The sequence below is a fragment of the Centropristis striata genome, chromosome 4, assembly GCF_030273125.1.
Source record: "Centropristis striata isolate RG_2023a ecotype Rhode Island chromosome 4, C.striata_1.0, whole genome shotgun sequence".
Lineage (NCBI taxonomy): Eukaryota > Metazoa > Chordata > Actinopteri > Perciformes > Serranidae > Centropristis > Centropristis striata.
In genome coordinates, this window is record NC_081520.1 from 24963667 (window position 1) to 25106484 (window position 142818).

The 142818-nt window shown below is 38.8% G+C and overlaps 10 protein-coding genes and 1 long non-coding RNA gene across 22 annotated transcripts in view; 3 read left to right on the plus strand and 8 right to left on the minus strand.

Annotated features, from left to right (window-relative positions):
* Positions 1-1742: 1742 nt before the first annotated feature.
* si:ch211-132b12.7 (uncharacterized protein LOC564531 homolog) lies at positions 1743-8216 on the minus strand. 5 transcript variants are annotated; one of them, XM_059332215.1, is made up of 4 exons: positions 7927-8216; positions 4867-5049; positions 3995-4203; positions 1743-3799 (listed from the first exon to the last, which is right to left on the minus strand). In XM_059332215.1, exons 2-4 carry the CDS (start codon positions 5039-5041, stop codon positions 2879-2881), a joined length of 1305 nt encoding a protein of 434 aa, XP_059188198.1. In that variant the 5' UTR covers positions 5042-5049; positions 7927-8216; the 3' UTR covers positions 1743-2878. The 5 variants fall into 5 exon arrangements, with proteins under 5 accessions (XP_059188198.1, XP_059188201.1, XP_059188200.1 ...); XM_059332218.1 differs by lacking the exon at positions 7927-8216 and adding an exon at positions 7548-7830 and having other exon boundaries at positions 1743-3796; positions 4004-4203; XM_059332217.1 differs by lacking the exon at positions 7927-8216 and adding an exon at positions 7548-7830 and having other exon boundaries at positions 4004-4203.
* A 1938-nt stretch (positions 8217-10154) lies between these two features.
* On the minus strand, positions 10155-15451 carry ccnp (cyclin P). Of its 2 annotated transcripts, none has more exons than XM_059330514.1 (9): positions 15295-15451; positions 14625-14750; positions 14297-14372; positions 13814-13983; positions 13515-13613; positions 11881-12036; positions 11108-11266; positions 10830-11008; positions 10155-10711 (listed from the first exon to the last, which is right to left on the minus strand). In XM_059330514.1, the coding sequence occupies exons 1-9, from the start codon at positions 15346-15348 to the stop codon at positions 10534-10536; spliced, it is 1197 nt and encodes a 398-aa protein (XP_059186497.1). In that variant the 5' UTR covers positions 15349-15451; the 3' UTR covers positions 10155-10533. The 2 variants fall into 2 exon arrangements, with proteins under 2 accessions (XP_059186497.1, XP_059186496.1); XM_059330513.1 differs by having other exon boundaries at positions 13814-13986.
* A 1286-nt stretch (positions 15452-16737) lies between these two features.
* On the minus strand, positions 16738-29903 carry akt2 (v-akt murine thymoma viral oncogene homolog 2). Of its 3 annotated transcripts, XM_059330695.1 has the most exons (15): positions 29510-29903; positions 27393-27567; positions 27002-27133; positions 26795-26906; positions 25339-25492; positions 23867-23998; positions 23686-23751; positions 23510-23578; positions 23024-23146; positions 22742-22870; positions 22010-22224; positions 20994-21081; positions 20614-20716; positions 19910-20010; positions 16738-17045 (listed from the first exon to the last, which is right to left on the minus strand). In XM_059330695.1, the coding sequence occupies exons 2-14, from the start codon at positions 27436-27438 to the stop codon at positions 19931-19933; spliced, it is 1449 nt and encodes a 482-aa protein (XP_059186678.1). In that variant the 5' UTR covers positions 27439-27567; positions 29510-29903; the 3' UTR covers positions 16738-17045; positions 19910-19930. The 3 variants fall into 3 exon arrangements, with proteins under 3 accessions (XP_059186678.1, XP_059186676.1, XP_059186677.1); XM_059330693.1 differs by lacking the exon at positions 16738-17045 and having other exon boundaries at positions 17971-20010; positions 29510-29902; XM_059330694.1 differs by lacking the exons at positions 16738-17045; positions 29510-29903 and adding an exon at positions 29275-29403 and having other exon boundaries at positions 17971-20010.
* A 532-nt stretch (positions 29904-30435) lies between these two features.
* On the minus strand, positions 30436-39692 carry dhx40 (DEAH (Asp-Glu-Ala-His) box polypeptide 40). Of its 2 annotated transcripts, none has more exons than XM_059330692.1 (18): positions 39451-39692; positions 39147-39372; positions 37217-37362; positions 36480-36599; positions 36135-36371; positions 35917-35983; positions 35694-35825; positions 34774-34873; positions 33926-34012; positions 33600-33782; positions 33419-33499; positions 33178-33335; positions 31956-32061; positions 31713-31821; positions 31330-31424; positions 31162-31231; positions 30853-31081; positions 30436-30646 (listed from the first exon to the last, which is right to left on the minus strand). In XM_059330692.1, exons 3-18 carry the CDS (start codon positions 37277-37279, stop codon positions 30525-30527), a joined length of 1959 nt encoding a protein of 652 aa, XP_059186675.1. In that variant the 5' UTR covers positions 37280-37362; positions 39147-39372; positions 39451-39692; the 3' UTR covers positions 30436-30524. The 2 variants fall into 2 exon arrangements, with proteins under 2 accessions (XP_059186675.1, XP_059186673.1); XM_059330690.1 differs by having other exon boundaries at positions 38110-39372.
* A 73-nt stretch (positions 39693-39765) lies between these two features.
* On the minus strand, positions 39766-42280 carry LOC131969607 (uncharacterized). The gene is made up of 7 exons (XM_059330696.1): positions 41888-42280; positions 41675-41796; positions 41486-41588; positions 41206-41411; positions 40686-40774; positions 40484-40606; positions 39766-39891 (listed from the first exon to the last, which is right to left on the minus strand). The coding sequence occupies exons 1-7, from the start codon at positions 42093-42095 to the stop codon at positions 39795-39797; spliced, it is 948 nt and encodes a 315-aa protein (XP_059186679.1). The 5' UTR covers positions 42096-42280; the 3' UTR covers positions 39766-39794.
* A 1586-nt stretch (positions 42281-43866) lies between these two features.
* On the minus strand, positions 43867-45668 carry LOC131970489 (uncharacterized). Its single transcript, XR_009394184.1, has 5 exons — positions 44895-45668; positions 44758-44805; positions 44616-44681; positions 44489-44518; positions 43867-44402 (listed from the first exon to the last, which is right to left on the minus strand). It is a non-coding gene; the product is annotated as an uncharacterized LOC131970489 (long non-coding RNA).
* A 1765-nt stretch (positions 45669-47433) lies between these two features.
* On the minus strand, positions 47434-50470 carry LOC131970679 (uncharacterized). The gene is made up of 6 exons (XM_059332108.1): positions 50401-50470; positions 48842-49195; positions 48583-48684; positions 48419-48484; positions 47655-47711; positions 47434-47498 (listed from the first exon to the last, which is right to left on the minus strand). Exons 1-6 carry the CDS (start codon positions 50468-50470, stop codon positions 47434-47436), a joined length of 714 nt encoding a protein of 237 aa, XP_059188091.1.
* A 5732-nt stretch (positions 50471-56202) lies between these two features.
* LOC131970023 (P2X purinoceptor 5-like) lies at positions 56203-67082 on the plus strand. Its single transcript, XM_059331271.1, has 12 exons — positions 56203-56339; positions 57021-57171; positions 57643-57714; positions 60430-60505; positions 60793-60889; positions 61729-61809; positions 61922-62063; positions 63139-63275; positions 63929-64022; positions 64957-65022; positions 65120-65202; positions 65873-67082. Exons 1-12 carry the CDS (start codon positions 56203-56205, stop codon positions 65949-65951), a joined length of 1215 nt encoding a protein of 404 aa, XP_059187254.1. The 3' UTR covers positions 65952-67082.
* A 23761-nt stretch (positions 67083-90843) lies between these two features.
* samsn1a (SAM domain, SH3 domain and nuclear localisation signals 1a) lies at positions 90844-100455 on the plus strand. The gene is made up of 8 exons (XM_059331134.1): positions 90844-90967; positions 92308-92388; positions 92490-92618; positions 93263-93380; positions 93542-93693; positions 94324-94536; positions 94941-95088; positions 99643-100455. Exons 1-8 carry the CDS (start codon positions 90914-90916, stop codon positions 99786-99788), a joined length of 1041 nt encoding a protein of 346 aa, XP_059187117.1. The 5' UTR covers positions 90844-90913; the 3' UTR covers positions 99789-100455.
* A 484-nt stretch (positions 100456-100939) lies between these two features.
* Positions 100940-107194, plus strand: hspa13 (heat shock protein 70 family, member 13). Its single transcript, XM_059331133.1, has 5 exons — positions 100940-101461; positions 101562-101902; positions 103035-103248; positions 103772-103939; positions 104251-107194. The coding sequence occupies exons 1-5, from the start codon at positions 101437-101439 to the stop codon at positions 104823-104825; spliced, it is 1323 nt and encodes a 440-aa protein (XP_059187116.1). The 5' UTR covers positions 100940-101436; the 3' UTR covers positions 104826-107194.
* Positions 107195-108222: 1028 nt separating this feature from the next.
* Positions 108223-142818, minus strand: part of gdpd5b (glycerophosphodiester phosphodiesterase domain containing 5b) — a 54528-nt gene continuing 19932 nt past the window's right edge. The window contains exons 2-17 of one of the 4 annotated variants that reach the window (XR_009394149.1): positions 142605-142778; positions 128698-128801; positions 126141-126234; positions 125883-125942; positions 125327-125425; positions 123194-123287; positions 121422-121567; positions 119850-119932; positions 116899-117049; positions 115516-115737; positions 114589-114746; positions 114361-114508; positions 113296-113378; positions 110244-110356; positions 109760-110009; positions 108223-109586 (exon numbers count right to left, since the gene is read on the minus strand). Coding sequence is in view for 3 of the 4 variants with exons in the window: in XM_059331012.1 (XP_059186995.1) it covers positions 109501-109586; positions 110244-110356; positions 112120-112134; positions 113296-113378; positions 114361-114508; positions 114589-114746; positions 115516-115737; positions 116899-117049; positions 119850-119932; positions 121422-121567; positions 123194-123287; positions 125327-125425; positions 125883-125942; positions 126141-126234; positions 128698-128801; positions 142605-142721 (1773 nt within the window). In the remaining variant the exon portion in view is untranslated. The other 3 variants (XM_059331012.1, XM_059331013.1, XM_059331015.1) reach the window with 3 other exon arrangements.

A 142818-nucleotide genomic window follows, 5' to 3' on the forward strand; every position in this document is an offset into this window, starting at 1 on the left:
TAGTACATCAAAGTATAATGTTAATGTCAAGACCACATCTCATTAGTTTCCACCAATATGAAGGGTCCAGCTGCCAAAGCAAAAATGCGAGAGTATGTGATATTGATTATTGCTTGGATGAAGTTGCACCACTGCAATAAACACATACACAACCACATTAAAACATTGCATTAGAGGGCATTTTTTTTTACATATTTGCTCTAAACTATTGGTAACGGTCTCTGACTTGCGTAGCATTTCTATCATCTGTGCCAGCCTGACCTTGACTACTCACTGACCCCAAAGAAGTTAAATAAATATTTGTCTTAGTGTATTTACATGTCAACAACTAAGATGAGGCAGGTTACTGATTGTGATATGACTAACTCTGTTTCTCTTAAGGCTACAATTAAAAGGTCAGACAAAACTTGACTTGTCTTATTTATTGTAGTTGTATACTGGATTTCACTACTGGTGTTATTAGGGCCTCGGGGCAATCACACCGAGCACTGGTCCCATACAGCAATAGCTGTAAGGACCAGTGCTGGGGGCTCTTCCTCTTCCGGATGCAATTTCGTCCCGCTACTAGTCCTACAACTTAAAGAGTTGCAGGACAAATTATATATCAAAACGTGCGGTTTGATCGGGATCGGTGTGCTATTACTTTTCTCTACAGAATACGAAAAACGTAAGTCGCGAAAAACTTCCCAAAATTTTGCATTGAAATGAATGGGATGGCCGACAAAAAATGAGCAAAAACAATAATTGGAGATTTTTAACCGTCGACTTCTCCGGCATAATTTCACCTAGAGACTCCATTTAAACAGTAGACACAAGTCTTGTGTATTGGTGTATTAATCTACGTTTCGATAGATCATATAGTTTTTTATCAATCCCTGTTCAATGACCATGATCATTTTTGGAGAAATTCTGAGATTATAATGGGTGTGTATTGCACGGAATGTTCGTGTCACAGTGTGTGACATCGCCCAGAGTGTAGAGGGAGAGAAAAAATTGTACACACACACACACTTTGATGTTAAAGGGCATAGTTTGAAATCTCTGAAGAATCTCATCATAGTGTACACACACCGGCAGTAGCCCCCGTGGCCCTTTCAAAATTTCCCCAGAGGAAAATTTCTAGTTATTGTAGCTGTGTCTTTTCAGAGAGAAAAATCTGTATAATTCAATTAATCCACCACCTTGTCTGAAATTAATCAGTTATCTGTGCAAAATGCAGTTGATATATCAAAAGATCCTAGAAAGAAAAATGTAATCAGTGTTCCTCATGTCTTCAACAGCCAGGGTGACAACATACTTACTATAATTTCTTGAAATAACAAAATCACTTTACTTCAAAAAGATAAAAAGCCCAGAATGTTTTCTGTTTTGAAGGTGCTCAATGAAAAAAACTGTGAAGAAATGAGCATAATATAGACATGCACTTCTCACATTTACGTCACAACCTTGGTGACTCTTTTCAGTTTCCATGGTAGCAGGTGGATAAATACAAGGTCAGGTGAAGTCACTTCATTAACATGTTTATAATATGATCTGATTTGAAAGATTCATATGAAAAACTATCGGTCTAGTATTCATATATTGCTTTATTTAAATACATTAAAATGATGAAAAACACTGTAAAAACCACTTTTAATTTCTGAAATGTGTGAATTGCTGGCAGCGATGTCTGTCATATGCACAAACACACAAAAATAGATCACAAATCAGGAACATAACACAAGATCATCACCACAGTGGCATCATACTATTATACTTAACTCACCCTCTCGAACTGTGCTCCATTTCAGACTAAAACAGATGAACACATAACATAGAAGATCATTTCATCCATGTGAAAACGGACAACAATGCAGCTAAACGAGAGGAGACTGTATTATTGATCATCTTGGAGTTGCTGTGTTGAATTTAGTCTGTGGTTGAATCTTACATTACTCTGAGCTGTGCGCTGTAAAATGATGAACATGATTATCTGTTCATGCACTGGTAATGTAAAAAAAAAGTGAAAAAGAGTTTTTAAGGCGCTGTTGATGAGCATTTGGAAAGCAGTACTTGTAGCAGTCCAGTGTAATGCAGTTTGTTGTGCTTCCACTGCTGTGAGTTTTCTTTAAGTGCCAGGGGGATATAAGAAAGCAACATGCATTTACCAGAAGATAGATATTTTCTCTGACTTAAGTTGGTTTCGTGTGACAGCAAAACAACCAAACTAGCTCATAATATATACTGTAGTGCTATATGTGAGTAAGTCAGTTTCCTGTGCCTCCCAGAAAAAACATTTTATTTTCACATTATACTTTAAGTGGCTCACAAGCAGAGACCCTCTACTTGTCTGTGGGGTTCTATAAAGTCTGCAGTGGTAATAGAAGATGGAGCCTTAGGACTGAATTGGACTTTAGTTGATTCATTAGGGACCAGCTTTCAGATCTCAAACACTTAATTCTGGTGAAGCATGTGAGCCAAGTGGAAACAAACTTGTACTGTAACATGTACAATGAGTACTAACCTCAAGCCATTGTTGGACTCACATTTATCTGATGTTTAGATGTTTTGCGCAATCCCTATAAAACTAGGGAGTGTCGCACATGTCACGCCAACCCTGGAGCCAGGCGAGTGGGCAGTAGACCAGGTTCGGACTTGCTTTTAGCGAGCTTCACGAAATAAAAAGCTGCAAGACGGACACAAAGCTAGACTTAAGGGTGTCAACTTGTTAGTAATTAATCACAGGTAATATATATTCAGAACATGAATATATTTCTGTGCTGCTGTATGCTTAACTGCACAAAAGGAGAATACAAGGTATTGTTGCTTTAAAACCACACATAATATCCAAAAATAGCCCTGAGTGCTCGCTCTCCCTGTAAAGGCACTGCAGATTGTGCTAACCGGTAGAACTGTCAGGAGACATAAAGGTGACTTTCTCTGAGGATTCAACTCTGGCCTCAAGGTCCCTGCTTTGTTCTGAGGTTGGATCCGGTATAGTAGTGACAAGGCGAGATGGCGGCACCTCTGAGCTCTCAGCAGCTTGTGGCCAATCGGCGCCACTTGTGGAAATACTCACTGGTTGATTAGCTGAACCTGGAGGACATGGGATTTGTACATTTCGCAGGACTTTAAGGTTGGGGTAGTTGCCAGACTCGGCCATGGCTCTGTAAAGATGATCCCAGGCTGTGATGCCGCCCAGGCTGCAGCTGGGGTTGCTGGCAGCCTGGCACAGTAGCTCTGTGTGCTGGCGGAGCTGGGCAATGTTCTGCTCCGTAGCATTGCTTTGGCGCAGCAGCTCCTTTGCGCGCAGCGTAATGTCCAACAGACCTGATTGTTTGAGGATTTCTACAGTGTTGAGGAAACGGCGTTGGCGAGCACTGTTGGTGCCGTTTCTGTCAAGTTCTCTGGTTGGAAAGATGGAGGAGGCGGTGTAAAGAGTGGACCCAGATGCAGAGCCTTGACTCGAAGAGACATTAGTCAGACTGGAGGAGGACTGACTATCTCCGGGTGAAGAGGGACATGGCAGCCCAGAGGCTACAACTGCTATTTTGGGTTGTTTATAAAGCTGCTTCTCAGGTAAATGCTTGGTCACATGTATGTTGTCATTCTTGCGTTCTGTGCACACTCTCTTACTCAGATTCTGTGACTCATCATTCGATAAAGATTTATCAGGCGGCTTCTTGCTGGGGTGTGGCGCAATGCGGGGGTAGGAGTTGAGAATGGGCAGGTAAGTGCCATTATTCTTCTTCTCTGTGGCGTTGGACTTGCGAGACGAGGACTTGTGGAGCTGGAGGGTGACCGGCAACAAGCTAGGCTGCTGGAAAAGGATAATATGGGCTGCATCAGAATGACCAGGAACAAGACGGAATTAAATTGTAAGACAGAGTTACACTTACAAAAATAAGTGAGAGTATTTGAGAATACTCTTTGTATGTGAGAGTACACTATCTCATCTCATACCTAAACACTCCGGAATCATTATCAGCAGAGGAAAGGTGTCTAATGCTCTTACCTGTCTTACCTGCTTAATCACCAAGTTATTGATAATGTAGATAGGTGGAAGTGCGTGGCCTGCTGGCATCAGGTTAGGATTCCCAGGATTCCCTTGGTCCGGGTCTTTGGTTTGACCCGGCTGTGCAGTTTCTGCACGTTCACTGCCTCTGGTCTGGCTTTTGTTGCTCTGCTGGTCCTCCACATCTGTCTGCTGCCAGTCTGAGACGTCTGCAGAGAAGTTCAAACAAAAAACACATGCTATCTGACTGACCAGGGTAAACCATGATTAAAGAGATACCTTAGCTTTTGAGATGTAGATCACCTTGCTATGTATTACCGTATCCCACATATGCAAACATTTCCTTTATGTTCACAAAAGGGAAGAGAAGAGGGACTGTCATGCTTTCATACTTCATATTTCCACTGCTTATGCCAACTATAGAACCAGAGCAACCACAGAGGTTTTATGACAGTACAGGTACAGTATTTCACTTGCTGCATTATCTGTCTACGAGTCATGGACTCAGCAAAGAATTTGACATCAAGCATTAAGTTTGGTTCATAGCTGGTTAATTTATTTAAAGGCATGTTAACTTTCTTCAACCAATTTATTTCCTGCAAATTGAAGAATAAAAATGGCTTTAACTCCTGCACACTTTGAGGTGAATGTAAACGGGATCAAATTAAACCATAAAGTCAGCCCATTAACCTTTGCCATGATTTCATTACCCATCCAAGAAAATGCCCTGCCCTTCTGTACTTTCTGTAACAATTATCCCTGCCTGAGCTGTCTTGTGACTTTGAAACATAGGAGTGTTTGGGAAAACAGCAGTAGAGAATAAAACTTGGCAAATTGTCTTGCTGTGGTTACATTTTGCAACATTTACTCACCTGAATAACCAGAGTCCTTTTCTGAACTGCAGCGGGAGCCCCTTCCACTAGAGTTGTCTGCATCTTTAGTATCACGCATTGCCAACAGTGTCATACTGTTGCTCTTATTTTTAGCATTCTTGCTGGGTGTAGCACTAAGACTGTGCTCACTCAAAAAAGGCTGTTCCTTCGGCATACTGGAGCCTAATGAGAGAATACATGATAATTAGTGTCTGAATGCCAGAAATGGACAGCATTTAATAAAATGTTTTACTCCCATGAGAGAGGGCTCTGACCTTCCCAGGTTGCACCACTGCATGCTGGCATAGCATTCAATCTCTTAAAGCCATGTGTGCATAATTTTCTTTTCTCTTTAAATTCTTTTAGATGCAAAGCAATCAAAAAAATTCTAATTATTGCCATTGGTTTATAAGCATTTAGAAAGTGCCATATTGATTTTTTTTTATTTCATACAGTTGTTTTTTGAAACAATGAATGCACATTTTGTGCATGATCATTTAAAATAATTAAAAGTGAATGAAGATGGTATACACTGACATATTTTATCAGCAGAACAGTTTCTGTAATAATTTGCTGATACTGCTTCTTGAAATGCATTGTGCTGCTCCTCTTCTCTTTGATATTTGGCAGTGTGTTTCCTAACCTGTTTGTGCAGTCGATTGCACAACAGCCATATACCATTTTAATCATGTTTCCATTGTTTTTTTTCCCCACTTTAAAACCGCAATGGCACATGCCAACAGTTGGTCATTTGCCTTTGGGGGGTGTAACGAAGGCAAAATATGCACAGTGACATCACGTGCATGCCCACTAACCACAACTCACACAGAATCTGTGCAAAAGTATTCAGTTTCACATTTTAGTATTAAAGACTGACAGATTTTTAAAAGTGACACATAACTCGAGACTCTTCGTGTGTGTATATACATTTTGTTTACATTAATAAGAAATACAAATAAGTCCATTTGTATAAACAACTTTCTGAATTTTTTCATGCATGTGTGTATGCATGCGCCCACATGTATTGACATGGAGTCAGTGGAATGTGGGGGTCATATGTTGTTTTGAGTCCACAGAGATAAAGAGCCTGTTAAACCAAAACAACATGCTGTCATTCAAGCTTACGGACATGGAGCACAGAGTCAAATCATGTTTTTATAGGATTGATGCAGCTTGTTTAGGCTGGGGTTGCAACAGTAATGTATTTATAGCAGCCAAGATGACCACGTGCCCTTACATTTGTGTTTGCTGATGGCCTTTGGGGAATGTCTGTAAATATGATGTAAATAAATGTCTGTAAATATGATGTCAATAAATATCTGCAGAGGGTCAACATTAATAAGGTTTCAACTGATACATTAACCCTTGTGTTGTTTTAGGGGTCCAAAATGACCCACCACTATGTTTAACAGCAACTTGAAATTCAATTACTTTTCCTAGGATGACCACAACATGAGAAAAAGTAAAACATTGTCTTTGTTATATGTCCCCATGAAAGCTGTTCACCAAATATTGACTTAGGGGTTGTTTTTGACCCGGCAGCTATGAAATCCTTTTCATACTAAAACCCAATCAAGCTGCTTTATTTAAAGGTGTTTAGTGAAGGCGGGTCATTTTGGACCCTTAGAACAAGTGGTGTATATACAAAAGTTAAGACAACACAAGGGTTAATTAGTATGGGTTATGTTAGATTATGTTTTCAAGAACAGGATTTCATACTTTTTCTGACAACATGTGGTTTAAGCTATCTGATATTCTATTAGACTCGAAATATGTCTGAAGAGTTTAAGGGTATAAAAGGAAAGGGTGATGCATAAAGGTACAACACTCCTCTGCTAATACTTACAGTAACAGAAAGTTTACATTCAATTTGTCAATAGTCGGTGCATTTTAACTGTATTTTCTGTGTTCCTGTGCCCTCAAGAAAATGCAGAATATAATTACTGTAATTACAATTACCGAGGGCCAAAGTACAAATCCAAATACAGAGTAACAGGTGGGTGGCTGAATCAGCATGGAAATGAGCTCTTATAGTTGACCCTGAATGACACAAGATACTGTGCTATGCATCTATTAGGAGTAATTTAGTAATATGTCTCCATAAGGGCAAATAACCAACATGGCAGACCTGCATTTGACATTCACATTTCAGGTCTGATACAAAATCTGCACTGCATAAATTGCATAGTGCATTCGGGCTTGAGGTTGATATTTGTGACTTTTCCGACCAGGCAGCCGCACAACTTTACTCCTTCTTTGATATTTACCATTTGATATAAGATTTTCTCAATCAAAAAGTATGTAAAACTTTTTATTTCGGTCGTTTGTGTACGCTCAGCCCATTGCTTCTGACATTTTATCAGGCAGTGGTTACGTGAAGGCAGCACATCACGTTCTCAGCTGAAACAGCAACACCCCTCCTCCTCCCGCATATTATGTAACACTCAACTTCGAGTCCGGTGTTAAAATACACTTCCTCTGACATTGGCTGCAAACACATAAAACCCCACAAAATAATCAAACAAGCTAGTCGAAATTCAAACATTATGGGTAGCATGCAAGACGAAAAACTATGCGAAAGACCAATCCAAGTGAAAACTTGAATTATAAGTGTAGAGATTTGTCAATATCGCGTGTCTTTCAGAGTCAATATCTTCCCTATATGAAGTGGGAAAACTTACCTTCAATTGTAAAATAGCATATTTCCAATTCAATAGCGGTCGTTTTTTCACGCACGCGTACTTTTAAGAGCACCGAGGAACGGTAACGTTAACCTGCAGGTTAATGTTTACATAATCATCTGTCACTTACGGTAAAAAAGATATCTATTGTCCTCTCTTTGTCAAATATGCTGTGAGATAAGGCTATGGTGAAAATGGGTTTCTGTTAGGCAACGTGTGTCAAGTTGGTCACAATCAGGAACACCACTGACACCTGGCTTCAAAATAAAACGCACACCTGCCAACAAGGGGAGAATTTAGGAAATAATACCGCCTAGCCTGATCATATTCGGCGTAATTTATAATCGTTTCTATTTTAAAACCTTCAGTTAACACCTACCTGAGTGTTTATCCAACAGTGGCAATTTCCTCGCTTTTATTTTGAAGTCCTGTGGGCTAATTCTAGCTAGCTTGACGCCGCCGTTTGACGTGACCACGACATGTTACAAAAGGAGTAAAAAAAAAAGAAGAAAAGAAAACACACTGAATATTTATGTTACGCCATTTGACCCAGCATGCAGGCACTAAGCAGATTTTAAAAAAATAAAAAAGTGCCCTATCGATGACAAAAAAAACATGCAGGTGAAAGTTGTCAGCTTTGGCGTTGCCTCAAGTGAACCCCGGGCCGCACACAGACGCCTGTTGGACGTCCTACCAGACACAATAAAACAGGGATCACTGATCATTGGTGCAGGAGACAACTACGACAGCCAATCAGAAATGAGTATACGTTTAGCAGCTATGATAGCACAACCTATAAGCAAAACAGACTCCTGCAAGTCACATTTCGTCACCCTGTTAAAATAATCGACTAACTCATTTTTTCAAGTTTTGCAGGAAACACAAAAAACTTCACCAAAAGTGTAACATATGACATTTATTGATCATTTCACTCAAAAAGGATGTTACAAAGGTTGGCTATTGGCATAGTAATAACACTGTGTAAATTATGTAACTTAAGAGAAATAAATGACTTAGGCAATTTTTGAACATGAGTTTGTGACTATTGACTTATTTTGAAGGTGTCTACATAAGAGTCACACAAGCCTGTCAGAAATATGACATGACAAGTATCATGAGCATTAATGTTACTTCAAAGGGTCATTAATGTTCATGACACGTCCCATGTCATGTTTATGACACGCTCATGTCACTCTTATGTAGACACCTTCAAAATAAAGTGTTACCATATCTTGCTTAAGTCACATTTTATTTTGACTTAGGCATAATAAATCCGCTTGTCGCACACTTGACATAGGCCATTATCTTACAGGGGTAAAATCTGATCAACTGAGGATGTAGGCGATTTTACCATAGATGGCCGGCGTCATGAGATGATTTTTAATATTATTATTTTTATTATTGATTATTTTAATAGTGTGACGATATGGGAATCAAAATAAACAATGTGCACAGAAAGAAGTCTCAACAAAATAAAGGTAGTTTAATTTGCCTGTGTCAAACCTATGTCTTCTTGCTGGAATTAACCCACTTACACATAACGGCACATGGTTGAGAGTTCAATTTATGGAATAAAAATCAGATTCTTAGCAAAGTTTTTACCAAATGCAGGTTGTGCAAAATGTGTATTTGTTTCTTCACATTATTGAAAGAAACAGTTTATATATGCTGTTCTAGCTGTCCAACAGTCTGTTAAAATAATTGATTATTTTCTATATTGGTAAATGATTTTATGCTTGATTTCTGCTTCTCTGTTTGACTCCCTGGTGTCTGTCCCTGTGTCTGTCTCTGTTGTCTGACTCTGTGTGTGACTATCAGGTCAGCCTTGGTAAATATCTCTATGCATTTATATTAAATCAGGCAATATGATTTTGATACAATGATTGTTTGTGTGTTAATGTTTAGAATCTTTGATTACATATATTTCATTGTCTGTTTCATATTTTTTAGACTTCATGTGAGACAGTGAAAATCCTTTGGCTCTGTAAGACATAACAAGGCAGGAGGTTTTTGTTGAATGTTCTGGAGAAGAAGCCAGGTCAGGATGGCCTTGTCCAGGGCAGCAAGCAACCAGGTGGCATGACGTGCCGTTGTATGAATTAAAACTGGCGAATCAGCGGATCAAGAGGGCGGAACTTCCTGGAAGAAATCGACCAGCATGTTTTGTAAACAAATGTTAGTATTTTAATGGGTTCAGGGAGAGAGTCGTGGTTCAGACTTCACGAACTGAAACCCATCTGTTTGTATTCAGGGACATGAGTTTTTGAACCAGGAGAATCTCTGTAAAATGCAAATTTTTTGACGTATTGTAATAAAACTATGTTAAACTGAGAACTCGGATGTCTCCAGCTCTTCATTTCCCCATCAACGATCTGCGCAGAAAAATGGTGAGGTTTTTTCTGTTGGTGACAGATTATTCAATTTTCAAGGTTTCCTCATGCAATTTTTCTAACAAGTCTCTACAGTGACTCCTTCAAGCCAGTCAGCTGTGTCAGCATGTGAACAGGTCCAGCACTGCAGCCATGCAGTCAGAAGGGGGCTCTGCTGCCATGTAGAATTGTAGAGGTTGCATACAGTTGTGCAAAAATAAAAACATAACTCAAAACATTGCAGCAGACACTTTATTTTTACATTAAAACTTTCAAAAACAATTTGACAGCCTACATTCTCTTTACAATGACAAGACAAGGACATATCAATACAATTCAAATATTTTCATAAATCAGCTGCAAGATAAGATCATAAAACAGGTGTGCTACTGGGTTGGCTAAATCACCTGCATGTAAGGTGCATGCAATCTTCTGTTTTTCAATGTTCAACATCAATTCTTTCACATTTCTTCCTTGCTTATTTCCATGGTAAACTCATCGGGATCCACAGCAAAGAATACACAGCCTTGGTCAGAGGCTTGGACAGGAATCAAGTCCTCAAGTGATACGGATCATCTCTACCTTGAAGCTTCAGAACATAATTACGTCTCTGGGAGTCAAGAATGTGAAGTGCATACACCCAGCAGACCAACGGCATTCTGTAGACCCGGATGCCTGCTGACATTCATGGTCTCTGGAGAGGAGAACTTAATAAAAGTAGCGCAGGTCTCTCTGCTGTGGGCCTTGGCTGCGGCATTTGCTAGAATGTGCATGATCCTCAGCAAGGCAGTCTCACTGAAAAACACAATGCATACAGATTTAAAAACTGAGGAACGTAAAGTGTCGCAGCTGTGAAGTTAAACGGCCCTCAAGGCACTATGGATGACAGGAGTGCATCTTCGACAAGACACACCTGCCGACATTGACACTGGAGGCCAAACACCATGCAGCCTCCCCTTCTGGTGTTGGGGGTTCCTGCAGAATTTGGCGGGACAAGCAGAGGGACGCTCCTGCCAGCTGCACAGGCAGAAACACCACACACTGGCCCTCCAGGAGTGACAGCTCCAGCAGATAGCGAGCCATCCACACCACCTGGTGGCAGAGAAGACGCTTCAGTTATACATTACAAATCTAAAACAATCGCACTGATTGAATGAGCAACTGGACCAAGAACACACAAAGCAGATCTACCTTGGCACTGCAGCGGGCAATTGAGGCAAGGAGAAGCAGGAAATGCAGAGGGGGACAGTTGGACAAATCAAACTTGAGCCCTACGAGGATTTTGCGCTCCATTCGCAGCAGCTGTTGCTTAGTGTAGGTGTGGTCCATCAAGTAGCAGAGTCCAGACACCTAGAAGAATAAAGCACAAAATAAGGAAGTTTCCCCTTAGAAAAAAAAATGTTCGTTACTCATTACTACACTCATTCAAGGGGAAAAAAAAATAGTACGATTCATATCCCATATATCAATTGACTGTCTCTGAAATCACTAAAACTTGTTTGTAGCTTTAATGTCCAGTCTATTCAAGTTGCTAAGAATATGGCAACATTTGCCTATTCAGCCAAAAGCAAAGCCAAAAAAACAAATCTTTTGGGTGAACAAATTGAGCCCCTTCCTGAAAATTGTAATTAATTTCTCAACTTTAGTCGAGCTTTCTCGTCTCGTGTCTCTTGACCTTTCTCTCCCTTTCAAATGAACTGCCTTTCACTGTCTGCTAGGCATTGTCAGTCAGTGATTCAGTTAGGGTACTGAAGAGAAGGCCTGAATTGCCCGTCCTACTGCATCAGTCAGTGATTGGTACACTGAACTTACTAGTATAGTGAACAGGAGACCTGAGAGAGTGGCAGTAACTCAAGCTCTAAACCAGTCGGTGAACTAATCTTTTGTGCAAATCTTTTTAATGAACCAATACAGTATACTGAACAAGAACTGCTTTGTCCACCACTAGGGCTGAGCCAGCTTACCTCAGGGAGGAGACACTCTTCCTTCTTCGCAGCCAGGAAAAGGCAAACCATGCCAAGAAGCTGCAGGTTGATTGTGGTCACCTTGATCTGACGCAGGGAACGGTTGAGGAGGTGTATGGCCAGATAGAGGGTATCTTCTGTAAAATGCATTATCTCCTGGTAGGACATTTAGGATTGAAAACCATAAAACTGATTTATTATCTTTGTAAAGAGCCAGGCTAGCCATTTCCCATTACCAGTATGCTAAGCTAACCAGCCATACATTTATATTTAGTGTATAGATATGAGACTCATCAATCTTCAATCCAAACCTAAGCTTAACCTAAGCTTTTTTGACACCCAAGACAAGAGTTTTGCTACAGTTTTGCCAGTAGACAGGTTTTAAGTGTTTAAGTGTGGGCTCCCTGGCCTTCACCTGGAAATTCTCATTTAAAGAAAACCACAAAGGCATAAATGGAAAATACACAAAACAACCAAAAGGCAGAATAACTACAAAGACAAAATTTGAAAGACACAAAAAAAACTACAAAGCGACACAAAACCAAGCCAGTGTTTCTTTCTCCTATGTAAAAGTGGAGGTGCCTTTTGCAAGTCTGTGCCCAGAGGCCTATTGTCTTGTAATCTGCCCATGTTCTTGAAGGGATAGTTTGTATGTGTGTGAGGTACTTACTTCCTTGTAGTAGATGATGGTCTGCGCATTTCCAGTTTGGAGATCATGACCTGCACTCCAAGCAGTAAACAGGCTGCAGACAGGGACTGTCACAAAACATACTTTAACCACCTGAACAAAAGGTCCACCCTAAAAGATGTTTTGCCTGTTTATGTGCACGCTATATTAACATGTCCACTGATTTTTGGTTCTATGCACAGGTTTCATTTGGCACTACTTTTTGTCAACTGTAGGACTCCCATCTTCCTACGCATAAGCGCACTTAGTCTTTGTGTGATGCAACAGATCAGCTGTTTGGTCAGAATCCAGCTGCTAGATTTTGTAAGAGAGAACAAATACAAGAAATTAGAAATGAGTGATTATATCGACAATGAAATCTTTATGAACCGAAATATACACAGAAAAACTTTTGCAGATGGAGACTGAAAGAGACAGGGTAAACTACTGTGGAAACTAGTCATCAAGATGAACCCCAAGAAAGTGCCCAAGCTACCTGGTAGTGCCAGTGTGTAAACCGTTAACCCATGCCCACAGATCCAGAAAGCTATTGCTGACTTGGTTCTGTTTGATTCAGCTCAAAACAGCTGATCTGATCTGTAGGAACATGGAAGTTCTAGAGTTGACAAAAAGTAGTGCCAAATGAAACAGCTGTGGATAGCAACAGAAATCAGTGGACATATTGTTAATATAGCATACACAAAAACATTTTTAGGGTGGACCTTTGTTTAGGTGGTTAAAACATGTTTGGTGACAGGCCCCATCTGCAGTCCGTTTCCTGCCCTGAGCGCACAACTGGTTCTCCAAACTAGGTTTGAGCAGACCATCATCTACTACACAGAATACACTGTCTGTTGGTAAGTACCTCATACAACCTCACTTCAAAAAACAAGCATGACCTTAAATGAACTGAACATTTAGACCAGTTTTGAGGGAGAAGAAACTCTCCATATACAGTGATACTTACGTGTACTTGAATGAGCCAGTCTACCAGGACACAACGGGTGGCATCAGTGAAATGTCGGGGAAGGTCGGTGTTGGGAAAAGAATTTCGTGACTGAGTTCTCTGCAGGGTGAAAACAGAAAACAGGAGGCGCACACTAAATATTTAAAGAGATACAGTGTGAGTGATCTGTGTTTTTGTGCCAATCTTCTAGGTTGTCCCTCTTGTATACAATCAGTCATGAGGTGCACAGAACTGTCCCTTCCTTAGAAAAAAGAAACATAAAAACATGAAATGTTTAGTGATCTCTGTTCATGTCTCACCATCATATCCAAGAACATTTCCCAGGCGTACGTCCGGTCCCGTATGAGGTTCAGTTTCTCCAGTGCTGTCTCTACTTCGTGGCGCAGCAAGCTGGGCACCAGTGCCTGTAGGCTGTGAAGACCCTGCAGCCCATGAGGGTAAAGAAGCACAGGCTCCTCCACACACCCATCTGCTACACAGGATGGAAAAGGAGGACAAGGACGAATAACACAACATGCAGCCAAATCGTTTTTCACTCGCTCTTACAACATGATAAAGTAACCATCTGCCACCATCTAAGCACTGAATCCCACATTTCATTCAGGAAATTTACTGCAAGGATTTCACCACACTTTAAACAACCCATCATTTAACATTTACTATCATCCAGATAGCTTTATATAAAAGTCTAGAAACTGCAATTACCCTCATTTAAAAAAATAATTCATTTGAGACCCAGGAGTGAAAATAAGTTTGAAAACATCTGTTGCCGATTACACTACCAGCTGAGTGTGTTCCACTGTCCTCATGAAACCCCATGATTATGGCTTTGCTTGTTTGCGCGGACAACCTTGTTTCCTGCAAAAAAAGATATCGCCTTACACACATGGACCTAGAAGCAGGATTGTGATGATCATGACAGAAAAAAATGCAATATCCTATATTCAGAGACTACACATAGTAAATTCTATTACAACAAAGGGCAGGCTCTTTACATCCTGACGGTCCTCTCATAACTTAGTCTTTATTTTAAACTCAAAGCTCCTAAAGAAGAGCACAGATGAGAGACTGTCGTGTGCATTTGAAGGATAAGCAGGAAAGAAGGCGTACCCATCTGCGTACTGGCTCCATTTTGACAGGGGCCATCCTGGACTCGTCTACTTCTACAGGCTGCCAGCGATCAATAGGCCCACAGGCATTAGACCAAGTTCTTAATGGGGCTCGCCTCTCATCCGCCTGCAGGAACAACAGAAAGTTTTACTGATGTGGTACTGGCATTTTTATTACAACTGAGGCATAAAAAGTGTCTTTGATAGTGGCTGTAGATGGCTGCAGTTTCTCTGTGTGATCAGTTATCAGTGGACAGAAATGCCACAAAATGAATGTGTTCAAATTGGGGTTTACTTGCTCTCATAAACACTCTCAACGGCCTACCTAATCAGTGACTTCTTCACACCTGGGGTCATGCAGATAAATGCAATCACGTGGAGCATGAGTTTGACAAAAAAAAAAAAGTATATTTCAGATTATTTGTCTAGTGGGAAAAGTCACCATGGGAAATGAATGACAAGGATGAATGAAATCTTGATTTAATTACTGACTTGTCATATATTAAGTTCCCCAACTGATGCACTGGGTTATTGAGGGGGGAAAGTTAAACATGCTGTTGCACATTTCAGTTTAAGCATTTGAAAGCTGGAGAAGCACTTCATTTCCAAACTTTCTGTCGTCCTAAGAACATTAAGATTGGTTCTGTTTAGCCCACTAAGCAGCTGCGTACCTTCTTGTGTAAGTCCAGCAGGGGCTTGGAGTCGCAGAAACCAGTCTTGGCCATGGTTACAGCCGGAGACAGAGTTTCTTGCCGGGCCGCTGCAGCTACTTATCCACGGGTGTCGGCGGAGGCCTGGAGCAGAGAGAGCAGCCATGCTGCCGGGAGAGCCGCTAATAAATACAGGTGTGCCGCACTGATTGGGGTGGGGGCACCGGTGTCAAGGTGGACGGGGTACGATCAGGACTTCCGGTCGAAGTTTAAAAACTAAACCGCGTTTTGCTAAACATAACCAACAAAAAGACACCAGACTTCTCTAAAGCGAAAATAATAATTAATATTTTTTTCTGATATGCAATCCAATTAAACACTAAGGGAGACCCTAGTTTGGGTCTTGGGTTGACATTCCTTTTATTCTGAGGATAGGCCGATAACTATATTTTTTAAAGAAAGATATAAACCATCACAACACTGTATGAGGTTTGATGTCCCAATAGTTATCAATGGGGTTTTTTTTTTTTTAAAGGGGGAATGATTTTAGCTTTTTTTTTTTTTACTTAAAAAAAAGTTTTTAACCATATAATCACCAACTCCTTAAGAATACTCATTGTCATCTTTGTAGTTTTCTATTTGTTTAAACCATGATTTTTTAAAACTGAAATCCTCCAATGTGAAATGTTGAATAAAATCTAGCTTTTATTAATGCCACACCTCTTGACAAAGGTTTTATGCTAGCTACCACATCTTTATCTAGCAACTTCAAAGTAGACTTAAATTAAAGTTCTTCTTCTTTTTATGTTTAATTATAGTGTATAATTGCCTGCCGACCTTTAATAGAAAAACATTTTAAAAAATACTACTGCATAAACTTTTCTCCAAGTGCAACCTCACTAGCCTATTATTTTTCTCCCACACATTTTCTACATGAACTGCTGAAATAAGCCTTTCTCCCTAAATAACTGCATATGTCTTTCCGACAAGTTGAGAGGAGAAATACCAAGTGTAGTTATTTTAATGTATGTTTATGGCCTAAAATTGGCCCGATTTAAAGATGTTGACTCTTAAAAAAGACACACACAGCTTTATTCAGTAAAAATGTTTACTGGCACATTATAGTTGCAAATGTTATAAGCTACCATAGTGTAGCAGGTATCACCCGTTACATTGTAAAGTCTTGCAAAGGGGGGCTGAAACTGTCTACCAGGACAATGCCTTCCCCTTAAAGATTGCTTTTTTCATTGCCCTCTGAGCCTCAACTAACAGCAACAAGCAAAAGAAAACTTGTTACACCAGCATCAGGTGTGACATTCCTGACTGTTGATCACATTCAAATATAGAGAAGCAAGGTAACCATAGTAAAGCTGCAAATCAAAGACTACAAAGCTGCAGGCCTCCCCTTCTACGAATGCTGCATTCACCATCAAGCTTTTTTTTTTTTTTGGTATTTACACAATAGTGAGGAGGCACTTGTTGTGCCTGTGTATGCCTACAGGAGAGGTCAGGGGTATTTACTTGCATGTTCAGCTGTGAAGCATTGCTTAAAGCGTGGCCAGCAGCGAGGTTCAGAGTATGGCTTCACAACCAATATTAAAAAAGTTCAGCAGCACCCCCTTATGGCCATGATAGCAATGAAGGCAAATCCACAGTGGAGTCCATCAGTGCAGTGGTTCCGATATCCGATCCTGCCGTTTCCTAAGCAGGACACTAGGCTAGAGTATGATGGCTGTGCCTGAGCCAGTGAGAAGAGGTGCTGGAGTTGTGAACTGTAAATCAAAGCCATTTGATCACATTATCATCTTCAGGATCTGGGGCCACCTGCTGCCCAATGATGAGGCAAAACCTGCTTCTTTTCTGTGTCCTCATCACCACTTTCATTCAAACAACTCACCGTCACTCACACAAACTTAATGAAAACAAATGAATAGGTGACATGAGGGGTATACCACAGAACGCTAATAGAGGTTTTTGAAAAAACTTTAAACACTGCTTTAGAATAAATGTATTAAACTGCCAATTAAAGTATTAAAAACCCTGCAGTACAAATCCAAAGATTTGGCTTCATCAACCATTGTCTGAAAAATGTTCTGTTAAAATGTATTGTGCAAGATAGGGCTGAACAATTAATCAGAATTTTACTGAGTCACAACAGGGACATGTGCAATATCTATCTATCTGTAAAAGGCATAATGTCAAAAATACCAGTCTGAATTAAGTATTGTCGTGCACAGGTATGTCATAGGCTACAAATTCCATTCATATATATATATATATGTTTATTTCTTTCACTCCATAATTGTTTTAATATATTTTTCAATGAAAAATGAGTGACGCAAATATTATCATTCCCTTTAATATTGTATATCACATCACAATTGTAATATCAGTCAAAATAATCATAATCAGATAATTGATTGTTCAGCCCTACTGTAAAATAGACAATTTTAACTGATTAGCAGAACTGATTATCTCTAGTTTCAGAAAGAATAATCAAATTGATGTTAATTTCAACAACAGTATTTTCCTGCAATTTATAAAGTGTTTTCAATTCAGCCTAAGAAAAGGAATGATATTGCAAACTAGAAATACATTGCTAATATAAAATCTTATTACCGATAGTTACCATCTTCACTAAATAAGCATTCCTCCCATGGAAAACCCCTTGAAATGAAGAACGTAATCAAAATGAAAGCCGTTTTAAAATTTTTAATATATAATTTTGTATATAATGTATACTTAAAACAAGACAATGTGTCTTCCAAAATTTGAGAAATAGATGGACAAAAAAGGGAGAAAAAAAATCAACAAACAAAAACAAAAACAATGACAAACAAAAAAAGATCTTGATGTTCCTTTAGTGAGGCTCAAGGAGCAACCAACATCTCTTCCAGCAATATGGAATATAAAATGCCTGTGTATATGAGCACTTGTGTGTGTTATCATGTGCCGTCATGACTCAAAGAATGCATTTTCCTTTCAACTTAATACATCGGCGGATGTTTTGATTAGCTCCTCGTGTGCAGGTTGAAGGTTGGTCGACCAGCTCGGTTGGATTGTAAACCTGCGGACTGTTGCTCCAGACATATTTATGGAGATTTAAGTGCTTCGACACAACATTAAAGAAAACAAACAAAAAAGATTTGAAACATCAGATGTGGAATCATTTGAAGTTAATCGTCAAACGGTCGTTGAGTCAGTCAATTTTTTTGGCCTCATTATGAAAACGTAACGATTGAACTCTCATTCTTTAAATACGGAACAAAAATAATTTTAAAACTTACACAGATACTAAAAATATAAAATAAACAAAAGATTGGTGCATAACTCTCCAGCTAGGGAGTGAGAATTACTGGATCATGGACAGCGAATGGCTGAGTGCGTCTACATTGGTCTCTCTAGACAGGTTGGGGAACATCTGTGGAGAAGCGTCTAGTCTCTATTCTCCTCTTTAACACACGGCAGACTGGCCTGAATGAAAACTTACTTTACACCTCCAATCAGCAGCTAGTTGGTCGGTAAGTCAGTGTGGACACAGCAACAGGGACTCCAAGAACCTGACTGCTGCATCACTTTGAGTTAAATTAATGCAGCTTTTAAAGCGAAGGTTAGCTATGCAAGAGATCCCAGTTTTCTATTCCTGACTGAGTGGATTCAGCGCCAAGCTGGTCACAGCATTCATTAATTACATGCTTGTTCCCTTTAAAAAAGGCCATTGAGTGTGTTGTGTAGTGTCCTCTCGTCGATATTCCAGCAACAGTTTAAAAACATGCATGAAAATAGACACAAATGGATGGTCGAGTCAAAATGGTTGTTCATACATCCTCCTGCACTCATTTGCGCACACACACACATTCACTCATCCGTTCACTCATACACACGTGCAGTGCAAACACAGAAATGGCTTCCCTCGTCCCCTCCCCCTCGTCCCCATTTCCCCCTACTGTAGGAACAGTCCCACACTTGATTTGTAACAGCAAGTTCCAGAAAGAGCACTTGTTAAAAAAAAAAAAGAAAAAGAAAAAAATCACAAAAAAATGCAGAAATATGGCTTTACATTTAAAACCGTAACAATCAATGAAATAAAATTTTGTTTTTTCCCCCAAATCTTTTCCATTTTCCCAATTTTAATTAAGTTTTTTTTAAATTCTATCAAGTACGATTGTGTGTATAGATGCAGTCTATGCATGGGTTGGTATGTGTGCGTGTGTAGCATGGGTACAGCTGGTAAAGAGGTGGTACTTGCTGGCATAACCTGGTTTTCAAAGTGTCAAGGCTTTGATGTGGTACCCCAGTGTAGTGCAGCAGAGGTCCTGCAGGGAAGCCTAAAGCCGACCCTGAGAGGACGCACAGAGACAAAGCTGCCAGTCTATCCACACAAACCTGCTGAGGTCAGTCATTCACGGCCCGTGTGTTCATCTCATACTCCATGATCCCTGTCTTGTCTGAATAGCCAGGATATGTGTGTGTGTGTGTGTGTGTGTGTACGTGCGTGTCTGTGTGTGTATGTGCGTGTTTGTGTGTGTACGTGCGTTAAAGACCAAATGAAAATGTGTTTTGTGCCAGTTTTTGTTTGTGTCGTTCCCCAGCAGTGCAAGTGTGTATGTGGGATTGTGATCGTGTGTTAGCCTGCCTGCTTCAAGAGTCTGAGTGATCATTCCCGTATGCTGGCAGAGTAGGAGAACTGAGGGAAGTGCGTGCGCTGATCTGAATCCTCTGCATCTAAACTGTCATCTGGAGTATACAGAGAGGGAGGGAGAGAAAAAATACATCCACCAGTTCAAAACAGACAAAGAAATGTATAATTCCAAACTTTAAGCAACTACAAGTACTTTTTAACTGCATATAAAAATAATTTAGTCTTTTTTCACTCATTTAAAAAAAAAACTTTCACTAGCCAGATCTTTATAGGCGCATTTCCATTAGGTACTTTTCCCTCCAGTGAGCCGCTATGGGTGTGGCTTGGGAGAGAGGGTCCACCCAACTTCACCGGTTAGCGGCTCAGAAAGTGCCTGCTTGGGGTAGGTACTTTCTGAGCCGCAATTTCATTTGCAGACTGGTGCAAACTAGACGCTGAGGGAGACGCAGCTAGGAGAGACCGCTGTGGGAGGACTGGGCCGCTTGTGAGTGCTTTGGGACACCACCTGCTACTCGTTAGATTTGTCGCGTGTCGCTTTTTTGAAAAAGAATCGCTGGAGGAGTCAGAATAGTCGCTAAATATAACGACACAAGACACAACACTATTGCTTTTGTCCACAGGGGGCACCAAAATCGACACAGAATGAAAGTTTCTTTTAGTTGCTTTAAAGCACATATGGCCGATGTCGATATACTTACACTTATCAGGGGGAGTTATTGTTATGGTTTGTGCTGTGAACTCATCATCGAAGTAGCGCGTATCCGTCTCTGATGTCACCTGGGGTTTGAAGGGTGGAATAAGCTGAGAAGAAGAGGGATATCAGGGTCATTTTACATTCTGATTATCTTATTTTAACCCCTATAACGCTCCATCTTTGCCCACTTCCGGACAATGACACCATGGTACCAATGGGCTCATTAGCTCTCCCAGTTTCATGTTATACCAGTATCTTCTCTATAACTTGAGAATTGAGCCTGCTACAAGCGCTGAAAGGAAAAGGAAAAGTTGGCCGACAGTTTCGACAGCCTAAACACCAAAGGGTTAGATGCCACGTCATTTGTCCCCTGCAGTACCGCACCTTTTTTTCAAGAACATCCTGCCAGTTGATGGAGGTGAAGAACTTGTGGCTCATCACTTCTTTGGCATCGTCTGGTCCGCCTCCAAGCCTGTAACCAAAACAACACTATCATCACCACCACCACCACCCACTCACCAGCTACCTTTTCTTTGTACAGATAATTGTGCAAACACTGTCATTAGAAATGTACGACAAGCACTTGTTCCCTTCTGACTTGTATTAACCAATTTCAAGACAAATGTTTCCCTCTTTTTTACTACTTACAGGTGCTTGTGTTGGCCAGACAGGCAGTGCTCTATGCGCTAATATTAGCAGCTCTTCGACTGTTCCCAGAACACTGGGGCTCGACCAAAACAACAATCAATTATGTCCTTGTTTATGGCCATTACCCTGTACCAAAACTAATCAAGCAGGAAGAAAGGCTTAATAATGGTGTTATTTATTTTATAGCTGAATATGTGGTGCCCCAGAGCACAGTGGAAGATTCAGAAAACTAATCAAGTGCTGGTGCAAAATTCCAGGAACAAAATGTTTTCCTTGAGCTGTACTGCAGCACCAGCAGTGTCACCGTACATTTATAGCGCTTATTCTGTTGTTTAAAGGGGCAATAGACAAATTTTTTATTATTATCACAACATTATGAAGTAGATGCTGACTGCACAATGTAATGGCTATAAAATAAAATGACAGAATCGCTTAGATTTGTTACCTATAAGGCTTACTTTCCCTGTGAGATTCTGTCTTCCACCATGTCTGATCTCACAGGAAAATAAAGGCTTGATTTAGAGCAAATAGGAAGAGGGTAGATCTTGTGCCTTTTTACTTTTCAGTAATCCGTTGTGATGTGTCACCAAACACATTTTCATTTTTGTAAAATATCTCTAAAATATCTGTGGGTTATTATTAGTTACATTAACTAGTTCTCATGATTCCACTCATCAGCACAAATTGTTCTTCACGTTTACTAAGTAGCGCTTGATTATCAATGTATGGTCCAAAAAACACATTCCACAAACCTTTGTTTGGGATCCTTTTTGAGCAGGCCAGCCAGCAGGGCCTTGGCCTCAGGAGCCAGGTTCTTGGGGAAACGGATCTCCTCCATGAGGATAAGCTCAAAGAGACGCTCATGGTCCTGGTTGTAGAAGGGCAACCGACCACACATCATCTCATACATGACCACGCCCAGTCCCCACCAGTCCACCGCTCGTCCGTAGTCATTGTCTTCTAGCACCTGACAGGGTAATGAATGAAAAGAGTTGAGGGGTAAATAAACAAACAGAATATCAGAGCAGGAGAATCTTTTTTGTTCCTTTGTTTACATTGTAGCCCATGCTTTCCAAATCTCAAAACAACAGTAGCCATCAAATCTTTATCAAGTCTTTCTGGTAAACTCAAAATAATGCAAAAATATGTTAATTTTACATACTTTAATTATTCATCAAATTATAGAACCAGTCACAAGAATTGTGTGGTGCAAGAGTCACCGTAGCCTAAAGATTACATAAAGAGCCCAAAAGAATAATAATTTTAAAAAAACTTTAGCTTTTATCAGGTGTACTGTCCTTTTACCTAGTGCCCCACGATGAAATCAATAAATCAAAATCTAAAATGTTCAAACATTTAACTAGCAATTTATCAAAACTAGCTTTCATCATGTTCTTATTGAGCCTGATGGCATCAGTGCTGATTTACATAATCCGGGTAGCAAAACAAATTGATGTCAGAGTGCACAGCCGTCGTGTAGTTACCTCTGGTGCCAGGTACTCCGGGGTCCCACAGAAGGTTTTCATGGTGGCACCGTCTGTGATCCCCTCTTTACACAGCCCAAAGTCTGTTATCTTTATGTGGCCGTCCTTGTCCAACATGAGGTTCTCCAGCTGTGCGGTGAGAGATTCAAATTAGAGTTAAACTAGTCCACAGCTATGGCTGTATCTCAGGTCTAGAGTGTATGACAATCTTAGGTTATAGAAAATAGCCCTAAGGCTTATTTACAAAAATGAATAGTGCACCGTCAGAAAAAGACGCCTTACCTTTAAGTCCCTGTAAACTACATTGCGTGAGTGTAGGTACTCCAGTGCTGACACTATTTCTGCACCATAGAATCGTGCTCTGTCTTCTGTGAAAACTCGGTCCCGCGATAAGTGAAAGAAGAGCTGAAAAGGGGTGAAAAAATAAATAAAAATAAAAAGGAATAAGGAACAAAACGACTCCTCATGTTCGGTAATTTCATTTAAAAAAAAAATTATTTTCAGTCCAGTGCATGCAGTAACCAAAGCAATCCCTACAATGCATCTTTCACCATGATGCATCAAATCCTAAATTCATAAACCTTATGGTGCTTTCACATTTGTAATTCTGTTCATTTGGTTTGGACCAAGGGCAAAAATAATACATTCTTGCTTTCCTTTTTTTTACACCCTTACTACAATTAGCCATCTTCCAAAAGGTCATACACAAGTATAATATTGACACGTTGGACACCATTGTAGACCAAATGACAAAGAGGAAAAACTTACTTCTCCTCCATTTGCATACTCCATCACAAAGCATAGCCGATCATGCGTTTGAAATGCATATTTTAGTGTCTGTAGAGGAAGAAAACAAAGATTAAATGTGCATTTTACTGATTCAATGGTCCCTTTATTTTTTTACAGTAAAAACTAAGACGACAATACAGGCGCAGGTTACTCACCGTTAAAAAGGGATGCCGCGTATTTTGGAGAACTCTGCTTTCTGTAACTGTGTGTGCCACTTCATCCTAGAGGAATACACACATATACACATATTCAGTGCATGCAATGACAGCAATGCCACATGCTCATAGCTAGCAACTTTCCAAAACAATTTAATGCACGATTTTACTCAGCACTAACTTTAGCAATGATGACTTCTTTGCGGAGGATTTTCATGGCGTAGTACATCCCTGTCGCCTTTTCCTTAACCAGGATCACTTTACCAAATGTCCCTTTTCCCAGCAGCTTCAGATAGTCGAAATCACTCATAGTCTGTTGGAATAAATGTCAAACATAAGCCGTGACATTGGTGCACCTGTGAATTCTGATGGGACTCTGAAATGTGTTATGCCTATATAATAGCGCTGTAACAGTTTGGGGATTCATACCCAACTGTCACGGTTCAGTGCATGCAGCTGCCTGCAGAATACACGGGATGTAGATTATTGCATGTGATGTGGAACCAAAGTTCACAAGCTCAGGTTACAATTGGAAACTGTTAGACGTCCACTGCTAGCAGCATTTGCTGAAGTTAGCACAACAGAGGTGGAACAGCGGCCTGCAGGTTCCCGGTCAGCAATGACAACAGTAGAGAGGGAGTTGCGTATCATTCAAGTATAATGCTGTCTATCGGCCCGGCTCCATCTTTGTAGGGCATGTGTTTAAGGCCTGTTGTCACCTGTTGCCTTTTGGGAAAGTGTTTGTTTAGTGATGTACAGTGTATTACAGAAGTGTTTGAAATTTTCGTAATTTGTATAGTGTAAATACAATGATTTGTATAACGTTTACCAAAGTTACCAAGGGGCAAAATGTTACCTCAGTCCCCAGCAGGAGAATTGTGTCAGTCTTTAACACTACTGTCAGTTCAAAATTAATGAAAATAATTTCCTCATGCATTTTGGGGTATTTCTTGTTGCACGGAACCAGGCTATGAAACGAACAGTGACTTTTGTGTACTGTTACACCCCTATTATGTAATAAAAAGGCCTGTCTAAAATGTACACAATAGAGATGAGCATTCTTATGAGTCAATGGCTCCCAAATATACTGTCCCCACTGCTGATGTTGCACTGTAATGTATAACACACAGACACACATTTCTCTCGAACACCGGAGACATGACGTCATGCTGAAAAAGTAAATAATTCTCCTCAAGTTAAAGAATTTGGCTCTTACATTACATGCCTGTGACAGGTATGTAGATAAGGGAGACACACTGGGAAATCCCAAAAATAAGCATAGGTCCATAAGATTACATGATAAGGAATCAATATAAAACTACTTGAAAGAATCTCAAACTTGACTTCATCAGTAAACATTAACGGTTATACGCACTACATCTCTACTCACTGTTTTTTTCACTAGATGACAAAGTCAGCAATCAATAGAAAAAACTAAGTCTGTAAAACCAGAACCGTTCAAAATCACTGAAGTAAATCAGCAGCAGACAAAATATATCTGCAAACGTTGCACTCCACTCATTTAAAGGTTGCTTCACCAAAAAAGCTTTGAGAAAGAGGCTTAAAGTTTAAACAACTTGCTCAATAAAGATGGGCTTAGCTGGACAAACACAGCAAACACTGCTGCCAGCCACTGCTTGTGCAAATACTGACCACTTTTGTGCGGGATTTGGACACAGCAATCTCCATCTCCTCTGTGCCGCTGCTGTCACTTGGCGAGCCAAATTTAATCTCCATGGGCTCCTCATCCTGCTGCTGACTCTTCAGGCTATTTGCCACAGCCTGGATCGATCGCATCCATTCCTCCCTACACAAGAAGAAAAACACACATTACCTTTATCAAATCTAGCCAAAGCCGTGTGTACATTACTCTGAATTTATTCTATAAACGTTTGAATTGGCAGAGGTTTTGCCTTAAGGTAGAAAGTGTGGTTGACAGTGACAAAAATATACATCTTCAAGAAAAAAAACAGTAGTCTAACGAGCTAAATTTAGAAGGTAGAGGATAATCTGGTGGGCTGCTAGGATTTGGTTCTTGGCAGAAACAATGTAAACAAAACTAAGTGATTGCTTTGGTTAGGGGTGAATAATCAGGTCTAATCTGGCACTGAATTCTATCTCAAGCATGATGGTCGTTCCTACTCTCTCAAACTTAAATGGATTTTATTGCCTGTGGTGAACAATGGTCCATTTAAAGCTGGGATACGCAGCGTTTTTGTAATTCAAGTGGTTTGAAAGAAAACTAATCGTCTGCACCTTCTCTTAGCTCTGCTTTCAGGCTTCAGAAAATCTTTCTTGTGACCTGAGACTTTGGCCAGTAACAGGTCAGTTCAGAGAGGGTGTTCCTATTGGCTGTTCTAAAAATGCAGATGTACATGCACTTCTCTTTATATTGTGAAAGCCCGATTTAATAGTGGAAATCCTGCAGAACAAGTTGCCATTCCAGCATTGGCAAGAACTGCCTACACTGCAAAGCAAAAGACTTCGCCACATGGAGTCTAGAGGAGAGTCTGACAATGTGTCAATTTAAGAAAAGTGTTTATGTAGCTAGCCAGGGTCTCAGCCAGTTTGTCATCTCACATGTTTTCAAAGAAAACAGGATGGCAATTCTCACCGAACTGCTGGTATGTCACGGCATCGGGATCGCAATCGCAACCATGATTGAAATAAATAACCAGTATGAATAACAGTATAAACAGCTGCAGGAGGAGGGTTATATTTTCAAATTCTGGCTGTTATTCCTTGTGTCCTTACTGTATATGACTGACTCATGTAAAACATTTTTTTATTCTTCTCTAAAGACACTGTTAATACTTGTGTCATATACATTCTAATCTACTACATCTTTTACATTTCTAAAGTTGATCTGACTTGAAGATTTAACTTTTTGTTTTGCTGTATTGAAATACCACACTGTAATTAATAATGGGGAGTGTAAGTGGGCTGACACTGAGCAGATTTTCCAGTCTGCCTGTCACCAGATTTGTTGTTTAGTTTGAGGAGGATGGAGGAGGATACTGGCTGCCCACTACAGGCGGCAAACTCACTGGGACCTTTTCTACCAAAGAGACATAAAAACGACTTAACAAAACATATTAATGTGTTTTACCTCTCCTCGTTGCTGTCTACATGGAATGTGCGCTCAATAACGGAGGTCCATTGCAGGCAACGAATAACAAATGTGTTGGGCCTTGGGCGCTCGGTCTTCATCAGCTGGCATTCTGTAAGGCAGAGACACATCAGCGAAGGCACCAATAGCAAAACATTAAAAAACACTTCTCAGGCTGATATTTGACAACCAGAAGGGCAAACCGACCTGCGACAGAGAAGTTGTTGAGTGGTGGGAGGCTGTGGTCACTGGACATCTCAGGCTTCTCTTTGTAGCCAATGAAGGAGCCATCACTCTTTAAGATGAAGTAGCGAGGCCGCCATGTCTTAATGTATTCACCTGGAAAACACACAGTTGAAGATTTTTGATGTTTGACTACTTGCTTGTCTTTCAGCTTTAATATGGCTACTCCGTGTCAAGATATTAATCCATTGTCCACAGTGAGCTGTGTGATCTTCTCCATTATGAGGAAACTATAAACATGACAGGCATCATACATGCCTATGGGGCAGTATTAATAATACAAATATAGATTTTAACAAGAATTATCACTTTAATGTACTCAGATGATGGAGAGTGAAACCAGAGGCCTCCTTACCTCTCTTGTGGAGCCATCCCTCTCTCACAACACTGACTTCATTCATGCTGGGGCAGAAGACTGTCTGGGTTGGGAGGGGGCTGCAGACAAGCTGGTGGAAATTGTGCAAACTGTTCCTATTGGTCAAGTGCCCGACAGTGGCTCAGATTAAAAAAATATATACTTCATGTAATACCTGTAGGAAAAGAACAGAAAGAGAGTGAAAGTGTAACAGTGTCCATAAGAGGCAAAATCAATAATAATCAAAGCTTGGTAAAGCTTTAAAGATCATCAATGATCATCTGCTATAAACTATCCATATCAGAAAAAAACAGAAGTTGATAACTTACTGAATGAATGCACTGTTACTCTTTGTTAAATATTTTTATTCTCTGCTGGTATGGTATGAGCAAAAGAGCTGAGTAACTTTGGACCATTTACAATTCATTTCCTCATTTTAAATAAAAACATAGCACTGAGTTATATTTTTTACATATAAAAATGTGTGAAATTAGAAACATAGGGAGCCAGCTGGAGTAAACCATAGAGGTGCTGTGTTGCCAAAATGGAGTAAGGAGTACATAAAAATAGGCCGCTTTACCATGTTGTTATTTCACTTATTTAATGAATTACCAGAATACATGCTATATAGTGATATATATCGTCATTGAGATACGGAATGACGTATATAGCGATAGAACATTTTGATCAGATCACCCAGCACTATGTGAAATAGAGCCTGAGAAAGGAAGTAAAACTACAGCCAGGAAGGTTGAGGTGAAGACATAAAATGAAACCGATTTCTCAAAACAAAGGAAACTCGCTGTATTGCACTTGATGCCTATCTGAGTGTTTTCACCACAGCTCTGCGCTTGAATAAATTCCTCATATTTGGAGGCACTCGGTTGCCTTGAAACACAACTCCACAACAAAGAAAACTGCTGAAATCTGAGTATCTGCTCATATCTGATTATCTCACACTTATGAGTAACATCCAAGATTAGGCTAACATAACGACTATGATGACCACAAGATAGATAGTTAGATATTAAACCTTCAGGCACCTCCATCATCCCATGAAACTTGCCCTGACATACAGTATTCAAAGTGAAAATATATCTAAATATTGTAGATATTGCTACTCTAGTGGTGTCAAGTACAAATCATAAACATGCCACTCATCTAACAATTAGCTAAATGGCTGCAAAGCTCTGTATTGTCAGGTGGAACAGCCTCCCACAGCTCTTGCTGAATGTTTGTGGAGAGGCCTTGGTGATCCAGGGTCAGCCCTAAACCAACAGCTTATGTTAGATAATAGGTTTACCAGAATTTCTCAGTATTTCAGTGAAAGTGATGGGGTTGAATATTACAGTGCATACAGTCAACCAGAACACAAAGGCTGTTTGAACGGCTTTGTTTACAAAGATAAAAAAAACTGATAAGGCTTCCCACGACTCCAGACTTTATAGCCATCAGAGGTGCATCCACGGTTGTTCATAGCTTTACACCTACTCAGCCACTAAAATAATGGCTGGAGTAACACTGGCTGTTGTTAGAGATAACAAGAACAACAACGTTTCGCTGTACACCCGTTGAAGCTTTACCAGTCTTACAAAAAGGATACTACAATATAAACAAACAGGACATCTACAATAATATCCAGTCAAGCGTCAAGGTGCTTGGTTTACATGTAGCACCACTTGAGGAAATAAAGAGACCATAAAGACCAATACTTTATATAACTACCCAGTTAATGAATGTCTGAAAATCACACACTAACTGTACCCTGTACAGCCACAAGCTGCGGAGCGTAAACATTAACGTAACGTTAACATATCCTCATGCTTTCAGCGTAACGTTAGTGACTAGCTAACTGAGGCAAAGTCAACAAACGGTAAGTTACCTTTCAAGTCCAAGACAGCTCGTTAGTCTCTCAGTAAACAAGTTGCTACAACACTCCGACTATAACTGATGGACATGTTGGGCCAAGTGGCGCGACAGACAGCAGTGAGGACACTGACCATGACCGCATTACGACCAAACAAGGCAGCTAGCCAAATAGCTTTCAAGCTAACAGCTAGTTAGCATGTCAGTTAGCCACTTGCGCTAGTTCTCATCATCATCCCGGCTTTCCTCACCTCCACTTCAGCGATAAAAAGGTCCCCAGCTGGTCGGTTCTTGAAGAGGCTCGGGGGTACGCTGCACAAAGCTCCCAGCAGCTACCACTCCTCAGCTTGTGTGTATTGAACTCTGTCAATGATCACACAGCTTAGCGGACTGCTTGTTTTCTTCTCACAGCAGCGGCGGAGCGGCGTGCTGGTCTGTTGCTGCTGCAGTGGTTCACTGAAGCGTATATGCGAGCCAGCGAGAGAATAAAGTCCACTGAGCTCCTACCTGATGGATATTTATGTCGAATACGAGTAAAACTAATTTCAGAATCCTGGACCGATAAAACCGCCTCTTTATGGGTTTAATATGGTTAGTCGCCTGCTTAGCGTGGAGCCCTCCGTCCCAGCCAGACAGCACAGCAGCCCGCAGACGCACACAACAGGAAGTGACGTACGAGGCCAGAGAGGGTCCACTGCACCTGAACAGTCGGTGTGAAAGTACATCAAGTACTATACTGTAACCTTACCCTCACCCCGACTGCACATAACTGGTGTTCAGCTTACCTGAGAGATAGGCAGTACAAAAAACTTTTAAAAAGTCATGTAAAATGTCCCAAAATGTGTCTTTTTTAACCCATTGTTCCCACCTCCTCTTTAAACCAAGTTTTACAATATGGTATGTTTAAGAATAAAGCTCTAATTTTCTTTAGATGTAAATCTTGTCAAAAGATCAATAAAATTAACTAGTGCTACGGCAAAGTACTGGTGGATTCAGGGATGGAGCAGCCCTACCTGGTGCCCCCATGTTTAAAACAAAGCAAATTACCTCTTGGATGCTCCCAAGGTAGATAAAACATGTTGAAATGATGTGTACAGTGTCCTTTAATGGATTAAATATAATAAAGTGTCTTTAAGGGTGCCTTTTAAGGGGGGGATTACAGAAGAATGAGTCCATCTTAGAAATATAACAAATGTTTTATTATTCATATACTAAAGAGATACCCAAAAATCTAATGTGTGATACATTTCATGAATTGGCTTTCTGTCAAAGATTTTTATTTTGTTGTCTTTGTTGCTTTCGTTGCAGGTAGCGAGCACGGGCATCGTTGACAGAAGTTTCGTTGTTTCGCTTCTCAAGCTTTTTCATGAAATCCTCAGTAGAAACCTCTGGAAAAAAAAGAATCAATGAATTCATTCTTATTCACTCTATAAAACAATGGACATCTTAATGCCTAGATGGCCTTTCAATCCACCCTGTGCTAGAGTCAGATTCTTTTTTATTTTGGATGATTTCATAGCAGGGAACAACATCAACCATTAAACTGTAAAATATCGCAATTTCAAAAAGAATGATCTAAAATGATTCTGAAAACCTGGTTGTCTTTTGGCTGCTTCCCTGGTCTCCCATTTTAACACTTCCTCCTCAGTCACTTCTTCTCTTGCGACGCTGCTCAGCTCGTACACGTCCACCTCATGGAGTTTAGGCAGCAAGTCCTTCACCCAATCGTATCGAATAGGACACGCGGTCCTGACGTACACCCGCGAGGTCACCAGCACATCGTGGAAGATGATCCAGTTCAGCTCTGCCTCCTGGTCAAAGAGCTGGGGGCAACAAGAGATCATGATCAAAGGGAAAATCTGAGAAGAAAACAAAAGTTCTGCTTCCAAATGTGATGCGTTACCGATGATGATGGATGAACGTGAACCATAGATCCATTGCCATCCATTGTGCAAAACACCTTTCCAACAGACCTATGCAGTGTAAAAAACAATTTCACAACGAGTTGACATTACTAAGAGATAATAAAGGGATCCCAAAGAGAGTTAAACATAGATCATTTTAAAATAACCTTCTGGCAACATTGGTGAAGTATCCTGTGCACAGGCATCGTCTGAAGAGTTCACTCTTATTGCCATCAAATGTTTCTACAGGGAAGTCTCTCTTCTGAAAGGGGGAAAAGAACATTCACAGAGAAATTAATAATCACATGTAAATGAATTAACACAGCAGTGTTCTGGCAAACAGAATGCTACATTAGCAAGTGACAGAGTTGAACATGTGACCACAGTAATCTGCAAGAGCTTCAATTACAACACTGATGGGACGCAAGCGAAATCTACCAAAGCTTGTTAAAAAAGTTCTCCCGTTACAGCAATATGAAGCATTTAACAGGGAATAGATACATGTTTCTGTCAGTGATGTGAAAATGAGTTTTGTAAGCTGCAGCTGTACCTGTTGCAGCCGGAGGAGGATCTCTCGAAGCTGAGTCTCCACACTAAAGGCTGACTTCAGCGCCCTCCAATGGATCCAGTTATCTTTACACCATGCTGAGGGTCTGTCACTGCAGGATGCAGGAGAAAGTCCCAAATACATGGTAAGTGATGGACTGACACTGACATTTTTTTGCTAAACAAACAAACAAATAAATAAATAAATAGAAATATGGATGCACCATAAATCAGTTCAGTTCTTTACCTGGATTTACATGACTGAAACACGCTGAGGAGAGTGGCAAAGTCATTCATACTTGTAGCCAACGCTCTGTGCTTTTTATCTGCCTCTTTCTGTTTCTCAGGGTGGCCTGCAGGCAGGAAGAGCTCAGTCATCACACTACACTTCTCTATATGTGTCACTTCCTGACACATAAAATAAATAATCAACCCAACATGTCGGTAAATAAAACAGGACTTCCTTGCCTCTCTATATTGTCTGAGTGCAAGTGAAATGTTAACTAGCCCTGCTACTACACAATTCTTGTAATATAACCTAAATATTAATGACAGCAAAGGACTCTATTTCTATCTTGCTTTCATAGTTGGTAATTGAACAAAGTATTTTGTTCTGCTTTAAATTCCTCAGTAAGGCAAATTCATAATTCATACATTTCTGATCTTCTGCTTAGCTACGAAGCATCCAGAACTCTCATATCATCTGGGACAGCGTTGAGTTTTAATGCACCACATATCTGAAACAAACTCACAAAACCTGCAGGTCTGCTGCAACTTTGAACTCTTTTAAATCTGCCACTGCCTTTCAGTAATTACTAATACTGCACTGTAACTTCTATTCCTTTGAATAGAAGATATATCACATGGTCATAAGTATTCAGACCCTTTGCTGTGACACTTATATATTTAACTCACATGCTGTCCATTTCTTCTGATGCTCCTTGAGTTGGTTCTAATAAATTTCCGACAATTTCTACATTTCTGTTTTTTTCTGTTAAGATGGGGTGCTGGGTGTACATTAATGAGAAAAAAAATGCACTTAAATGATTTAAGCAAATGGCTTCAATGAAACAAAGGGTGAAAAAATTAAGGGGGTCTGAATACTTTCTGTACCCACTGCATGTATATAAATATTTTATCTGCTTGTTTTAAATTTTAAAAATGTTGTATTTAAATGTTTTGTGTAAAGCACTCTGAATTGCCTTGTTGTTGAAAAGTGCTATACATACATATAAACTTGCCTTGCCTTATGTCATCTGCAATCTAATGTGTACATAGTAAACACAGATTTGATAGCTTTTTTTCCATTGCAGTAAAACATTTAAGTGATTGAAAGGAAATAAAGTGATTCTAGAGCTGAAGAAGCTGTCAATCAAGCGTGACTTATCACGTCCCTTTTTGCTCAGATTTTCTGTGTATGCTTACTACAGACACTTTGATATTGAACATGCATTTTTACTGCTTCAAACCTGGCCTGATGAAAATGTTCTCTACAGACAGCATGGCGGCCACAGGGAGCAGCAGGTCCTCACAGCGGAGGGAGGCGGCTTTGAGCACGGCCCTGGTTAGTCCTGGGTGCAGGGGGAACTCCACCATCAGTTCCCCTAGTTGGGTCACTCTCCCTCTCCTACAGGCAACACAGAGAATTACTTAAACTCCTCACAGTGGTGCTTGGAAGTCCACAGGTCAACAGGTATAATAAACACTCACCTGTCGATGGCATCAAACTGGTAGAGCTGCTTTAATGCCTCGAGAATGAACCTCTCCTCTGGACAGTCCAGGTAAGGGAATCTTAAAAAGAAATCCACTCATTACTAAAGAAGGTGAAGAGAACATAAAGAAATTATTAAGTATAAGAAAGCAAACAGACACAGCGTGAGTTTCAGTGTACCTGATGACATCATGAACGCCCAGGCACTTGAGCGTGAGTACCACTGCAGTCAGACTCGTCCTCTGGATTTCCGGAACTGTATATTCAGGCATGCTCTTCTCCCAGAATTCCTTGGTGTAGATTCGATAGCATTTCCCGGCTGAGGTTCTTCCAGCTCGGCCTGCTCTCTGCTGAGCCTCGCTCCTAATCACAGAAAATCCCCCCGAAATATCCAGTCTAAATCTCTCTTGGCAAGCTTTCTCAACGGCATGAGTGTAAGCAGGAAAATTACTTTAACAAACCCACTTGCAGGTTCAAAATGGCATGTTAATTATTCAAAAACTAACTTTGAAATAGGCACCACCTCCAAGATATCCATGCCCACCCTTGAGTTGTGGTTGAGCTGCTTCACGAACCCGCTGTCTACAATGTACCTTTAATGGAGGAATAAGAAATTGCATGATGATTTGTTTTCAGAGATGTCCCCGAAATGTTTGATTAACATATAATAACACACACACACACGGGACGAAAAATGACATAAGTAGAAATAAATAAATAAATACATTATTATATACACAAAAAAGTGAATAAATGTAGAAATAAATATATTTAAATAAATGAAAAAGATACACATGCATTTTATATTTTTTCATGCAATACATAATTTAGCTATTTCTGTATTTCATCATTTATTTCTAGATTTCCACCTTTATTTGTTTATTTATTTAGTACATTTGTTTATTTATATATTTATTGCTACATTTATTTATTTATTTATTTATTCACTTTTTTATGTATTTATTTATTTCTTATGCCATTTTTTCCCTCATTCCCTCATATAAATAAAATCCAAGAGATACACGTAAATTATATATTTTTACATGTGATACTTTCTTTGTTTTTGCCATTTCTGTAATTATTGCTTTATTTCTACATTTTCATTTATTTATTTAGTTATTTCCACATTTATTTTAATATTTCCATGTGTGTTTATTTATTTAAAAATGTATCTATTTATTTATTTCTACATTTATTTAATTATTTCTACATTTATTCACATTTTTATGTATTTATTAATTTATTCTTATGTCATTTTCCGTTCCTCATACACACTCACACACATGACATTGTTGTCATTGTAAAGCTGATAAATGCAGCCTGGGGTCAGCCAATAACCGCAGGCCTCACTCACTTTATGCCATTGATGGTGAGAGATGTAGCTGCAATGTTTGTGGCCACTACACACTTCCTTATTCCTGGAGGTGGAGGCTGAAAGATCTGCCTCTGTTGATCTACGGAAAGACCAAAAATAATACACGTTGTTGTGTGTTCTTTTGCAGTATTATCACAGTGGCATCACATAAATGTTATTCTGGAAAAATCTACAATTTTAATCTACTTACTCACTAAGACCCACAGGGACACAAGCAATCTAGGCCAACAATAATGTGTGTACGAGGCTGTAGCAAGCTCTGTTTTAAAGCTGGAGTGAAGATATTGGCATCATATGAATTAAGACACCCTGAGGCATCCACTGGTGTTCCATGTCATGCTAGTTGTTCGGATGGGGACTAAATAACGCTCCAAAGTAAGGGGTGTTTCTGAGCAGTTCACAGAACGTAAGTTAACGACAATCCAATTGCAGAAAAATGCACTTTTCTCCAAATCTCAAACGTTGTTCATACAAAGGAATCGTAGATTTTTCTGTGTTTCTAGGTTTTAGTGTTTTACTATTTTTATCAGTTTTCAAGTGGTCACAAATAGTTAAAATTTAGCACCCAATGTGTAACTAATGTTGTCAACTTAAAATTATAGGACATAATTGAGCATGGGAATGTCCTATATATACTTCAATCATATTTTCTTTAGCTCTTCAATGCTCTAAACTTTCAAAATGTGAATAGACACCTCACCAAAACACCATATTTGCGACAGATTTATTACACTTATACTTTAGATTAATATTCAGGTTCCCAGCTTTCAGATGATGTATACAACTTCTATGTGGCATCTACTGTTGACCTGCTATCTACCCCTTAAACTCCCCTGCCCCTGCTTAGGTCTCTATGGGTTAACAGTGAATAAGATGTAACAGCTGTTGTATGTATTTACCAGTGGGCATGGATCCATAAAGAGGCAGAATAAGAAGGCCCTCCACTGTTCGGTCGTGCACATCGTAGCGGTAGTCTATAGACTCGGCTTTTTCAAACAACAAGTCACAGGCACGCTCAATCTCTGACTGACCTGTTGAACACGGAGAAATCATGTGGCAAATATGATCACGTTTAGGACATACTGTGATATTAAAGCTTGGTACAACATAATTATGACTTACCTGTCAAAAACACAAGAATATCTCCAGCCATTTCACTGGTGTGTACATCAAGGGCCACTTTGACCACCTGACAAGCAAAATAGTTAAAATAAAGGAAAACAAACAAAATGGATCAAGCTACAACATGTCTAAACTTAATTTATCTGTAAGGGTAAGTTGTGAAAACAAGTTAGTGTTTCTTTTCCTGTAACACCGAACTAAAAGCTGAAACTCAGTACCTCTTTTACATAGCCAGTGCTCTCTGTGTCTTTAGGTCCGACAGCAAACCCAAATGTGCTCGTGACAGGAAAAGTCCTCCCAGGAATAGCAAAGACGGGGCAGTCGCCGAGAAAGGCAGAAAGCTTTTCAGCTTCCAAGGTGGCGGACATCACCACCACCTTCAGAGGGACAGCTCGACCCTTGGGGGCCTTTGCAGGTTTGCAGAACATTTTCTTCAATAAACCAAGGAGAATATCCTGCAACAAATACAAACACAAAGTTAATTATGTATGCTGACAACCTCTATGCAACAATATAATGCAGAATTGTTAATGATACTGGGTCAGGGTCATATATTAACTCACTGTGTTGAGGCTGCGTTCGTGGACTTCATCCAAGATTACAACACTGTACTGAGAGAGTACAGGATCTGCCAGGATCTCTCTCAGCAAACAGCCGTCTGTCATGTACTTCACCACCGTGCTCTGACAAAAACAGCCGCATCCTCATGTTAACAATAGTTTACAATACATGCACTGTATTTTGTACAGGGGATGAGCAAGGTTATAATAGTTTTGGATTTTTCATGAATTTCAATTTCAATTTTTTATTTTAGTTTTAGTTTTAATTTTATTGTGAAGTTTTGTTTTAAAATTCAGTTAGTTTTAATTCGTTTTTAGAGTGAGTTTGCTAGTTTTCTAGTACTTTTTACTTTTTTTGAAAATGTTTAGTTTTAGTTTAGTTTTTATTAGTTTTATTTTTTCGTAATGGGGTATTTGTTGGGTGCGAGATTCAAAGAGGTCACAATCCATCTTAGCCCCAACAAGGTTATTAAATCATAAAACCAGATAGATGAAATAGATTTCATATCAACCAAAAAGGCTTATGTATGAAAAAAAGTTGACAAAGACGAAAACTACACCTTAATTGTAGTTCCTTTTGTTGTTTTGTAACCACACAATACGGCTTCATTTAGTTATGGTTTTTTTAAAAACTATTTTATTTCAGTTAGCAAAAATATTTTTTCAATTCTACTTTTTGTTATTTCGTTAGTTTTCGTTAACTATAATAACCTTCGGGATGAGGCGTCTCTGCTTCTCACCTGTGATGTGCAGTCATCGAAGCGTACTTGGTAGCCCACCTCTCTACCCAGAGTGCACTGCATCTCCTGGGCAACCCTCTGGGCCACCGTGATGGCAGCCACCCGACGGGGCTGCGTGATGCCGATTTTGCCATCTTTACAAAAGCCTACACAAAAAGAAAAGGAAGTGGTTTAGAGCTGCAACAATAAGTCGTCTAATCAATTAAACATTAACTTTTCATGGAAGGAACTTTTTAGCCTGTCAAATATGTAGATTTCTTCTTAAACTGAATATCTTTTGACTTTGGACATCCTACACCTCCCTTAAACCAACAAATTGCATTAGATTGTACTTAGATGTTGTCCTTTAATGTTCAAACATAAACTCAGTGTAGTTCTGATCTATGCAGTTTGTTCATTAATACTTTTACTTAAGAAGATTAGGGCCAGGTAGGAGGAAAAAAAAACATTATTAAATTCAAGTCGAAATACAATGTCAAGAAAAAAGTTGAAATACAATGTTGAGAAAATACATATGTAATACATAATACAATATATGTATAAAAAAAAATCACATAAATTACATAAAAGCAGATTTTATTTGTTATTGTAGCCTCCCACCAAAAAAATGCTCATTTAAACTAGGCTTACTATTCATACTAGTTTTTAATTTTATTCTATTCTATTTTATTGTATTGGTATCTATCTATCTATCTATCTATCTATCTCTCTCATGTGTAGGGGGGGGGGGGGGGGGGGGGTTTATTCTCGACACCTCGACTTTATCCTTGTCATTGCGACTTTTTTCTCGAACTGCATAATGAAAAATTAAATCCTCCTCTCATTTTTTTCTCCTCCCTAGCCCCAATCCTCCTCCACACACTTTATCTGCAGGGACAGCAACATGACCTTACCTGCTTGATGCAGGTACTTCGGAAGCTGTGTGGTTTTCCCGCTGCCAGTCTCACCGGTGACGACCAGAAAAGTGCTTTCTTTGACAGTCTGAACTAGATTGGCTTTGTGCTGATAGATCGGCAGGTGTTTTGACTCATTTTCTTTTGGGTCCAATCTCGTTGTTTTGGACATAACTGATAACTTGTAGCTAAACCAGCAAATAGCAGTGTAAGGAGCTGGACGGACGAACGAAATCCTTAAGTAAATCTTACAGGGACAGTGTTTGGCTGGTGTTAGTGCCCACAGACGGTATTAAACGTTACAAAATAGCAACTTCTTCTCACATTTCTCTCTCTGTGTTGTTTTACAGACGACGCGCTTGCTCAATCACTTCCGTAAACCAATCCACTCTTATTCTATTGGTCGATTCGGGGCACATGACCAAAGCTCCTCCACCACAATAAAAGTCTGCCTGGACTTTTTTTTTTGTTAAACTAGATTTGTATTGAAATGTATTAATAGTAGAAATATCAAATAGAAAACAAAAAGTAATTTAGCCGACTTGTTCATATAATTAATCAAAACAAATAAAATCAAAAACATTAACAGGTTGCCCTGCTTGAAAGCAAAATTTAGAACCAGTCATTTGAAAATGGGAAATTTGGCAAAAGTGATCTGCAAATTAATTATATGGTCCTCCTTTTGAGCATGGGGTACATACTTTAATACATATATCACATGATCCATCTGCACTTTCCAATATAATATTTCCCAACCAGCCAAAATAAACAAGAGCCAGTAAAGTGATTAAAGAAAGGACATATATAACAATAAAACATTATTTATATGAAATAATACTAGCCTTTCCCACTGTTGAAAAGCAATTTCTTTTTTCTTTTTTTGTTACAGACGACTGGGGTTTATTCTGAGAAACAGCCGGCCATCGTATTGAGTAACAGATCTATTTATTACAAATCTTGGACAGTTCTTCAATAAACTGTTCTCAACTTTGCTTTCAAATATGATTTGAAATAGCAGTCTTTTTCTGGTTATTTACAGTAGATAAAGAAGTGGTCCACCAGAGACTACACTGGAAAGAATCCTCTGTCCGGGTGTGATTCTTCTTAATTTACGCCTCCCTGAAAGCATCGGACAAACAATAACAGAAGATAGATTTATTAAACTTAATTAAGAATCAAAAGGCTTAAGCTCAACCTACCATTGCTGCAGGACTGTAAGCATTCGGATCCTTTACAGATCTCTATATCACAGTGGAAATACACCTGTAGGATGACATCAGATTTTTTTTTTTTTTTTAAATCACCAAGGCTAAAAAAATGTTTAGTTATACTTTTTCTTACCAGGTTTTCACATGTTGCTGGCTTCACAAATGAGAACATGTTGACCACAAACCATTTATGAAGAGAGGGATACTTTAGCTCCTTACTGGGGACGACTGGCAACACAACTGATCTGTGGCTATCGCCACTGAAAGGACAGCTAGATACAAAAATAGCCTCTTAATCAAAGTACAGGCAGATCTCACAAGACCTTTTGGATATGAATAAGGTAAAACAAACAAAACATGTTCATTAATTTAATGTGAATTCACCCTTTAACAAGCAGGTTCCATCTCTGTGGGTCATGTGGGTTTTTAGTTGGTGTGGCCCAGCAGTCCTCCAGCAGCAGCACCAGATCCTTGTTCTCATGTTTGAGAACAAACACCTCCACATACACAGGCTGGCCGAGCTTTGTAAATGTTGGTGGGTCTTGAGAGGAATAGAAAGACTTGTAATCGGAATCTGTAGATGAAAGATTAGGAAATAACATAGAGGGGTTTTAGTATGATATAAATTTGAAACCAGCCTTTCAAAGTAAAAGTGATTCATTTCATGTATTGACACATTTCGATGGTACTTTCTGTGGTTTTTTGACACTTAGTCAAATAAGATCATACATACAAAAACATATAAGATATGACTTTAATTGTCCTGCAGATGGGGAATTTAGTGGTTACAGTAGCTCAAGATACAGACACATAGATATAGAAGACAGAATAAAGAATATAAAAATAAGACATAAACCTAGATTTCTGCTTTTTGGCATTTATCATAAATATACCTTTTTTGTGTGTTTGTTTTCCTCAATCTACTTTGCATTTTACAGATATTGCACATTGGAGAAAATATATTTAGCATGTTAAATAGGTTAAATAGGTTGCTGCATGTAGTAGTATGAACATCAATGAATAAATATATTTAAATATATGCAGATATACACAGTATAGAATAAGTGGTATATGACATATTTAGGAGATAATAAGTTTTATGGAAAATAAAAGTAAAACATTTGGATTGAAAATCAAAAACTTGGCTAACTTGACCTTTGGCAAACCTCATTTCAGTCCGCAGAACTCCCTCAGTCTTCACTGTTGACAAGTACTCAGATTTTTCTTCTTGAACCTTGATGCCCAGCTGAGTAATTTGGGCCAGTGCAAAGCTACAATGAACTGTGCGACTAACAAAAAGAAAAAGAAAGAAAATTTAAACAATCTGCAATTTGCATCACAAAGAAGTGGAATGTTTTCTTTTCTTACTGGAAAGGAGTGTCCCGAAATATTGAGCCTTTTGGCAGATGTTGTTTCACCTCAATGGTGACCCAGTAGGTTATAATTCCATCAGCTATCTTTAAAGAAAAAAACAACCAAAAAAAACCTGTCTTAGTTAGTTACTATCTGATAAATACTGTAGATAATCACATACAGTCAGGGAAAAAAATATTAGACCACTCTTGTTGTCTTGACTTTATTGTTCATTTTAATGCCTGGTACAACTAAAGGTGCATATATATATATATATATATATATATATATATATATATAAATAATGATAACAACAAAAATAGCTGATAAGAGTTTAATTTAAGAGCTGATATCTAGACATGTTTCATTGTTTTCTTGATAATGATTTTGGTTATTATCAAGAAAACCATGGAAAATGGCTAGATAACATGCTTTAACATTTAACATACAACCTTTAGTTGTACCAGGCATTAAAATGAACAAGAAAATGAAAAAAAGGGAGGTATAATAATTTTTTCCAGGACTGTATATTTACCACAGACCGAGTGCCACAATCAGTGAACGGGAAGCTGAAAGTGACAACATCCTTTGATCTTTTTGTGGGTTTACAGTTTGGGCTGGAAGGAATCCAGACTGCATCCAGGTTCAGAGGTGGGACTGTAGCATTCTGGTGGATGGTAATGTTGAAGCCATCCTTGTTGCAGAAAAAATGTCTTGATACCAGGGGATTTTTGTTCACTTCTGTAGAAAACACACTAAAAATTTATATTAAACCAAATTCTGGCACATCATTTCATTATATATAGAATTAATACCTGTCATTTTCGATTCACAGAGGATTGGTATTAACTTGATATTTTTAACTCTTCCACTGTCTGCAAGTGTCACGATGACAACAGTCAGACTTGCCATATGTTTCTATTGAACAAAATGACCAGATTAAAATATTAAAAACAATAGCTGATCTAAATAAATAGACAAACTCAAGGGACTTTCCAGCTTACTTGTCTTCTCACAAAACATCCACTGGAAGCAACAGTTAAGATGAAAAAGGTGTCAGTTTCTCCAAGGAAGTAGTGGCACTGTTTTGCTATAGCGATGACTTGGTAATATCCACTGCGGTCATCTGTGTGTAAATTTGGACACAAACAAGAGCAGAGTAAACTATTCAAAGCTGTTGCATCAGCGATAAGATATATTATTAGTGTCTGACTCACCTTGAACATAAATGGTGAAGGGAAGATCTGCATATTGCACCTTTGATATGTAAACAGACATGAAACCATCATGGCAAATCTTTGTGCCATTATCCGTTATGTTAGAAAGTGTTGTTTGAGATAGTTTTGAAGCAGCATTTGCTTTCAAAAGAAGCAGCGATAATGAAATAAATGTCACCACAATGAAGTCTGTATTGTGGGACCTCATCTTTAGATTTTGAGACTCTGTGACAGGTGGAGCAGCTGCTTCTCATTTGGCTTAATTGGAAAGACTCTGGTGAATGAAAAAACAACTCTGCTGCCTCACAAAATAAGGCCCTTTACATACTCCACAAGAACAGAGAAATTAGTTCTTGTTTTTGAGGTGGCAAGAACAAGAAAAAAAGTTATTTCTGGCCAGGATGTTTCTTTACTTCACGAGAAGCTCCACTGAAGAACTCCTGAAGTCCTGAAGGGCCCTCCCAGAGCAGCACACGTCTCATTCATATTCAAATTTCTGACCAATCGCACAATAGTTCTTGGACACCACACAAGAACAAAGTCCTGCCTAGATCATGTGTCAAGAACAGAGAAATTTGTCTCTCTCTTTCAGGGCTGCAATAACAATTTCTATTCTTCTAGTCCTGGGAGCGAGAACAAGTTTCTCTGTTCTTGCAGAGTATGTATTAGCCTTAAGGATCCGGTATTGTGGTTGATTTTTTTCAGAAGCTTCAACAAAAACAGTGATTTGTAACTGTCTCTTTAGTGAAATGCATTTACCCACTGTGCCAAACTAAATGCACACACAATGATTTTTAAAAAATAATATCATGCTTAGACTACTGCAATTCTCTACTGGCAGGTCTTCCTGCATGCACCGTCAAGGCTAATTCATACTCCGATAAACAGATAAATTTGTTCTCTCCCAGGGCTGCAAGACACATCATCTGGGCAGAACTTTTTTCTTCTGTGGTGTCTGAGAACTATTGTTTGATTGGTCAGAAATTTGAATCTGATGTGTGCTGCAGTGTGAGAGCCCTATGAGAACTTCCCAGGGGTTCTGCACTTGAGTTTCTTGTGAAGTATGAAATCACCTGGCCAAAACTAACTTTGTTGTCACGGAGTATGTATTAGCCTTCAAGCCTCTGCAGATGATTCAGAACCTCAACCAGCCCAAGAGAGCACATGCCACTCTATCTCATCTCTCTGCACTGGCTCCCAGTTGCTGCCTGCATCTAATTCAAAACCCTGTCTCTTGCTTACAAAACAGAAACTGGCACAGCTCCTGCCTACCTGAGCTCCTTTATTCAGGCCCACAAACCATCCTGCTCACTCACTACGCTCTTCCAATGAAAGTTGTCTGGCTCCTCCACCCCTGCAGGGCCCTACGTCTCAAACTAAACTCTTCTCCTCTGTAGTTCCCCCAAACTCTATCCAATTTGATGGAGTCCCTCTCAATCAGACTAAAGACCCATCGCTTTACTGAACACCTTCACACATAATCTCCACGGATGGAAAATAAAAAATAAATGTAAATTAAAAAAGCAGCACTATTTGCACCTATGCCTTAATGGACTCAAACGTAACCCATGGCACTTACTCATGTGTTGTCTTTTGACTTCATCTTTGCTTGTGTTAACTCTCAAACATGTCGCTTTGGATAAAAGCGTCTGCCAAATGACTGATGTAGAATTGTAGAATTGAAACCTTGCTTTCCCCCCATATTTGTATTTGACAATGTGTCATCCATACTCAGATGATTGTGGTCACAGATTTGGATAACTATATGTACGTGTGTTCACTACGTGTATGATAAACTGCTCTGCCCTGCAAAAGCCACAGGTGTTTTTCATTAGTTGGATCTTCCTGTGCTTATTCAAATGATGGCCTATGTGTACTGTTCTGCAGCTAAACGTGTTTGCTTCTGCAAGAGGTGCATAATATTTAGCTGGTGCCATGTAAGGTCTTGTGGTTAGTGTGTTGAGTTTAGACAGTCCATAGTTTCAAGGATAGTGCCATCAGAAAAATCAGCTAAATTCTGGGGCCTTTCTTACTTTGTCATCTCACAGTTAAAAGGCATGTGGGTGAATATGAGACTCTCCACTGTCTGTAGGTAGTGTAGTTTGGTTAAAAAAAACACACTCAAAAGAAAGAAACACACACTCAAAAAGGCTTATATTTTATCTGCAAGTTAAACAGAGTATGAAAGCAATTTATTTTCACATGCACTTAAATACATCTTGCATGCACAGATTTATCCCATTCAACAAAAACACATTACTTCCTGATATGTTGATCTTTTTTGTATATCATTATCTTTACCAAGCACCTTTTGTCCTATAATAAACGTCCAGGAACTACAGTACAACTATAAAACAAACAAATAAGACATGTTTCAAATGTTATTTGTAAAAAAAATTATCATTAGAAAAGATGAACTGTACTGAAAGAAATATGCCAATAAACTCCTTCACACTCTACAGGTGGTTGAGCTGGTCAGTGCTCCTGTTGTAAATGGGGTTTTTGTATTCAGCATCTGACAGGGAAACAACGGGGAAATGGGTTTGAGCAAACAGTGTTATTTCATCCTGAACATGCCCACATGACGAATTCAGCACTCACTTTCTTTGGCTTTCTTCTTTCCCAAACGTGCTGCCAAACAAACCATAAACAAAAACAAAAATGGATCACTTTTTTTTGCATCAGGCTTTTTATTCTCACACACAGATAAATGAAATGAAATCTATACCTCTGCGATGATCCTCTGTAGCTTGAGCTGACGTGGCTTGTTGCTTGTGGAGTTCACCTTGGTTGACTGTATAACAAAATGCATGAGTGAAATTCCTGACAGCATTGAAATGATGTAATATAATAAAAGCTGATTATATTACCGTAATAATGCCGACTGAGACTTGCTTGCCGTAATCTGCTGAAGAGCTCTGGAGAGGTGAGAGGAGTTACTCCAGACTGTCATGATAGGACTCAGAAACACAAACTGCAGTATACTATAAAATAAAAAATAACACACCTCTATGAAATCTCTGTTTAGTTCTGTGACTTTCTGCCCTCTCAAACTGGCTCAAGTTTGGATAAATCCCACTGGTGCTTTGAGTGGGTTGACTCCTGCTTGGATCAGGCAGAACTTCTTGCACAGGAACACAATAGTTCCTGAAGGCATCCCCCTGCTGACTGGATGGGTCGTGGTCATCATTTTCTGTTATTTAAAAAAATGTCAGTTTAGAAAGTATGGGATAATAAAGTCTTAAGCCTTTTAACCTAACCCTTTAACCATTCTACAACATTTTTTAGAGGGGTAGGAGTTTTTCTGTGTTTCACAAACTGTAACAGGCTCAACAAAACAACACTTCACAAAAACTGACATGAAAGTACCTTGACCTTTGACCTTCAATCTGAATGAAAATGGGTTCTATGGGTAATCCACACGTCTCCCCTTTACAGACATGCCCATTTTATGCTATTCCCATGCAGTTTAAGGCAAAAACCACACTGTTTTTCTCATATACACTACAGGCCAAAAGTTTGGAAGCAAGGCCAATACAGGCCAAATATTGGGAAGCAACTTCAATTTTCTGTTCATAATGTCTTAAAAACTAGTATGTATTCTTTGGGTTTTTGGACGTGTTTACTGCATGATCAGACTTTACTTTCATTGAATTGAACCATTTTCCTCAATTTACCTTTTGGTATACATTGATGTTACCAGACCATTGCTGAATAAATGTTAACAAAAGAAAAGAAGGGCTTAGTTTTAGGGTTGAGAAGATTTGCAAGAGTCACAACTTCAGTGCAAAAGTAAAAAACAAATCACAATTTGCATTATTTACTTTAGCTCTATGGATTTTGAGAGTTTGGATACTAAAGTCCCAGTAAATCTCAACTGTGTTCATATCTCTGACAGACTACCACAGAAATGGCTAGAAAGAAGCAGCTGAGTAAAGAAACAAGAGTACAGATTTGTACATTAAGGAAAGAAAGATACATTGAAAGAAAAATTGCAAAACACCTAATGGTGTCCAACAAAGGAGTTCACTACACCCTGAAGAGACTAGAGGCAACTGGAAGTTATGATGATAGAGAATGGAGGTTTACTAAAAAAAACAGAGGATAAACATATCATTGCCACCAGTAAGAGAGATTGGCAAAGAAACAGCACCACAAATAAGGGAGAAAATCACCATGACAAGGTCAAAACCCATATCTCTGACAACTGTGAAAAGACTGGTCTGAAGGGTTGTATCTGCAAAAAAAACCCACTACTTCGTCCACAGAACAAAAAAAGAGATATTAGTGGGCAAAAGCATATAAATATTGGACCTAAGATGACTGGAAACAAGTTCTCTGGAATGACGAAAGCAAGTTTGAACTATTCGGTTCAAATCACAGAGTCTATGTCAGCAGACAGACTGGTGACCATCTTAAAGCACCAATGCGTAACACTGACAATCAAGCATGGAGGTGGTAGTGCCGTGGTTTGGGGATGTTTTGCAGGTGATAGAGTAGGAGATTTGTTTTCAGTAAAGGTTATCATGAAGAAGGAACAGGACCACTCCATCCTCCAGCATCATGCAATTCCATCTGGACATAGACTTGTGGGTCAAAAAATATGTTTTAAAGCAAGATAATGACCCAAAGAATTCTTCCAAGCTCTGGCAGGGTTACCTAGACTAAAAAGAACTGGAAGGTGTTATTCAAAAGATGGTTTGCCCCCCTAGTCTCCAGACCTCTCTCCAATTGAGCTTGTGTGGGACGAATTGGATTGATCAGTCATAAAAATGCACCCCACGAATCAGCAGTCTCTCATTGATGAACTTAAGAAAGCTTGGAATGCAATTCCTGGGACATACCTTAAAAAACTTGAGGAACAAATGCCTCATATATGCCATGCTGTTGTTAAAGCCAGAAGAGGTTACTTTGAAGGAAGCAGAGTCTAAGCAATAAAAACGCAAAGACCTGATAATTATAGTTAGAATGTATTCTGATAAGTGACTCTTTATATAATAAACATGCTTTTTGTTGAAAAGTTTGCCTTCAAACTTTTGGCCTATAGTGTACTAAACTGTGTTATTTTTGTACTGGAAAGCTGTGATTTTAATGAGCCCAATATTATTCATGAGTGATAATGTTAGTCCCCATAAAACCATTTTACTGTGAGAGCATTTTTCTTAAACTTGACCTCACTGAATAAAATGACCTGTTGTGAGCTCTAGGATAATCACAGACCTCATGAAACTTTACAACCAAGCTAGAAACCTTGGGTGATCAGAGTATGATTGACTTTCCTAGCTATATTGGCAATAAATTCTTAGCAGATTTCCAGAAGAGAAGTGCTTGCAATCCGATTGCCCCCAAATCAAAGGAAGCAAATGTGTGTAAATTTCTCCAATAACTTAGGAGACATAATTGAGCATTGAAATGGACTTCATATATCCATATCATAGTGTTTGAACCCTCATACACATAAAACCTTAACCCTACCAATGGGTTAATTTGATCTTCGAGTTTCATATGATATCAATATCTTCTCTGTAGCCTTAACATTAAGTCTACTACAGCCTCTGAAAGAAGAAGAGCCGTGTGAACGCACCATAAACAAGCTCATCATTGCCGGCTCCTGTAGAAAAGGGAAACACATCATGTTGAACAGTTACACAGGTTTCTTTTTCTCGTGAAGAAAGCACAACAAAAAATATTACTTGACCCAGTCGACTTGTGCATCATCTACAGGCTTCTAAATCCGTGACTGTGTGTGTTTGTGTTGACAGATTACCTCTGTGCTGTTGATCCACTGGAGCTCTGCCTGGTTCCTCAGCTGGACCACTGACACCTGCAGGGCGACAATATTTATTTTTTAAATTTATTTTCGGGAAACATTTTGGGGAAATGTGCTTGTTTGCTTTCTTGCCAACAGTTAGATGAGATACCACTCTCATGTCAATCTTGTAAATATAGCAACAGGATATCAGGAAGTATAGTATGTGATGGTTTTCCTGACTAGGTTGTTTGTAATATCATCCAAACAACATGAAATTCTCAAAGGAAAGATGTGCATTGTTGTAAATATGTAAACTATTTATTGCTTTGCCAATATGTACTGTGTACTTTTCATTGTCCTGCGCATGATATACTTTTGAATGACTTTTACCTGATGCAACCCTTCATAACAAATTTAATTTAATCTGATTCAAGCTGGGCTACACTGGTCTCACAGCAACAGGGTCGCTGATTCAACTCTGGCTCTTCATTGTGGAGTTTGCATGTTCTCCCCGTGTCAGCGTGGGTTCTCTCTCGGTATTTCAGCTTTCTCCCACAGTCCAAAAAAACATGCAGCTTAGGTTTAATTGGTGACTCTAAATTGCCCGTAGGAGTGAATGAGAGCGTGAAAGGTCGTCTGTCCCTAGTATCTGGATGGATGGATGGATGAATTTAAGCTACCTTAATTAGATGTACTGCATGTTCATTTACTCTAATGTAAAATTAACTGTACTGAGTAACATTATAGAGAAAATGTTAATTGTGTAATGTTTAGCTTACCCCCAGGAGCTGCACCTTCAGGACCTTCAATGATTGCATTGTCCTCTGTTTTGTTTTTATAGCACACTGAAATAAAAATATATTTTTATAATAACCATCCAATGCATCAATCAAATAAATCACACACTTTTCTTTTATTAAGTGTGTGGACTGAGAGTACTCACATATGCACTTCATGCAGCAGTAGCCAGCAGCGCTCAGCAGGATGAAGGCAGCCACACCGACACAGATGTAAATCAGTAGCCTCGTCTCTCCGCTCAGAGCACCTGCACAATGGTTTGTGGTTTTACAAAGGAAACTCTAGCACATTCACTTGTCCTCTCACATGTCTCTCTGCCTACAAAGTGTGTGACCATGGAAAGAAAGGAGGCCGCATGTCTCTGCAGAGGCTGCTGCTCAGAACTGAAAGAGAAATCATCATACCTTCTCCAGCGATCAACTTCACTTGAAGACAGTTGGGTCCCCCAAGACAGCGATAACACCCCAGGTCAGAGTCCTTAAGCTCATCGATGCAGATGGAGAAGTTCCCCTCTGAGCCCTGGTTTGGAAAGGCTTTCACCCGACCGTACCTGTGGTCCAGGAACTCAATACGACCTTCAGATGTGAGATGGATCAGATACGTCCCAGGAGTGTGTGCCCATGACACCGAGTCAGGGCTACGAGTTGCAAAGTTGCATGGGAGAAGCACAGAGGAGCGAAGTGGAGCGACGAGTGTGTGCGTCTCACATTCATCCAAATAGTCCTCACAAGCGTTGTTAGAGAACAGGTCTTCTTCGTCTTCGGAAGAGAGAAATACAAGAACAAGTGTCATGATAAGGGCACTTTTATCCCGCTCAAATAAACAAAAGTAGAAAACTGTAAATGTAATGTAGAGAGTTTGATCAATTTTTTGAACAGCCGATTTTATCAGCCCATATTGGCATACCTATAGGTATTGGTATATATGTTTTTCAATGTTAAAACATAAAATACAGAGGAAAGAGGATTTAGAAATGATGTCATATATCTATTTATTTTTCTTTTATTATTTATTTTACTAAAATTGTCAGCAACTGACTGACAGTGAACATAAACTGATGTGTATTTAGATTTTTATTTTATTTATATTTACTCCTTAGTTTTAAGGTCAGCAATAGAATAATACTGGGCATACAGTACTATTAAGCTATGTATGTTACTTTTAATTATGCTTTATTTAAATGTTTGACATTACTGAATATACAGTACTGATGTCTGTCAAGCTTTTTATTGTATTTACATTGTATGTATAACATAAAATATTCTTCAATAAAAGTAATTTGTTTAAAAGAACAGCACTTTGAGAACCTTTGCAATAACTTATTGGCAGAAAATCTGCATGCAATCCACATAGAAAAGGTCTATTTTTATTCCACCTCAAAAGTTTGACATATAGGCAGCAATACTGATGATTTTTTTGCCCTCTAAAATCAATATCATATCAGCTCAACTGTAAATAATAAATAATAAAGTTTTGTTTGGACATGTTTAAATTAAACATCCGGGTGGACAGTACATTTATTAAGTTAATTGTTGAACAATTTTAAAGGCCAATAAAAAAAATAAAAATGATAACTTTATTAAAGACACTGATTGAAAGCAAATAGAAAACTGAAACCGGTTAAAAATAAATTAAATTAAATCTTTAATCTGCCTAATGTTTTTTAATTAGCCGGGTATTATTAGATTGTTAATTAACGTATATGGTAAAGTGTATATTTGAATATACAACCAACATCAAAGTTTAGTAAACAGAAATACCTGTTATTGTCAAAAGATTATTAGATAATCCTTATTGTCAATAGATTTGTCGATCTTTTAGCATGGAAACTTAATGATTCAACACTTCAAAAATCAAATAACATAAATTACAAAATAATGTATAAACAGATCAAACAATTCATATAGAAAGAAAAATGTAATGTTTTATTTATAGAATGTAGTATTATATTGATTGGACTTACCATTTGAAGAGACAGAAATAAAGCACAGGGCGAAGAGGAAAATCCACCTGTCAGCACTCATCGTCAGCATCTTGTCAAATGTGTACAGCAGTGTGGCGAAGCAACCTGCTAACCTGTCAAAGCATCATGGGACAAAACCACAAGACCATCACAGTTATTTTAGTTACCTACGGAAGTGCTTCGCCGTCTTTCACTTCCACATGAACGACAGCCAAGAGGTTTGACAGAACTGTTTTTTCCTCCCAAAGCTACATTGTGATCATGTTAAGCATTGAATTTGAATCACTAAAGATATATATTTAAAACCCATACCATACACAGTAAATGAGTGGGAGAAAAAGGCTTGACTGTCTTCTCCAGACCACTTCCTGTTGATGCTTCCGGAGAAAGGGGCCTTGTGTGGACACATCTGAATGTAATGAAACAGTTAAACACTGAGGCTAAATAAAGTAAAAGAAGCACACTTTATAACTTCAATTTATATTAAAGCCTATCAATATTAAATGTTGGGTTTGTCAGGTGAAGTGAGAAACTGCCTGGGGGGGGGGGGCAAATACATTTTAAAAAAAACAATAATGCTCGAGAGTCAGTTTGACCTAGATGCATGTGTAATTATCCAAAAGTGTCAGAAACCACCGGAGTGTTATCCATGATCTCACAGAGCAAAACACACATCACACATGAAAAAAAATAAAAACATAATAATAATAAATAAATAATAATAGTAATAATAATAATAATAATAGTAATATATATTTTTTTAAATATAACGAATATAAATAAATAGTAAAAATAACAGTAATTACACAGGCAATTTAGTTAATTACTACAGATAAGAAATATGTGGGGGAAAAAAATAAAAAATAAAGAAAAAAGAGTTGTACCTCTCCTCTTTACATAATGAAATATTCAAGACCCAAACATAAACAAAAAGGGTAAAAAGAAAAAACAAGGAGGATCCAATTAATTCCCACTGCCAGAATTGACTTTCTAAATGGGTGTACATACATACTAAATACATGTAAATATCTGTTCATATATTCCGTAAAGAACAATAAAAAATAAAATTTTACATGAACATTTATATCTTCCAACCCATTTGGAGAGCCAAACCTTGTTGGCCAATCAGTTTCACCTATGTAGCTTAAGCCTAACCTTCTCCATTGCTCTAGAGAGGATCTCAATATTATCTGCTATAGCCCCATTTGATCGAGCAATAGATAATTCTAAAATAATAATGTCATGTAATAGGGCCAGCCACTGAGGTATATTGAGTGCATGTGGCGGTTTCCATCTTTGTATTAACATTTTCTTTGCTGCTGTCAAACCTAGAAACAACAATCTTCTCTGAGAAAACTTAAAAAGTAATTGCGAATCATCATTTAACAGTAAAATAATCGGGTTACATGGTATATTAACCCCAATTATATCTCCCATCAAGGATGCTACTTGCGACCAAAAAAACTCCACATCTGGGCATTGCCACATCATATGTAGATAAGTTCCTATTTGTCTGCTATTACATAAAGGACAGATGGGAGTAGAAGAAATATGGATTTGACAGCGTTTCCTAGGGGTGAAATAGAGTCTGTGGATAAATTTATAATGGAGCATTTGATGATTGAAATTTCGTGACGTAACTTTAATATTTCCCCATACTCTCTTCCAGTCGATAATTTGCTTCCACTCCTTCAAATCAACATTCCATACTCTGGTCACCCCCAATGTAAAACTTTTAGCCTCTTGCAGTTTTTGATATAAGGTGGATACCAACCCCCTCGATTTAGATTTAATACAAAAAAGCTTAAGGAGCGGATGTTCAGGAGGGGAGGTATTACATGGGATTCCATAAGCTAAAACCGCACTTCTCACTTGTAAATAAAAATAAAAGGATGTTCTAGGTAAATTATAAGCACTCTTAAGATCCTCATATGATCTTAGGCCTCTACTGTCCATAATATGAGTTAAAGTGTGGACACCTGTATTAGACCGTGGAGGGTAAATAATCGGTTTCCTCTCCAAGCAAAATAAGTTATTTCAAAAAATTGGTGTCCGAGTATGCCACTGCACCTCCCAGTTTGCTAATTTCTCCACCTGTTGCCAAATTTGTATGGAATGAGCAATTATAGGGCCAAATTTTGACTGGCAATCTCTGGGAGATAAACCACAAAATACTAAATCTTCCAATCTATAAGGGGATGCAATATTACGTTCAATCTTGAGCCATGGTGCCATGGAGCCAAGTATTTAATTCTTGAGAAAACCAATTTCTAAGAGGGCAGAGCATAAATGACAAGTAATATAAATTAAAGTTGGGCAGTCCAAACCCCCTAACTGTTTGCCTTGTTGAAGTATTGTACTTTTAAGTTTTGGTCGTTTCCCTGTCCATAAAAATTTTGATACTACACTCTGAATCCTATTCCAATAGTGGGCAGGTGAGGGTAGAGGCAGCATACAAGATAAAAAATTGATCTTAGGTAAAACCATCATATTAACAACTGATATTCGACCACACAATGACAGTGATTTATGATTGAACCATCTATCCAGATCCCCTTTGACAGAATTGGTTATTCGTTTGTAGTTCTTCTTGATAATTTTGTCAAGTGTAGAAAAAATATCAATGCCAAGGTGCTTGAATTGCGAAACAATTGGAATTTCTGTGTGTAAATCTGAGTATTCTGAAACGTTTTTTTTTAAAAACAGAAGTGCGGATTTGTTCAGATTTACTTTGTATCCTGAAAATTCACTAAATAATGAAATAATCTTATTACTGTATGGCAAATCATGAAACACATTACTGAAATATAATAAAATATCATCTGCATATAATGAAATTGAATTATGCACGTTTCCAACCACTATAGAGTCTATATTTTGACATTTTTTGTGCCAGGGGTTCCAGTGAAAAGATAAATAAAAGCGGCGAAAGAGGGCAGCCTTGGCGAGTTCCTCTGCCTACAGAAAACGGAGAGGAACACTGGTTCCCAGTCGATACTATCGATGAAGGATTATTGTACAAAACTTTTAGCATATGTATAAATTGTCCACCAAAGCCCATGTGCTCTAATGTAAACCACAGGAAGCTCCACTCAAGACGATCAAACGCCTTTTCCGCGTCTATTGATAATACTGCCGGCAGTGAACACACATTAGGTGCAGAGTGTATAACATGGAGTAGTCTTCTCACATTATCTGATGCTAATCTATTTTTAACAAAACCTGATTGATCAGGATGAATAAGCTTTGATGTTATGTTAGAAAAATTGCATGAGTAAACCTTCAAAATTGAATTATCTGACACCAACAGGAAAATACCTCACCAATTATTTCTGCGCAGTCTTTGATGGGGAAATGATGAGCTGGAGTCGTCCGAGTTCTCAGTTTAACATAGTTTTATTACAATACGTCAAGAAATGTGAATTACAGAGCTCTGGGATTCACTTTAGGAATCAGTTTAACTGTCCCTGATACACACAGACAGGTTTCAGGTCATGAAGTCTGAAAACCTTGTCTCTACTCCTCCTGCAAAAAACCCCAGTTTTACACTAACATAGTTTAATTATATCAATGAAGGTAGATTTCTTCCAGGAAGTCCAGCCTTCCCCCTCCGCTGATTCGCCAGTCTTCTTTCACACCGTCACACGTCAGGCCACCTGGGCAAAACAATCACTGCTACCCAGGACAAGGCCTTGTGGCCTGCTAACAAACTTGTTATGACGAACATACTGCCTTATTATGTTCTACAGAAATATAACAACTATTCTTCAGAGTTCTACATGTTCTTTTAAAGGTTAAAAAATATAAGACAGACAATACTATTTTTTGTGATTATAGAATCTTAATTAGTTTAAGCAAATGGAATATATGTAATTAAAGTAATCATAGTTTTCTACATCAATATTAACACACAAACACAACCAATGTATCAAAATCATATTACCTGATTAATATAAATGCATAGAGATAGACATTATCAAGGTTTCAGTGAATTACGCATGCATAGTGACCTTGTAATGACTGTTGGGAGAAAAATGTCAAAGAGGATCTATTGGCTAAAGTTTTTGCAAATAATTTCACATCAGCATTTAGCAATGATACTGGCCTGTAACTTGCACAAACTGTAGGGTCTTTATTTGGCTTACATAAGAGTGAAATAATGGCTGTATTGACATCTCTGTTGAAAAAGCCCTTCTTGAGAGATGCATCAATCATATCAAACATAATCGGTCCCAAATCCGACCAAAACTCAAGATAGAATTCTGGTGGGATGCAATCTAATCCCGGCGATTTGCCTCTTTTCATCTGTTTTAGTGATTCAAAAAAGTTAATTTAGGGTAATTCTATCATCTAAGGACTTACTCTCCTCTTTTGTAAGCTGAGGTAGACACAGACCCTCAAAAAAGGAGTTCATAAGTTCATCTGAGTCCTCCATTTCATCTATTTCACTTTGGTACAGCTCTTGATAAAAATTTCTGAATTGCTGATTTATCAATTGAGGGTCATGCAAAATTGTGCAATCTTCAGATTGTATTGATGGTATAACAGACAGGCGTTCATTATTGCAAAGTTTGCTAGCCAGTAGAAAGCTTGGTTTGCTGCCATCCTGATAATGGGATTGTCTAACTCTATGTATTAAAAATTCGGACCTCTGGCTCTACTCTACGCTATTCTCTATGAACATTACTTTATACCTTATACAGTGCAAACATACATCTTTAACCCCATTTCAGTAGTCTAGATTTTAACAATGCAAATCAATCATTTAAATGACAAACCAAATGTTCACGCTTACAAACTGTCATGACGACTCTCTGTATAGCAACATATCATGACAATTAACATATGTTAAGTCAATTAAGTCTCTCCCATCCAGCCCTCACATCTAAGTACTTCAAATGCAGAATCAGGAATGCCTGGGAAAAAATGCTGTAAAATAAGATTGCTACAAAGTGAATAAACAGAAGACACATATTAAATTACATATTAAATTAAACCAATATTTAGTGTGACCACCCTTTGCCTTCAAACCAGCATTAATTCTTCTTCTCTTCTCTTCTTCTCAATCATTAATTTTGACATGTACAACTGCAACTACCAGTTCACTGAAATTCAAACTGGACCAGTTCAACGCTGCTTGCAGTTTTAATTTAACATGAGATCTTTGAACACAATCACTTTCAAAGGCCTCAGACAAAGCATTAGGGTGTTTACACAGAGCAGAGGGGAGAGGACAGGAGAGTTTGCAAGTAGAGGTTGTAAAAATGTAAATATTTCAATATGTATAGCATGTGGAGATTCAATTCCCCCCCTTTATTTGTGACAGTTGTGGGCAGTTGGAAAAGTATTAAATATATAAATTCCTTTATATTTATGTCATTATAACTGTGTTATTCTTTACATTTTTGAATTATTCACACTTGGTTGTGATGATTCCATAGAGGCCAGAGTGAGTAAAATTTATTTATATATATATATATATATATATATATATATATATATATATATATATATATATATATATATAAATATTAACAATCCTATAATGATTTTTCTCTCCATAAGCTCAGACAAGGTTCTTCAAACCACCATTGTGTATCCAAAAAATAGCCTACGAGAGGTCACTGTGCTTACTACGAATGTGTGTCTTATTTTGAAAGTTCCAGCCGGAACTGAGCGCTCACCATATGGGCTGACTGAGCAGTAGGGGGAGCGTGTGCGCCTCCTTTGAACGGCTGTGCTGAAACTCTGTGGCGGTGTGTGTAGAGCACGTAACCACTTATTGCCACTGACAGCTGCAGGATGGCCGGGAGCTTCTTTAAAACACGCTTTTTCTCCCTATTCGACTACAAAACGGAAAAATACATTGTCGCCAAAAATAAAAGAGTCGGAGTTTTGTACAGACTTATTCAGTTATCTATCCTCGGTTACATTATAGGGTAAGTCAGCAAATTACTGTCATGGCTATTACAGCTTTATCATCTCATTGCACGTGTTATAAATTAATAAATAAAACATTCATTATATTTATATATGTGTATGATGATTTTATGTTGACACTAATCGAAATGTAGGTTAGAATATATTCTAAATAAATAAAGTTAAATGCAGCAACTCACATAAAGGTCTTAGTAGTTGATTAATGACTTGATAATAAAGCGTAATTAACACTATAAAGTTTACACGTTGACCATAACGAAGATTTTAAGGCTTGATAAGGTGAATAGTCTTTAAGATTTCACTCAGGACGGGGTTTTCTTAACACTAACAATTGTCACACAAAGTTTTTCTAGTGTTCAGTGCCCTGTAGCAAAACTCATAAATCAAAGAGCTGTAGTAAGACTAATCTGGTGAGTACATTGAACGCATGTAGTCACAAGAAACAAAAGCAACAGGAATCAAATACAGTTAGTAGATATACTGTTTCGTAAATATCATATAAATTATTTAAAGTCCATATTAGAATATTATATGATTAGTAACACCTAAGAATTACTGTTATGTATAAAAGGAAATTCATTCTTGTTGCTGAATAGTATAGTCTGCATTTTCCTTAATGTTTAACAGAAACAATAAGAGCACAGCAAATGGTCTAAACACATTTTCCCTCTCACCCACAGGTGGGTTTTTGTAAGCAAGAAAGGCTACCAGGAGACAGATGAGGCCATCCAGAGCTCTATTATAACTAAACTGAAGGGAGTCTCAGTGACTAACACCACTGAGTCTGGTCTGCTGGTGTGGGGACCGGAGGACTACGTCATCCCGCCACAGGTGAAAACATTTACACCACAGCACCAATATGTGTAGCACATACATTAAAACTGAGTAATATTGGATGAAAACATAATTTTTTGGGCACCTGTTCCTTATGTCTGCTTGAATTCATGATTGAAGTAGGTTTTAACTGAACTGCAGTAGTATAAAGTGTCAGTGCAGGATGACAAAGCAACAAAATGTAAGAAAGTGCCTGATGTGTCACTGTTCAGACAGAAGGACGAGGGCCCAAATACAGACAGACAGTCACTCAGGCAGGACTGGTTCAGTTAAAGGAGTAGTTTGACATTTTGGGAATTGTTTGCGTTCTTGCTGAGAGTCAGATCAGAGAAGACACAGACATTTCTGGTGATGGCCTGAGGCAGGAACACACTGACGACCCTTAAATCAGAGGAAGCCAAAAGGGGGGGGGGCACATGTTATGATGTCAACATAAAGACCAACTTACAGTGTTTTCTCTACATCTAGGGTGAAGCTGTTCTGTTTGTTGTCACCAATTTCTTAGAGACGCCAAACCAGAACCTGGGATACTGTGCAGAGGTGAGGACACATAACACGGGTTCTTTCAGTGACTTTCATATTTGAAAAAAGTAATGCCATTGAACTTATCATGTACAGAATTAAACAAGCACATTGATCAAAGCTAAGGCTGCATTGACACCAAATAGCATTGTGGTGAGTATCGCAGGGTTGCACAGCAGTGTCTCACTTATTTTGGTCCATTTGTGTGACATTAAAGTCTCAATTGTGTTTCCTGTGATGTTAGAATTTGGCTATGCTGCGCGTATGCTAAATCCTATGAGTGTTTTTCTGTCAACCAGTGGTGGGAGAATTATTCAGGTCCGTACTAATAGTAAAAGTACTAATACCACATTGTGAAATTACTCCACTATAAGTAAAAGTCCTGTATTAAAAACTTACTTAGGTAAAAGTACAAAAGTATCAGCAGCAAAATGTACTTAAAACATCAAAAGTAAAAGTACTCAGAATAGACCGACTCAGATTGTTAAATATATTCCAAATATATTATTAGATTATTATCATTGATGCATTTATGTAAGCAGCATTTTAATTTTCCCAAGCCAGGGCTCATTTTAATGACTTAATAGACTGTTATGACGTTTCATTTATAAAAATAGCCAATCACTTAAAATGTATCATGTTTTTTATATTAAATCTTGACATGAAAAGTAACTAAAGCTGTCAGCTAAATAAGTAAAAGTACAATATTTCCCTCAAAATGTAGTGGAGTAGAAGGATACAGTTACTTAAAATAGAAATAAGTAAAGTACAAGTACCTCCAAATTGTACTTAAGTACAGAGCTTGAGTAATTGTATTTAGTTACATTTCAACATAGCAGTCAACAGATTAAAAAACACGTAATAGAGCAGTTTTTTAAATGAATACCCCCCTTTAGCATGTCGGCTATATTGTCCAGAGGGCGTGCATCCTGTCTACCTATGAATGTATTGGACCTACTGTTAATTTAAAGCAAATGAGTGAGTGAGTTTCTCTACACAGACTGTGAGACATTTGATTATTTTATCCTGTTACTAAGGTGTGACAGTCAAAGCCACTGTCAGCTTGAGAAGCGCAAAATACATAAAGTCAAAATGCAAATCCTATGTTGTTGTTATTTTGCCACACAAACCTGTTCATTTTTTACGTGAGGATACTACCCTTTGTGAGTATCAGCCAGCTGGAGGGCATGATGTGTTGTTTAAACACTGTGTTCTCTCTGTAAGACGCCACTCAGCTTGCAGTTTTGAACCGTCTCAGAGTAACTGTGTGTTTATTTTAAGGTTACTTTATTTACTCTTCACTGTTTGACGTCTGATCATCTGGAAAATATTCCAGCCGGCCGTGTTTCAAAGATCCTGAAGGCCATGTGTGCTTGAGGTTAGGAAAGAAATAAAAACACAGATAAACTGGAGCTTCTCCACGCTTAATTAAACCCCATAACAGATATTTTGTCACTTCAATTAACAATATCTCTCTTGGTAAACTTGAGCCGAATTGATTCAGAAGCACCACATGCAAGTTTTAAAAAATGCCAGGATGACAAAGCAGTTGCACATCGCAATTATACTTTGGAATTTAGAAAGCTGTGAATCATCTTAGTATTGTGCACAATGAGCAGAGAAACAGCCAGTAAGATGCACTTTGGCTGAGCTGTGGGCCCTCTGCTGGTTTCTAATGGCTCATATGGTGCCACAGCCAGTCACAGTCAGCAGAGAACTGGTCTGCATTTTCTTCCCAGCGCTTAGTCCTAACAAAAGACCTTTGACTTTTAACGAAGGCTGGAACATCCCCCCTTCTTTCTATGAGTGTGTGTGTGCCAATTATACTGTTCATCATTTATTTCAGCTGTACCTTTAGCCTCACATTTCCAGAGGGTTCCTGGTATGTAAACTCAGCCTCTCTTGGTCTCCTGCCTCACTGCATCAGCCAAGAAGAATAGCACTGCTCTTGTATACATTTGCCCCGTGTCTGAAAGGCTACCACACTATCATTTGTCATGTTCCAGCGAGGCCCTAGTGTCAAAGAGTTTTTAAAAAGAATATCCGATCTGTTATGAAAAGGGCTCAGACATGTGTCTATAAACAAAAAACTTTATACTTTTACTGTTGTCTTAATGTTGCTAGAAAACAGAAAGCTCTTACCTTGATTTGAAAGCATTCTTGGATACTGACATTCTGTTCTATATTCCGTTCTATTCTGTTCTAAATTCCGTGTTAGCTGTCCTTGTTGTCCAACTCTAATATTTGTCACACAATCGGTGAATGTTCTCAGAATATTTCATTTCCAATTTGTTTTCTAAAGTAACTGTCAATAAATGTGAATTGTATGGAAACCCATATGTGCCAGGATAAATGATGAAAAACTATACATGACAAAAAATCCAAATACTTGTTCTAAGTCAAACTTTTGAGATATTAAGTTAAAAAGATAAATTCAATTTAAGAGCTACCAAGTCAAGTGATGACCTGGTAAAATAAATGTATGAGATCAAAATCAAGATGTCAGAATTATGAGTAAATTAAATAAATGAAATGTTTTAGGAAACTCTAAATGTGGAAAACTATTTCACAATTTTGACTGAGCCTTACTGGCTAATGTCCAAATGTTTGCATGTTATGGTGAGACAACTGCAACAAGTCTTAAAATGAATGAATGAATCAAAATATAAGGTTAGTTGTGTAAAACTGGTTTGTTTATGGTTAAATGTTTCCTGAACCTCTGTTTGTTCTCAGAGTCCCAGAGTGCTGGACGGCCACTGTCAAGATAATGAGGACTGTGAAAAGGGGAAGATGGTTGTGGCTGGTAACGGTAAGAAAGAAACATGGCTGATTTAAAATCATCATTAAGTTGGTTGTGAATTATAATAAAAGTCACATTTGCTCTCAATGTCATCCTTTTTCTTCCTTAACATAAATTAAAAAAGATATGTATTATAGAAAACACAAAGATAAGAACACAGAGGCTGTTCCCAACTATGTCACTGACATTAAATTCAGAAATAATAGCAGATTTCTTATTGGAACTGTGGCCTGTAATCCACATCTGTGCAGTTAATGTGATAAACTGTGTGACTATCTTACTCTGTTTTTTTAAAGGAATTATGAGTGGCAGGTGCTTAAAAAAAGATGAGAACTCCAGTGGTACCTGTGAAATCTATGGTTGGTGTCCCATTGAAAGAAAATTCAAACCAAAGTAAGTAGAAATACAGTACAATCACATATAAACTTATTCATTCATTATCCGCTTATCCACACTCGGGTCGTTGGGGGCTGGAGCCTATCCCGGCTGACATTGGGCGAGAGGTGGGGTACACCCTGGACAGGTTGCCAGACTGTCACAGGGCTGACACATAGAGACAGACAATCATGCTCTCATTCACACCTATGGGCAATTTAGAGACGCCAATTAAACCTAAGTGCATGTTTTTGGACTGGGGGAGGAAGCCGGAGTACCCGGAGAGAACCCACGCTGACATGAGAGAAGCAGAAAATATGTGACCAAAATGCAAAAAAAAAAAAAAAGTGAAAACAATGTCACCTATTGACTGAACCAAGCAATGACACTACAAAACAGCAGTACTCACTTTAAAGTTATAGTGGCATACATGCGGGCCAAATGTTTTTACTGAGACCAAAGAAAAGCATTAATTTTCATTTTCATTACTCTAAAAATGTTGTCTGACATTTTTCAAAACACATTAAAATGCAGTAAGTATGTGTTTTATATGGTGTTTGGACCCGTAAGCCCTGCAGTGTGCATCAAGCTGTGCTGTCCTTTTGTTTGACAAACGACAATGTTCTCTAGTCTCTTCTTTAGCTAAACATTCTGCATTACATCTGTTCTGAGGCTAAACTGCCAACCAACTGTATATCTTGTTTCACTAGTATTACCAATAGCCACAAGCTACTGTCCCCTCGGCCGAAATCTCTGATGAATTATGTCCCTTAACCAGTTTTTAATTACCAGGTTGTTTTCTTAACAAGGTACAGAATGTGTGGAACTTCATCACAATCCTCTTTTTCTTCTTACAGAGGTCCTCTGCTGACAAATGCTGAAAACTTCACCATCTACATCAAGAACTTCATCCAGTTTCCCAAATTCACCTTTTCAAAGTAAGTCCTCTTCTTCTGTGTTCAACACTGACATGACCTGCTTGGATAACAGCTGTCGGCAGTGCACACATACATATACACTTTGTAAAACTGTGCGTTTCTTAACTCTGAGGTCCAACGTCTTTGAAACAACTGATGACTCCTACTTGAGTAAATGCCGATTTGATGAGGAGCGTCACCCTTACTGCCCCATCTTTCGCCTGGGTGACATCACCAGACGAGCCGGATACGACTTCAAGGACATGGCCACATTTGTTAGTATTACACTTTTCAACTTAGATTTTTATTTGGTTTTATTTTTTGTCTGTCAGGGCAACAGAATAAGCAACAGTCCATACACCATCAATTTTACAACTGTTGGACAGTTGGTAGACCAAACTATTTGATGGGACCTATTTTACACCCATCAGTGCAGATACACCTGGTTTTTACAGTGAATGGGATTGGTTTAATTCTTGTTACACCAAAAACTCACCTATAACCAATTGATATACTAAATACAGCCCCCTTGTGCCTTAGTTTGTGCCCAGACTGTGCACCAGCAAACGTGAGTTGCAAACAGCCTAAATGCACCTGTGCCATGCACTTTGTCCAAATAAGGCCTGCAAAGTTGAATATTTCAACAACACAAAGGATTTGATACTGGCTTCATCCAGTGTTGTCAAGGGATGTAGCTCAGAAGGCAGGATTCAAATTCAGCGGCAGAGATCAGGTTCCAATAGTCAAAAGGCTTTTATTCCAAAAACAAGGTCGGTACACGGACAGGCAGTTACACAGGCAAATGTATCCAAATCGAGAGGCAAAAAGGCAGAATCAAGAGGTGAGCAAGGTTTCAAAAAACAACAAGGCTATGACTATGAGAAATGCTGGAACGTGAGCTTAGAGGAACAACAAACTGGTGAGAACACAATACACAAAGGGGGTTATATACAGGGCTAATGGGGAGTGATGAGACACAGGTGTGGGAGAAACAATCAGGGATCAGGTGCATACAGACGAGGAGGGGGGCGGGGCAGACAGGAACCTGAAACAGAGACAGGGGTGAGCGATCACAAAATAAAACAAGAAACACAAGACATGAAACACGAAGGGAAAATAAAATACTCAAACAGACAGTGGAATCATGAAAAATGTTGAGATTTCTGTTCTTGAAATAAATGGCATTTGTCACACATTTATAAAGATACTGCCTTATTTAAACAAAAAATGACAAATTATGTAAGTAATCAACTTTCATGGTGATATTAGTTAAAATGTTTACCTTATTCACCAGCAGTGCCTCCCCTGTATTAACATGGTGTATGATTGAATTTGTATTGTGTTTTCCAGGGTGGCTCCATTGGCATTATGATACAGTGGGAGTGTGACCTTGACAAAGGCTACGAATACTGCCATCCACAGTACCACTTTACTCGTCTGGACGTCAGCGTTGCAAACCACAGCATCGCAACAGGGTTTAACTTCAGGTGAGACTCACTGCAGATGCTGTTTCTCACTTGATTTATTACCTCAGATTTTTTTTTAGGTCAACATTATGGTCTCAATCGCTAGTAAGAAATCTTCTTCGAGACAATTTGATGTTAAAAGTGTATATAATGGCCCCATGTAGAAGAAAATAGAAGCTAAAGAATCATATGATTTGGGGCGTGGCTAACTTGACTGACAGGTGGCTAACAAGGCGAGCGGTCATCAGGAGAGAAGCAGAACAATGCGTATCCACGGCAACGTGTCAATGAAGTTATATACATATTTTTTTTAAAAGGACGTTTACCGGTTTGGTCTCATAACTTTGACCCTTTCACACTGTATTTTCACTTAATGATTATTAAGTTATTATTATTATTTGAACGTTTTGTTCAGTAAAAATGTTCAGCGTTTAGTTGGACTAATTGTTTTTGCTAGCCAAAACTCTGAACTCGATGCTTAAAACAGGCAGTCCACAAACCAACGGGTGACGTCACGGTCACTACGTCCATTATTTATACAGTCTATGTGTTGCACAGACAAATATTTAAAAATACATGATTTGAAAGGAGAAAATGATCCAAAAGTTTTATTGTTGCCCTTTTTTGTTGTTGTGTTCTCATGCCTTCATACTTTCCCTCTTCTCCCTCCACAGACACACTCGGTATTTCAAAAATTCCACTGGTGAGAGCTTTCGATCCCTATATAAAGTCTACGGTGTCCGGTTTAACGTCATGGTGCACGGAAAGGTAAATAAGCATCAGGATGTGTCGTGATTTAAGGGATCAACGCAATTGTTAGAAAAATTGCATGAGGAAACCTTGAAAATTGATAATCTGTCACCAACAGAAAAAACCTCACCATTTTTCTGCGCAGTTCGTTGATGGGGAAATGAAGAGCTGGAGACGTCCAAGTTTCTCAGTTTAACATAGTTTTATTACAATACGTCAAAAATTGTGCACTTTACAGAGAATCTCTGGGTTCAAAAACTCATGTCCCTGAATACAAACAGACATGTTTCAGTTCGTGAAGTCTGAACCACGACTCTCTCCCTGAACCCATTAAAATACTAACATTTGTTTACAAAACATGCTGGTCGATTTCCTCCAGGAAGTCCCGCCCTCCTCACTCGCCGATTTGCCAGTCCCAATTAACACAACGGCACGTCATGCCAGCTGGGCATACGATCTTGCTGCCCCGGACAAGGCCATCCTGACCTGGCCTCTTCTCCAGAACATTCAACAAAAAACCTCCTGCCTTGTTTTGTCTTCCAAAGATAGTGTGTGTTACAGAGCCAAAGGTTTTTCACTGTCTCACGTAGATTCTAAAAGTCTAAAAAATATGAAACAGACAATGAAATATATGTAAACAAAGTTTCTAAACCAACATTAACACACAAACATAATCATTGCAATGCATAGAGATATTTCACCCAAGGTTTGACCTTTGATAGTGACCGGCGTCACGCACAGAGACAGACAACAGAGACAGACACCAGGGAGTCAAACAGAGAAGCAGAACTCAAGCATAAAATAATTTACCAATATAGAAAATAATCAATTATTTTAACACAATACACACAAAATTCGGAGCCATTCAAAAAACACAGACATTACCTTTAATCGTAAGCCTCTAACATGTTTTTTTTGGATTGTTTCTAAGCCACATTTCTTTTATTCGCAGGCGGGGAAGTTCAACATCATCCCAACAGCCATCAATGTTGGTTCAGGGCTGGCTCTGATGGGTGCTGTAAGTACAATTTAAAATAATGAGTTAAAATGATTTAAGATTAACTGCACAGCATTTTTTAAAATATTTTGTCAGTGAATAAAACTTCTTTGAACAGGGAGCTTTCTTCTGCGACATGGTCCTTCTCTACCTGATGAAGAAGGGCGACTCTTATCGAGAGAGGAAGTTTGAAGGATCAAAGTAGGAAAAAAGCAACACACAAATAGAGATGTTGAGCTTCCTTTGTCTTTTTTCCATGAAGTTAAATGGATAGTTTGGATCGGAAGTGGCGTTGAATGAGGTAAACACGGTCAGTGTATTACCCAGCTACAGTGGATGGTGGTCGGCACGTCCCTAGTTTGGAGAAGTAAAAAGTATTTTAGCCACCAAAAAAAACTGAAGTTGTAATCTACACTCTTCTCAAAGCAACCAGAGCCTTTCCATACGTTAACCAATTTATCAAGTTGAGGCATCGGTAGACCAGCAACAACTGTTCTGCAAGGTAAAATGTGTGTTTTTGCCCGCTTCTATGGACGAGTACCTCATACAACCCCACTTCAGTAGGGCCCTGAGAGCTCAAGCGCTGCAACTTAAGAAAACACATGCAAATACACAAAATACAAGCAAATTGAGAAAACATCATCAATTTCACAACAAAAGCGCAGCATTTAGAAAACACGCTGCAAAGACCACAACACAACTCAATAAGAAAAAGCCCTGCAAATAGACCAAGCTTTTTTGCATCGCTTTTTCTCATTATGTCGTGTTGTGGTCCTTGCAGATCCATTCAGCTGTTGTTATGATCTATATAATGGTCAATCTATGTTACAGTAAATTGGATAATGTAGGATAATGTGTCTCTGTTCCACAGAAGTACAATATCAACATATAAAGACAACGGTGTGGAAGACAGAGATGGAGCCACAGAGCAGGAGAATCTGACATCTTAGTCTTTTCACCACATGAGACAAGTTTGTAACACTGTCAGTTATACTGTTACTGTTTCTGGGCATAAAGCAGTACCGTAGAACTTATTCTGTGTTGGAGGGGAACTGTTGCAAATAATTTTCTTATTTTGTCTTTGTGATAACTATTTTTTTTTTTTTTTTTACTTTGAATCGCTTATTAAGAGAAATCATGAACACAGGATCCATTAACTATGATTTAAGATGACTAAGACGTTTTTAATTACATTGACTGAAACTGGTGTTCTAGCTTACAGACCACTTTTACTGAAGCTTAAGTTGTGTAATTTTTAAAAGTTTTTTAAGCTCTTTTAAAATTAAATAACATTTGCGTTATATAGTGTACTTTAGATATTTTATGTGGGTAAATATGATGACATTTAGCAAGACGTGCATTCAGATTTAATCTTTTAGCAGTTTTAACTAAAATTCTAATTGAAATATTATGAAGGAAATAGGACTTTTTTATGGTCATTACTGTGTAAAGGGTGAACTCTGATGCTAAATGGATAATAGGACATTTTTGTAGGTCACATTTGGTGCCTCACCATGAAGATGGTGACTTAGATGCACTGATTATTGTTACCAGGTTTATATATACTGTGTAACTACTTTAAACATCAATGTTTAGACCAAATGTCTCCACAGAGGCCTCACACAGTGGCTTAATGTTTATGCCACATATCACTAATGGTGAGGAAAGTCGTTTATGTTTGTAGAAATTCTCATTAAACTATCAGAGGCCACAGGATAACACGTGCGAGGTATTTTTAGTCACATTAGCAGAGTGACTCTAGGGACTACCTTCATTTTATTTAATCCTGTTTTTTAGTAATAACATTGTTCACTGCTTGATTTGCAGTAATTTCTATGAATGAAACATACCTCATAAGTGAATCAGGCATTAAGCACCACTTTTCACTGCCACTGTTTCGTGTCGTGCGTCAGTTTACCAACTAAACTTTAATTTATTAATTCATACAGAGCTCTGCTTGTACCATAAATAAATGCACAAATAAAGACTTCATAAAACACATGATGTGGTTTATTGCTTATTATAATTATAAGAGCTTTGTTGGGCAGTAGAAAACATTTGCGACACCTTCCACGTGTTTATTTACAGTTAAGAGTGAAGCTTCAGGCGGTCTACACGTAATCAGCAGCAGAATTGTTGTGTGAAAGCTCGTTGATTGGATTTTCTTCAGCACTACTTTAACATTCCTTGTTTATGAATTGTATAAATGATACCGTAGGACGATGAAGTGCCGTTGAGCTGAACTTGGAGTCAGAAATCTTTTGACATCAGATCCTGAATTACACATGAAACATTTTTTTCTTCCTGGAAATTAACTGTAAAAATAAGTAAAACATGCTGTTATTTAAATACGTCCCTTGGGGAGGGGTTTACAAAGTACAGTAGGATTCTAGGTAAACATTTACCTTTAGCCTCCTTCACATTGTTACCATCCCACCCAACTTGTTTTGAAGCTTACCCAGACTCAGTGCAACTCAGTTCACTAAGATAGAAATGCTATCTCTGGCTGCAACAGCAATTATATAAGTAACTCTGCTGTGACCTCTCATCTAACACGACTTATTGACTTTCGGCATGACGTCTAAAATGTCAGTGAGTCAGTCGGTTGGTTAGATGGTCATCCCAATACAATGGAAGTGATGCAGTTTGTTTGTGGTGCTAAGATCATTTAAGTTCCTATAGTTGACAGCAGTGGTGGAAGAAGTAATATGACCCCTTACTTAAGTAAAAGTACTAATACCACACTGTGAAATGACTCCACTACAAGTAAAAGTCCTGCATTCAAAACTTACTTTAGTAAAAGTACAAAAGTATCAGCATTAAAATGTACTGAAAGTATCAAAAGTAAAAGTACCCGTTATGCAGAATGGACCCACTCAGATTGTTTTATATGGTGTAAATATATTATTAGATTATTATTCTTATTGATGCATTTATGTAAGCAGTGTTTGAATTCAAACTACTTGATATACTGTTCTGAGGTTTAATTTAAAAAATGCCTCATCACTTAAAATGTATTATGTTTCTATGTTAAATCTCGACCTGAAAAGTAACTAAAGCTGTTGGCTAAATGTAGTGGAGTAAAAAGTACAATATTTGCCTCAAAATGTAGCAGAGTAGAATTATGAAGTAACACAAAATGGGGATACTCAAAACACAAGTACCTCAAAATTATACTTAAGTACAGTACTTGAGTAAATGTACTTACTGTATTTATTTTCTGACAGTGTGTTTTTGGATTAACAGGGACATTGTTTCTTGAGAAGTAGAAATAGACAAAACTGCATCATGGAGGGCCCGGAAACACAAAATTCAAAAGTCTACAGAATGTTTTGTATTGCATTATTTTTGTGATTTGTTGTAAAAAAAACCCATAAACATTTGTCAAGTCCTGCTTTACTGCATGGACATATTCATTGACAGACAAAATCTTATGGTCTCTATATGGATGTTCTTTATCTCTTTGCTTGTTGCATCACTGAAAACAGGTTGGGTAGAGAAAAAAGGAAATCCTAATGAACACACTGTCCTGCACTTCCCCGCTGCTGCCTACAGATGTCCCTAAAGGACAACTACAAGTTGTAGTGACCCCAGAAACATGTCACAGCTCACTGTAGGAGAGTCTGCACAGACTGTTTCTGAAACTGTTGAAGTAAAGTTTTACTTATAGGTAACAATATGTTTGTATTTAATTAACTGAATGTTCAGTATAGTTGATATATTTATGGAGTGACTCACCTACTGATCCCCCCCTAAACCAACAGCACCAGAGAAAGAAGAGGTGGATTCATGAAGTTATTTAAGTTATTTTAGTGACCAAGCTTTTGTATCAAAGTGCAATGTTTATAGTTACTTTTCAGGAGTCCAGTCTCTCTAAAAGTCTTTAGAAATGATACCAAACACTGTAAATAAGTACCTGTATGAAAACTACGCAGAGCAACAAGCCGAGAAAACAAAGACAAGCTTACACAACGATGAGGTACTGTTGTCCTGGAATGGTGCTGTCTTACCGGTCGGACAAGCTGGGACAAAATTTGACCTCCTACAGAACCAACGTGTAAAAAAAAATCAAAACAGAAAGCAGATTGACGTGCTGATATCTGTGATGTAACATGGTATGATCTGATAAGGGGCTCACATGTTATCAGATGTCCACTACATAATTCTCATGGCCAAAAATTCACAATATTGATATTATTGCAATACACTATATATACAGAAAATTAAACAATAAAACAATGCTGTCAGTCAAATCCATCTTTTACTTTGTTTACTGGGCTTTTTGGTCTCTTGTTATGGTAAACAATTGCACTCCAAATACAAGTGGAGGAAGGCAGAGAGACAGTCTTCTCAAAGCCTCCGCCAGAGTGTCAGACACTCTGAGTCAATAGACTTATTTCCTCCTTCAGCAACCACGACCACATGATAAATTACAGTGCAATACGGAATTTCCATAGAAGTCGTGCAATAATTCAATTTGTCACACTGTTGTCAAATAAATACATATTTCTACATTTCTCTATTTACCTAAAATGTATTATGTAGTTCATATTTCTATTTGTAAATATCTTTATTTACTTAAGACTTGAATTTGTATTCATATTGTTGTATATTTAGTGGAAAGTATTTTTTTTACAATTACTTTATTTACATAATTACTTTATTTTCTAATGTAAAATCAGGCATTGGATATGATAGAATCTGAATGCATAAAATCCCATTTGTAGGTGAGACATGAAGTTGATCTGAGAAATTTAGAGGTAAACAGCATCATCAATAACCTTTCATGAGAATTCGAGGTGAATATCTTCCTGCAACCATTGGTCAAAAAGTATTCAGATCCCTTACCCAAAGTACTAATACCACACTTTAAAATTACTCCACTACAAGTAAAAGTCCTGCATTCAAAACTTACTTTAGTAAAAGTACAAAAGTATCAGCATCAAAATGTACTTAAAGTATCAAAAGTAAAAGTACTCATTATGCAGAATGGACTCAGATTGTTTTATATATTCCAAATATATTATTGGATTGTTAGTATTGATGCATTTATGTAAGCAGCATTTTAATTTCCTCAAGATAGGACTCATTTTACCTACTTAATATATAGCTTTAATTTTAAAAAATGTCTAGTCACTTTAAATTGATAATGTTTTTTTATGTTAAATCTTGACCTGAAAAGTAACTAAAGCTGTCATTTAAATGTAGTGAAGTAGAAGTATAAAATAAAAATGGATAAAATAAAATAAATAAAATGGAAATACTCAAGTAAAGTACAAGTGCCTCTAAATTGTACTCAAGTACAGTACGTGAGTAAATGTACCACTGCCTGTAAAACAACACCCGTGTCATCAGCAGATTAAATCAAATTCTTTGTTTGCTTTGGCTTCATCTTTTCTCTGGGACAATAGAGTTGAAGTAGGGCACATTTACTGGAATATCAGACACAAGGAAGTGCATGACTTAATTCCAGTTTGGTATGGGGTGTGCGTACGGTATAAAGGTGGCAGTGCGGGAGCTTTGTCCACATACCATCTGACAACATGAAGGTCCTGCTGCTCTCGCTGGTGCTCCTGCTGGTTAGCACTCAAGGTGAGTCTATTTTTTTTTGCATTATCGTTACCACAGTGATATTAACTATTCTCTATTAAACATTGATGTTACTTTTATTACACGCATACAGTTGTGGAAGTATTAAGATCCATTATTTAAGTAAAATAAATTACTCCACTACAAGCAAAAATCCTGCATTCAAAACTAACTTATGTAAAAGTCCAAAAGTATCAGCATCAAAATGTACTTAAAGTATCAAAAGTAAAAGTACTTGTTATGCAGAATGGAAAGACGGCTCATTTAACAACTTAATATAGTGTTATGAGGTTTAATTAAAAAAATATCTAACTGATCACGTTATTCATGTTAAATCTCAACCTGTAAAGTAACTAAAGTCAGCTAAATGTAGTGGAGTAAAAAGTACAATATCTGCCTCTAAATGTAGTGAAGTAGAAGTATAAAGTTACAATGGAAATACTCAAGTAAAGTACAAGTACCGCAAAATTTTATTAAAGTCCAGTACTTGAGTAAATGTACTTAGTTACCTTCCACCACTGAATACATGATACATATATAATATTTTAGCCAGTAAAAAGGCAGTTTTTAACACATTTTGTCTTCTCATTAGTGTTCACACTCAGATGCTACACCTGTGAGGGTAGTCCTGAGTGTAAAACGGAGAAAACTTGTGAAGCTCCAAAAGATCAGTACTGCAAAACTAAACAGGAGGGTAAGCATTCACTTAATTTTGTCTCGTGTTCATATTTTAATATTTGTGTTATACCATACTAAACAGAATACTACAGTGACAGAGGGGTTAAACCGTTGCAAAATGTTTTTTTTCCCAACAGGTGACGAACTACAAAGAACCTGTGAAGCATTTTGTGCCGAAGATGACCTCACATTCTGCTGCGAAGAAGACCTCTGTGGCCCTTGAGTCATCGCTGAGCTTCTGACTTTCACATTCTGATTAATGAAAATATCACATGGAAATGTCCTGTTCCTTTAATCTGAATCTAATGGAAGATTATTTGTTAGGATTTTGTCTCATTTCTCATCTCGCAGCCTTCTCAAACTATGCAACACAATGCCAGTCACAGCCATGTTTTTTTCTATCTAAAGAACTAGTGCTGGAGGCAGGGCAGCCACACACACACACACACACACACACACACACACACACATTTAATCCCTTCCTGATGTCACTTAGTGGGTCACTGCTACAGCCTCCTTCTATGTGGGTCGCTGCCTGTCTCTGCTTCAATGTAAAGTTGGACTTGCTTTAGGAAGTCTTCTGTTCCAAAAATCATTAAATGGAAAAATAATAAATCTTTTAAATGATCTTCATCTGTTTCAGGTGTCTTTTGTTACAAAAAAAGTGTAAAGATTTAAAGGGCTTGCACAGCTTTTCACAGCACATGAGTCCCACATTGGTTCCAAAACACAGTGTAGCTCACATATGCGCTGTTTGGGGACATCATGTTATTCCATTGATCGAAGAGAAATTATAAATGTAAACATTGCTGGTCTTGTTTAAAAGAAACTCCACCGGGTAGCTTCATTCAGATGCCTATTACACATTTAGTTTATCAAGGGTTAGATATGGTTAATAATTTACACTAATTCAATTCAGAAATTCAACTGGAATGCCCCTGAAGTTTTGGCTGGGTGATATGACAATATGCAATATTGCAATATCAAAATTACATACATATCTATATTTTTTTATATATATTGTTTGCTATTGCCAAAAATCAGCAGCCAAACTGTTTGCATTTGTAAAACGCCTCAATTTCGGATCCTTGCACATGGTAGCCTAACATATGTATTAAGAATACAACAATAGGTTTTACCATGCGGTTATTTAATATAGATTTGAACTGAATTATCAGATAATAAAATGTTGAAGAAGATTTTGGCCAGCACTACCCTGGAGGAGGATTTGGAACTGAAACCTCATCATCCTTCAAGAAAGCTGTAGTAATATACTGCATAAATACTTCTGTTTCCTAATGTTTGTTTTAGTACAGTGCTTAAAGTGGGCAGGCACTCACTTCTTTATTCTATTCTTTGGCGTACCGTATGTTTTTTTCTTCTCACAAGCTGCTGGTGCACCATTTTCACTGAGAAGTACTTGAAAAGTTTACCAACTTTTTTTGCGTAAGCAGTGTCACAGCTCTTTGTCATTTAGATTTATTTGTCTTTTTAATAAAAACTTAAGATAGGCTTGTGTAAAGGTTTTCATGCAATATTACATAAAAGCTACCCTGGCTTTGTTAACTGCATGTCTGAAATTTGTGTGCACATTTATAATCTATAACTGATTTAAGGGCTCTGAGAGACTTTATACCTTGAATTGTAACCATGTTTTTTAACTTTGTGTTTTCTTTTTTATGGGCCAAATAGTATACATAAATAAAACATTTCCGTCATAAATTGATTCAGAAAAGGGGCGACCTGGTCTGTAGATTAGCTCTTTATAGGCCCAGGTGTGTCAACCCAAGTGGGTCTTAGGGTACAAGATGGATTGTAAATGGAGACCATGTGATACATCGCAACAGTTTAGTGTGCATGACGTTTTCACCTCTGAGCCAGGCTAATTGTTTCTCTTTAGTGTAGACAATAATCACATAATCACACTACTGAATTAGCCCCATGAGTCATAGACAAAAGGTGCCACACATACCTGTGGCCGACGTGTTCATCTTGCCTGGCAGCATTCAATCCCATCACAAGTGGCCGTGTCACACCCTGTTAGGGGAAGCAGAGCACATTACCGGGCAGTCTGCCACCATGCAGAGAATCAAAACACACTGTAGAGCTCCTTACATGTGGAATTAAATTTAATACGTTTATAACCCTGAAAAGTGGGCTGAAGTAAGTGGGAATGTGTTTCCTGATGCTCAAATAATACAATTACATTTGCACCACGGCACAAACACAAACAATAAACTTTGTAAGCCAAGTGTAGTGCATGAATTCAAAATACTTTGCAACCTCTCAGATGACTCCACTTACAGCAAACTGTCATTAAAATATAGGTCATAAGTGTTAATCTCTCCGGCTGTTCCGTCTTTACATTAGAGCAGCTCAGATATCAGGGACGGATGATTGGTGGATTAGCAGATCATAACCTTTACACTTAATGTGTTACCAGGTTAATACACACATATTGTATAAAGTCAGTGACTATTAGAAAAATGTCTTCAGATGAAGAGTAAAATCACTACATGCAAAAGTTTTGTTTTTGCTTCACTTCAAAACCAAAACCAACTTTTAATTACTGTGTTTTCTGAGGAAGCCAGCCTGTTGCACAAAGCCACATTCAGAGCATGAGAGAAAATACTACACTGATCTGCTGCCCACACAGGAAAGAGCTGTGCTGCTGAGACTGTGAGAATTAGCATGCCCCATGCTCAGTGCGTTTCTTTGTTTTGATGTCTAAAATGCATCGAGGCATGGTGGCTGTAAAGCTCCAGTCCTTCTCTTGGAATGCCATTTTTTAAGATATTATCAAAGCTCATGCTGTGATCGAGGCAGTTCTTCAGCAGGAGTGTTTGGAGCTGATTAGGGTTGTCAAAAGTATCGATACTCAAAAAAGTATTGATACTAAAACGTTGTATCCGGATACAATACTCATTTTCAAAAGTATCAAGTATCTGAAGCTTGTTATCATAGTTGCAGTTTCTTTTTGCACAACTGTTTTTTATTATAAATATTTAACCTCTGGTTCTGTTAATTTTTACATGTTGGGGGCGTTCCTGGTGGCACACCTGGTAGAGCGCATACCACGGAGGCCCAGTCCTCGTGAGTGGGCGGCCCGGGTTCGAATCCGGCTCGGAGCACTTTCCCGCGTGTCTCCCCTTTTCACTCTAACATCTCTACTGTCAATAAAGCTATAAAATGCCCCCCCAAATTTTTTTTTACATGTTGCATTTTTCTTGTTAATAAAAATATTTCTGTTAAATTTTGGGGTCTTTGTTGTTATCCTAGTGGTGTCGAAAATGGTATCGAGTATCGAATATTTTCCTGAGTATCGGTATCGAGTTGAAAATTTTAGAATCGTGACAACTCTAGAGCTTTGATTTGAATGATTTATTTCAAATATGCAACAACAATACAATAATAATAATGCATCAGCCCTAGTGACTCCTGCACTGATAAGGCCGCCAAGCACTCTATAAAAATGAAACCAACATATTTGAAAAGGGGTGGGAAGAAGTAAAAACTTGTTCAATCCCACCCCACTTCTTTAAACAATATTAACAGGTCAGACATCAAAATCGAAACTCAAACTCAAAACTACCTGTTTCCTTCAGACTAATTTCTCATTTTCATGATATCAATTCTATGTATCAACACTTGCATATCTGTACACCGATACACGTAGACACACACAAGCGTACAAATGAACACTTGCATATCTGAACACCATACCAGTACACATAGATGCACACAAACATACCAATACATTTCCTGTATACCCATACAGAGCTGATATCATTAATATTGTGGTACTAAAGTTTGTGCATCACTGATTTGGTCCAAGTGATGTTGAGGATATGCTAGATGATGGCTTCATGACAAATATCACAACTAATGTTGTATTTATAATAATTCTTTATATCAAATTCAATAGTAGAATCGATATTAAAAGAGCCCAACCATGAAGACACTCAAACTTCAAAGTTTTACATCATTGATGTCATATTTTAATAACCAAGGTGATGATGAGGGGGCCTTTTAAGTGTCAAAGGGGACATTTCTTCACAGTATATTTATTTTGATGCATTTCACTGATAATACATTAGAGATATTTTTAAAGAAAATCAGTATCTTGCAGAGGAATTTACAACAAATAAATAAATAGAATAATATTTTTTTAAAAATCCAAGTGTCAAACTCTTGCTTAAATAGTAAGACTGCCTTTAGTGTTTGCACATTTTTATAATTAATATAATTGTAAAGAATTTAATAATCTCTAATTCAAGTCGAATCAAAATATTTTGTTATGAAAGTAACGAAAGTAAAACATGCCATGATATCAGAAGTTAACAGCTTACCAGGTTAATATTTTGGTTGAAAAAGCATGTCTTTGCTTCACTCAAAACTAAAAAACACCAGAGCACATTAATTAGTAAATGTTACTATGGTTTGTCAAACAATGCACACGTCATAGACACATAACTTATTTCATAGCATACATCATATATACAGTACTACAAAGCTCAGAGCTACAGATCAGTACTTAATACTAAAAAGCATATGCAGACATACAGTTCTGCCTCCATCAAAAAGTTTCAGTGCATCAAACACATGGTTCATTACTTAAATCCAGGATGACCAAAGTCGTGAAAGCTGCTAACAGACCTGCACACTCATCCAGCTCACACAGACCAAAAGCTGACCGAACAACAGCGACATGCAAAAAGGAAACAAAGTGCATATGATTCAAAGTTGTGCAGGCTGTGTCCCTGAGCAGCAGCCAGGACCGATATTGTGTTACTGCGCGATATGAACGTGACGTTGCGTAACTGTAAATTAAAGGTGATAATCGATCAATCAGAACTCACCACCTGAACGTTCCTGCTGTGTGTCTGCAACGTCCTGCGTCACAGCTGCACGTCATCAAAACGAAGGCTACGTCACATGGTGACCTCTCACCTGCTGCAGGTCATCATGTGACGCAGCTAGGTCATTTTAATTATAGATCTTATTTATAAACATTCTATGTTATAGATACATTGCAATACGAGTTTCTAAAAACCTAACCTGCTTTTTGTGCCTTCAAATAAAGAATTAGAACTTTACTTTAAACACTGTCTAACTCCTGCAACCAAAAAGCTATAAAAACTGTAATTCTGTTTGAGTACATAGTTATAAATGCATAAACAGTCATTGAAAAATTATTAGACCACCCTTGTTTTCTTCAATTTATTGTTAATTTTGATGCCTGATACAAGTAAAGGTACATTTGTTTGGACAAATATAATGGTAACAACAAAAATAGCTCATAAGACTTTAATTTAAGAGCTGATATCTAGCCATTTTCTATGGTTGTCTTGAGAAAAGGGGCGATCTAATCAGTAAAAAATAAAATTATATATATATACATATTCTTCTTATTTATTTTTTAATTTTTTTATTTTTATTTTATTTTATCAGATTTTTTTTACTTTCTTTATCAATCTTGGCTAAATCAACATAAAGCCCCGGCACGGCATATTTTTGTAACTGTTTAAAATGTATGCCTTGTTCCATGATTTCTGTTGTTTGTATAACATGAACTTCGTAAATAAAGATGATAAAAAGATATATACATTTTTTAATAATAGTTTAGTAATTTTTCCTGGAAAAATAGAAATAGTTAAAATTAAATAACTTAAACTTGAGAAAAATGGCACTTTGGACATCAGGTGCTCTCTCTGCAGGTGCCTGAAGAAAAGGATATAATCTCTAAAAGATGTACTAATACTTCTTTCACCACTGAGTTTAGGTTAAAAAGAGCATGGCTGCTGGACAAACCTTCCCAACTAAAAAAAAAAAAAAAAAAAAAAAAAAAGATTGAAAACAAATACTCCCTCTGGTGCTCCACCAATGATGGGCCTGTTGTCAAGAGTGAGTTCTGCTTCAGCTGGGAGAGTAATGGTGGTCCATCTATTGGATTAGTGGAGGGATTTCACTGTGGTATTAATCTGAGAAGACAGCAGGCGACCCGGGCTGGGCTCACGCTGAGCTGTTGTGTCTCTCAGTCTCTCTGGCTGTCACTCTGCTCGCTGTTTCACCTCCATCAGACGCCCCGACAGGAGCAGGACAGCTCTCAGCCAACATGAACCTTTTCTGCTTCTCACTGGTAAGAGACACATTTTATATTTCTGCATTAAAATAATGTGTTTGGTGCATCTTATATATAAACTACACCTAAAGACAGGCATCTGAACCTATAGTGAGACTCCTGCTGTTAGCTCTTGTTTGTAATCAGACCATAAACCCACTGACTGACACATATCCTTCTCACATTCATTTTTGCACAATCCACATCTAAACGGTCTCAAAATGCAAAAATAATTCAGCAATCAAATCTGTTTTATAAAGTTTTCCTCAGATTTACCATCCATACATTACATGAGAACAATATGCTGCAGTAGCACTTTAATGCTGTAGTTTGATGCTTTCATGGTACCAGAGGAGAACGTGGAAAGTAATGGTAAAGGGTAAAGACAAGTGTGCAGTGGCAGCGTACGCACATGCAGCACTGGCACATATGGTCCCTCAAGATGCTGCTGCAGCTGTCATGCTACACGTGCACAAGGGCATGCATTCAGACTATTCTCTTTGGACAGATGTTGACCAATAATCAGGATTATTAACCAACCTTTTGCTACAGTAAACAGAAGCTTGAACTGTGATTGCACTGATTGACCTCTCTGTTATTTCACTTATATACAAGACATTAAAGAAACACAATAAGGTTTTTTTTCCTCATTTTAAATTTTTTTTTCACTTTGACTATAAGAAAGTGTGAGTTTTCATGTGATTTAAGCAGTGGTGGAATATAATATAATATAATATAAGTAGATTTATTCAAGTACTGTACTTAGGTGCAATTTTGAGGTACTTTGTACTTTAATTGAGTATTTCAATTTTATGCAACTTTATGCTTTTTACTCCACTACATTTAGCTGCCAAGTTTAGTTACTTTTGATTGATGAAATGATTCTCTCTTTTTTTTTTTTAAATAAATTAAACCATATACAGTATATTAAGCAGTTAAAATGAGCCCTATCTTTACAAAATTAAAATGCTGCTTACATAAATTCATCATGAATTACCTAATATTATATTTAGAATAGATATCTGAGTGGGGCCATTCTGATTAATGATTACTTTTACTTTTGATGCTTTAAGTACATTTTGATGCTGATACTTTTGTACTTTTACTGGATGGAAGATACATAGATACTTGCACAGTATTAGTATGCCTGTTTGAGATTTCAAGACTTTTCCACTTTTCCTTATCATACTAAATATAGTCTTTGGGTATGAGGAAATTAAAGTATGTAAGTGTGTAGATAGGTATAAATTGTATTGTTTCTCTAGCTTTAAATAAGGTGGACACATTCTTCAAACCTAAAAAGGCTCATGTCATAAACCAATAATCACAGCGAACCCAAAACACCGTCTATTGTTGCCACTAAAAATGTCCGTCTGTCCAGATAAGAGATAAGATGCCATCGTACAGACAAGACGAGATAATAATAACTTCATACATTCCTAGAAGGAATCCGAACATGTCCAACACATTTTAATCCACACCAAAATCTGTGCTGAGGAATTTCAATCCTCCCTTACATCCATGGCTGACAAGCAAATGTAATAGAGCTTTGGCGCAGCTTTAGCAGCATATTGCTGCAGTCATATCAAACCGTATAATGCTTTGCATCCTTTTACATGTTTGTATATTTCTTTCAGTTTTAAACTTTTTTTTAAAGTTTTTTGGGATCACATTACAGGAAGAGTTTACAAAGTAATTATAGGGCACAAAATTGAACATGGGAGGTTTTTCATTAGAGCAAAACATTCTCAAATTTAGTTTCCTGAAGTGTTGTGGAGATTGTGATCCGATCCATTACAAATATTTCATTTATACTAAGCCTTTATAGATGGAGTGTCTATATACATTTGCACTCAGTACTACACATAAGTATTTTGTTTGAATATTCTTGGATGCTGAATAAAGGAGCCCAAAATGGAGTTTGCCCCAATTATAAGTAATCTTTGCCCCAAATACAGTCACTCATTTTGTTTAAATGTTATGCCAAAAAGTGTTTATTTTTGAACAAGCTCAAAATCACATGGTAATGGTTGGTATCCTGCGAGCCACAAGCAGCTGAAGAGCCTGAGTGGTGAGTTTTCTGAACAGGAAGATAAAATTTCAGTCGAGCATATCAGGCTCATATCCAGCAGGTAGATAAAATATCTACTGAGACAGTTCCAGCCAAACACTCTCCATGTAGTTGAGCTTCATATCCGCCTTTGAAATGCACAATATTTTAAGTTTTAAACTCTAAACTGATGTGTGTGCTTTACAGTTGCATGACATTTCTTTACCACATGCATAGAGTGTGAATCCTCTGAATCTTGCTTGATTTGTGCACACCGTGTGCTTCATCAAAAGCACTAATCAGACTTAATCCAACAGGATAGATGAAATCCATTCATAAATCAAGCCTGCAGCCAGAGTTCAACTGTCTAACAGCTGTGTGTCTGTCTGTCTACATGGCATCAGGAGGGCTCCATGGACAGCCTGTACGAGGCGGTGCAGAGCTCCGGTGACGGTCCGCCGCCGCCCATCCCCAGCCGCTCCTCCAGCCGCACATGCAGCCGCTCCTGCAGCCGCTCCTGCAGCCCGGCGGTCCTGCTGGATGACAACAGCACGAAGTGGCGAGGCTCTGGGAGATCTATTTCTATGGTGAGAGGGAAGCATACTCTGTGTCCACACACATGCATGTATTGCCAACTGTGTGAACAATCATGACCAGATTGTATGGGGTCCCATCTCAGAGCAATTGGGACTTGTGCACACCCACCCACCAGATTGTACCTATAAAATAAAGCTGATTATGAAATGATGGACAGAGCCAGTTGACAGCTGCAGCTGGAACTGGAGCCAGACAATCTAGAGAGTTTGATTCAAGCTTGTCGTGTAAATGAAATGTCACTGAACAATAATTGATTCATCAAGTCCATTTTAATATGGCAAAAAATTGCACATTTTTAGAAAAGATTGTTATCCAACATCTGACAGAAAATGCTTTGTTTTCTTTCAGGAGATGCCTCCAATGCAGGGGACCAACTCTAATAAAAAGAAAAGAAGGTGAGCTTCACAGAAGTGTATAAATTAATTTAAATGAGCTCCACCTTTACCACGTGCAACTTAAAATAATAATGTTGTCAATGGTATGAAACTATTGCACTTAGGTTTAGGCAACAAAAATGCTTAATCTTTCTGGGTTTTGGACTGTTTGACAAACAAAACCAGACACTTTAAGGAAATGTGAAAGATGTTTTTTAATATTTTCTGGCATTTGAGACTGAACAACTTTTCAATTAATTAGCCAATTATTAAAAATATAATCATTAATTGCGCTACACAGCTGTTATTTTGGCCACCACAGTCCACCTCCTGCTGTTAACACACTCACAGGCTGGGATCAGTTTTTGAGTGATAAAAACACAGAATAAGGCTAAAACATGCCCTAGGTGACTTTTTTAAATGTCTTATTTTGTCCGATGAATAGCAGGTGCATAAGCCCTGCTGGTGGCACCAAATAACAGATATGTTTTATGATGTATTCGATATTTTGCCCACAGGTGAATCTATTTTTCATTGTGTTACTCGCTCCTTTACCATTATGTCACTCTGCCGTAAAAGGACAATAAATAATTATCCTAAAAAGCATGTAATCATTTCAGGAGTTCAGGCTTCTTGCTGTTTCGTTGATGCATGTGCGTGCAGACTGCAGAGAAAATCTGCCATGCAAGTGGAAGGGCTTTCCCAAAGAGTAATAATATGGCTTGAAAGGCTCCCTGTTTATTTTCACTGGGGGTTAATTCTGTAAATCCTTCCTGCAGCAGAGCAGACATGCTCTTCTTCTCTTTATTGTGTTTGCTCTGGTCAATACAATACTATGTCTTCAGAAGAGGGATTGACAGTTCATTAGACATAATTTAAAAAAGAAAAAGCTTTATGTACTGTAGGGTGTGTTGTTTATTTGACTGGCAGTGGATGTTTTTTGAGAAGCAGTGCCCTGTGGACTGTTGGGCAAGCAGAAGGCAGATTATAGCTTTGGGCTAGTTGGACTAAGAGGATTCAAGGCCCACCTACTTAGATCATCCAGTCGCCTCAACACCTTTACTCCCCGGCTTTACTTTGAAAGAAACAGTCTCTGTGGTCGCAGTGTGGTCTGTAGAAAGTTGTCAGTTTTGTTTTGTTCTTTTATGTATTTTTTGGCATCTTGTTGTCCCTTAAAGGCATAGTTCACCCCCAAATTAAGGACAAATAACTTTTGGTGTGTGCTGAGATGTTTGCCTTCTCTTGTATATAACGGAACAATGTGGTTCTTGGTTTGTGGTTCAGTTTCAAGAATTATACTACAAATAACTCTTTCCCAAATCAAACTGCTCACAGTTAATTGTATATTCTACACGCTGCAACTCACACTTATACAGCTTGGATAAATAAATAGCACTAGAATTTTTTGATTTTGGGTGAACTGTCCCTTTGAGTGAGTGTATATTAATAAGAAGAATCATATCAGTAGGGTTTGTTGTTGTAGTTTGTCAGACTAAAGGGCTTAAACACCAATTAACCCTCCTGTTATGTTGTGGGTCAAATTGAACCATTCATTCATTCATTACCATTTACCGCTTAAAAAATCAATGTCAATGTAAAACCATTCTATTTTATACGTAGGTCTTTCCAATGTACATAAAAAAAAAGTTTTAACGTGCATTTTTTTTTAATGGAAAACAAGTGAATTATCCTCATTGAACCTAATCTGTGAGAGGTAAAGAACACCATTGCACTAAATATTGATTGAAATTGTTAGTAATGGAGTTAATGGTTAAGGATTTTTTAAGTTTCTGACACTTTTGGATAACTTAACATGCCCCGGGTTAAATTGACCCACGAACCCACTGTTCCTAAGAAACGAACATAATAGGAGGGCAAAAGGCAATTGCTAATACTTTATTTCTTTGTTCATTTTACTTTCAGAACACATATTTCCAAATCTGCATCAGATAATGAAACACTGGGTGAGTACAAACAATGTGTTTTATTAATGCTGAATTAAGTTAAATACTTGCATTGTGTTAATTGGTATCAAAATTTAGCTGATCATAAAGGTCAAGATGTAGCTACCTCATTAATCTACAATAAAATAATTGACCTTTCTGAGACATGCTAAGAAAATGCAGTTGTCTATTATCTAGATTAAAACCTCCATTATCCCGCTGACTCAGAAAACAATTTCATTCAGTGTCTCTGTGGCTTCCCCTCGACCTTTCGCTTAAAATCCTCAATGTTTGTGATTTGCCTTCCTTCACGGCAGATAACCCCGGCTGCAAATCTGCAGTTTGGCAGCCCGCCAAGAGCCGAGAAGATTTAGTCCACATCGCCAACAATCACAATGAAGGTAAATAGGAAATAAATAGGTTAAGCTCATCTATATGCCAACGTTCATTTGGACTCTCAGCATGAGGTCTGAAGACATGGGCTGGCTTTTACAACCAATTCACCACCAAGATTGTATCCCAAACTACTGAGTATTTAATAATGTTACACAGGCCTGCAATGATTATACGTGATGCTTTTCGAAGGCTTTCCTTACTGCTGGGATGGTTTCAGATTTGCAACTTTGGAAAAACAATTTTTGCACAAAATGAGGATTGTGGACGGCCATTGTAAGCGCATTAAAGGGGACATATTATATGGCAAGCTTCAGGTTCATACTTTTGGGTTTCAACTAAAACATGTTAACAATGTTAAAAAAGCCATTTTTTTGCCCATACTGGCCCTCATTTATCAAACCAGCTTACGACAGAAAGTGAGAGTAAAGTGGGCGTAAGATCATTTCTACGCAAGCCTCTGCATTTATCAATATGGACGTGAGTGGAGGGTACGATCAGATCTCACGTCTGCTCTCAGCTCGTGTACGCAAGTATGAGTCAGCATGAAGTCCACACGTCTAAGTCGGAGAATTGATCTTAGACTATAGTATCGATGCCTGGAGCTGATAAAACTGTCATATTTTGTTGTTTAATGGTGACAAAGCAAAGCATGTTTAGACTACATAATTTATCATTAAAACATAATTAAAAATAAATACACCCAGCGGCCGTGAAATTCTTCAACCAGAATACCAGCCGAGGCTATTAAATGTTGTCTTCTGCTGTTTACTGTTATCCTGCTGGACACCGGAGCGTCAGCGTCTCCTTCACCAGCGGTGCTGCCCGAATAGAAACATTTCAGTCAGTGCTGCCACACGCTCCTCTGACATAATAATAACAATACTTGGATATTATATAGATTATTAGGCTTCATATATCACGATGTATAAATGAATTACTCAAACCTCGCCAGGAGTTTAATGGTATGCTACTCTGCTGACAGCACCACTGATTTCCTTCTTTTTCACTTTTTATGCTGCCAAACAAAACCAGTTTGTTGTGTTGCAGCTGTTGGACGTCAGCGTTTCACTTTCTGGCTGAGAAATTCCTTTTCTTTTAGGATTAAAACTTACTTTAAAACATTGTTTACCTCCTTCAACCAAAAAGCTGTGACAACTTTTAAGTATGTGCTCCAAATGTTAAATATTCAGTGAACTTGTTTGAGTTTATAACTATAAGTACTTTTATTTCATAAACCTCCGTCGCTGAATATTTCTGTAATATGTCTATTTCGCTCCTGTTGTTATTTGTAACTGTGTACTTTGCTAATAAAACTGACTTTAGGGGGGGAAAAAAATCCTCTTTTTGGCCTTATTATGTCCTTCGGTGTCGTAAACTCTCGAAGCAAGCCTTCTGAATCTGGTATATATTTGGGCGTGATATTTAAATGACGCTTGTTTTGAGCCGCCACATTTATCAACAGACGATCATTCTTACGCTGCGATTGGAGAGATACGAACGTTTGATAAATCACACGTGAACCCTTTCGTAAGACGAAATATATGCTCAGATCTGCACTCGTTTCTACGCTCATTTGATAAATGAGGGCCACTGTCTGTCTGAATATATCTAGCTGTATTCACTCTCTAAAACACTCAGTTTTTGCACCTGTCTCTTTAAGCCCATGAATACATTAGCTTCCTGTGTAACTTATTCTTGGCTTTTCTTTTGGTTTTCCACTGTTTCACTAACCTGTTGACTGAAATATGTTGTGCATGTCTAGAAATGAGGAAGACTAAACACAGAACAGAAACCAAAGAAGGGAAAGGGGCTCATCATTCTGGCACAAAGAAAAAGGAGAAACAGCCCTCAGGCCAGGTAATAAAAAAACCTCACTGCAGTCTCAACCACCTTCACATTCAATGTTCTGTTACATTTAGACAGTATTATTTTCAACCACAAACAGTGTCTATCTTTAGTCCTTCTGGGAAATCATATGCCTACCCTCCTTTATGTCCCAGCACTGCTGATATTAGAACATCACTAAATAAAATCACTGTCCATGATGCAACTTGGCCCATGATGTTTAAACAGCAGTGAAATTAACCTGTAGCTGCACCAGTGGACCTGAGCACATTAGCAAGTGCAGACCAGTGGTAGAAGAAGTATTTAGATCCTTTACTTAAGTAAAAGTACTAATACCACACTGTGAAATTACTCCAATACAAGTAAAAGTCCTGCATTCAAAACTTGCTGAAGTAAAAGTACACAAGTATCATCATCTAAATGCAATTAAAGTATCAAAAGTAAAAGTACTTGTTATGCAGAATGGCCAGACTTTTCAGTTTTATTGATGCATTTATGTAAGTGGTGTTTTAATTTCGTAAAAAATAGGGCCTATTTTAACTACTTGATGTACTGTTATGAGGTTTAGGTTATGTTACATCTCAACCTGAAAAGTAACTAAAGCTGTCAGCTGAATGTAGTGTAAAAAGTACAACATTTGCCTCAAAATGTAGTGGAGTAAAAGTATACAGTTGCATAAAATGGAAACACTCAAGTAAAGTACAAGTACAAAAAAATTGTACTTGAATACCGTATTTGAGTAAATGTACTTAGTTACATTCCACCAATGGTGCAGACTAACGGTCACGTGGCACACCAGGCCGTTTTGCGTCAACTTAAGAGTTTCAAGCTGCCACCTGCCCTTGGCATCCAGAGAGCTTCTGGTGGCCTAAATGGCACAATCATTTAACTCAAATGCTGATTGGGTTTTAATACAGTGCAGATGGCCCAAAGAGGGTACGGCCCTCTGTGTAATCTCTTGCCCACATGGCAGAGAGAGATGTGAAAACAAGAGAAGGACTATCTCTCTCTCTCACCCTCTCTCTCATCTGTGTTTTGGGTAGAGAGAGGGTTTAAAGGACTCCTGCCAGGTCACCCAGTGGCCATTCTGACTAATGCCCATCATAGTGAGAAGCAAACAAAACAGAGCTTGCCAGTAGTGGATCAACAGCAGCTCTCAGTGCTTCACAAGGTGGCCAAAAGGGCCAGTGACCTAAATGGGATTTGCTAAAAAAATATTGTGTCTAGGCTTTTAAAAAATACATAAATAACCACCATTTTTATTGTTTTCAGCCTTGCTAGCAGCTCTTTGAGGCTATATCCTACTTATGCAATGCTTTGAGCTAAATGCTAAATGTTGTTGGTGTTAAGGTGAGTCATTAAGCAGGTATAAACCTACTGTTTCCCATGGATGCATTCACTCTGGAGGAGTGAAACCACTTTGCTACAAACTGGACTGTTAGTAAATTCAGAGAGCTGTTGGAATGTACCATTCAGTAATTCAGAGCACCACAGCGCTAGATTATGTCACATCATAATAATCTTTTACATTGTCAACAAACCCTTGCACGAAAGGCGTTATATTTTATATTATCGATAGTAATGTTAATCTGTTTCTTCGAACAACAGCGCTCTCATTTCAGTGGAGAGCATTGGATTGGGTTGATCAAATTGATTGGATTGTTCACCATCATCTAAATTGATGGGATGTTTCACAGGTATTTGGTTATAAAGCAAAGTACAAATACAAAATTTGAGCTGAGGATGGCACTGCATGAAAAGTGAAGGACCCACCAAAGTTGTTTTTTAACACCCTTGTTGTTTTACTGGCCGATCAAAAAGTGGTGTCACTTCATAGAGATTTGGGAATTAAAGTATATGTATGTATGTAAGTATATGTATTGTGTGTTGCGTCTTTCCAGATTGCCCATGCCAATGGCGTGGCGTCAGAGTCCAAACCTGCAGCCAAAAGAGGCCAAAAGACTGGGAAGAAAGCAGGTGGAAAGAGTGGGAAAGAGGGGTCAAAGAAATGTCACAACTCCGCAGGTGAGACAGCTCTCCACAGGAACAACATGAGAAGTTGTGTCCCCCAAATCCCTCGATTAAAGTGTCCTTTCTGACCTCTCTGGCATCTGTATGACTCAGTGTCCAAGCTGTGACTAAACTGGTCTCGTGCTGACAGTAGCGAAACAGGACCATGCAGCAAAATATAGGAATTTCATGTTCGTGACTTTTCTGCTCTCTTGAATTCTGAATTATACTTCTGCTTTTAAGTGTTGCAACACCTTCAGTGTAGCTGTCTGTGGTCTCTACAGTATGTGAGAGGGCGTCTTTATAACAAACAAGCATCTGCTCAAACTAAAGATAGAGGTTATAAAGGTTGAGACTACACCACAAGACCTCCACTGGTCTTCATATTCACTCGTATTCTCTTTCCGGTGCTACAAAGTGCAGGACATCTCTTTCCGGTCTTTATTATTGGTCTGTTGTGAAGTAAATGTTAAGAGACAAAGTAGTATTTCTTTAAATGACTGCAGAAATCTGGCAAGTTTTGTAGCAGTGTTACAACACATGCAGAACTATGACTCCCACTGCATTGCTGTAATGGACAATTTGGCTGCAGCAACATCTCAACATGACGCACAAGTCTGACTCCAGTTTAAATATCAACATTCCCAACATTGCTTCAGTCTTGTCACGTTGGTTTTCATTTATATTTTCTCCCATCTCCTCTCTCAGTGCACTCCCCACCATGCGCTATAAGCCCACCCTTGGGACCCCACTATCTGGATGTTCCATACAGGTCAGACAGGAGACCCTACCTAGGCAAGTCCTCCACCCTCCCAGCTCAGGAGAACACAACCCCGGGCCGATGCACAAACATGGCCAGCCTGCCTGGTGGAGCGACGCCGACCCACACCCACCACCAGCGCTGGAGCAACCCCGGTGACAGCAGCCCCGCCTGGGGGACCATCCAGCACACCTGCCGCAGGCCGCTCACAGAGTACCGCGCATACTCCCATGACTTCATCACGTCCTCTGGGAAGGAGTGGGACGGACGACAGCAGCAAGCCACGGCCCAGGATGACAGTTTAAAACGGGACTGTAAACCCCAGATTCCCCCAAAGGTGCCACGATCGATCACAGATGTGGATCTGTTGCAACCAAATGTAAGTTTCTGCTGGTTGTGGTGTGTTTTTGAAACCATTAGTTGGTCTTCGTAGCCGATTTGAGTCTCAGGTATAAGCTTTAATGTATGCTATGCAGGATTTTTTTTTTTATTATTAAAAAAAGTATATAGCAAGGGCAAATGCCAAGAAAACAAAGCTCATTCATTGTGTTCACGAACAGTAAGCATAGTAGACCTTTTTTAACATTTAACATCTACAATTCAAAACTTCTCCTGAAACTGCACTTTTACAGTACTAGTGACTTTGCCACCATAATGAAGCTTAAACCTTACCTTTTGTGACTTTTGATGCACTTGTGCCCCACATGCTGATACAATAAGCTTGAATTGGTCTCTAAGGATGCGACAATATTGAACAGATTTCTTAGGCCAAAGGCACTGTTCAGACCTAGCACTTCCCCACTCTATATGTAAATAAATACATCTTCAATAGTCATCTTTCCATCAACAAATATCTATGCCCATTTTGAAGACCCATGTTTTTAAAACTTTTGAAAACGCACATAAAAGTTTTTGAGCTGGCTTTAGGTTTTTTGTCAAAAAAAAAAAGTAAACGCGCGGAGGACAGAAATGCTTTTTCAGAATAAGTTCTGACTAATATTTAACTCACATGCCTGATCAGCTGTTTCCCCTCTGCCGGTCCAGACGAGCTGACATGAAAGAAAAGTTATAGGTTGCCCAATTGAATCTAATTTCCTAAGACATATTTTCTCTCATGTGTGGCCAGAGTTGTCTGATTAGCAACCTCTTTTTTGTTGTTGTTGTTTTTTCTCTCTCACACAATCTCTCCTTCTTCTACTGTTTACTGATGGATTAGCCTACAGCAACACATTACACTGCCATCTTCTGACCAAAGTATGTTTATGCAGCTTTGTTTATTCGCTTTGAACCAGTTGATGGAAACATCCATAATTCACAATTCACACAAGATTTCGCTTCAAAATCGCTAGTGGCAGGCAGCATTATCAAGCATTATTTTTAGATTTTTTACACACTCATAATATATACATTTTCAGACGTTGTCGACAAAACAAGAAAATTAGTATGTACTTCTACTTTCAAATGAGTGGGCGGTTCTTCAGTGGGCCCAGGACACATCCCCGTACACACTGCTAAAAGATAGTGACCACATGGCACATGTGTTCTGAGCCATCAGATCTCAATGCATCCTCTGTTGGATGCATTCACACCTGTACATTGAAATGTCCATCTGTGATTGGATCACCCGAGTTAATGTCAGGTCTGGCCATCTGAACAACAAATCTGTGGGATTCCGTTGGTGAGTCATTTTTAAATTAATCTCAGATTCTCCCATTGGAATTCTTTCAGTCAATTGCTGAAATGTTCAATACAGCAAGTTCAAGGGTCAAGCAGTGTTAATACCTCACAGCGCAGATTGACCCTGAAGGTCAGTCCCTTTGCGTGCATTTGACATCTCTCTAAGCATAAGACCCTTCGCTGATACCCAGTGAGCACGTGCAGCGGAGACGTGTGCGACACAAAGCAGTAAAGCTTAACAAGACTTGGGAGAAAATTGTCTCAGATGAAAAGGATGATGAGGAGGATACAAAATCCCTATGGATCTATAGTGTCATTGGCTCTTACAGAGAAAATGTCATTTCATTTGACATGAAACCTCTTAAGACTGTAGAAGAGAGAGTTAAGACTCTCTTTGTACTCCCATTTTAATGACCTCATAGCTCTCCAATGAGTCCTAAGGTCAGTCGCCCATAAAGTTGTAATAATTTTGTTTTCAGACACCATCCTCTGTTAATTGTTGATTAATTTTATACACTTGTCACAATCATTTCATAAGAAGAGGTTAAAAAAAGTATTATCCCAACTTTTTGGGCGACCGTGTATGTACCTTTGGCCCATACAACATGTCAAATATCCAATTAAATGTTTCAATACTATGAAATTGTAAACATGCCATACTTTTTCAAATTACACTGTAATGCTCGTAAACTGCAAATAATGATTCTGTGTTTTACAAAACCCCAATTCCCAATTCTAATAATTCTGCTCAGAGGACCCTCCCTAACAGTGATTTGAAATATTCAAACAAAGATCAGATGACTTTTTTTTATAAGACTTGATATCTAATTCTAATTGATATCTATTCAGATGAACAACTGCCTTCCCAGCGAGTCAAGGGTCTCTGAAGTAATAGATTAGAAGTCTTAATCTAGATTGACAGTTTACGGCTGATTGCAAGCAGTGGGATTAGGCACTGGTTTTGTTTGTAGAATTCCCTTTTCTACAACTGATTGAAATCCTCCGCAATGTAAACACTGCGGCAAATCCCCACATGGCAACACCAGAGCAACGACTGGAAGTAACCTAGGAGTCAAACGGCCTCACAGATTCAGAACCTTTGTAGAAGGGTTACAAGTTTAACTTTAATTTAACACATAAAGTGACTATATTCTCTTCCACTGAAAGCAGAGAAAAGCGGAAAGTGTTTCGACACAAATGAGTTGCCACTTTCAGCTGTTTCCTCTGTCATACGTCAGCACTTCCTCAAAAGCATTCACCCCACATTAAGAAATGACTGCATAGAATAATTACTCCAGCATCATTTACCATAACCAAGTTCCCTATTGCTATTTAAAGGACATTTTGAGGAATATCGCACTTCTTTTTTTCTGGTGACTTTGTAACATATCTCTTGCCATTTTATTCATGAAATAAAAACAGCTTTAACTGTTCAATTGAGTAGATTGTTAGCTAATTATATTGTGTTTGTGATATACTTGGTGCCATTACAGCCTGCCTCTGAGCAGATCAACCACAGTTATACAAAACAGTAGCTGATACAAGCTCAGCCTCACTACCTTATGAAAAACAAAGACCACAGTTATAAAAAACCTAAATGCATGCCATTCCTGGAAGTGGTTCTTAATGTTTTTGTCGAGCGAGCCGCAAAATGCAAACTCAAGCACTTGTATTTTTCCCTTTCAAAGCGATACTGCTACAAGAGACACAGTGTCAATTGCCTCACATCCTGTGTGTTGTAAGGAAGTGGGCCAGCCAGCCCATCAGACAGGCCGCCTCGGAGTTAGTTAACACTTCACTGTCAGAAGACTTGGGTTAAGAGAAGAGAAGAGCAACCACTGAGATTCAACAATAACCTTAAAACAGGAGAAAATGTTACAGAGAGCGGCCTCCAATGTGTCAGATAAAAAGAGCAGCAAGCCGAAGGTATGTGAAAATCTGAACAAAATATGATGATTATTGGGAAGCGAAGATGTTTAAAGTTTAAACTTTGTTTTAACATTGGAAATGTTAAACTTTTATTTTAAGGACATACAGACATTTTTTTGTTTAAAATAATGATTAAACACTAAATGAAACATTAAGTGATGATAATGTAAAAATGACAAATAATGGCATTAAAATACAAGCAACACAAAAACTAAAATTGGAGTGAAGAATATCAATTTTATATTTTTGTTGCACAGAAAGTGACTCATTTTAGTCTATGTTTATAGTTTATTTGGACAAAAAACTTAAATGAGGTGGACGACTATAGGCTTCAGTTCTGCAGCTGTAGCTGTGGAGTAAAGTCTGTCAGGCGAAGCTGCATTCAATCAATCCACAGAGGGCTGTCTAGGAGTATGGAGCTCATATTTAACAAGGATTTCCAGGGATTACTCATTTATATAATTATTTTGGAGATGATGGGGGAGTCAAGAGAGATTATAATGACTTTTAGTTTTATGAAAAATTGGAGGGGAAAAGAGGAGAGAATTAAAACTGAGCCAGAGTAAAGCAACTATGAGTGCATGTCGTCCTGAGGACACAACAGTTTTATTTATGTATTTTTCTATTCATTCTGAATACTGACATGTGTGCCGGTGCAGCTGTATAGAGACTTTCGGATACAGAACATACAGTATATACCCTGCAGCTGCCTTTGTTTTGGAGCATTTGCTTTCCTTATTAGACAGTATTTCACTGCATGTTTCCGAAATCAGCAGTGCATGTGAATATATATATTATTTAATACGTACATCTTGTATGGGTGACCCTGAATAGTCAACTATCCAACTTTTCAATGGGAAAATGTCATTATAAAACAAAGGATCACTCCATTTAGGCTGTATAGGGGTACATAATGTCTGATTTTACATAGAATTTATTGGTTTCTCACAATAATTCATGATATATAGTCTAAAAGACAGTTGAGTTTAATTCCCTGGTTGTTCAATACCAAAGCTTTGTGTTGATGTTCTGTCCGAGCTTGGGACTTGGGAATCTTTTCCCACCTTTAATAACACTGTTAATATAAATTAGAAGTGAGTATGAGGTAGATATAGACAGCTTAGACCACCGGAAAACTTTAATCACATTTCTACACTGAAACCACTGGGGTCACAAAGTGCAGATGCAGCAGGTTTTTTGGAGCCTTGAGACATCTGGGACAAAGACTCACAAGTGCAATGACTTAAAGTTATGTAATGCTGTTAAACCTCACGGAACAAATTGTGCCAGTTGTCTCTGTGACATCTTTTGTCTTTGTCTTTTAATCCTCCTCACAGCGCTCCACCAGCTTCGGCAGATTTGAGGGTCTCAGACATCACTCGTCACCAGCCAAACCGGAGGAAAATGGAGCCACTGTGGTTCGTAGATTTGTTTTCATTTGTATACATAATGGCAATTTGTAGAGCTTAGAAAGTCACAGTACTACTATATGTATACTAAACCAACTCTCTTCACACAGCTCACAGAAGAATGTGAGACTTTGGACCCAAACAAATCAGCTGGACTTGGGAAGAAGATGAAAGCAATTTCACTGACCATGCGCAGAAAAATGGGCAAAAAACATGCAAAGTCTTTTTGTGAGGAGATGGTGAGTCACTGGAAAATAACACACACACACACACACACACACACACACACACAAACACACACAAACACACACACAGCTTCCACCTTTGATTTTGTTGTTGTTGTTTGAGGTAAAGCTTTGGATCAATCCTACACACATATTTTTAATTCATAGGTTCAAATTTCTTTCTTATTCCTTTTGTGCATCAATCAACAAACTTGTGAGCACAAATGATCAAAACCCCTGACACTTGTCACATCTTGAAAAAGTCCAGACTCACTAGCAGTCTGCATCAGTTACAACAAACCTGTGCTGTTTTTCTCAAGAGTCCTATCACTTTAATCTCTTCTAAACCACATCCTCAAATATGACGCTCTTATTGGCCATATTTAAATGATGCACTCAGCCCTGACCTACACCGAAAAGCGTCTCCTCGCGGTTCTGTGTTTAACTCATGAGAGATAAGACGAGTAGCTCTGTAAACATTCACCGCCTACATCTCGACCTTAAGCATTCTAGTTTACTTCACTTTCATGTAGATTTACTTGATCTGGAGTTTGCACGCTCTTGTACATTTCATCTATGATCGATTGGAGGCTCAGAAGAATGAATGTATGCTGTGATGTGCCTCTTGATTAAAGCTGTGTCTTTTCTTTTCCTCGCAGGGTGATGACACAGACAAAGACCCAGAGGCAGAGACAGAGAGTGGCCCTGCAGCTGAGAAAAACTCTGCAAAGACAAGCAACTCCTTAGAGAGTCTTTACAGTGGCCAGAGCTCCTCCAGTAAGTATCAGAACGTACTGAATACGCTGCTAGGCTGGACCAAGCAGTGCTGAGTTGCTTTATTTGTGGGGTTATCTTACTGATTTCACAAAAAAAGTACAATGTAGTGTTATATGATAACTGTTTAATCATACTGTGTTGTGTTGTGTGTGTTGGTTCAGGTGGTGTGACCAGCGAGTCCATCGGTTCCGGTCAGAGAGACAGTCTGAGGCTGGAGGAGGACGGCTCCTATCAGGGACAGTTCTGTGGCAGAGCTCGTGTCCACACAGACTTCGTCCCTAGCCCGTATGACACAGACTCCCTCAAACTCAAGGTGAGACAAAGCACTGCCATATACAGTGGTGGAAGTACAATTACTCAAGTACTGTACTTAAGTACAATTTTGAGGTACTTGTACTTGTACTTGAGTATTTCCATTTTATGTACCGTTATACTTCTACTCCACTACATTTAGCTGACAGCTTTAGTTACTTTACAGGTCGAGATTTAACATAAAAAACATGATCAATTTAAAGTGACTAGACATTTTTTTATTTAAACATCATAAAAGTATATTAAATAGTTGAAATGAGCCCTTCCTTGAGAGAAGTAAACACTGCTTAGATAAAAACATCAAAAATAATAATCCTATAATATATTGGAATATATTTAACAATCTGAGTGAGTTTATTCTGCAACAAGTACTTTTACTTTTGATACTTTAAGTACATTTTGATGCTGATACTTTTGTACTTTTACTTCAGTAAGTTTTGAATGCAGGACTTTTACTTGTAGTGGAGTAATTTCACAGTGTGGTATTAGTACTTTTACTGAAGTAAGAGATCTGAATAGTTCTTCCACAATTGGGCATATACTATAACAACGTTCTGTTTCAAATGATTATTTTGACAGATAAGGATAAATATATTCATGATTCTTTGCATACGACATGTTTTTTACCTAGGTCGGTGACATCATCAACATCATCAGTAAGCCTCCGATGGGCATCTGGACAGGCATGCTAAACAACAAAGTGGGCAACTTTAAGTTCATCTACGTGGATGTTTTGGTGGAGAAAGAAGAAGAAGAGGAAGTTCCCAAGATCAGACAACAGAAGCTGTGCAAAAGACCTCGGCCTAAAACTTTGCTGGAGTTACTGGAGCGACTGAATCTGGAGGTGAGGACGGGATCTCCCCCAGGATCACTTGCTTGTTTTAGTCTGGCTACAAGTGGAAGGGTTTTCACACAGTAATGATCATTACCTCTTCTGTTTGGCATCTTTTCTTGATGAGTGGGAACTACTCAGATGCTGTAATCTAACAAAAACAAAAAGTTAAAGTTCAACAAATTTACCATAACTATTGTTATACTTTCATAAATTAACCTCAAAATGGGTCTAGGTAAAGCACCTGACATAACCAAGTCTCTTTGATCTCCAGTTTGAAATAGTTCCATACCTTTGCAAACCCTTTGTTGCACACATGAGCTGAAACTGGATGCGTGGAGACTTAAGACATGAAATGTGAATGTGTGCACTGTGTGGGCTGATGGTAATGAAAACACCATGTCCTGTTGTTGCAGGAGTACGCCTCTGCTTTGCTGCTAAACGGCTACCAGACGGTGGACGACCTGTTGCACCTGCAGGAGAAACACCTGATAGAGCTGAACGTCAAAGACCCCGAGCACCGACGCAAGCTGCTCGCTGCTGCAGAAACCCGCTACACAGAAGGTGAGCAACATACCAAGCAATGGCTAACACCAAGTGATTCTGTCACTCTTATAGCCCTTTTTGACCAACAAGAACCTAGTTCTAGTGCTCGACGGGTGCTGGAGCTGGTTCGCAGTTGGTTCAACTTGCAAACTTTCTCAGAACATGTTTGCTTTTCGCCGGGCTAGTGTAAAGGCTTCAGGTTTGTAGATTGGAAGCCTAAGAGTAATCACACACAGGGGAAAAAAATACTGGTCCCAATGCAGGCTTTTTATTTAGGTAAAGTTATAGAGTGCTAGACTCACACTGACATCGCTCTCGCAGGATCCCAGTCAGAATGAGCCCCGATTTCTGTTATAATTCACATTTAATCCTCTACAGAAGTTGGACTTACACACAACTGAATTCTATTCTATTGCCAACAGCTGTTCAAGTCTTGTTAGATGATTGTGATACACAATGTGTGTCTGCATTGTTCTTACAGGCGCGTATCTATGATCAACAAAGCCTAAACATGATAACTTCTGTGGGAAGACAAACCAAACGGCGTTGTCTCAGGTCTGTCTGGGAAAGTTACATCGCTGTATACGTCTATATGTGTCTTTGCTCCGTAAGCGTAATAACAACAATGGCAGACAACATCGTCAATTTACAAATGTTACTCCTGCTTTGCGAGCCTACACTGGCATCTAAACACGACTGGTACAACACACTTGTGCTGCTCGTCTTGAATGCTATGGATAGCAATTATGTTCTTATTAACACTGGTAATGTTAATGTTAGCCTTTGTTGTAACCTAACACTAGCCTGCTAAAGTGAGCCCACATCTAACACATTGAAGTTAAACAAATCAAATAGAATGAATGATACACGTTTAAGTTGGTGCCACTTTGGAACCAGTTTGCCTGGCCGAGAGTCGGTTCTTGAGCTGCCTTGGTTGAAAAAGAAAATAAACTCAAAGGATCCCAATCAAGATTCTAACAACTAAAATTTGAAAAAGCTTGAATTATGAGCTGCAGCTCTTAATACTGATTGACTAAGCTGTCGAAACAATAGCATCTAAAGTATGTGTGGCATGTTTTCTGTGGAGGCGTAACCCTAACCAAAACTGAAAGAAAATGATCCGGGCTGGGTGCCAGCTGTAGGGAGGAGGAGATGAAGTATTAAGCCGTGTTCCAGTTAAAGAGGTTGAAATTTCCCCGGACTTAAACAAAAGACATGGCTGTGACCGTGGCAAACTTTGGCAGGTGTACATACAGTTCAGCAGTGCAGCCTCCTCACATACAGAAACAAAACTTAAGAGACAGTTTACGGTAAACAGATACCTAATAACACTGGGAACGCTAATTTTAAATAAATACCTGCTGCCATTGTTGTTTGACATCATAAAACTGCTTTAAGTATGAACTCTCACTTTGACTGGTGTAACTTTTTTTTTTTCGCGAGTAGGTGGTTGTAAATTTCTGAGTTGTCTTAAATGCAGCATTATTGACTTCTTACTTCTATCCAGCAGTAATAAAATTCACATTCTCTCAGTAAATCAAGTCAGTGTTGGCAGGTGGAGGTGCTAATTAGTTTGACCCTCTACCATTACATGTGACATACCTGTGTGAATTCCCTCAGAAATCAGCCAATCAGAAATAAGCATTCAACAAAGCCCTGTAAGCGGAGTCATTTTACAAGCAACTTGAGCAACTTTTGTGACACCAAGACAAGCCTAAGTAATGATATTAACACAAACATCCTGCTTATGAAAAGTACTCTATTCTGCTAAAACATAGTCATTTAAGCTGAAGGGCTATGTACTGAAAGTGGCACTCATTCACTCACTCGTTCACCTACTTGGCTGGAAATTGTTTGCCAATTAATTTCTACTGTAGAATAAAAATGTTTTTCATCTTTAAAATGTAAAACAGCAGGTGAAAGCCGAGGCATTTGTGCCACACAGAGCTGAAACGCATCCTGTGTGCTGTGAGAGGCTTATCAGTGATTTCCTGTTACTCAGATAGAAAGTGCTTAATGGGGCAGAAGGTGTTCCTGTAATCTGATGTCTTGAAGCAGAAGGCTGATTATCGCCCGTGAATAAAAACAAAACTGCTCTCCTGCAGAAAGAAGGAACAACATCACAGACTAGTTACGCTCACTCGTCAGGGTTTATTGCAGTTGTACACAAGGCAAAATAAATATTGTTGTTATTTTTCTGATTGGCTGACAGTGTGACTTAACAGATGGCAGCGGCTGCAGCGTGACCCTGCCAAGCTTGTTGACTCACACGACATGCCAGTAATGTAAGCTGTCAAGCTGAATTCCATTAGGTTAGTGGTTTGCCAACCTGGACAGAAGGATTAGCTCCCATCAGTGAAGCAGAAATATTATATCTGGTTTCAAGAAGGGCCACTCAACAGAGACTGCCCTTCTCGCTGTGACTGAACAGCTTCACAAGGCGAAGGCGGCCTCTCTCTCATCTGTTGTGGTTCTACTGGACCTTTCTGCAGCTTTTGACACTGTGGATCACCAGATCCTCATCTCCACCCTTCATCACCTGGGAGTATCTGGCTCCGCCCTCTCTCTGCTCAAATCCTATCTCAAGGACCGCACCTTCCGTGTAACTTGGAGGGGTTCTGTTTCAGAACCCTGTCTACTCACCACCGGGGTCCCTCAAGGCTCGGTCCTTGGTCCGCTCCTCTTCTCGATTTACACCAACTCCCTTGGCTCCCTCATCCACTCGCATGGCTTCTCCTATCATAGCTATGCCGACGACACCCAGCTAATCTTCTCATTTCCCCAGTCTGAAACACGTGCAGCAGCACGTATCTCTGCATGTCTGGCCGACATCTCCCAGTGGATGTCCTCGCACCACCTCAAACTCAACCTGGGAAAGACTGAGCTACTTTACCTCCCAGGGAAAGGCTCTCCCACCACTGACTTCCACATCACTGTCCAGGACACAGTGGTTGCCTCCACAGAAACCGCCAAAAACCTTGGCGTAACTCTTGACAACCAACTGTCCCTCTCAACAAACATCACCGCCACCACCAGATCTTGTAGATTCTTGCTGCATAACATCAGGAGAATCCGCCCGTTTCTCACCCAGAAGGCAGCTCAGGTCCTGGTCCAGGCACTGGTCATCTCACGCCTGGACTACTGCAACTCCCTCATGGCAGGTCTGCCTGCCAAAGCCATCCGACCTCTACAACTCATCCAGAATGCAGCTGCTCGATTGGTCTTCAATCTTCCCAAATTTTCACACACAACACCTCTCCTCCGCTCCCTCCACTGGCTACCAGTGGCTGCGCGGATACGCTTCAAGACTCTAGCTCTGGCGTACTCTGCTGCTAACGGTTCAGGTCCTACTTACATCCAGGACCTTGTCAAACTCTACACCCCTGCCCGTCCTCTCCGCTCTGCATCAGCCAAACAGCTAGCGACTCCCACCTTGCGTGGGTCAACTCGCCTCAAAACCTCTTCCAGACTTTTCTCTGTCTTGGCTCCCAAATGGTGGAACGAGCTCCCCACCGACATCAGGACCTCAGACAGCCTGTACATCTTCCGCCGCAGGCTGAAGACCTATCTCTTCCAACAATACCTCGGTTAAGTCATGGTCACCTAACAGATATATATATATTAAAAAAAAAAAAAAATAATAAAAAAAAAAAAAATAAAAAAAAAAAAAAATTTTCTTCTTCTTTTCTCTTCTTTTCTTCTTTAACATATAGCACTCCTTAGCAATGACAGTTAGCTCTTAAAGTTATGTACTTACTCGATTCCTATGGTCTATGTCTAGTACCATCAGGTTGAATGCACTTATTGTAAGTCGCTTTGGACAAAAGCGTCTGCTAAATGACATGTAATGTAATGTAATGTATTAAAGAATGGTGGAATATTTTTACTCTGTGAGAGTGGAAAATAAAAGTCACAAAGGGTAATACATTTTTAAGGTTACATCTAACTTTTGTGCTGCTGTTTTCTGGGTCACAAACAGGTTATTTAAGTATTCAGGTCATTTGGCCACTGGCAGACAGCCAGTGATTAAACTGGAACAATAAAAAGGTCACAGTATTTAAATTCAGTCATTTTATGACATGATCTTGGATATATTTATATTTGTATTCAGCCAATCGAAAAAGTAGTCATGAGACAAAGATTGTTCCATTCAGGCTATTTGTGGGTGCTGAATGTCTGACTTTACATACATAGTTTCTTTCAATAATTCATGATATAGGCTATTTTGGAATAAATGATAAACATGTTAACAATACTTTTAATTATAACAATAATAAAAATGACAAGTAAGGGTATGACAGAATTGTCAGTACTACGTTTCAGCCAATGCAAACCACTAACTCAATGTAATGATTTCACTTCACAACTTTTAATCTTGAAAGGAATGAATGACCGAGCTATCAGATAAATAATTAATTTTAAAGTTCAAGATAATCATCATCGTTGCACAGTTGAACGTGGGTTCATTTCCTCTGATTGAAGCACAGATATTGTTTTCAGTAATGCGGTTGGAAACGGAAACTTGTAATATTACGACATTTGGTTTTAATTCCATTTGGTTTGTGGTTGCAGGTGATGATGCGGAGGAGCAAAGATCCTCCCACAGCCTTCAGGAAGACGACAGCGACTGTCCCAGAGACTCGGGTTGCTTCATCCCTTCAGAATGTTCAGACAGCAAGGAAGACACGGAGCAGCTCACAGAGGCTGTGGACTCTTAGTATGATCGATAGTCAGATGGATACTTTGGCATCTGGAATTCATTGTGGGATATTTTCTGTGACTGAGGGGTTTCAAAGATTAACTTCCTCAAAATGTCATGTTCATATCCCTTATTACAACAAGCTAGCCACAAGGTTGTAGAAACTTTTTGAAAGTGTAAAGAAACAACCAACCAAGATTCTAAATGTTATCTTATCAGTTTGTCGCTTTATCAAGTTAATAATACGTTTTCTTACTTTCATGTTGTTGAAAAAGTTACATTTCATTGATTAAATGTCACTTCTACTGTATTTATTGCATTTAAAATCATTTAGTGTTATGTTTTTTTTTTCATATAAAGCCTTTATTTATCATACATGCATCACTTTGACCTTTCTTATCAAATCCAATCTAATGCAACATCCAGTGTAATCTTTATCCTCCTGTGAATTAAGTGGTGTTGATTAAGAAATGTTTTTTAAATAGTGACTGGGTTTGAAAAATACATTCTCAAATCTTGCCTATAATGTATACTCTACAGGAATATATATATGCTATTTTCTCAGCATGTGTGTTTGCATGAGTGTGTGTGTGTGTGTGTGTGTGAGAGAGAGAGAGAGGGGGGAGGGCTGTGTGTGAACTCTCTTGAAAGAAACATAATATGCAACTGTTTTCACAACTTTTTGTAAATAAAATAAATACAAATAAATATGATGTTTTTTTCAGTAAGAATAATTTATTCCACCTACCAGCACAATGTTTGATATGAATTATTGATGCCTAAATGAATATAATAAATGAATGAAAAATAACTTAAAAGGTAATTTTTGATATGACAATTAAAAACATGAGTCCTGATTTATTTTATTAAGTTTATTTTATTCTTTATTTTTTACCATCAACATTTTATATTTTTTAATAATAATAAACATAAAAATAATAACAATAATACATTTAATGTATAAGCAACTTTCTAACACTAAAGGACACTGTACAATAATTTATTTTTATTTGTTTTATTATTATTATTCTAATTATTTTTTAATCAATCTTAACTACCATGGTTCTTTCCCCTAATCTGTATTGTACAACACATTTACAAAGAGCAATGTTGGTTGAACACAGGATTAAAATGATTGTGGTTCGCAGTAGCAAAAATAAAATAAAATTATCTAAAATAAAAAAATAACAAAGTGAAGGAATTGTAAATAATGGAAATTAACAAGAAAATAAAAATATATACATTGTATTTAATTTAAACTAAATGTTAATACAATAAAACTGCATTAATTACAATTTTGGACGTACTCACCTTTTTTAAATAAATTTAAATAAATAAAGAGTCCTGGCTCTGTCTGATTGGCTTAGACGACTCACGTCACGAAACGTTCCTGTCACGTAAAATGTCGCCAGGCTTGATGGGAAATGTAGTGCGATACTAACATAGGTTGAGATATCCACCGCTTAGATGTTGTCAGTCTCAAACGACATTACCCAGCATCCACCAGGAGCAGTGCAACGTTGACGTGTATTTGTTAGTAGTCCGGAAAAACTCCAATTTAACATCATCCACTTGTGAAAGCCGGACATCATTTTGCCTCAACTTGAACAAATTGACGGACATTTTGGGAATTTTTAAGCGGTGGGTGACTTCGCAAGTGTGTGACGATGTCCGGAGAAATTTCTATGATCGGTAAGTTGAATGACAGTTATTTTTACCTGGTGACTCTATGCTAACACATGAGCTAACTGTTTTGGTCCACCTGTAATACCGTGTCGTCACCGTCCTACAGGTTCTGTGATCCTGGCCCTGTTCCTGGCAGGCTACCTGGGCCAGCAGTACTTACCGCCCCCCACACCCAAAGTGATCGGCCTGGATCTGGGTACCACCTTTTGCTCTGTCGGCGTCTTCCATCCGGGCAGCGGGGAGGTGGAGGTGATAGCAGATGATGAGGGCAGGAGGAGCATCCCCAGCGCCGTCTCCTTCACCACCACCGCGGTCCTGGCTGGACACCAAGCCGTGGACCTGGCCGACAGCAACCCGCAAAACACCGTCTACGATGCCAAGAGGTTCATCGGGAAGATATTTGAGGCGGAGGTCCTGGAGCAGGAGAGTGCTCGGTACCCGTTTCAGGTAGGTCATGAGGGGGATGTTGAGCTGACTTTGAGTCTTGTGTATCATTTCAGAGCAGACTGGTTTACACATCAGCAGTAGGTGGAGTTTAACTTTATGTGCAACATAATTTCGTCACACTGTTAAAATAATCGTCATTTTTAAAAAAAAGTCTTTTTTTGTCAAAATATTTTTTTGCCTAAATCATCTCCTCATGACGCCGGCCACCTATGGTAAAATCGCCTACATCCTCAGTTGATCAGATCATGTGATTTTACCCCTGTAAGTTAATGGCCTATGTCAAGTGTGTGACTTAAGTGGTTTTATTATGCCCAAGTCAAAATAAAATGTGACTTCGACAATTTTTTTAACATGCCTTTGTGACTTAAGCAAGATATGGTAACACTTTATTTTGAAGGTGTATACATAAGAGTGACATGAGCGTGTCATAAACATGACATGGGATGTGTTATGGATATTAATGACACTTTGAAGTAACATTAATGCTCATGATACTTGTCATGTCATGTTTCTGACAGGCTTGTGTGACTCTTATGTAGACACCTTCAAAATAAAGTGTTACCATATCTTGCTTAAGTCACAAAGGCATGTTCAAAAAATTGCCTAAGTCATTTATTTCTCTTAAATTACATAATTTACACACAGTGTTATTACTATGCCAATAGCCATCCTTTGTAACATCATTTTTGAGTGAAATGATCAATAAATATTATATGTTACACTTTTGGTGAAGTTTTTTGTGTTTCCTGCAAAACTTGAAAAAATGAGTTAGGCGATTATTTTAACAGGGTGACGGTTTAGATTAATAATCAATGAGATATAAGCATCCCTGTAGGGTGTTTCATTTAGGGTAGAAACTATCGATTTATCTCATTTCTAGATTGTTTTCCTAAATTAAAAACAGTGTAAGATGTTAACTTCTTCAGATTACTTACAATAAAGTAACCCCAGATTATCACACTTGCTGCCTATTTTTCTCTCAGTTGACCGATTAAGTTAACTGACATCTACTTTAATGAAAACATTTCAATAAGATTGTGTTGTTATATCTATATTGACTGTGATCTGTTCTCCGATTTGTAATCTCTCCATCTTCGCTGACACACTCTCACCTTCTCTGCACCTCTTCCAGGTGATTAACAACAACGGCAGTGCAGAGTTTCTGATCTCCACCAACCACACCTTCACTGTGAGCCCGGAGTTCATCGGCTCTCGGCTGCTGCTGAAGATGAAGAAAATGGCTGAGGAACAACTGGGCGTTCCCATCCAGAAAGCGGTCATCTCAGTGCCTGCAGAGTTTGATGAGAGACAGAGGAACTACACTGTCAGAGCCGCCAACCTCGCTGGTCAGTCCTCAAATCACTTTAAACTGTAATAAACTGCGTATCAAAAATCCAGACACTCAGACCCTTAAGGACAAAATAACCCAATTGAAACCTTTTAAAACCATTTTTTTAATTTCACGGCCATAACAGCATAACACCATGCATTCTCTTATATCAGGCTTTCAATCTAAAGCTCTGGCTTCACATTTATAGTTTGTATTATTTTTTCAGATTAGCAGACTGAGCCATTTTCTCATGTTTGCCCTGTGGGGCTAATACAGGATATTTTCCTGGTTTCTAGTGGGGGCATTACTGACATAACCAACTGCAAAATAAAAAAAACCCTCATTTAATAGCATTTAATATACAGAAAATAATTCAATGTGTGTGTCTTTTTAGAAAAGAAAACTGCTTTGGCATTATGCAAACAAGGGTTTAAATGGTTTAAATGTGAAAATGTAATCAATAAGTAGCAGTCATGAAGGTTGTTAGTCATTAGTTCTATAACTGTAATATAGTACACATTGTTTCATTTGTCTTGCAGGCCTGGAGATCCTTCGTGTGATCAACGAGCCCACAGCTGCAGCCATGGCCTACGGCCTGCACAAGGTGGACGTGTTCAACGTGCTGGTGGTGGACCTCGGGGGAGGAACTCTGGATGTTTCTCTGCTCAACAAACAGGGAGGCATGTTCCTGACCAGAGCCATGGCAGGTATGTGTGTTTCACTGCTTCAGTGATAAGAGATAGGGGGTAATATGAGCCAGCTGTTGTCTGAGAAAGGCGCTTTAGCTTTTGCTGCCCAGTTCATGTCCCTGTTAAAGAATTATAATATCAAGTTATTCTGTGCTCTCCTCTTCATGAAAGGGGGATTCAACAGTTGAAAATAATATGGGGTCAGGACCTCAGGTCCTTAATCTCAAATTTCAGAAAGCAGCATTTTTCCGTATTAGAAGTGTTGCAGCTCGAGTGAACAGCAACCTGATCTTAAGTTTATCTTTGTGTTGGACTGTGTTTCTCATCAGGCAATAACAAGCTGGGAGGTCAGGACTTCAGCCAGAGGTTGCTCCAGTACACCACAGAGAGAGTCCGACAGGAGTTTGGCGTCCCACCCACTCTAAAAGAGGACATCCACCGTCTCCGTCAGGCTGTGGAAGCCGCCAAGCTCAACCTCACCCTCCACCCCAGCGCCACCATCAGGGTGCCCCTGCACCTTCACACCCACGACGGCTCTGAGTCACCCGAAGGCGCCGCTCCGGTCCTCTTCCAGGCTGAGATCACTCGCGAGCTGTTTGAGGAGCTCAACGAGGACCTTTTCCAGAAGATCCTGGCTCCCCTTGAGACTGTGTTAGCCGAGGGCCACCTGAAGAAAGAAGACGTGGACGAGATTGTTCTGGTGGGAGGGTCCACCAGGATACCGCGGATCAGGAGGCTGATCAGCGAGTACTTTGGGAAGGAGCCCAACACGTCAGTAGACCCTGACCTGGCTGTGGTCACAGGTGTGGCCATTCAGGCCGGCATCATGGGCGGCTCCTGGCCCTTACAAGTGAGCGCTATAGAAATCCCCAACAGACACCTGCGTAAGACGAACTTCAGCTAATCTTTAGCAAGATTATTTATTACGATAAAACAGATGCCTCAAAGACTGTTCCATGCTTCGCTAATGTGCATTATTTAAAATCTGCTGAAGTGAGAAAAATGAGCAACAAAAGACACTGTCATCAAATGAAGTCATGTAAGATACTCAGGTTTTAGTTTTGACAAAGGTGATGGCAGAAAAAATGTGATTATCATTAGGGATGTAACGGTACTCTGGAGGCAGCTAATCGGTGATGCAGCTATATGCCGATTCAAAACGCCAGTGGAGGCTGTCTACTTTGGACTTCTAGGTCGCATGCATCAGTATCTGTGTCAACAGATCATCAGGTGAATGTTTTCACATTTAAGATGCACCATTTTGGCGATCTAATTAGTGGAAAGCTAATTTTGCGCGCTGTTAGCTCTGACGAGTTGCATTTGGATGCGCTACAACTACGACCTGGAGGAATCCAGAGAAGAGTCGGAAAATAAGATGCGAGAGCAGGTGACAGACAAGAAAAAAAGAGTACGCACTGTGAATGTCCAGAAATATAAATTTTTGCCTAAAAATTGCTGATATCCTTAAAACATTAAAATAGTGACAAAAAGAAAGAAATATGCATTGCATATATTAGCCCTACCTCGTGAAATATAAAATAAATTAATTTAATGAAGAAAAGATAAAATATTTTGTAGTTTTTGTCTGAGGAACAAAGGTATTTCTTTTTTCACTCATAATTTGTCCTCCATCTCATCTTGTTAAAAAATATCGTTCCAAAACTGTATCTTAAACACGTTATTGTGCATCGGATCGAATCGTATCGTTACATCTCTAATGGTTGTTCTGAACCATGACAACGTTCCTCTTCAACAGATGTTGAGGACTGTTGAAAGCTGTAGAAGTGAACCGTCCTGTTCTTGTTTTTGAAGTGACAGCTGCTTTTGTTGAAGCTATAGCAGAAATAACAGCGAAAAAACTGATGAAATGTGAATGAGAAGCCTTGTGTATCTACTGACCCATTAAGCTTTGTTCATGATGCTTATTCACGGTAGATACTTTAACGGTGTACGATTCAGGGAACAACCTTTAAAAGGACTTGTAGAGAAGCCAGTTGATCTTCAGCTATTTATTTATTTATTTCCGTTAAGTGTGAGTGTGTGTTTTGCAGGCCTTTGATGAATTTTTACATCTTTCCATAACCACGTGTGCTTGTGCCTGTTCAGAAAGCTGCTATATAGTTTAAATCAAAGCTCAGACCTGAACCACTGAAGGTCCTTGTCCAGGTCCCTGTGCAGAGGAAAGGCCTTAGTGTAAAGATGTAGTCATGTATATATCATTTCAAACACATTCACTGCAATAGTGACTTCTCGTCTTTTAAATAAGGTTTTTCTGGTCAGCTGCGCAGTCCCCCCCAATGATGGAGAAAGCCTTAATGTTCACACAGTACTGTAAACTTTTTAATCATTGGCTTCATTTCTGTATTTGAATGAAATATAGACTGTATAATTAGTCTCAGAGTAAAAGAGAAGTCATGCTCAGTGCTGCACTTTGAGGACTTCCACTTGTTGGCCAACTTTCCTTTTTTTGTGCAATAGTGCATGCTTTATTTAAACACACTTAATATAATATTTCCTCTGCATATCAGAGGAAAGCACAGTAGCCTGCTTCGGCTGTACTGTAGGTAGAGAAGGTCAACCGTGGTTGTCCCACAGAAGGACCAAAGCTTTGCTTACTGCTGCCTTTAAATGGGATTATGTTCACATTTACGAGGTTTGTTGGACTTCGTGATTGGTTTGAGGTTGACTGGGCGCCTTAATTTGGACGGACTCTTCTAATAAGTTGGTGTGAGGAAAATCGGTTTCACCTGCACTTACACGTGCATCTCAATACATTAGATTATCATGGAAAAGTCAATTTCCAAGTCAAATATCCCCAACAAGTATTGAGTCATATAGATGGACATAAATGTAAGCCATAATCATTATAATTAGAATAAATTAAATAAATTAAGACATGAAATGTTTCATTCTGTGTGTAATGGATCTATATAATGTGTTATTTCCACTTTTTTAATTGAATTACTGACATAAATAAACTTTCTATGATGTTGTAATTTATTGAGATGAACCTGTATTCTGACTAGGCTGATTATTGGACATCTAGTATGGAAGATGATTTCCATTTGTCTTTGGAAAACCCAGAACTTCAGATGGCCCATTGTAACCATTTTACAACCAAGAACTCAACTCGCCTACATTCCTTTAAAAAGTATTGCCTTTTTGTTGCCAAATGTCATTCAGTAGGTGTATTTATTATTGGATCTACTTTCAAATGTTGATATATTGATATATAATACTAGAGCCTTTACTAAAGATGAAGCAAATCTGCGACTATGTGCTGTTTGTCTTTGATACCGTGCAAAGCATTTATCTTTGAAAACAATGAGACTTAGATCTATTTTTATATGTGTGAGTCTAGCCACCTAAAAAATGATAAGTTAAACTGTTACAACTTGCATTTCAGCCAATTAAAAGTCAATTGATTAATTTCTTCACTGTCTGTTTATTTTGAGACTCGTATTCCTGTGCAACATACAATGTCTATAAAAATAGTATTCACCGTTGGGTGTTTCACCCTTTTGTTGCTTTTACACCTGAAATCATGGTCAATATAATTTGGCTTTTTTAACAAATTTTGACAAAATAATGTAAATTAATTAAAACTATTGAGTTGATGCATGTCAAGTGATAATAGTATAAAAACACCTGTGTCTGGGAGGTCATCAGTCGACACACTTCAGCTGCACTCAAATGATCTCCATTTCACTAACTGTGACACTGCTGCAACAACTAGCTGGACCTCTGTTGAATTAGGTCAGTTACTTTAAAGGGGGTGAATGGTGATAAAATGGTGATGTAATCATTTACTTTACTTTATATATTTTTAATTAATTTAGTTTATTTTTGCAAATTCTTGTAAAAAAAGGCAAATTATATTGACCATGTTTTCATGTGTAAAAGCAAAAAATAGCCGGGTGAATTGTTTTTATAGGCAATGTATATAAAGTTCTTCGTTGTGGATAACAGAAGGAGCTAAAATAATAATTAAAAAAAAGTTTAAATAAATGCATTTAATTTAAAATGAATATATTCACATAAATGATTGAAAATAAATGGGAACACAGGAAAGTGTTAAAAGGTGTATTGATACAAAGGTAAATGACAAAGAAAATTATCACTTTGATTCATTCCTACATTTATTTTTGATACGTTTAATTAACATTAATTTTGTTTTTGGCAACTTCTGTCCTCCACACTATTAAACTGTAGGATTGGTGATCCCCGGCTCCTCCTGTACTCACTTTATTAGCATCAAAGAAAAGAATCACAACCACCACAAAACAATTAAATACTCCTGATTTAATTTGAAGATTTTTTAATGTTTACTTCTGAGGCACAGTAATACCCAAATAAAGAAAATGAACACGAAAGGCAATCCATTTTGACCCTGTGCTGCCGGCTGTGATACCTGTAGCGTCCCTTCAATTAGCTCAGAGCTTTATTTTCACATTTAGCACCCACTTCATTAACCTTTACAGCAGTCAGTTTTACACCAGCAACCAACACTTAGATGCATGCTGTCTGTCAACACTAAAATACCACAGATGTAACTGCGAGGAAGTGAAATCTCTTCCATCATTAACCAGGCTATTGCTATTATTGTGGTTATTATTCGTCACCGTCACATTGTTCAAACGTAAAGCGTGGTTGGCTGCAGCATCTCACGCAATTTCACCTTTTATGTACAATAACACACTCAACATAGCACTGCACACAGGTTAAAAAAAAATGTACCCAGCCAGAATACACACACACAATACACCGTTCACATCTTAAAAAATCCAAACACATTCACATTAACCATAAAAAGACAGCACAAATCCTAACCCCGGAACCATTTCCACCAGTAGCTCTGGTGCACTGGGAGCACAGCTCACATAAATCAGGTGATATGATCATTACAGTCACATGCACTGGTCAAAAGTAGGGTGAGGAGGTGGGGGCGGGGCCTTTAGCCTCTATCAAAATAATTATCTTACATACACCATGTGAATATTTCACTTGGAGGAGAAGGCAGGACTTCTGTAAACAGCTTGTTTAGGTTTTTTTTTGTCTTTTTCTCTTTAAATATAAATATTAATATAAGTACTATTATTATGAACAACAGCACAGTGGAGTGCCGACAGAAGGCAAGAGCATAATTAGCGTTTAGTCTCATGCTGCGATAAAGCCTCGTTTAAAACTAATTCATCTGCTAAGAGAAGAATATCATGTACAGTGGTTAAAAACAAGCTTTGGAAATTTAGCTTAAAGTAAAGAAATCTGGAAAGACATCTTTAAAAAGAAGCGGAGGGGGGTGGGGCCTCTCGGACATATAGATGTGAGAGAGGAGGCCACGGATTTGGCGAATCCCATTGATAAAAAGTGCGTGTAGTCCCGTGTGATATACAGTATGTCTGACAAGCCAAACACAAAACTATTTACAGCATGTACACAACTGGGTGGTTGTTTCTCTCCGTCAGATACAGCAGTCTGTCAGTTACTCAGTCGGACAGGGGAGGTCAGACTTCATGCTGACTGGAACAGGAATGATGTCTCAGTCTCGCTACAGCAGGTTCACACAGGCTGAGTCCCAATCACTGGCTAATGCCCTGATTGGTGTAGTAGTCGTAGCCATTGTCCACGTACAGCTCCTCAGCACCGCCGACTCCATTCCCCACCTCTGGAGGGCGCCAAAGGATAAAGAGAAGTCAGTGAGGTGTGATAAAAATGCATTTTGAAACATCAGTACAGCTTGGATATGAGAAAATAGAAGATGAAGATGTCATACTAGATGAAAAAAATGACTTGGACAATGATGAAGAGCCTTAAAGAGGTGGCGCCGACATGACTTACCTTTGACGCCCAGCACTAGAGGCTGTCTAGACAGACTGGGGCGTCTATTAGCTCCCCTACACATGACGCTGTCTCCAGAGGGGGAGGGTGGTGGGGGAGGTTTGGTGCATGGAGGGATGGATGGATGGATGAAGGGGAGAGGGGCAGAGAAGTGGCAGGTAACGGGGGATGCAATGGATGCATGGAATAAAGGAAGAAGTCACTGCTGGCAGAGGAGGTGCACATCACACAGGCCGCTACTGGGGTTGACCTTCATCAGGAGGAAAGAGGAGGTGCAAGAACGTTCACAGACACACAGACAGATGCATGCTGGGATGCAGTGATGCCCTATCTGGGCACCTGAAACTCTTTTTGCAAATTTAAAATAAAAAGAGGGTTTGTGAGTTTTTTGAGGAGCCCAAACAAGAACAAGAACAACACACAAGAACAACACACTAGAAAACATCCAGGAGTGACAGACATACAGACGTCCCTCTCGTCTTACCAGAGAAGATCAGTTTCTCCTTCATGACGTTGAGGTCTCTGCTGGACCTCCTGACCGCGGCGCTCAGCATGATCTGTTCAGGGTTGTAGCTGCGCATGCCGCTCATACGATACCTGCGGGGGTCACATGTTGAGGTCAGAGATCTGCTCAAGACAATCACTAAATACTGCTGCCTCTGCTCGCAATGTGCAGTTTAAGGTTTAACTTTTGATGCAGAGGGAAAACATTTAAATGTTCAAAAGGAGCTATGGAGTGAGTCTAACTCTGTTTAATGGGAAATACAACTGTTTAACAGCTAACACCATTTCTATAATCACGGCAAACAAAATGTTCTGCATTATCTATTGTATAAAAAAAAGTTTCATAAACTGAACATATCGGACAGCATATACACTGATACTGACACACCTTTATAAGAAAGATCTATTAATATTATTATTTTTATTATATTATCAGAGTGCTTTTCAGGGTTCACAAAGAGGCTTTACAGTTAAAAATGTATAATTTTTATATTACTGCCCTTTTTATTTGATAGGCAAGTATCGTCCGGTAATATCATATATCAATATCTGACAGCCTCTGGAAGCCTTTATCATCACATCTAAAATTGTTACTATGAATGCAATTGTGAAAAATAAAGTTTACAGAATCCATTTATATGTATATATACATATATATATATATATATATATACAGCTCTTTCCCAGAAGGTAAATGGTTAAACAGTCCGAACAATCTAATTTTGTCACAACCTGGCAACCCTAAAGGCAACCCTAAATGTGTTTTAATGGCCTAATCTTAAGTGTTGCTGAATGACACGTTTCCCATTAATAGCAGGTGGCACCACCTCTGCCACCAGTATGAATGTGTGTGTGTGTGAACATGTGAAAGAGTGCAGTCTGTAGTATAAAGCCCTTTGGATAAAACCTCTATATAAGTGCAGTCCATTAATAAAAGTAATGGTTACAACTATGTAGAAGCTGCCCTATTAGAAAGTGGTAGCAAATATATCATGTTATGGTTACAATATGTGCTGCAAATAACACATTCTTAAAAATAATTTAAAAAAGCTATTTTTTTTTTCCCTGAAGTCTTTGTAATATCTCCTGAATGAATAATCAGTAAAATATAATTCAATACAGAACATTTTGCTGTTTTGTGTTCATTAAATCAACATTTGCTGTTCCGCAGACGATCACTCTAAACTTAGCTCTGTGTGTCACTGCAGAGGAATTAATTTCCTGTATGTGGAGGCCGCGTCCTCCCTTTAATGAAAACAGCCTTGATTTCAATTAACTTAACACAGAGCATTAGTCACAATGAACTGTGACTAACGCACGGAGGCATTCGGAAACAGAAATGCAGACAAGCAAGCTCTTAGTTAATCAGCGTCAATAAAAGCCAATCCTGAGGCACTTCCCCTGATGAATGCATATCCGTACTTCATTTCAGACATTTAGTCGTTTGGCTAAACAAGATGGATAATAAATGTGAAATCTCATTGGCAACTTAATGCTGTGGATATTTAGTGCTGTGTGGGTGGAAAGCATTCATTTTATTTTGCCCACAGGGATAAAGACGTGAGCTCCTCCCTCTGGAGGAAAGTGGCAGCAGTGCAGTACAACGATTCAGGTGAGATAGAGAGAAGTGAGAGAGAAAATAAAGAAAGAAAGACAGTGGATGTAAGATGAAGAGAAAATTTGGATGGATTTTGAAGTCATAATAAAGAGTGACAAAAAAAGATAGAGAAAGTATGTAAAAATGGATGGAAGGCAAAACAATGCATCAAACAGAAGAAGGATGGATAAAGAGAGTGAAAGACAGAAAGACGGTGAAAGGAAAGAAGACGTTGGGTCAGAAGAGTCGACCCAGTTACCTGATCATGTGATAGCTGAGAGAAGATGCCAGAATGCAGCAGAGGAGGAGGAGAGCATGCACATCAGGCAGAGGAGAGAGGACGAGGAAGAGGCGGAAGGACAAAACAGGACAAAAGAAGGGCGGGAGATAAGAGAGGTCAGTTTAGAAGCCAGCAGAAGCTACTGAAGAGCTCAGCTAAGCAGAGCAAACCTGCACCAGACCTTGAGGAAAAAAAAGAGAAAAGAAAAGAAAAAAACGACCGCTGCCCTCCCTCTCCATCTGAGAGATGACAGGAGGACAGGTCATCTGTCTCTGGAGTCGTCACAGAAACAAACAAAACCACTCTGTCCAACAGAAAGAGGAAATACTGGAAGAGTGTGAAGCTTAGCTGAGAGAAGATATGCTCCGAAAAAATATATCTTCTCCATCACCAGAGAACAGCAAAAATACATCAGAACAGCTTGGAAATCACAAAATACATAAATGGATTTTTGTCCTTCCCTGCCTTTCTGTTGAGGCTCATTATTGGCAAAATAATTTAAAAAGGTGATCAAAACAAAACAAGGGAAAGAATTTCATATGTTGACAACAATATACATCATGATATAGTATGTTTTCTGGTAATTCAATCAATAACTAGTCTATATGAAATTTATTTTGTAAAGCCCTGTGAGAATTCACTACTTGACAATTCAGAGGTTCTTTTTACATACAGTACCAGTCAAAAGTTTGGACACGCCTTTCTCATTTAAATGTTTCTTTATTTTTATTAATTTTTCTACATTGTAGATTAATACTACACATTAAAGTGTCTTCAAAAAATCTAAAATCTAACACATATTCCAGTTTGTTTAACACCTTTTTTTACTACATAATTCCATAATTCCATCTGTGTTCTTTCATAGTTTTGATGTCTTCAGAATTAATCTACAATGTTGAAAATAATAAAAGAAAGAACAAAAGTCCAAACTTTGGACTGGTACTGTACATACATCATTGTTTTCTGAGAAAGAAATGTAGTTTGTGCTTGTTAATATTCATTTAGATTACATCATTTTTGTAACATGACATAAATCTAAATATATACAATATGATTCAAAACCACAACAGGAGAGACACACCAGCAGAACAATAGAGTAACACAAAGTCTTCATATGACTTGCTCACAGTTATATCACCGAGCGGCTGTACTTACTTCTGGAAAATGAATATTCCTATGACTACTGCAAAGGAGATGAGGTCTGCAGACACCCACATCAGGCAGTATTCATCTGGTCTCTGCAAACACACGTACCAGTTAATGCAAGAATCCACCACTGGGCGGCGCTACATGTTAACAATACAATCTGTTATGTGAGCAGCAACATCCAAACTGTCTTGTGCAATACTTCTGTAAATAAACTAACTCCAAAAAAAAACATCCACGAAATAAAGGCATTTAAATTGGCAAATGCAGGAAAAGTGGAGTTATTTAATGAACTTTCTTGTGAAGGTGTATTCAATTGCCAATATTTTTCTGTAACATAAGATGAAAACCTGCATGAAAACGATTATAAATATTCACTTCCATTGGCCTCAACAACATCTATTGACTGACTTCACTTCACTACAGATTCACAGTTGACACAAACAGACAGCACTGCAGATGCTCCGGCAGCTTAAACCCTCCCTGAACCACAGCGGGGGGCCTGGGTCACATCCACATGTTGTCATGCAGAGTCCCCGTATGCTGCTACAGACGGGGAGACCAGGCTGGCACGCTGCACTGGCAGGCAGGTGAAATGATAGCAGCACGGCACAGTGTGGGTGCTATCCATGATGAGAGGTTTGAAGAGACGACGGAGCTAGAAAAGCATGAGTCACGCACTACAGCACTGATGCTCGTGTTTCTACTGCGCTGGGACTTCAGATGAGTATTAAAAGGATAAGAGGGTAGTCCGCTCAGCGCAGGAAATAAACAGACTTGATGTGTTCAGTTGGAAGCTTATTTCCCTGGCTGGTATCACCTGTTAAAAGTCTACAGCATGCAGATAGGTTGTTATCTAATACCATCTACTGATTCAGCATGTAGCCAGTTAATGAAAGCTTTTACACTGGTTATTAAAAAAACCTGTTACCAGGCAGATCTTTTCCAGGTTGGTGTGTAGAGAGAATATAGCTGAACAGAAAGAGAATAAAGAAAGAAAGCCACACAGAGAAACTGAAGAAAGCAAAAAATAAATAAAGACATTTTGCTATACAGTGTATGATGAGTTCTTACCATGAGCCAGATGGGGTAAGGCACCTTTTTGAGAATATGTGAGGCCTCTGAGGAGACAGAAGACACTCCGCTGCACCAGAGCACCGAGTACAACCAGGGCTCGTTGATGGTGTGAAGCGTGAGGTTGATGTTGCTCTCAGAGAAGTTTCTATAACAAATCACACACATTCAGTCACGTCTTTATCCATGTGTGCTAAGCTGATAACAGTATCAGGTGTGTGTCCCTACCTGATTTCCTGTGGGCTGGCCTGGTTGTATCGGAGCAGCAGCCTGCTGATGCCTTGCTGATGGAGACTCTGAGGACCCTGTTTTTCCACTGAGGTCTGGATCAGACCGGGTTCCATCTGTCTCACCTGAGCTCTGTGTTCATCAGGAGTCCACATAACCTACACACAGCACAACACACAGGACTGCAGTAACACTGTGTAACTTGTCAAAATTAATGATGTGACAGGGTCCAAATGCACATATTAGATTGATTCACATTTTAAACAATCACGCTTGCATAAAATATGATCAGAATACAATGCCAGGCAGCATGCTGCGGAGAGGACTAAACATGATCCCAACTGGGAATATCTAAGCACTGAGCTGTATACAGTGCCAAGAAAAAGGAGGTGAATCCCTTTGATTTTCTTGCATTTTTGCATAATTTAATCATAAACTGTGGTAGGATATTTGTCAAAGTCCCAATAATGGACTTGGTACATTTGCCTGTAACATTAACATAAAAACAATGACATGTTTCTGTGTATTTGTTGGATTATTTGCTTGAGCATTTAAGGGTTGAAAAAAGAAATTTGGTTTGAAAAAAGGTTTGGTTTTTAGTTAATTATTAATTATTTTACTGCAGTGACCTATTTCAGGAATGTCTTGATCAGGAACGTCTCTCAGATCATGTCACAGAATCTTAAATTGATTTGAAGCCAGGATTGGCCTTAGCATTACTTTATGTACTTTATGGGGAAATTTGTTCAAGTGACTTTTACAGAACAAAGTAAAACTAACCACAAGCTACACTTTCAACCCATTGATTACTGATAATAGATTTGTTAGAGCTCATTTGTAAAAGGGATTCAAATTATTTAATACATTCAGAAAACAATTATTTCAGTGTTATATGTCTGAATATAATACATTTGTCTATTATTATACCAGGCTCTGAGGAACCCCAGACTGCTGCACTGCCTGTAGTGTATCATTGATCCAGCTGTGGTAGCAGGGGTGCTCTGAAGGAGGTCTCCTCAGCCGGAAAACCACTGTGCTGTTATGAAAAGATGCCAGCTTTAGAAGCTGCTCCAGGCTGCACACACTCTGGTTGGCAATATGATGCTTCTCACGCGGAGACAAGGTCTGCACGGTCCAAAAAGGGTCCTCCTGAAACACAGGGACAGAATGGCATCAGGATGAAGATCACACAGGTGTTAAACACTGGACTTATTGTTTAAAATACAAATATAACATGAAAAAACAAAACACATTTCTGCCATTAGAAATTAAACTATATTTTCAGAAATCTAGTTATTTTGAATGAAAACACCCATTTTATGTAGAGTGCTTGGACAACGTCCGCAGCAAATAAGACAGCGGATTATTTTTTTCCATTTCCTTCACATCCTTCCTCGCTTCACTGCTCCCTTGCTCCTTGTCGCAGCACACAGGATAAGATCAGTCTTCCACTATGTGTTTCACTTCAGTATACTCACCAAAAGACATTTTAGCTTTTATTTTAAATCATACTTTTATTACACAGTAAGGATATGTTTGGGCATATAGAAATCATACTATGACAGTTAATTGTCATAATTACACACATGCTTTTCTTGGCGAGCAATCTCTTGCAACAATGGGCTCATATGCAATGCAGATTCAAACAAATGCTGACGTAGCAGAAGCGTCACAGCAAAGTGTCTTTGCACAGCAGTCTGATCTCATAATATGAGAATCAGAAGAAAATATTTAACAAACACAGTCAGTTTAAACCTACCTTTAGAAACAAAACTACACAGTGAGTGTATACACTTGCAGATTAGAAGAAACACTTTGCTTTTGCAGTGTTTCAGTGAGTAGACCGATCTAGAGAGTATACACCTGACCGGAGGGTACTGAAGAAGAATTAAAGTGGAACACTGCACTACGTCGCTGCATCTTGTCCTAAATTTATACCGTGAAGATAAACAATCTGCAGGTAATGGCTAAACAAGAACACAACAATAGAGTAGGTCATTTCTCCATTTGTTGTAATATCATATGCAGGAAAGAATAATTGGGTACTAGAACAGTGTGCTTTCATCCTGTTTGGCCCAATTCTACTTCAAGCTTTTAAAACAAACTATTATTTTGAAGCACTCGTTGACCCTGCTCCCCTCTGGATACAGTAGAGCGTCAGTATTAAGCATTAGTGGATCTCAGTATTTGGATGAAAGCAGAGGAACAGAGTTCTCACGACTCAATGGGCTGATGACCTTTATCACACATCACTGCACCACTTCACGCTGTCAAAGAGCTGAAACGGCTTCATCTGCAACCGAGAAGTACCTTTAGGAACCACTGTCCTGCATTGAGCTGCTGCAGGTCTGTCCAGTTGAAGGATGAGGCGTCTTCCATTTGCCTGTCAGGGAAAACTCTCCCCACGTCTGTGGTCCTCCGCAGGGTGCGGTCACGCATCAGGAAAGGCACTCCGTCCACACTAATGGTCAGTGTCAGACGGGGGAGCAGAGTTACAAGATGCAAATCAGGTAGTCTATACAATTGTGTTCAGTCAGCAGCAAGAGAAATTATTTTTTAACCTGTTTATATATTGTACCATTAATAACACACATGATGTCAATTTAAGGGATCATTTTGCAAGTCAAGTAAGTCACGGTACATCTCGTCACGCAAAATATACGTCACCAAGTTATCTAGCAAGGTAACCTAGCTAAGTTCAACGCACAAATGAAACATTATCTTACCTAATGTTCTGGTCTTTTTATCAGCCGGGAAACTAAAGGAAAACTAAAGCAAGACTTTTGCCAGATGTGGGTGTCAAGTCGTAGGCGTGTCGTTTTTCTAATTATTTTCACAGTCACAGTTTTTCAACAAATTGTGACTTCATGACTTTCAAAATTATCTTTAAATTTACAAACATACAGATGCATCTCAACAAATTAGAACAGTAGTTCAGTCAAATAGCCCCAAACAAGTATTGGGTGCATATAGATGGACATACTTTTCAGAGGACAACATTTCCATAATAAACATACTTTTTAAAATTGGTCTTTTGTAATATTACATTTTTTTAAATGTCTTCATTAAATGTAAGCCATAATTATAATTGGAAGACCTTAAATAAATTAAGAAATGAAATGTTTCATTCTGTGTGTAATGGATCTACGTATATAATGTGTTATTTCCACTTTTTTAATTGGATTACTGACATAAATAAACTTTTCTATGATATTCTAATTTATTGAGATGCACCTGTATGTGTAACTCATGAGGAATAAAAAACAAAACAATGTATTTGTAAGGGACTTTTCCTGGATGGTGGAGCAGAGTAAAAGATGTTCAAGGTTGGACATCAAATACATCTGATCACCCAGCTTCTATACCTCCCATTTTTACTCAAAGGTGAGAACCCTTCATCCCAATGACTTCACACTTGACACTGTGCTTCCCATGGGACCTGAGTAATACACCTGACTTCATATAGTTGTGCTAGAGTATATGCATCATTTGCTTCAGCTAACTATTTCGGACCATGTTATTTCTGGCAATAAACTGTTGACATCTCCACTCTCTCCTGTCTCTTTCTTTATCTGGTCTTGAATGTACTGCAGCAGGCGACAGTCAGTGAGCTGTACCTAGCCAGTTAATAGGGCTCCCCTCTCAATACACTGCACAGTGTGTACTCAATGCTCTACTAATAAGTATTTGCTGTAGATCTCAATAGCCTGCACTAGACATTACACTTCCTTGGGTCCTCAGCAATACACCCCTCTAGTGGAAATTTGATACAGACATACAGACAGAGAGTCCTTCCATTTTAGTTAGATAAGATGTGAGCAGAGGAGACAGGAGTTGGTTCGAGGGTGAAATCATGTCAAACAAAACCAAAAGAAGGAGACAAGACAAGAGTTTGTGAGGTTTTTCTTCTTTGTTGTTAAAGCTGCTGCTCAATATTTGAATACCACATGACTTGTCTTGTTTGTCTGTTTTCAGTAAAAACAAGACAACAAAACAAACAGTAAAAGCCCTTCCATTTCTCAATATTTGCTATTCAAATTCTTGACAGAAAAATAATGCCGTTTCCCAGCAAGGACATGAGTGTGTGCTTGATAGTGTGTGAACTGTTCACTCCACAAATACATTTAGCTGGAGAAAAAAAGACAAAACTTTCTTCAAAGAATAAAAAAAAAAAAAAATGAAATCATGATTAAAAAACTAAAATAAGTAGTGCATAAACACTATGTTGTAATTTTGGTGTGTGTGTGTATCTGCAGCAGTAGCGGAGTCTCAGTGTCGCTCTGGTTGTCATCAAGTCTAATTACTCAGCACAGTCAAGAGCTCACCTGTCAGCGGCCAGCACCAATCACACACTGTTTCACCTCTCATAGGACCACACACACACACACACACACACACACACACACACACACACACACACACACACACACACACACACACACACACACACACACACACACACACACACACACACACACACACACACACACACACACACACACACACACACACACACACACACACACACACACACACACACACACACACACACACACACACACACACACACACACACACACACACACACACACACACACACACACACACACACACACACACACACACACACACACACACACACACACACACACACACACACACACACACAGGAAAAGAGTCTTCAGCTAATTGGGATGCAAGGGTAATAGACAATAACCATAAAGACACTACACGACAAAATAAAGGCCCAACCCATAAACACACAGCCTGCAGCCAACCAACACTTCCCCACATCTGCACTAATCACGCAGCCTCCATCACTGCACATGCATGAACGGACATGTTCACCCATTATCCATCATATACCATGGCCATACAGTTCCCAGCCCCCACTTCTTCATTTCTCTCCTCCTTCTAAGTGTGTCTCTACACGCAGCCCATCACCTTCCATTATGTTTGATGATGTCAAGCCTGCTGATAGACTGATCTGCTGTAGATCTCTGTAGCCTGCTCAATGCTACAGTCCTGTGACTGCTGTAGATCATATCCCAAATATATGTTGATATTGTTGTGCTTTTTGTTGTGTTGAAAGAATTTTATTGCTTTGCCTATTCCTCTGTGACAACAACAATTTGATTAGAGAGTGAACAAAAGCGACACATTACGGGGAAGGAAACCAAAAAGAGAGTGAGCATCTGAATAACCCTTCATTTGTTTGGCTTTGTCATTCTGCTGTATTGATCTTGTGTGTGTGTGTGTACCTGATAGTCACGTCAGCCTCCAACCCAGTGACGTTCATCTGCAGAGCTCGCTGAAAGGACCACAGTGTGTTCTCTGGAGCAAGCTGGAACACGGACACGGACACACACACACACACACACACACACAGAGTAGAGACAAACACAATCATTACATGTAGTCCTGATATAATGACCCAATAGGTGAGTTTACTGGAAGCCATACCACTCATGAGGATAATAAAAATGACAGGCAAAATGTTAATTAAAAATAATTTTACTTTTCTCTAAAAAAAAAAAAAAAACGTCAATGTGATTAATTGCATGATTGTTCACAGTTAATTGCAAATTAATAACATATTTTTTATCTGTTCAACTGTGCCTTTAAGGGTTCTCCTAACACAACCTGCATTAATGTGTGTAATTAATGTCGTTAAAACAAACATGTTATTGTGTTAACTTTGACAGCCCAAAATAATTCATGTTTATCTATCAGGAAGGTTATGCTACAGAGGAAAAAAAGTAAACATGAATGTGAGAATACACTCCTTCCCCTGAACACAAATCAATGTTATGAAATGAAATAAAGCAACGTATTGGACTGCTCTTCCAGTCAAGGTTATGACCAATACAACATCAATAGGTTAATCATCGCTTACTAGAAAAGCATCTTCCTAGAAGACCCTGTGAGTAAAGCTAATGACTTGGGAACTCAGCATGGGAATAATGCTGTAATCGATACATAGACCTTCTGGGAACCAGAGTGCAGTCATGTGACTGAATTTCTCACAGCCTTGCAGAGCCACACCTAAATTTAGATTCCACTGAGAGGATCGATCGCTTTACAAAAATACCACATAATGCAGGGTGTGTTTTTGAACGTGTGAGTAACTGTTATGAATAAGCAGCAATCCACCTTCATTTTCCTTTCAGGTTGCATAATACTGAGCCAGACATTGTGCCAGGAGCATAAATCAATCTTCAGGTATCATTTAGAAGTGATAACATTAATCTAAACACATAAATTAAATATAAAAAGCAAAAATGTGCTTTGGTGTGCATAAATGCTTCTGATGCATAGCTAACTAACAGGATCTAACAGGCTTTTTAACAATGTAGTGGAGTCCAAAACCAGCAGCCAATCTGATCATAAGCAATTTCTCATTGATTTTCTTTCACAACAAGCTGCCAAGTGTTTGTCTCTGCCAGGCAGAAATACACCAAATCCAGCAGAAAATATATCCCTGCCATACATCAGGCAGTGAAAGCTCCAGGCTCCCACTGGGTTATGTTTGTGAACTATTTTCAGTTGCACGACCACAAGGTCATTATTAGAGTGGAACAGCCCTGGGAAATGCAGGAGAAGAAAAATGAATGAAAAACAATTTCTCCAAATCAGAATCAAGCAGTCGTTGACACTCGGGATTATAGGCTTCATATCCCGAGTGGCTCAGTTACATCAGCATCATGTTAAGGGGTTTGGGCCTCTGTTGTAGCTAAAAGCAGAGGCAGTGTGAAAGCACATATAGTGCATTTTTTTGTGGCCTGTTTCATATAATCACATTCTGATTGGATGATAGAGATCAGCTCACTCACCATGGGGGCTCCCTGGTGGCCAATGACATCAGGGCGTTGTTTGAGTGAAGTGGGGTCCATGATGCAGGGGGAGGTGATGTACAGCGGCACCACGTAGAGTCCCAGTAACACACTGAGATACAGCAGCATGACCACCACCTGGAACCCTGGGAGAGACACACGACGGTACAGCAGTAGAGGTTAAAGGAATAGTTTGACAGTTTGACAAATATGCTTATTTGCTTTCTTGACAAGATTTGGATCTTTGAATGTAACTACAGTCAGCAACCAGTTAGCTTAGCTTAGCATAACAATTGGAAGTGGAGGAAACAGTTACCCTAGCTTTGTTGAAAGACGAGGGCTACAATTTATGTATTCGATTCAAGTTTTCAATAGCCAAGTTTCCATCAAAGTGGAAGCAGATTTTGAAGTGAAATTTTGAAATGTTGTGTTAATAAAAATGCAAAAATACCCTTAAAAAAAAAAAATGGACAAATCATGTTATCTAAAAGAAACAAAACAAATCATGTTATCTAAACCAGCCACTAGCTAAACCAGCCAACTTATCTAAAGTTGAAGCTAACTTTGAAGTACAGTTCTGATGTTGCAATAAAGAAAATGCATGTTAGGATGGTCTCCATCCACCAGAGCGAATAAACAAAGCTGCATGAATTTACTTTTGTCAAAAGATGGCAGCGTAATCTGTTGCTGTAGGCTAATCTGTCAGTAAACAGGGGAAGAAGAAGATTTTGCGCGCAGAGAGAGAGATGTCTTCAGGAATAGGATTCAATAAATACATAAAACCTTTTATGCACATTTTCGAAAGTCTTGAAACTGCAAATCTTCAAAATGTGCATAGAAATTCCTTGACGGAAACACGGCTAATATGTGACTAATAATGTGAATAATATTTAGTATCGTTTATAGCCACACATCGTGGCATTTTCCCCTGCATGTAAGTGAGCGATGAAGGCTGATGAAGACACACAAACGCGCACACATACACACAAACAGGGGAATGTATTTGTTTCAAGGTCAGCTCTGGGGTGGGGTTGAGTAGACAACTCTTGTTACACACAGGCAGCCTTCGCAGCCTTCGTCCACACACACACACACCCTCACATCCTCTTTGGTATTCAGACTCTGCCTGACAGTAGAGATGCTTAAGAGGGAGAAATATGGCCTAAACCTTTCCACCTCATCAAGTCTCTGCAAAAGCAGAACCTACAATGTAGCTAGGGGCTTTTATTAGTTTTCCCACAGTACTAAGTAGAAACTACCTTGTCCAATTTGAGGAGAGTCATAAAAAGAAAGAGTTATGCACCTCACTGGAAGTAAAATCCTCTTAGCTAAATGCATCTTCAGATCAATCACTTCTGGAGAAATGTCATGATGTACATGACTAAATGCATTTATATAATCAATATTGCTATCTGACTGTTTCTTCAGAAGTACAGGTACATAAATAACATTAACTGTAAATTCTGCTGTAGAGACACCAATGGCAGCAAGTTAAATGCATGCTAAGAGCTTCTAATCCTCAAAGAGCCTCCTGTACTCTAAAACAATCCAAGGTGTCCCTGCTGGAAAACATCACATGAGCCCGTAGGAATGTCCGTTATCTCCGACACCCTGGGTGGAGGTCCTGGCCTCTGTCTACACAGTGTTAATCATTCACCACTCTTCCTGTGCATGTATGTGTGTGTTTGTGTGTGTGTGTGTGTGTGTGTGTGTGGCAGATGCGTACGGCAGGTAACAGTAACTTGTATTCTGTGTTGCTAAAGTAAACCTACTTGTTTTTTCTGCACGGGCGACCTGCCCGGCCACAATCCAAGAGAGCGCTGTGACCGCAGCAAGAGCCCCTATGTGAAGGAACGGACCTGTAGCCTGGACAGAGAGACGGTAGGACATGAAGGAAGGAAGGAAGAAAGAGGATACAGAGAAAAGGTTAAGGGAAAGAGAATCAGGAAGAAACAAAGATATAGACAGAGAGGCATGGAATTACAGACATTATGTGGGGTTAAGACAGTGGTAATACTATTCAGAGATAATAGCTATAATTTGTAGAGGCACTCAATTTCAATGGCATCAGTTTCAGTAGAACTGCGCATCCACTTCAATCACACATTCATCGTGGTGCAATAATCTCACCGGGACACACTAATTATAAGCTTCTCGAGACTCCTTGGATGCCGTTTAGCTGCTAATTGTTGGTGGGATAAATGCAGATCAAGTGTCTTCTCACCACAGTAAATGCAGTTTGAATTATTACACTTTTTTCTCTATACATGGCAATGTTAAATATGGAAATATAATTATAAGCGTAACTCGAGGCGTGATTATCAATTATCAACAAAGTATGCATAGAAGGATTTTATTTTTGCAAGAGAAGAAAATAATAGATATGTGTGTCAAAATAAACATGATATAGCTGTTGCAGATGGGACTGGTGCATATAGAGCAATAAAGATACTACTCTATGAATATAATTTCAGAATGAAAGGCACAAACAAGTATGAAGAGATAGATAGAAATAGATATTGCAAGTTTCCAAACAGCTGATCCTGGACATGCTCAGGTAACAGCAGTTACGGATAAACAATAGACTGTGTGTAAAGATGGGTGACATGACAGATCCCCAAAAATGAATCAAACGCCTCCTGATGCCTGGCTGCAGTAACGATCGTAAACCTTGCAAGGGACCAAACTAAAAAATAACTAAATTACATGTCAGATAAATTTTGATTTATTCCCAAAGAAAGATGTTCTTTTTGTTGTTGTTTTAGGTAGTTCTTATCACACTGGTGTATGTAAACATTTTTTTTTGTTTTTAAATTAGCTATTTGATGTTATAAATCAGGTGTTATGTCGTGATCGACTCACGATTGGTCAGGTGGATGTATGGGGCAGGACCTCTATTCTGCTGCTCAACCGCCTCATTACTTAAGCTGGGGACACACTACATAACTCTTTACAGATTTTGAAAACATTTGGAGTACACACTACATGACTGGTTTCAGCAGATTTTTGTATGACGACTGAAAGACCACACACTTAACAACTGCGCCTGATGAGGGATCACTGACTACATGATTTGTCATTTTTCTGCACTATCGCGCAAACTCTCGCGAGGGCGGCGATTTAAAGGGTAAACAAACATACCAGTTGGTGGAGGTAATGCACCAATTTGTTGTTTGCCATCCACCAACAAAACTTTAAGATGAAGAAGTAAAGAAACAAGGACGACAAACAGCTCGCTGCTGCTGTTGCCTGCGCAGCTATCTGCTCTGAAAAAATGATCAAAAAGAAAAAACATGTTTGGGTGAAGTCGTGTAGGAGTTGATGTTTGCAGTGTGGCCCCTACAGACTTCAGACTGATGTTCAAACATCAGTGTTTTGATATTCCCGCTACTTCCAGATGCCTGATGCCATTTCCTGCATCCCACCCTCTCTTTTTCATTGGCTGTTGGCAACACGTGTTTGTAGTTGGGTCTGTAATCAGTTCACACTGCATCCAGATTCAACTCAAAAAATTCAAGCATGTTTAATTGCCTGCGACTTAGGACAAGTCAAGTCTGTTCCTCTCACACACTAATAGATTTTTGTGCCAACTAGCCATGCCGACTGTCCCCAACTAGTGTGACTGGGAATTGTGGGGAAAATCTGGCAAAAAATCTTGTAGTGTGTCCTCAGCTTAACACATAAACTCTGGTTCCAAAAGACGTCACCAGCACAAGACAGAAACGTCCGTCTGCAAGACATTATGGCTTCTTTTCATACAGCGGTAGGACGTGAAGGCTGAACTACTTTATCTCCTGTCTTTACCCTGTGTATCACAACACTCAATTTAGTACTCAAACTTAGAATTAGAAGTGGTGTCAAGCCTTCAAAGTTGGCTTCGAGGTTTTACTGCATCTTAGTCTGACCTGCAGCGAGATGGGGATGACGTCCCACTCTTGTCCCCATGTTTGATTGACAGATATCACCCCGACAACGGTGGTGAGCAGAGCAGCAGTCACTCCTATCTGTGTAGATGGAGAGGGAGAGATGGAGAAAATCAGAGAGAGTGTCACTTTGAATACATGTATGTACACACACACACACACACACACACACACACACACACACACGCACACACACACGCACACACACAGACACACACACAGACACACACACAGACACACACACACACACACAATAACCCAAAATAGCTCCCAGGCCTTTCACACAACAAACAGTGTTTGGTCCATGTATTTGGTTTGCTGATAGCATTTTAGTGCAGGTCTTTGACAACATTCTTGGTACAACATGATCGAAACAGTAAGTTCAGGACAAGTTCAGTTGACCAGCAATGAATGAGCACACACGTAGGTGGCAGGCCAACAGATAAGTACACACACAAGACTCCCTCACCCCCTTCCACCTCCCAATTGTCACCACCCACACTTACACAATTGCTTAGTCCCATATTTGGTACATTACCTTATGGAGCCAGTGCAAATTCAACTGTTGCCCAAGTGCTATGTGACAAAGTGCTAAAACCTGAAAAGAGAAACACACACACATTAGAGAACAACTTTCAAAAACAAGTCTGCTGCTTCACAGATCTCAACTTGCTCAACATCCCCATGCGACCGGTTGCTATGTCTCACAACACATGCAAAACAATTCAAAAGCTGCTAAAATCACCACAACAACATGTTTAACACCTTCACTGTGCATACTTGATGCAGGACTGACCATTAAAAATGCAATGTAGGTGAAGCCAGCAGCGGTGGTGGCCAGGATGGGAACAGTGCCATCACTCCACTGCCCAGACCGGTTGTAGAGGAACCTGCCATAACAAGACAGTGAATAACACTCCTCATACTGAGATCTCAGCTGCATTTTTATCATTACTAACATGTGCGCAGGCTTGAGAGTAATGGGTCCAACTGTGCCTTTGTGTATTCCTTTTTAAAATCGTCATTTTTACAAAAACAAAACCATGTCTTATAAGTTGTCTTATAGTAACAACCTAAAAGGTTATTTGCAGGATTTATTTTATAAATAGAAAGCAGGTGAGTTCATGTGTAATAGCATTATCAGTTCACAACAGATCTGCAAGACAGGTAAAAAAGAGGAGTTAAAGAACAATGACAGAGACAAAACACGAGGCTTGTGAGTGACACAGAAACTAGACCTGTGGTGTTTAAAGAGACCTTTGGCTTTCACACAGACAGCAATCAAGAGCCCTGAAGCTTAATGCTTTATTGTTGCAATAAAGCAAACACACAGATATGACAAAGACAGCAGCCTCAGTGACCACAGACACTATTGTTAGGCTACAGGGAGAATCCGGACCAAAGGGATTATGTGATTGTTTTATTAATGGATGGTTTGCAAATGATTGACTGCTGCTTTCTGTCTTCTAGGGAACTTCAGTATGGGAAACAAGGGCAGGCTTATCTTCCATTTACTGCCGGTCATATTTTCTTATTCTCACACAAAACATAAAGACATCCATGTTGCTCTGAGCTGTGACACTGGGTGTATCACTAGGTTCACATCTGCAGACCAAAGTGTGTGAGTGCACATGTGTGTTTTGACGTGACAGCGAGAGCCTACAGCACTAATTACTTTCAAAGCCTTATCAGTGATTCTGGTGGCACAGAGCCACAGCAGGGTCACTTAGCAATGATGCTCTCAGCCCTTTGTGAATAAATTTATACTGCAGATGGACCGGGACACTCCCTGCTGCTAAATCACTAGAACACATAAGGGCAGGGAGGTTGTCACCTCGGAGATTTTCTGTGGAAACCCCACATAAAGCAAGACATTTGTACACTTCCTATTAAAAGGGAATGGCAAGGGTTTAAGAGCCGTAACTGTCATCAAGAGATTGATGATAAAAGTGGAGTGGGCTGAGGAATATACACAGAGCAAAAGATGTTGAGAAAAGGGACAAATGAAAGGAAAAGGTGACCGAGACATCACCAACTACATTGGGAGAGGAATGTGGAAGGAAGCAGGCTACAGACGGTAATGAAAGGGAAAGGTGACATTGTGGAGGTTACTGAGAGCAGGAGGAGAGGGGGATGGGAAAGGTATTCGGAGAGAAGGACCAGGGGACTAGGTGACAGTATGGCACATTTTAACCATTTTGTGCTGCAGCACAAACAAGAACATGCTGAACAAAAACCATGTCTGACTTAAACAACACACGTCAAATTTTACCATGAATGTGAATTTACTTGAGAGCTGTTTGATCCACATCTTGAAGGATCCTGAAACTTTGTCCATCAATATATAATCCTCATCTAATTTTAATTTAATCCTAATAATATGTGTTTGATTAATTATATATGTTAGGGCTTTCCCCTTGAGGACTGGAAGTCAAATATCTATGCTGCATTTAAGCAGCACTTTTTGTATGAAGAGGGGCCGATCTATTCACTTAAATTCTATAATAAAAATACTATACACATTATATACTGGAATTTAAGTCCTGTTTTAACAAATTTGCTGCATTTGAATGTTTAACTGTAAACAAGCAACGTTAAAGTCATGCCTGATGTCGCCTTACACATAAAAGAACGATCCCAGTCCCTACCACACAGTGTGCTATACAGCTTATTAATCAACACTGTTTATTCAAACAGTACTCCGTATCGGCTGAAAGAAAAAGCTGGATCCGTGTTTCCCTAATGAAATCAAGTCAATTACTTTATATAGCTTAATATAACAAACTTCTCTCAGGAGACCTCACAATCTGTACAGCATACGACATCCTCTGTCCTTTTTCGACCTTGGCTTTGGATAACACCCCCCCTTAAACCCTTTAAGTGGGAGAAAAATGGGGAAAAACCTCAGGAAGAGCAATTGATGAGGGATGCCTCTCCCAGGAGGTATAGACATGCAATAGATGTAACTTTAATTTGTGTTTGAAGGAAAATTGCATGTGAGGTTTTGCATAAAAACATGCAATTGAAAACAGATGATTCTGCTTGCATGCAGGTTTGGAATAAGTCTGACTTTTGGTTGCTTATAATGTTTTCAGTCATATAAACTGGTGGCCACATAAAAAACGAAACAGGGTTGAGCCATTTACTGTATAGGAAATGTTGGGTGAGCCATCCCGGTTATGTAATGGTGTAATCTGTGGAGGGCTGGGTGGTCTCTGCTCTGATTAAGGCAGAGGACGGATTAAGCTGACGATTTAGGAAATCGACAAGCCGACAAGCGTGCGCAGATTATGTTTACAGCCCAAACAATACGGTGACAGGCATCTGGCTCCAGTTTGACCCGGTGTACTCACCAGTTGAACTCATTGTAGTCGTTATGTGCCTCCCACCAGAAGTAGAACCAGACCAGCAGCAGACAGAAGGTAAATAGGAGGATGAGGGACCACAGCAGCTCCCACTGCACACACAAACACATAAACACTGTTAATTATTTCTCTGGATCCATTATGTTCAATTAAAATTGACAAAAGAAGCATGACTAAATGCAGAACCGCTCTGAATGCTCCCCAAACAAAGGAGAAAAATATGATTATTTAATTCTGCTGTCATGGACACAAAGCTGTTATGCTGTATTTCTGTGGGATGAGTTTGTACAACTTTAGCTCGACAAGCACAACTTTAACTTTTCCAGGAGATTCTCAGAGAGCGACAGAGCTCATTAGAAGTAAACTTTCTACAGGCTTACCTACATGGAGCACATTGAGTCAACCTGGCTGCTGACCTTTGGAGAGAGAATTCCCTTATACACTTTGCTCATCATCAAGAAATAACTTTTAATAGCTTCACACGCAAGCCGACTAATCATCGTCCTCACCTGCCATGCACTTTTGTACTACGGCAATATTTAATTGGCTACATCTTCAGTTACAGACAGACAGAAACACACCCCTAGGCCAGACTCTGGAGGATACCGGCACGCAGGCATGCTAATCTCCATCTTTGTCAGCGTACTTTAAACACAGCTACATTTTTACTCTGACTCAGACAAAAACCTTATGACCTCTTTAGGAAACACAAAAAAATTGCTAATCATTTGAAGAACAATCATTTCTGCCAAAGGGACTGAGCAGCAGCAGTGTAGGCCAACTTAAAATGTGCCGATAACCCTTACGCACACATGCAGTGTTGAAAGAATAAAGTCTCTAGGTTAAAGAGTAATAGGACTTTAAATCATCTGACGCTGGTGAACACATTAAGTGACAGGGTGTGTGGAAAAAAACACACATTTTAATCACATTGTTCAACAGCAGTTAGGCTTTTATCAGTGACTTGAATTCTATCTAATCTGGACTAACAGAACCTTTTCTCAGAAAATCTTTTCTCCTTTTGGGAAAAAAAGGTCACATCACATCAACTGTAGTTATAGTCATAATAGATGTCTAGCATGGCCTTAGGAAGGCTACAGGTGTGTTCAGACTAAATCTAAAGCTAATTATTTGTACAGTGCAAGACATACAAAGCCAACGCAAAGATGCAAACATTTTTTTACCAGGCAGCACTAATAGACGCAAACATCAGTCAGTGTGAGTTGAAATGTTTTAACTTGAGCAAAAAATTTGCATAGCTAAGAATCAGAAATGGAGGAGACAGAGAAAAAAAGGAAAAGTCTTGCAAAAAAAACGTGAGCAGAGCCACAGGATTTATGTTAATTTCTGAAAATATGTATTTGTTACTTGATTCTAGATCGGTTAGACTTTACTATGAGCCAAGTTAGACCTAACATTAGCGTTAGCTGCCTTCCTGACTTAGTAGCACAGTTCGAGTAAGGCAAGACGAAAATTTGCATCCCTTATGTATATTTTTTTATGGAAGGATGGATGGTCGTGAATGTCAAAAAACTAGCGGGCAAACTGCATGACAGCAACATTTACGTCATTTGAACAACACTTTAAGTTCTGATTCTTGCATTTAGGGAAACTAAGCTGAAGTGAACCCTAGAAGGCTTGTGTTGCTATCATGGAGTATATAAACCTTTAACGGGATTCTTTCCATTTCACCCAGCCCTAGGCCAAATATATACACACATTTTAAAAAACAGAAAAGATGTATTGACATTACATCAATATTTGTTTAGTGCCAAAGACATTTAATGATACATAATTGATTAATCAACACAAAAAGGCCATACATCAACTGGTCCCAGCTCCTCAGGTGTGTGGATGTGCAGCTTTTTCTGTTCTATATCACTGTGAATTGAGAGGTTTGGACTAGTGATTGGAAAACGCAAACAATATTAAGATGTCACTTTGAGGTCCAAGACAATGAACTGAGAGAAAAAGAAATACCGATCCATATGACGTCTAGATGTCCTTGAAAAAGCACATGTGTGCATTGTGTGCACTGTTGTGTCAAGATAAAGACATTGGATTCAGCTACCTTAGCACATCAGCTTGAATGCCCCATTGTTGTGTGTGGCGAGGATCAGATTATTATCACCTCAGCCAGCTGATGCGACACACAGGTAAGACAGTCCGCCTGACCTGCTTATATCTGATCTCGTCCACGGTGAGTGGGGTTTTTTTGGGACAAAATCTAAAAAGGTTTTTCCGATGTTAAATATGAAGGTTTTAAATAAAAATACTATCAGAATCCACTGCCTGAAATCATTTTCTTTAAACAGTACAGCATTTAAAGGTCATGTTTTGAGGTCAAGCTTGCTTTAAGAGCTTTTCCATATTTCAACATTCAGACCTGGGGTCAGACTTAAAGTGGAAATAATGATTGTATAAAGATGTATTATTTAATTTCTGGGCACGGTAACAGAGATGTGTTGTACAAAAAAGGGAAAGAGGCCCAAAGGAATGCTGATTCAATCCCCTCTCATATTTGGACATGGCTACTGGAGTCGTTTCAGACTTTATTATGCAAGAAGGTTCTCTTACATCAGATAATGTGGGCACCAGATAGGCTTGGCTGCAACTGTTTGTCTTTGCGGACAGGATACGTCCCTCAAAAGAAAAAGCAATCTTTCTAGAAAAACAATCCTACAATTATTTCCTAAACCCAACCCTGTTTTGACTCTTTGGGTGTTTTTATCTTTATTATTCAAGTGTGTGTGTGTGTGGGGGGGGAGACATTTACCTACATTCAGATATCTTGTAACAAAGAGAAGACAAAATCCATCCAGTAACAGAAAGGCTACTATGGTCTTTGTGGGAGGCAGCTTTGTATGTATTTGACAGACAGCTCTGCTCATTGATGAAAAACAGCAATCCTGGTTCCCAAGGTTCTTAATGACTATCTGGAAACACCTGGGAGATCTGACCTTGCTCCTGAGAGGGGACATTGTTCACCCCCGACCCCCCTTCCCCTCTGGATTATGATGGATGTGATCTGAGACACCCCTGAGAGAACTGTGATGGTGTGGTCAATAAGTTATCTACTAAAGCTCACACTGCTGTATGGGCTTCAATAGAGCAATTATATATCTCTCATGCAAGTGTCCGTCTTTCCTGCTTGATCTCCCATATGATTACTTTCCATACTTAACAAGACTACTTTATTGGAATCATGGACACAATCAAATAATAGTTTTACTCTTACAGTTCCCCGTGTGCTGACTGAACTTGGGAAGTCAGCCTTTTGTTTTATGCCCCTGCGACCTGGAATGATCTTCAACATACACCAAGGATCAATACGCCCATAACATTTTTTTCAATTTCAGAGCTTGATTGCAGACTTTCCCCACAACTGTCTGCAATTGTTTTTGGCTTTGGTTATTTTAAACGGTATTTTACTTGTTTATTTTCCTTGTCTGTTATCTGTATTTTGAATTTGTATTTCTGCACTGTTTGTAAATGTACTCATCGTCACTGTAAATGAGGGAAACCTCAGTGCCTTACCAGTTTAAATAAAGTGTTATATGATTAAAAAAAAAACCCATCCAAATAACAAATGCAACCATACTGTGTTAACAGAAAAGATGTACTACTATTCTAATAATCGATTAATTTTTAAAAGTACTTTTTCATTCTAAAGTACAGGAAATGTTTTTTTCAGTCTCAACTATGGAGATTTTACGGAGATACCATATTAAACTAAATATCTTGATTTAAAAGAGATCACACAAAAAATGAGATGGACATTTTTCACCATTTTATTTTATTTTATATTTAATTCATCATGCATCACATTAAACCGATCTGCTAACTCCGGCGGCTCTTGTTGCAACCAATTTTTCGTAATGGCTTTTTTTTTTTTTTTTACTGGCAACCAGCAACCAGCATTATTTTTTTCACCATTTTCTATCATTTTATAGACAAGCAATGAATAAATTGTAGATCAATCAATAATGACAATAGTTCGATGCAGCCCTACCCATCTAAGGTAGTTATGATTATTTAAAATTAAATGATACATTTTCTGCAAACAATCGTTAAGCTGTGAGAGTGTTTTAAGCGTGAAACAAACTGAGCAGAATAATTGATTTCTCATTTACTTCTATGAGATTTAAGCCTCTTGTTAGGTCTGATGCTCTCTTCCTGTTTGCCAGCTAACTCAGCAGCAGCAGAGTCTGTCCAACCTGACATGACTTGGCCTGCCCTGATGACATCACATTACCATTCTGCATGGCTGGCATTTTATCCAGGAACAGCACCCCATGGCACTGACTGACAGTGCGGTAACAGGAATCCATCAGAACACCACAATCTCTGGGTGTGTTTAAGAGCAGTGCATGCCAACAGTCATTCCTGCTTTGTTCTTTTAATTATTCTGACTAGTGTTGGGCTGTTTGCCCCTGGAGAAATCATGGGGCGACCAAGAGGACGAGTTGTCCTTGGTAGATTCGGACCTATTAAATTAGCTTTAATTCAAATCAAATGATGTGCTTAACAGTAATTAAAAGGGTTATTCAAAAATATTGAGCTACTAAAATACTGAATATTGAAAGACTCTTCAAAGAGCCTTTCTGTAGTTTAATGTAGTCCTGACAGCTGCAGCAGTTAAGATTAAATATATATTTCTTAAATGGTGAACAAATTTGCTTCCTAAACCAGAAGTACAGAAAAAGGATGAGAGAATAAAACCCCACGGCTAAAAACAGAAGGATCAAATGGATTCATTGCAATATGTAAACACTCACATTAGAACCTTAACAGAAGGCAATCCTGAAAATCTCCACTTGCACTTAATGCTATAAACATACAACTCTCATATCTGATAAGGACTTACAGCCCTTTTTAGGTGCTTGCGAGTCGAATCGTGTCTATCCTTTTTTATTAAGGGATTGAACCAAGGTTTTACTCTGGCTGCAAAAAAATAACTGTTACTGTACTGCTAAAAAATACTAAAAATAGCGAAAAAGTGATGCATCATTGCTGACTCACCACCGCGTCAGAGCAAAATTGCATCAGCAATTTCACATCTGGGAAAAGCAGGTGTGGAGACAGAGAAAACTTTGGCCTTTGTTCAGAAATATTTAAAGACTTAAGTGACAGCAGCACAGAATGTTGTAGCAAGTTTAAAAAAGTGAATATGAAGTAATTTTACAGCGTCTGTTTAGAGCCTCCGCAGTGCAATAACAGCCAACATGATATTACCTTTCTGCTTCCCTCAGTGGCTCTCCGCCTGAAGTTTGTGTTTATCTGACTTTTAATAGCTCACAGTAAGCCAGTAGATCACACTCAAAGCAGCCAATAACACATTTAATAAACAGGCTTATTGGATTCTTACTTGTGAACTTTAAAATGTCTCTCTTAATTAGGAGAGGCCTTTTTTAAAAACTTTCCAATTTTCTTGTTGAGCTGATATAATCAGACTGTTTAACTAACATTTCCTCACACGACATTATTACAGATACAAAATAGTCTTTTATAATTATTGCTTTCCACTCTTACACTGCCTAGCATCAGGTCTATTAGAATTAAACATATTACAATTTAGTTAATGCAGTTAAACATGACTGTGGCTAAGATCAGTAAGTCGTTACTTTTAGTTGAAATGTCACTAAACAGAAACTGTGCAGTGACCAATATTTTTCAGTCCTGATAGTAATATGTTGCTCTTGTTGTGTGGTGATTGTTGTTTTGATGTGCCAGATGTTTAGAGTTACCATTCCTATTTACTGCTAATCTAGTTGTTATAATAGATTAGTGCACAGAGATATGTAATAAACTGACTTCTAAATGCTTAACGTTTTAGCAGACTTTCTGGCGCTGTTAAAGTGGTCCTTTGGGACAACCACGATCAGATTAAAACCAGGAAAATGAGGCATGTAACGTGAGGTCGTCATCTGCCCTACTTTCCCCTATAGGAGCAACTGTTAATGATAATGTCAACATGACTGAAGATCTGTGTGCTCTTTCCCATCCCTCCAAGAATGCTTTAATATGTCAAACAGGGTAGACTCAGCTACAATATAGTGTCATATCCATAGGATGGTCATTATTTACCATCAGCAGCTGCTCTGCAGCACAGGTTATACATGCATGGACAAACACGTGCATGCTTACTTAATAAAATACACAAAAGACAGCACGCACGCACGCACGCACGCACGCACGCATGCACGCACAAGAAAATAGCCAGGATGAACCAGAAATGCAATGTTCTTTAGAAGTGGTAGAAAAAAAATACATATATTCACACAGAAACTTGACATTCTGCAGATTCACAAGTCAAGTTGCATACTGTTGTATATAGGTGTGAAATCATACAAACTGTCAAATCTAATGCAGCTACAGTAGCTTTCTGTGCTCAACATGGAGAAAGAACAAAGACCGGCAGCCTGTAAATCACACAGGGAAGCATGCGGATTACTGGTATAATAACTGCACACATGTCTACATGAGAATTGTCTCGTGGAGCTGACACGGAAAATAATTAAAGAGGTTTGTGTCTGTGGTGGTTGCTTCATGAAGGAGGACTACATGTTGAAACTGTCCTTGTATCATGTACAGGATGTCACTAAAGTTCTCTTCATGGACATGACAGGGCAACTTTATAAACATGTTTGTGCCCAGCTGATAATGTGCTGTGATAAAACTCTGGGAACTGCTAACTGAATGTGGGTTACAGTACATATTAACTATATGACAAGATTAGTCATCAGAGAGACAATTGCTAACTTATGTGTTGGCAAACTAAGAGTTCAGGGCTACAACCAATGATTATTTTCATTATCGATTAATGTGCCGATTATTACTCTTCTTAAATCGATTGGTCCATAAAATGTCTGAAAATAGTGAATCATGTCCATCACAGTTCCCTTAAGTCCACGATGATGTCTTTAATTGTCTTGTTTTGTCAGTCTAAAACTCTAAGATATTCAAGTTTAATATGATATAAAATAGAAAAAAGCAGGAAAGCCATTTACATGAAAAATGCCTTTAATAATTAATCAAGTCACAAAATAATAGTGAATGTTTTATGTTGTAGCTGCAGACCAATTTACTATCCGTTTTAATTAATCAGCTATTTCTCTATACAGCTCATAAATGATGAAGTATGCATTTTCATAGCCAACATGAGAACACACAATTAAATGATGCATGCAGTTAGGTATGACAGCTTGACTCGGTATGCTGCTGTCTAACATGCCAACACTGCGGAGAGAAAATATGCTGCTGGATGGCCCTGAGTCAATTTTCTTGTCAAGGATAACTACAGACTGATACAAACAAACACAAGCATGTTGATGTATGTGAATCCAATTGAAAAATCCCACAAATGCAGGAGAAATTCTTTTCAGCTAAAAAAAACTTAGCTGCTATTCTTTTACTGATGGGGCTTCTTTCCCTGTGAGGCACAGCCACAGCCTCACATGCCTCTATCTTCACCGGATTTAACACCTCAGTCCCTTGTCACATTCCTGAGCATATCCAGATAAGTCCCTGGCATTTCACACAGGGTGTGCTCTGCTTTATAATGCAGCCATACCACCAGAGTGATGCACAATGTCAAAGTGTCTGCAAACTACAATATGATAAGACAAACAAATATGTAATGCTGAACTATTTTTTTCTAGCCGTTGTTGCGTAGCGACAATACAAATACAGAAATAACACTGATAATGTATTTTAAAGACAAAAGGTGCTTGTTTTGTGTTCTAATATTTACATTTTATATGTTTTGAACAGGAAATCATGCTGCCATCCCAGCCCAATAATGGTCTGACATGGCTGACTGACACTGTATTGCTTCTCCCTTTTAAAATCCCTTACATCTGCTCTGCTGGGACAGGATCACATTTTTTGTTGAAATATTTGTGGTTTTGTTTAGCTTTTGTGCAAGATCGGTATCCAAACTGAATTTAAGACTAGACCTCTGTAATCACAAAAAGTTTTTTCGCTGACTGGAAGCTTAAGATTACTTTTATAAAGGCCATAAACCAGAATATGTGGCACAAGTCACTTACTGTTTTAAAAACAGGGCTGAACAGCAGGAAGTAAGGAGCTTGGGGATTTTCTAATTATAAAAGATAAAGTAAGTATGCTGTTCAGCAAACACATAAATTATCAGAGCACTTAGGCGTTAACAGCTGGATATTTTAGAGTAAACATAGTTTCTTTCGGTCCCTGGGCGACAGCCTCTTTTATTCTTCTGCAGTGTGTTACCTTTGGAAAGCAACCTTTTATGCTGCTGATACACTTTGTACATACACTGTAATTGGCTGCATTCATCCTTCCCTGGACGCTCACTGAGAATTACCCCCATGGCATGTTGTTACCACTGTGTTACTTCATCGTAGGGATGGCATTAGCGTGTGTTCAGACATAGTGCTTGGAGTTCTGCCAAAAGAGTGATTTTTTTTCTTTTTCCTCATGCTCTCATAGTCCTTTAAATGCCGTTTGGCAAACTCAAAGTGAGCTGTCATATGCCTTTTACTCTAGTGGTTTCTGTTTAACCACTTTTATCTCTGTGGAGGACTTCTGAAGCTCTATTAGGCCCCGTTCACACGAGGACGGTCTCAACAGAAGACGCAAAAGTGGCGTCGCGTCTTCACTTTTTATTCCTCGTTTAGACGAGCATTTTCGGGAGGAAATCTGCGTGCATACGGTGACGCAAAAGTGTGTGAAATTCAATTGTATGCATGCCAGGCAGCATCACTTAAAGCCATAAGAGCATCTTTGGGCACGCAGAAGTTTTCACGCCACACATTTTCATCAGCTACTCCTTCCACAAAGTTCTCCACCATCCACTAGATCTCCCAGGTCTCGTTCACAGCCGTCTGGCTTGCCTCCGACGAATTGCTGCATCCAAAATGTGATAGAGGTAATTACAGATCCTTCTCTGTTCACTAATATTATCTGTACAGATCCTGTACATTTGGTGGAAAGACTCCTGTAAGTTTATTAGAGCTGCCAGAGCAGCTTGAAGGTCCGACGCATGGAAATAATCCCACGTTTGTTTATTTTCCTGTACTGGAGCATGTATGTGACGTAAACACATACGTGACGTGAGCAGATCTGAGCAGAGTTTTTGCATCTTTAAGCCCCCAAAACGCCGTCACCGTCTAAACGAAAGGCACTTCCGATAAAATATTTTGTAGTTTTTACCCGCGAGCGTCCTCGTGTGAACGGGGCCTTAGAGTGACTGTTGAGTTCTTGCTAACCTCCTTGACCAGGGTTAGGGGTTGGGGCTCTTTTTGCTCAGATTGGTTGAATGGTCATCTCTAGAATGAGACTTTGTGGTTCCAAGCTTCTTCCATTTCACAATTATTGAGTGTAGATTGTTGAACTTAAAAGTTGAATAATTTCTGAAGCCACTGTAATGTCTATGATCAAAATGACTACAGTGATTCATGATAATTATTTTTGGATTATTGAGGTGTAATGCTGCAAGTTATAATTATTTTCATTATCGAAAAATCTGATGATTATTTTCTTCGTAAATCTGTTGATCGTTTCGCCAACAAAATGTTAGAATACGGTGAAAAACCTGATCACAATTTCCTTGAGCCCAAGTTTATGTCTTCAGACACCTTTTTTAATCAACCAGTAGTCCAAAAACTAAAGATATTCAGATTAGGATCACATAAGACAAAGACAACACATTAGCTATCACTATACAATAGGTACTGCTGGTCCTAAAAGAGAATTATAACAAGTAAACTGTTAATTTTCTGTCAACTGACAATTAGTCAACTAATTGCTTCAGCTCTATAGCGAGGTACACAACATATAGGAATGTAGTGAAAAATAGTGTAGTGAAAATGTGCTACGAACAAACTTGTTTCGCTTTCTGTGATGCATCTTTGTATTCAAGTCGCATCCTACAAATTCATTTCATCAAATAAAATGGATTAACAGGTTAAATAACCAAATAAAACTTTGTCACTATACATGCCTGGCTATACGTGTCAGTCATCAGTGAAAAGATAAATGCTTCCCATTAAACACTGATAATGAAAATGTTCTGAAACAAAACATTGACTAACAATACTAAGATTACAGAAGAATAGAGTTAAAATATACCCTAGAAAGGACGGGACTTATGAAGAAAGGGAGTCCAGCTGAAGAATGTGACCTAGGAAAATGGCAAAAGGCTTATATGTTGAAATAATTAACTATGACTTCTTCAGTAGCTCCTATACGTGTACTGTATGCATTGTCCTTGACAAGCCAAAATCATCCAGTCACCCATCTAACCCTCAGCCTCATTATTGAGTCACCTCACATCTGATTTATTGAAGCTTGTGACCTTTTAGCCGGAAAGCTTCAGGGACGAGTAGACAAGTATGTGATCAAGCACACAGAATGCAGGAAAAAATGAGCTGAATGTCTATGAGAAATTAATACAAGTCACCGACCCCAAAGCTGAAATTATACAAAAAACGACAAAAGATGCAAGAAAAAGGGAACAACTAAATATCAATATGTCACTTTGTGAAGTGTCAAATATTCCACAGGCCAGAGCTAATGAAGAGCACACGATCACTGACAAATGAAGGCAGAGCAGCTTTGCTTCTATTTTTGAAGCCATTGTGTGAGTGAATGGTAAAGACTGGCTAAATGGAAATACTTTCAATTATTACTGAGAGGCCAGATCAGCTTGCACTGCGTGACGTGGGCTGTCTTCCTACAAAGCACCTTGAACACAGACAGAATCAACTTCACTGAGACAGCCAGTCAACCTGATGGCTCATTACAGCCAACACAGATGAAAAAGGGGAGAAATGGCATGATCCACTTGTGGATTATGAATGAGTCTACAGTTGTTTCAACATGAGATTGTCAGTTCTCACGCTTCTGTGATTCGCTCAGGTCCAGTTACATGTATCCGATACCTGTTCTTGATTGGTCACAGTTTGTTTACTGGGATCGTTAAAGATTTAGTCTTATGACATCACCTTGACCTGTGAGGAAGCACCCTCAATGGAAATGACAGCCCTCTGCCCCAAACTTTAAATCAATACAAATCAGTGTTTTCCCTTAGTTTTGGAAAGACTCAGGTGCATGTAATTGATGGGGGTCCTTTGACATTTTTAATCTTACAAAAATATGCAATTTTGGGGCAATATTATTAACATATCTGCATACAAAATAAATGGAAAAGCTAGAACAGATTATGAAGAAACATCTAAAGGGCTTGTAGATAAAATAAATAATAAAAACACTTGCCAAAGACAACCACTAGGGACCAACTACAATCATTACATCTGGAAAAGTCATTTCTGCACCTAAGCCTTATTAATAAACAGCCAATTACACACCTCTATTCTTCATTATTATTGACAGCACTAAGACAAAGCTGTACTCCTAGTAGTTGTCTACTTTTACAATTATAGAAGGCATCATTTTGGCTCAATCACTCCTTATGGATAAGTTGAAGGGAAAATATCCACTGCCTGCATCATCAGAGTGGAAATTGCCTGCAGCCTGCATGTGCCTGACTGTGTGCTTCTTACACTGGGATCAAGACAAACACTATCCACCACCACACGGTCAAAACAAAGGATGAGCACCATGCACAAAGAATGCTGACTCTGCATTATCACTTGGACTGAAAGACAACCACTTGCAAGAGGAAACAGAGCTACACGGTGTCCCGTTTCCTGCAAACAGGAGGAGGGGGGGGGGAGATCTATATTTCTTTATTTAGTTCTGCAATGCTTTTTATATGATCCGAGGGCTATCAAAATATAACCACCAATCCCTACTTATGTTATTTGTATCTATCTAATGTAGGTTTAATACACACCCCATATCTTCTTTGGCATCTGTGTGCTGAGTGACATGAATCTATTGTCTGTGTCCTAGGTTTCTGTGTGTCTGCAGTATGGTATGTGGGCATAAATAAATTATCCAACCTAGTGTCTGAGTACACACATGGGTGTGTGCTGTGTGTTTTGAGTTTGCTGCAGCAACATAACCTGTGTGTTCCTCCTAAATACAGAATAGAGATAAAAAAAAAAAGGAAAGGTCAGGACAAATAGGCTGTTATAGTTGTCCTGACATGTGCCTAATATTAGAAACAAGCTCTGCAGTATTTTGGGGTTGGGAGTTACATGTGAAGGTCCTGCGTGGACACAAGATTTTATCAAGCTACAAATGTATTAAAATTTTTGAAACATTGATTATTTTGGCATAATTAAGAATTTGACCTTAAAGTGTAAAGGCATACATTTGAAAGTTAAAAAATACAACATTCACTGTCTCAAAACTACCAGTCTATCGTTGTGTTTCCATTAAAGTTGAAGCAAATTTTGAGGAAAGAATCTGAAATGTTGCATTAAAGAAAATGTGAAATTACGGATGTTTCGATCAACAGGTGTAAAGCGAATAAACAAAGCTGCATAAACATACTTTGGTCAGAAGATGGCAGTGTGATGTATCGCTGTAGGCTAATCTGTCAGTAAACAGTAGAAGAAATGGAGAAAAAAAAACAACAAAAAAGAGGTCGCTAATCGCACAACTTTGGCCACCTACAGGAGAAAATACAGAGTCTTCAGGAATTGGATTCAATTGGGCAACTTACAATTGAACTTATTAAGAGAGTGTTTCTATCTCCTGTTAAAAGCATTAACTATTTTCCGAAAAACACAAAAACACCTCAAGTGATCGTAAAAACTTTTATGTGCATTTTCAAAAGTTTTATCAAATTTTGGTGTTTCCATCAAGCTCTCATCAAGAAATTAATTGATGGAAACCACTAATGATAAATATGACTTAAATACAGATGCAGTTAACAGCCAGGCTCGTGGCTCTGTACCAAACCCAGGTGCAGTCAAAAAACATTTGATGGATAATATTCACAGCAAAATCTGATTAAAACTACTAAAAAAAATTTCAGAGCACAAGAGATGACAGACTACTGAACACAGTGGAGTATTGTAATGTCACATGAACCTCTATGGGGGAAGCTCAAGGTCACTGAAAGGGGGATAAGCCAGCAAGGACATATTTAGTCAAAGATAATTGTTCACTGTAAATCAATGTTGAGAGACAGAGGTATCTGGGGACCATGGGATGTAAGCGCACACAGCTCTGGATGCCAAACACACACAGCTCTATGCGTTTGCTTTTCCTACACTCAGCAGCAGAATTCATTGTATAATTTCCCACCTCCTACACAGCCATCTTGTTATTCAGAGCTGTGAAAAGACTCACATTAATGTAACAGCTACAACAATTACTTAAAATTCAGCAGCCAAACATCAAGAAGGGGAAGGCCATCATTTCTTATACACACATTTTTGTCCAAATGTAGGTGGTAGGTCACTGGAGCTTTAGAAAAGAGCCGAGAAAAACAGCACCAGCTCAGTAAAATTTATACAAATTGAAAAAAAGCTGAACATTTATATAATTCTATATCGATGTTTTAGGACGGTTCAGGTCATTGCAATGACCTTGAGAAGATAAATTACACAGAATGATATGATCAGATTTCATTCACTATCAATCTAATGTGAGCACATGTGTACATGAGTGTGGATGCAGCTCATAATCATCTTGTTAGATAATCAATAACAGCAAGGGCAGCCTCGGCTCTATTCTCTACTACTTTCCTAACTAGTGTTGCTTTGACATTCCTATGTACAAATGAAGAAAAAAAAGGTTATCTTTAATCTCCTAAATGTGAAGCTTGAGTGAATCCGTAACATAACACAGCAAATGTCACTCTAGTGCATTAACTGATTGGCATACATCTTTCTTGCGCTGTTTGCAATATGTGATATGTTCTCCAGTCAGATTTACAGCAGGTCTGATTTGTAGATCACCCACAAAAAGAGCCCCCCCCCCCCCCCCCCCCCCCTCACCTTGGTGGTGTCATCATGGGAACGTTGATAGCGTTTCCAGCGGCAACCGTAGATCCCAGTGATACATGACAAACACAGCTGGCGCTCATAGACCTGGAGGGGTTGGTGTTTCACCATGCTCCTGCAGTCAGTCCTGCTCCCAGAGCTCTAACATCCCACTGACTACGAAGTATCCTGTGGAAAAAAAATGTAAAAAACATCAAATGTCACCATT

Coding starts and splice junctions, on each gene's coding strand:
- si:ch211-132b12.7 (XM_059332215.1), bottom strand. CDS start 5,041: ATGCCGAAGGAACAGCCTTTTTTGAGTGAGCACAGTCTTAGTGCTACA. Junction 4,204..4,866: donor AAAGGACTCTGGTTATTCAG/GTGAGTAAATGT, acceptor ACTTCTCTGCAG/ACGTCTCAGACTGGCAGCAG. Junction 3,800..3,994: donor TGATTAAGCAGGTAAGACAG/GTAAGAGCATTA, acceptor ATCCTTTTCCAG/CAGCCTAGCTTGTTGCCGGT.
- ccnp (XM_059330513.1), bottom strand. CDS start 15,348: ATGGCCAAGACTGGTTTCTGCGACTCCAAGCCCCTGCTGGACTTACAC. Junction 13,987..14,296: donor CAGTGGAACACACTCAGCTG/GTAGTGTAATCG, acceptor CATCCTGTGTAG/CAGATGGGTGTGTGGAGGAG. Junction 11,267..11,880: donor AAGAGTGTCTCCTCCCTGAG/GTAAGCTGGCTC, acceptor TTATTCTTCTAG/GTGTCTGGACTCTGCTACTT.
- akt2 (XM_059330695.1), bottom strand. CDS start 27,438: ATGAATGAAGTCAGTGTTGTGAGAGAGGGATGGCTCCACAAGAGAG. Junction 22,871..23,023: donor TAGTTTACAGGGACTTAAAG/GTAAGGCGTCTT, acceptor CTCACCGCACAG/CTGGAGAACCTCATGTTGGA. Junction 22,225..22,741: donor CGGAGTACCTGGCACCAGAG/GTAACTACACGA, acceptor TTACCCTGTCAG/GTGCTAGAAGACAATGACTA.
- dhx40 (XM_059330690.1), bottom strand. CDS start 38,281: ATGTCCAAAACAACGAGATTGGACCCAAAAGAAAATGAGTCAAAACAC. Junction 33,336..33,418: donor CAGTTTGATGCCATCGACAG/GTGAGTGTTTAT, acceptor TGTTGCCTGTAG/GAGAGGGAGAGTGACCCAAC. Junction 30,647..30,852: donor AGCAGCCAAAAGACAACCAG/GTTTTCAGAATC, acceptor TTTTTTTTCCAG/AGGTTTCTACTGAGGATTTC.
- LOC131969607 (XM_059330696.1), bottom strand. CDS start 42,095: ATGAGGTCCCACAATACAGACTTCATTGTGGTGACATTTATTTCATTA. Junction 41,589..41,674: donor GATGTTTTGTGAGAAGACAA/GTAAGCTGGAAA, acceptor TTTGTTCAATAG/AAACATATGGCAAGTCTGAC. Junction 41,412..41,485: donor CTGTGAATCGAAAATGACAG/GTATTAATTCTA, acceptor TGTTTTCTACAG/AAGTGAACAAAAATCCCCTG.
- LOC131970679 (XM_059332108.1), bottom strand. CDS start 50,470: ATGCTGACGATGAGTGCTGACAGGTGGATTTTCCTCTTCGCCCTGTGC. Junction 48,685..48,841: donor GAAGTTGATCGCTGGAGAAG/GTATGATGATTT, acceptor ACCATTGTGCAG/GTGCTCTGAGCGGAGAGACG. Junction 47,712..48,418: donor TGAAGGTGCAGCTCCTGGGG/GTAAGCTAAACA, acceptor GTCGCCCTGCAG/GTGTCAGTGGTCCAGCTGAG.
- LOC131970023 (XM_059331271.1), top strand. CDS start 56,203: ATGGCCGGGAGCTTCTTTAAAACACGCTTTTTCTCCCTATTCGACTAC. Junction 56,340..57,020: donor ATCCTCGGTTACATTATAGG/GTAAGTCAGCAA, acceptor TCTCACCCACAG/GTGGGTTTTTGTAAGCAAGA. Junction 60,890..61,728: donor GAAAGAAAATTCAAACCAAA/GTAAGTAGAAAT, acceptor TTCTTCTTACAG/AGGTCCTCTGCTGACAAATG.
- samsn1a (XM_059331134.1), top strand. CDS start 90,914: ATGTTACAGAGAGCGGCCTCCAATGTGTCAGATAAAAAGAGCAGCAAG. Junction 92,389..92,489: donor AGGAAAATGGAGCCACTGTG/GTTCGTAGATTT, acceptor CTCTTCACACAG/CTCACAGAAGAATGTGAGAC. Junction 92,619..93,262: donor AGTCTTTTTGTGAGGAGATG/GTGAGTCACTGG, acceptor TTTTCCTCGCAG/GGTGATGACACAGACAAAGA.
- hspa13 (XM_059331133.1), top strand. CDS start 101,437: ATGTCCGGAGAAATTTCTATGATCG. Junction 101,903..103,034: donor GTGCTCGGTACCCGTTTCAG/GTAGGTCATGAG, acceptor CACCTCTTCCAG/GTGATTAACAACAACGGCAG. Junction 103,249..103,771: donor CAGAGCCGCCAACCTCGCTG/GTCAGTCCTCAA, acceptor TTTGTCTTGCAG/GCCTGGAGATCCTTCGTGTG.